We start from the raw sequence: 143,061 nt of genomic DNA on the forward strand, positions 1-143,061 counted from the left end.
GAACCGAAAATAGCGGCGTTTTTCTTTTTTTGAATTGCGGTGATTTTAAACTGCCGCAAAATGACATGCCAGCAGTTCCATAAACATTGCAGTTTAGGGTGCTGCTATTTGATTGTGAACTGGCACAAACACCGCAAAATTAATATATAGCATCGATTGATTTAACGCGGTTTAAAATTGCTGCTATATCATCAATTTTGAATTCCTCGAAATTTATCAACGGTTATGAACTGTCGTTATTTAAGGACTGTTATTTTTTTAAAATTTATTTGGTGGCGGTTAGAATTTTTAAATTTATTTTTTGGCCGTTTTATAACTGTCGCTAATTCTCTGGCTAAACGGCGACAAATATATTGTATTTTGCACTGCAAATTGATGCTGTTATTAATTCGAATGTACTAGGTATTACTAAGAGTTGCATAGTCAACTTAAAAAAGTGTATATTTAAAAAAATATTTAATCTTAAGATCTACTTTCCACTCTATCCTTTCAAGGAATTCATCTATGTAGCGATGTCTTGTGGCAGCTCTCCACCTTGCCTTTGAATTAGACATCTCAGAGCACTCTCCATTGCCTGTATTTATCTTCCCGGCTGCTATTTCATCCTTCACTATCTGCCATTTTATGTTCTTGACTGCTACTTCATCTTCCACTGTCTTTCTTTTTAATTTTTTGGCCGTCAGTTTTACTTGTAGTTCAAGCAGCACTCTTTGGATTTTTTCTTGTTGAGTTCCATTGCTCGATTGATGGGAAGTCATATCGAAGAATTGACTAGAAGTCTGTACAAAATATTGAGGATCAAAATAATATTTTATTTTTTTTTTTAATAATTTTTTTTAAAATGTATTCAAATAAATTTAAAAATTAATAAAATTAATTTTTTATTAAAAACACTTTTTTTATTTAAATTAAATAGATGATAGTGTGTGTGTGTGTTTTGAAGTGAAGTTGAATAAAGAGATGGTAATATATTTATGATGGAAAAAAAGGAAGAATTTTACTACTTCTTACAAAACCATTTGTCAAAAAAAAAAAATAATAAATAATAATAATAACAATAACAATAATAATTGCTTACAATCTTTTCATCACCGGCCAATTGATAATAATGAAGGCAGGAAGAAGAATTTTTAGTGTTGTGAAAGAATTATTCAATACAAGCGTGCTGAACTTAGACATTATAACATGTTACGCTTGATAACAGCTTAGCTATATAAGATTAACTTAGCATTTTCTTAAAGCGAGAGAGAGAGAAACAAATTAATCATTAATATATCCACACACCACTTAATTCAAAAGTTAAATTTATTAGTCAAGTTGTAATAAATGCTAGAATATATATATTCACGTACAGTCAACACTAGAAGTGCTTAAAGAACAGATAAACCTATTAGGGTTTGTCAATATAATTAGTTCGTAATACATCAAGCAAAACAATACATAGTCAAAATGTGATTCCAGATTATAACATCAAAAGCACTACTCAATTAGTAGGGATCTATATATATTCATATTTCTACTAAACTACGGTAATATCGCATTAAATAGTTTCAACTGGATCCAAATAAAAGCAATCACACTCTTCATCTACATAACATAAGTTAGGTAACTATCTAAAATCTTACAAGGTTCCTTTTTATTTATTTGCTCTCAGGCTTAATTTGTTTTTTTCAAGTACTATTCATTCATTGAGATTTATCATTTATAGTATAACATTTTCTTTTAAGAATTGATTTTGCGCGGTTTGCGGTATTTTATTTAGTGGCACTTCACTACTTCCTACAAATAAAATCTTTCGAAAAGTAGCATTTTTTAATAAATTAGTTGATTCTCAACGAAAACACCAATATAATGAGTTATTAAATTAAAAAAAAAACTTTAACATAAGAACTATACAGCATTGTGAAAGAACCCAAGTACACCTTATAAAACTATTTTTTAGATATTAATTTCAGTTAATCAATTTGAGTTGATCGAATAGTCAGCTTACTCGTAGTCTTAAATAAGTGTCGGAAATTTGAATATCGTTTTGTGTATATAACAATTTATTAGTTAGCAATAAATTCTTAAATGACAAATTATTGAAGGACAAAAAAAATAAATAAATTGATTTCAAATTGAAACTGTATTATTTTAAATATTGACCCATAATAAATATTTTTATTTTATGAATGTGGCGGAAAGGTTTTCATGATAAATAAGATTAATAATAAAATATAATATAGATGGATAGGGATGCATGTCAAGAGAATATATATAAGTTGAATTGAGTTGGAAGAGGGAGCAGTAGTTTCACATGCAATAGTTATAATAAGTATTGACTGCTAGCTGAGTTTACATGCACCTCTCACCATCAAACTAATAACCCTTGTGGTCCACCTCAACATGCATCACACAATTTTTATTCTTCCATTTCCATTATTATTATTCAAATAACTAGAAATCTATATGATCTTTCTATTCTTCTCTCTGCCACTCAATTATCCACTATGCCATTGATTACCCCTCAGCAAAATTGGTAAACATCTTCATCATCATCATGACTTACATTATTTCTTCTTGTGTTAACATTATCATCATTACGTTTTTAAAACATCTACAATTATTTATATCTATATATGGAATTTTGTACCATATATATAGATGTATATTGATTCGGAATCATGCAATAAAGGAAAGTAGTATATATTCCATTGGAGTATAGTTTGGACTTATATTATTTCAGTGTATGTGTACATTATTTTGAAGAAGAAAAAAAATGAGTAAACTTATTAGTCAAATTATTTATCACTATGAATTATAAACATATAAGAATTGAATCATAAAAATTGACCAAGTGCATGCATGCGTACAGTGTATGGCACATTTTGTTTTTTGAGTATTTTCTTTCTTATTATAAGAATTTAGGAAATAAGATATAATAATCATATTTGATTAGCTTGTTCTTCCAACTACTATTTTTTTTTTGAATTGATTAGAAATCCTCAATGAACTGATTAATTATTTAATAATCGGATATTAATTATAAAAAAAATGAAGGCTGAGTTGCTAATGACAATGCTTGCATTGTTGATCTCAAAATTTCTTTGTTACAATAATTTCTAGAATATATATTCCTTATTTATTTAATTCATAAACAATTTCTTTATCGTGAATCCTTACTTGTTCTTTGACTTTTGATATAGCTAAAGCAATGTACGTGTATTAGTTTCAGTTTTCTAATAACTCTTGGCCCGTTAACTTTTACTCCTTTAGTTCCTACACTAGTAGCCTTTGACTTTAGGGTATGTCTTATTATTTTCATAATTTAATCAATCATGCATTCTTTTTTTTTTTTTAGTCATAGCGTGAGCAATAATGATCATTTCAAATGGCATCATTCTATATACATAAATACCATAATGTTTGAAATCATATATGGAATAATAAAACGTCCTTTAATTTGCTTGTCCGGATTCATTGAGAATCTTAGTTATTATTATTGCCAGGGTTTGCATTATTCATAATTTTGATTTTTTATTTCCTTCTTGTATGAAAAACTTTGTTACTATCCTTTGACTAATGACTACTCAATTTTGGGTATTGGGAATTTTCTTGCTCAGCCCACACCGACCACCGTACATGGTCGGTTTCTACCACCTCCTAGGACTGTGCTTGAGGATCTTCCTTGTAGGGTAGGCTTCATGCAGGTTTTTACTTTTTAGGTTTAATAATGATCTATAACGGATTCATTAGGCTATTTTATACAAGAGAAAAAACCTTAAACGATGCCTTACAATTATCTCAAAAGACAACAAGATCTTAAAAAAAAAAAACTTTTCTAATTTTTATTTTTATAAGACTGATTAGCTCCTGTACCAATATTGATAGAGGGACTAACCAGTCCTACAAAATTAAATATCAAAGACCAGAAAATATATATATATTTTTAAAAACCTTGTAGTCATTCGAAGAAATTATCAGGGTCGAATTAGATATTCACTCTTTATACAAACTCCTGTAGGAGTAACACTCTTACATAAATATATAAAACTTAGTGTGTTCCATGTGCTTGTGTGAGGAATATTAGATGTCTAATAGTGAACAAAACATTTTTGTATAAATTGTACATTGATACAATATCTTGTTTATTATTAAATTTGGTGTAAAATTTATTTTACATAAGTTATAGTATATTCAATAGTGGAGATTATGTATTGATTCAATGTAGGGGATAAAAATAATAAATACCAATTCTCTGCTCTAAAATGTCTAAGAAAATTTAAAAAGCATTGTAAAGTTTCTTTGCTATTGTTGCTAATGCTCTTAAGTCTTAACTTGTAAGATGTTTAATGTGCTGAATTCTAAATAAATGTGGTGAATTGTTGTCGAGTCTTCCAAGTTCCAATTATGAATACCATGTTCATAGACATTCATATTAACACATTCATTGAAATTTGAATGAACATTTGGTACTAAAATTAAGCATGGAGAATGGTAGGAAAACCCTTTTCTTGCCACTGGATCAGTCTGGTGTTTGTTGGAAAAAACCATATGAAGAAAGCTTATATACAATAAAATAGCCTAATGATAATTAGAGAGGAAAAATAGAAGAGATATTGGTGTTAGAAATGCAGAACCCTAAGAAGTAAGAATATACAACTTAGAACAAAATGAAGACTCATTGGATACACCCCATTCCCCACTACTATCCAACAGAATCTTCTTGAGTGGCTTCATCATCTTCATCCATGGAATCAATATCATCCTGCTTTTGATCCTCCTCCTCATCATGCTCACCCCCGAGTTTCTGCATCAGACATTGATCCATGTTTTGCATCAGCTATGTCATCATCGCCAGTGTCGCTGCAACTCTCAGTTTCCGAGTCAAATAGAGCTATAACATTGTCTCTCCCTTGATTGGCAGAGACTCCAGATTGCCCCCTTGAATCAGTAGCAACAATGCCAATCGTCTTGCTTTGTAGTTTTTGTTCATCATTTCTTCCGGCACCATCAGCATCTGAAGTAGGAGTGATCTGATTCTCGGCCACCATACCATTCGAATCATGCAATGGTCCAGAACTTGCATTGTTGTCTCTGCTTGGAGATTCATTATCTTCATGCACAGATGGAGCTGTGCTGCAAGCCCAACTACCGGCAACTTCGGAAGTTATAAGGTCTGCTGTTTGGATTGTGTCTCTGGCTTGTGTATCCTCGACAGTCTTTTGAGTATCGACATGATTATTTGATTGCGAGTGATGTAAAACTTGCCTAGTAGTTGTTTGAACATGGTCTTCAGTTTCTTGTCCATTAACATCATCATCAAGCTGCATAGTGTCCCCAGCTAAAGCATCATTCCTGTTCAAATCGAAGTTCCGGTCACCACAATTTGCAGGACTCTCAGTCTCAACAACTCGCTCGGTGCATATGGCATCTCCCTCAATCATAGGTGCCGTGCCAACACCATCTATATTCGAACCGAATCCATCTCTAACACCATGGTCATGATCTGCACTGGTGAATTCAGCTTCTTGCGTATTTTGGCATTCTTCACTTCTTAAATCGCAGTCATGCTTCTCGGTGACACTGGCTTCCTCGCTTGATGTTTCAACTTGATCTCTGTTAAGCTTCTGTGCAGAATTAACAGATCCTGCCTTTGCAGCATTTTCTTTTTCTCTGGGTGATGTTCCACCCATGGCTCCATCCATATCAACTGATGTGTTGTCATAATTATCTTCATCTTCTAGAGTTCTCTGCATAGACTTTAGTTGCTCTTGTTGCTTAGCAAAAAGTACTTGTATCTCTGCGGTTGTGGAATAAAACGATCGTAGCTGTGTTTCCCTGCATCACAAATAGTTGTGGTTATTTAGTGATTGAGCTTCAGCCGAAGTGTATCAAATTATCATCACCATGAAGATTGAGGCAGAAGCATACATGTTGCATTAAAAAACAGCTACACCGTCAATCAGCATTTCACACTAAAAAAAAATCTACCATCCAACCCTTAAATACATTATCCTATTGAGACTAGCCATGTCACCCATGATGAATATTAGCAATCATATAAAAACCTTACCGAAGCATAAGCCTTTCTCTGGCACCTTTTAACCTCCGTCTCTCAAAATCAAGATCTCGCATTGCAGCATTTATTTCAAGCTCAAGAACTGAAACTTTAGCCCACGCTTCTTCTCTAGCTACCTGCTAACAACAGCAACAAAGAAAGAAACTTCAGGTGGAAAAGAAATTAATCAGATGGAATGCTGAAGAAACAGATCTGCTATGGGATTCAGTATTCCTTGAACCATAAGCACTGGTCAGCACAACTCATAGAATAACTTTGCATTCACATAGAAATGACATTAGGAAAAATAAGATAAGAACACAGGAATTACTGCAAAGCAGACATTATTTTCATAAATGGTTTTGTACCAAAAGCTATCTGTATTCTATACCATGAACTTCCTTTTCGTCTATACCTTTTCACTTTCAAGCTCTTTCTTTAAACTTCTTGTCTCCAGCTCAAGTTCTTCTACTCTCTGCTCATCAATCAGCAGAGAATTAGTTATTCGCAGCTAAACCAAAATATGGATAAGTAACATGAAACTCCATATAAAGTTATCTTTGTACCTTTTCACCGTTTGCAGAGGCCAGCTGTTCTTCATGTAATTGTGTTTCCAACTGACGAACTTTATTATCGGAGACAACCAACTTTTGCCTAGTATCCTCCTGCATTAGAAAAGGAATAACATTTGTAGTACATAAAATTTGGCACTAAGGCTTGGCTAACAGCATCAGCATCGTAGTCATACCAGCTTGGATCTCAAGGTTTCAACCAGCGAAGAACTCTCCCTCTCTGACTCCTGCAACAGATCACAAGAAACCACCAGTAGGCAACTTAAACTAGACCCAAAAAGTAATTAAGATTTTTTTATTACTTTTTTCAATATTAGTACCAAAACTTTCAAACCTGGAGCTTATTTATTGTTTCTTGTAGTTCTCTTTCTCTTCTTGACGCAGCATCAGAAAGTCGTTTTAATTCTTCCTGAGCCTCAGACTGAGCTCTATGAACTGCAGCCTTTAGATCATCTGCAGCCTTTTCTTGCTCTTCTTTTCGCTTAGTTTTCTCTTCATCTAATTGTTCCTTCAGTTCAGTAATATTTACCTTTTGACTGAGAGAGTTACCATATAGACCAACATAAATATTAGCACTTCAAATACCAGGAAAATAAATTTTAAAAAGAAATAAATATAGAAAACGAGCTCCAAAAGTGATTCAAAATTAGTTTAACAACTTCAACAGAAAAAGACAGGCTGAACCATTTTGATAAGCTCTAATCAGAAGCCACTATAAATATCAATAAACTTGAATCAGGACAACCTGAAATTATTGGGGAAGGGGACGGGGATGGGAGTAGAGGTAGGGTACCCCACGGGGACTCGCAATATCCCCGGGAAGGTGGAATTTACTAAAATGTCATCACTTGTATAAAAAGTTATAAGTTATCATGGTGGATATTTAATATTTGTATTAGATTATGTTAAATTGTGTTTGGAACTTTGGATTGTGTTGATTTATGTTAAACTTTGTTGAATTTTTGAAAGATTGTGTTATGAGTTTTGTGTTAAATTGTTTTAAAAAAACTTTAAAGACAATACCCATGAATACCCGCGGATATCCGCCATCCTCGCGGAGACAATTAATCAGGGACCCGTGATGGGGATGGGGCGGGAATGGGGGCATATTCATAAACGTGGATGGGGAGCATCACGGGTATCCATTGCCAGCCCAAGAAATTACATAATATGAAGTATTCATACCATTCAATATCTACATCAATGATAAATTCTGAATCCAACAACGCATACCTATGTATTATAGCATTTGCTTCAGCACATGACTGCACGTAAACACTAAGATTCTCATTAAGGTCTTCCAATGCATGTTTCTGTTCAGCAGATATTTTGTTAGCTTCTCCCAGCTCCTTGTGTTTGAGATCGACCATTAGCTGTAACTCTTTCAATTGATCAAGGTAACCTTTTGCTACCGACTCTTTGACTGATTTCAGCTCCTAGAGAATGGATCATATATTAGGTAAGATATTGTAGGTTTTAAGCAACATGAATAAATAAGTTTAAATTAAGACAAAGATTTGTTCTGAAATCCATTAGATGCACAAATAGCCATTAAATATCACGCTGGAAAAGTAAGTCATAAAATGAATGAAATTACATACATTTTCATGAAGTTCAACAGCTGCACGATTTTCATTACGCAAGGTATCAATTAAAACAACTTGATTCTCCAATTGCTTTCTCAGTTCCTGACAACAAGAACATTGGATAACTAAAGAGAAAAAAAAAGGTTTGCTTCACTCATTTATACTTCAATCCTTCAAAATTAACACACCGTGTTTGATCTTTGAAGGCTTCTGAAATCATCAAGAGATATAGGACCCTCAGGAGCACCAATGCCTAAACCCTTCAATCTCTTGTTTTCAGAAACGAACTCCTCTACATACAGGGGGGGAAAAGTTAAAGCAAAAAGAAAATCAGTATCAATCTCGATACAATATAACCTATACAATCGAATAAACTTGTCTCAAAGCAACATCCTGCAACAAAGCATAGCAAAATTATGACATTCATCACATATGAAGCTTTAAACTTTGACAAAATAGAGGTCTGAGTTCTGCTTATGAGCATAAACCAGAGTATAATGCAAGAATGACTAAGAATAGTATGTATGTGAGCTGCTAATCATAATGCTACCTGCTTTCCGTTTGGGAACTGCATTATCCGTTGTGGGAGTGGACACATCCACCTCTCGATATACAAAAGCATATGCAAGCTCTGTTAAGATAAGACAAAAGTTTTTCAATAGGGAAAGAGAACAAAAGAAGTTTCCTTTTGGAAAGAGAACAAAGATACATTGCAAATTCTAACAAATATCGATGCAAGTGTGTGTGTGTGTGTGTGTGTGATGAGAGTGAGTTGTACCATGGTGGGATTGGTATAAAAGATAAAATCGTAATAGAATCACTGAATTCCAAAGGAACTCATATTACCATGTTGAGGGGGAGCTGAAAATGATATAATATCTCCATGATGAACTTTAACAGCAGCATTATTCTTTTTCAATTTCTCCCAGTTCAGATAAGTCCCATTTGTGCTAAACAAAAAACAAAATATGAAGCGAGCAAGACAAATTCCAAATTAGACAACTTGCAGCACCTAAATACAAACTGACACATCTTCAACAGATTCAGAAAAAAAATTTAAAATGACTTGGCAATTGATGATACAACAAAAATAATAAATCTATACCACTAGGTGGGACAAGCTACATGTAAATTACACCTCGGTAGAATGCATGTAAAATAAATCCAAAAAAGAAATGGCAACAACCTCGTATCTTTCAAGAATACAGACATAGTGTCCTCCATATTTTCATTGGTAACCCTCATCCTATAAATTTTGCAATGGTTTGCACTAACAGAGTTGGAATCAATCTGGAAACGCACATCCTCCACCAATCGCCCAATGCAGTGCTCATCAGCAGTCAACAGAATATTAATTCCCTGCTTACAGTTCTCCCAGTCAGATGAAATTCAAACAATGCTGCAATTATTTGATGCTTCTATCCAAGAAAAAGCAAAGATTGTTATGTACCAAAAATTAACTAGTTCACCAAACAACCACAAAACTTTTATCTCCACAGCCCATGTGAAGTATGTTATTGGATCAAATGATACCACCTTGTCCAATCATGAACCATGTCGATAGCAAAATCATTGAATAAGTGATATCTATACCCTTTATTTCTTTTTAAAGAGAAAAAAAGCTTTCCCTTATTGCATATAGTCCTACATATGAATCAGCTTCTTTCGTTTTCAAAATCATTTAATAAAAAATTACTTCTTAGACAATTCTAAAAAATTTAAAACAAAAAAATACTTTTTCGCCTATAATGTGAATAAATCCAAGTTCGCCTATAAGTTGAATACAAATAATCTGTAAAACCTACAGGGCTAACTACACATTCAATTTAAAGTTATGCATTTTCCCTTTCCCTATCCCTATTGTCCTACGTAATAGTAACTTACAAAGAAAAGTTAACCTTTTTTTTTTTTCAAATAATTTGAGGAAATCCAAAAGTGCTATTCGAATTAAAGCTCAAGAAAAAGTGAATATAAGTAATGAGAGAATGTTACGAGTTACCTGGGTTCTTTTGCGAGCATTGTTGGAAATGGCGGTGAGAACGCCCCAAACGTGAGGGTCGGGAGTGTTATGAAGTGGCTGGGTAGCGATTTTGGAAGCGACGGAGAGGATGAAGTCTCTAGGGTTCAATGGCGGTTGTTGTTGCTGCTGCTGCTGCTGTTTCTGGATGGGTTCCGAAACGACGTCGTTGGGTGTAGAGGTAGGGAGATGAGAGACGGTGGTGTTTGGGGTGGTTTCTGGTTTGGCGTCATTCTCCTCTGTTGCCATTGAAGAGAGAGAGTGGAGAATTGGCGGGGAATTTGAAACCCTAGTTATGTAGTTACCTGAATTTTGTGGTAAAAGTCAACACTGAGTTGTGGTTGCTGGTTTAGTCAACACAGATGAACTATGAGTGAGACACTAACAAAGACTTGTAACTAATGGGAAATGCATCTTTCATAAATTTTGTTTTTAAAATATGATTTTTTTATTATTTAATATTTTTTTCACATATTTATTTTTTGTCCTATTTAAAAAATATATAATAAGAGATCATATTTTATAAAAAAGAAAATTGACAAATCCATTTATGTAAATAATGTTCTTTCATGTTCGTCGTATTGAAATAGATGGTTAATTTTAAGTTTTCAACAAAATTTCTAAATAAATAAATTTAATCTCTTGTAAACAATGTTAGTCTTAAATACTTTTTATTAAATAAAAATATTATATTTATTATTAATAAAATAAATTTTAACTCTTTATTTTATTATGTTTTATATAAATAGATGAAATTTAATAAAATATCCCGTTAATAAGATAATAACAAATCAATTTTTAAAAAACGTTATGCTCCTTACTCTACGTAAAATAAATTAACATTCGTGTATTAATAAATATCCCTACCATGTGTTATTCAAAGTTATTGAAAACAAGGATTTGATTTCATAGTTTATAAAAAGTTATAAAAACAAAACTAAATAATAAAAATAAAAACCAATTAAAATTGTCTGCTTGATAAATATCTTTAGAATATTTTTAGTTAAACCATAAATTTATCTTTAGTTGGAAAAAATATGGGATAAATTCTTTGTTTTTTTACAAAATTCATCCGTATACATTTTTTTTCCCTTTGAATGAAGAAAATGATTTTTCTTCTAAAAAAATTCTGAATGACAAAGTAATAGGAAATAAATTTTTAGATAAAGATAAATTCATTGCTTTCAAATATTAATAGCCTATTGTATTCCTTATATTATTTTTTTTAGTCCTGAATAAAACTTCCTTTTGTATATATATAGTTTTTCTTTCCTACTAAACCTTTTTAAATTATGCCAACGAGTGATTCAGCTTGGATTCACAAAATTCCAAGCAAATCTATCATTAAGATAACTCTATTCTAATCATGTTTGACATTACATATACAAATCTCTATAGCCTCTTTCATTAATCATTGTACAAGTTTGCTCGGTGATGCAAACAAGATTAGATTGTAACACTTAAAAGCCATGGACATTCCATATAAAAGAAGAAAATAAGAGAAAGACACACAATACAAAAGAATCTTGGTCCTAAACATTACAGAAACATGACCATTTTTACACTAATCCTTGAAAAATGTATCTATCGACATGCCTTTGTTCATATCTCACAAACATGTTAATTAACTCAATGCACAATTTACTTCTGTATTTCTCTTAATCAGAGGTCAAGAAATTGGTTAAAATTGAGTATTTAAGAATTCCCTTTACCCTCCCTATTCTTGTAATGAGAACTGCTGAGACAAGTTTAACCACTTAACCAGCAAGCGGATTAGCATGTATCGTGACTCGATTGAGCCTAATCTCGGCAAGTGGACGGTCCCCTGCTCCTGTTTGAGTCTGCACAACATAAATGTTAAGTATATATTAATAACCGTTTACCATGATTGCTTTTCTGAGTTGAGTTTTCTATCAAGCCAAGATGATATAAGTTGAAGGCTAAGCCTTAGCTTCTACAAGCAAATTTGCAGTGGCATAAGAATCAGGTACCTTCTCCATGAGATCAAGAACTTCAAATCCATGGATTACTCTGCCAAATACTGTATAAAGTCCATTTAAATGTGGCTGCTTTGCATATGTTATGAAGAACTGGCTTCCATTAGTGTTTGGACCACTGTTAGCCATTGACAATATTCCTCTTGCATTGTGCTGGAACATAGAAAAGGGCAATGTGTTGGCCATTGTAATCATGCTTTGAAGAGAAATGTCAATATATTAGCATTCAATATATAAATCACAAATGCCCCACTATGTTTATGTCAACTCCCAAAAAAACATGTCAAAACAGGTACCTATGGGAATTATCCGTGATGAAAATCTAAATGGAGACCCAAAACCCCAACAGGGATGGGAACTCCCCGTGAATAAACGGAGAAGGGGACGGGAACAGGGGCAGAGGTACCAAACCCAATGGATAGTGCTTAAATGGGGACTCACAAAATCCCCACGGGGAAGGGAATCCATCTCCACGGTTATTATTGGGATGGCAACGGATACCCGTGGGGGCAGGTACCCCTCTCATGCTCCCCATCCACGTTTATGAATATGCCCCCATTCCCGCCCCATCCCCATCACGGGTCCCCGATTAATTGTCTTTGCGAGAATGGCGGATACCCACGGGTATTCATGGGTATTGTCTTTAAAGTTTTTTTAAAACAATTTAACACAAAACTCATAAGTCATAACACAATCTTTCAAAAATTCAACAAAGTTTAACATAAAACAACAGAATCCAAAGTTCCAAACACAATTTAACATAATCTAATACAAATATTAAATATCCACCATGATAACCTATAACTTTTTATACAAGTGATGACATTTTAGTAAATTCCACCTTCCCGGGGATATTGCGAGTCCCCGTGGGTACCCTACCTCTACCCCCATCCCCGTCCCATCCCCATTTATTAGCGGGGCGGATTCCCTTCCTCGTGGGGATTTCATGAGTCCCCATTTAACCCCCCTCGCGGGTAATCCCCGTGGGTACCCGCTTCCATGGATATTTTTGTCATCCCTTTATGGGATGGCAACGGTCCCCGCCCCCCGCCTCCATTAAGAGAAATGCACCCCCGTCCCCTCCCCATCCCCATTTATTTGTCTCCGGCGGGAAGATGGATATCGGCAGGTATTCATGGATATTAATTGAAAATTTCGAAAATAATAATCTAAAAAAAAAAAACAACATAACATAATAATTAATAATCATAACATAAACCAATCCAACTTACACAACTATCCATAATACATTCATTATAAAAAAATAATACCATTTAAAAGAAAATAACATAAAGCTCCATCTTGTATTCTAATTTCCAAGAATTCAATTTATATAAATTATGGAGCATTTGGTAATTTCACATCTTGCGGAGATTTCACAAAAGTAACTGTATTTCAATTCTACAATATAACAACTATATTTCATACACCTAAACATTGAAGGTCTTGAAAAGCTAAGGGAAGCCAACTAGGTTATGACTTTTTCAAATATGATAAAAGTTGTAAGAAATAAGCCTTGAACAAGAAGAAATTACTTGAAGTAATGTTAACAAGTCACTTTGCACAAACTTTCTCCTATGGATCCTATTGATAACAGTATATCTCCATTGTAACCTTAATATCATCGAACATAGATGGTATTATCTATGTCCTTTGATAGGAAACACAAAAAATGAAGTACTTAGTAATGTTCGATTCATCATAAGATCACAAAATACGCCATTTCTACAACCGAATTCTATAGGTCCAACATTAGCATTGAGATTTAAACTCAAAACAAGTAAAACAGATTGACAGACATGAAGCAAAAGGAAAGCATAACACCAATGGCATAGCTTCACAGTAATTAGCACAGAGCCTGAATTTACCTTAAGAGATTCCCTAATCTCGTCATTGAATTTCTTTCCCCATATGCTGGTACCTCCTTTCCCGGTACCGGTTGGGTCTCCCCCTTGAATCATGAAACCTTTGATGTTGCGGTGAAATATAGTCCCATCATAATAACCACTCCCACACAATGCTAAAAAGTTCTGAAAAAAAAAAAAAAAACATAAAACCCATAATATTTGAAATTGTTAGGTCACAGCATCCTTCAACAAAAACAACCAATTATCACCTTCACCTCATGCAAGAACAAAATTGGCTATCCTTAAGTCTAAACTGTCATTATTAAACTTCACAAACACAAGTGACACAGAGGTAGTTTCATTCACAATAATCAATTTGTCTACTCTAAAAGCAAGTTAATAATCTTATTCAAATTAAAAGGATAAATTCCACTAACAACCTCTTAAATGATTGCGTGATATTACACACGACACCCATTGATTTGTCATGCCAATACTAACCTCCCCCTTAGGGAAGGTTTGATTCATGGAATATTTCTGCATTCTTGAAAATTTTGCATGGGAGAAAGAGTTTAATTTTGGTACATCGACGACGTAAAACTTTTTAGACACCTAGATAGTTGTCCAATCACATCCTTCTTTTATGGACGACCATTGATGGAGTAAATGTAAAAAGTAGAGACTTTTGCTACCATGAGGTTACATAATTGGATGATGCACGTATAAAACATCTTTACACTACATCAAAATTAAATTCTCGGAAAAAAATTCCGAAATAAGATTTTTAGTAGGTAAAAAGTAAAAAAAACCTCAGTATCGTGCTTAATTTACAAATAAAAGTCTGTATTGTGTAATATCACCTATCCTTATGAGAGAGTTCAGTGCAATCTACCCTTAAATAAATTGGCTACTTACTCTAAATTCTCTATCAGCAACTCGAAACTTGGAACTTGTTTATAGCAAAATAAGTATCAAATAGCATGAACCAGCAAATTGTGATTAATCTTACTAAAACTAAGACAGGAAAGGAACACAAATTGAAGGGGTTGAAAGGGTAGTTACCTCAGAAGTTTTTGGGACCTCATCACAGAAGATTTCGCACTTGATGTCTCCTAGATTTGTGTGCAGAGTCACCGACTGAAATAAACAGTTTCAACAACAACCAAAGTGAGTGAGATTCACATTCACATAATATATATAGCTATGCACGCACGCACGCAAGGTGTTCGACGAAAGTACTCCAAGTTATTACAACTCACCATTTTGTGTAAATTGTTTGAGAAGATGAAAATCACGGCAAAACGAGACCTGGGACTGGGAAGTTTTCAACTTTCAATGCGCTACGAACTATCAAGCGCTGGTGCTACTCCGATAGCCAGTCGCTAGATTCTTCTGGAACTAATATTCGATTTTTTTTTCATTTTTCTTTTTTGGACTTGTTTTTTGGACATATTCTTGTTTTTCTATTTTTGGGGGATGATTTGGGCTTCTCGTTTTCAGACTTCAGGCCCAATGTGACCAAAAAGTGAGTGACTTAAGACCCAAATAGAGGAAGCAAATTCTGTCAAAAACATGGAAACAAACTACCAAAAATTGCAAGTGGCGGTTGATAAAAAAAAAAAAGAATTGCAAATGGTGTTATTTCTTTCAATTTTTCAATTCTGAAAAAATAAAAAATTATCTTTTTTAGATTCTTATTAGTAATCAACAGAAGCAAAAGCAATAAGAAAAAAGTAATGTTATTTTGATAGATATAAAGTTTCATCCAAAAATGAAGGTGGCGGTTAAATAAAATTATGATTTTAATTAACATATTTTTTTTGGTGACTGATTTTAATTAACATATGATCACATTATAAAAGTTTAAAACTACTTTAGACTATCAACTATAGGAAATGATTTAATAATATTTGTCAGAAACTCCCACTTTTTTAATGCTAAAATGTTCACTTGCAATGAACCGAATACAATAAATGAATAATTAAATGTGTCTGAAATAAAAATTAATTAATGGGATCAAAATCTTGATAATGTTTATCTGTTCTGTACACTTCTGTTTTCCACTTTCTCTCTCACTTCACTTTCTATCTACAGTGTCAGTAGTGTACTGAGTAGAGTGAGTGAGTCATCACGGGAAATAAAGAAAGAACAACAAGTGCTTCTGTCACTTCTTTCTTTATGAAAAAACTACTTTTGATTTTAACATTTTCAATTGATACTGAAAAAAGAAAGAAAGATTTTAAAGGGGCACTTTTTTGGTTTCTCCTTTTCCTTATATGAATGTGACAATGGAAGCCAAGTCTCTTGAAGCTGTTCCCTCTTCACACAACACTTCTGGTTTCTTTTCTCTCCCACCCCATGTTGTTTTTTTGTGCTTTTTCTTTTCTTTGCTCACTTTTATGTGTTTTCTTCTGGTGTTTTTGTTGATTATTATATTTTCTAGGTGGACCCCAGAAGAAGATTGACATGGGACAAAAGATGGATGGTGGTAGTGGTGTTGGAGTGATCAAAGAAGAGAAGAAGAACACCACAAGTTTTGAAACACTGAAGAGAGCAGAAGAGGAAGAAGGAGGAACAATAAGAAAACCTGCTATGAACAAAGCATGGCAACAACAAGAAGAAGATAGGTGCTGTTGTTTATTGTTCACAGAAGCTCAAAGGCGTGAACTTCATCATCAAGTTCTTACCTTCAACTACTTTGCTTATAATCTCCCTCTCCCTCTTCCTCTTCCTCTTCCTCTCCCTCACCCTCATCATCACCTTGTGCTACCCTTTGGTTCTGGCTTTGGTGTTTTTCACAAGCAATTTCCAAGCTATATGTCAGGTTTGTAACTTTTTTGGAATATTTCTGATAAGGCCCTTTTCAATATATACATATATCTGTGTAAACCTATATATTATTTTTGGATATTTTTAGATTTAAGTTGGATTTGTTCTCCCAACTAGTGTTCTCTTTAGGAGTAGAATATGGTTGGTCACACTCATAATATGCCTCTATCATGATGTCACACCCTTGTTGGCAAGGTTTTCAAAATCTTGAATCAACTTAGTTTATAAGTTGAGTTTCACTATTCAAGTTTACTTTTCATGAATTTAGGTGAACTCTCGAGTTTGATTAGATTGCTTATAGGTATATGTCTATGTTATTTTGAACTTTTAGTTTCTTTCCCCTTTCCCCTTTTATTTATTCATTACCTTAATTTGGATGGTGGTTTATTAGTGTATCTCATGTTAGATTGTCTTGGAATGAATTCATTGTTTCATTGGGGCTTAATTAATGATAAAGTTTCGTTTTGTGCTTTTTATTTCAAGAATTTAGGAATAGTTTCAGGTTATGTTTGGTTTATAATTCGAAAACTATGGTTTATTCCAACCAAAATCACTACTTTCTATTCTAAGCCAAATCATGTTTTAAGACTAAAAAACATGTTAAAATGTAATATATCAATATGGTTTTGCCAAATTTGTTGCAATGAATTAAAATTCAGTTTGCACCTTCAAGTCACTATTTTAGGTGTGAAGACATTCTAACTTTGCTAATTTTTATGCTAAGAATGTGAGATTTTATGAAGACATTCTAAATTTGCTAATTTTGTTCCTTTCTGTGTTAGGAGAATACAATCACTACCAATGTTTTGACTATGGAAGTATGATGGATCCTGAACCGAATAGGTGTAGAAGAACCGATGGAAAGAAATGGAGGTGCAGCAAGAACACAGTACCTTATCATAAGTATTGTGAACGACACGTGCACAGAGGCCGGAACCGTTCAAGAAAGCCTGTGGAAACATCCAAAGTTGTTAACTCAAATCCGATAACAAAGCCTTGTAGCAAGCTACATACTACCGTAGCCTCAAACACAAAATCTGCTGTTTCAATTCCAACACCTAAGGTAACAAACTTTGGCAACAGGACATCGGTTGCTTCGGATAACAGAAGTAGCCGAGATTTATGCAAGAAAGATAGCCAGATCAAGAACTGTGTCGGCTACAGTATCAATGTTATGAGTAGTGGTAAAGGAAGTGTTACCAATGATGGTAATTGCATCTCTGCCGGCATAGGCTTCTCCCCAAGGAGTGTTCTCCAAGGTACTATTCGTGACTTCGCAACAACTTCTGTGACATATTTTTCAATATATTGTGTTGTTAGCTGCCATTAGACAACAAAGTGCACTTTGCTGGGACTTACCTAATCCAACAGCAGAGTAGTTGCGAACGCCGAGCATATGCACATATTTTTGCATGCCTTTGACATTTTTGCTTTGTTATTTGAGAATATTTGTCTTTATCTTAGTTTAGGATTAATTTCAATAGCACTAATTCTGATTTAGGACATCATCCAAATTATACATGTAAGAAATTAAGAACAAGACTAATCATGAGGTTGAAGTTTGTTCAGTAGAAAAGCTGATTTAACTTTGTTCCTTTTCTTTTACTGTGATTAAAGTTTCTGGTTGCAATAGTTCACACCACAACTACACAAACAGTACAGAGCTTGAACCAGGCAGGTGCCGGAGAACAGACGGCAAGAAGTGGCGGTGCAAGAGCGCTGTTCTCCCTGGTCAGAAGTATTGCACCACTCACGTGCACAGAGGAGCTAAAAGGCGTTGTTCCATAGATCATGTGCCAGTCACTACTACTCCTACTCCTACTCCTCGCTATGCCAATACCAATTCTCGGCCGATTTACTCTGCCGCGAACAGGACAACGATAACCGAAGCTCGGAAAACAGTTTGCACAGTTCCTAACACAAAACTTTCTATGTCAATCCCAGCAAGTGCACCATTGACACACAACAATGGGAAGAGTCCTAATAGGAGCAGTGACACAGACACCACCATCACTGACACCATCAATGAGTGTAGCCATGCTTCTTTCTAAGAAGCAGTGTTTCCAATTTCATGTATCTAAAACCTGTTTATTGCTTTTTGTATGAACAAGTTGGACTACTTATTACTGTTTAGGCATTTGAATCTCAGTTTTGTGTATAGTGTGAACAATGAGATCCTGATGTAGGGGATATCTGATGAATCAAATGTCTCACTTAAGCTTAAGCTTGTTCATTTGAATGATGTGAATTAAACATTTTCACTTAATCATCTTTTCTTGTATGGAATGTTTCTACCTTTGGTAGTATTAAACTATGATAACAATAGAGAAGTCTCACAGCTCACAAATTCAGCCTAATAGAATACACAAATTTAATTATAATTTTAGTCTTTATTATTATTTTATTTTTATCTTATCTTTATTTATCCTTATCTTATCTTGATTTGCTTTTATCTTTCCTAGATCAATGTTCTATATATATGTAGTTTTACTTTTGTAGTTTACAATTTCAATCAATCAACAATGAATAAAATTTTTTCATCTTTTCTTTTCTTTCCTTATTAAGTAGATAAAAGAATAAAGAAAAGAAAACTTTGAAATGAAATTTTGTGATATGAACAATAATTTGTCAACTTTGAACTGCTATAGTTGTAATGCATCTCTTCAACTGTTCAACATGACTGATTTTTCTGAAATCCTTATTCCACTAAAAATCATTCACTTAGCTACCCTCAGTATATCTGTAACAAAATTCTTTCTAATCAAATTAAATAAGATTAATCGACGAATTGGATACAGATAATTAAGGATTACTAGAATTCCTAACTCGCATTTTCTTATTTGATCTTTATCATTGTAAACTTAGAAGTATATATGTGAAGTCATAAATTTGTCTAAGGAGCTTTGAATTATTATTATGACTACAATTCATATCATAAGTAAAAATTTAAATTAGAAGGATTGTTATATATATATATATAAAGTTATATCAATAACATAGCAGTTTGGAATAACTTTCTTTAAAAAATATTTCTTATTTTTTAAAAATATTTTTTATCAAAAAAGTAATTTTGTCTTTAGATAAAAAGTTTAAGAAGTAATTTTAATTTTAATTTTTTTAATACACATTTCATTAAACTATTTTTAAAATTTAGTTTTCTCAGAAAACAACATATTGCTTACTTAAAATAAAAAACATTGCTTTTTTAGTTAGAAATATTTAAAAAAAAATCCTAATAAAACCTATATATTTATATAAAAATAGTTTCTAAATTCTTTCTTTCAAAGAAGTCAATCCAAATGATGATGAGAACAAATACTCTTCTCATTTTAAACTAACTATTTAAAAATAAAAATATATACATATTAAGAAAATAATAAATACGAACGTCTTTAAAACTATATCATTAGAAAAGTTGCTTTTCAATTAGTACCTATTTATAATTTATAATTTATGATTTATAATAAAAATTATTTTGTCATTAAATTTAGGGCATTATTAAAAAACAATTCATGTAAATTTAATTTTTAAAAAGATGCAATTAATTTCTTCGAAAGATAAGATATTATATCACTAGAAGATTATCATAAATAGAATAAAAATCATAAAAAAAAACGGTCAAACTGCAAAATCTTCCATTTTAATTAAGGAACCAAGATTTCTTAATTACCTTGTGTTCCAAGCAACTTCAAGAAACATAAACCTTTCACTTGATAGGGTTTTTCTATTTTCGTCTAATCAACAATTTTCTGTTAGTGTTGCATTCTACTGAGTACGATGTTGTGTGTTCCAAAGTCTTCAACTTTTGTTCCTCCCAAGAAATCTTCAGATGTTGCCAACAAAAGGGTATCCAAGAAAAGAGTTTTTTCCTCTTCAGAATTATCCAGCCATGTTGATGGATTCAACAACAACAACAACAACTGTAACAGAGTTGTTCTTGATTCTCGTGCCAACAAGAGAGCTAAGGTGGAAAAGAGTGAAGAAAATCCTTGGATGAAGAAGGATACTACTACTGATGCAGTAAAGGAACGTGAAGAGAAGAAGAAACAAAGTTCTTCGAGTATGGATGGATTCAAGAATATGCAGTGTTCAGTAATGCTGAAAAGGCTATTGGTTCATCCAGATGGAGTGTATTTCAAGAAAGGAAAGGCTTTGATGGATTTGGAGAGGGTTCAGCGAAAGCTATGGAACAATTTGTACAGAAAAACTGATCAATTTGCTGCTGATATCAGAATGGTGTTTCGCAATGTCATGTCTCAGTACCCCTCGGGGCATGAAGTTCATCTAACCGCAGCGAAGTTAAGCGATCTTTTCGAGACAAAGTGGAAGAATTTGGAGGGAAGATGGCTACCTGAGAAGGAAAAGGAGTTAGGGAAAGAAGAGCCAAAGCCAAATTCAAAGCCTTTGAAATCGAATGCAGGGGAGAAAAGGAAACATCTTTCTGGTTCAGATTTGTCAATTGCTATTGCCAAAGCTAAATTGATATTGGAGAAGAAGAAAACCAATGAAGCTGCACAACAGAACAGAGTTTTCTTGCAAAGGAAGAAACAGAGGGAGATGATGCAGAAGATGGAGAGAACAATTTTCTTTGATGATGCTTTCAAGTCCTTTCAGGATTTGGAAAACTTGTGTGGCCATTCACTGACACATTATTGCACAAAGGAAGATTCATTGTTGAAGAACCTCACAGGTTTGGTTCTTAGGGAAGAAGATTTTGAAGACGACAACTTTCTTAGTGAGGATTTGGAAGAAGGAGAAATTTTCTGATATTGTTCAATTTTAATTTTTGAGTAGTATTTGATTGTACTTAATTTGGAATTGAGTTGAAACAATTGTAAGTATTATTATGTTAGCATCAATGACATTGTTTATATGTTTATATTCATCAACGTTACTCTTATTATAAAGCTATCAATTGGAGGCCATTAAGCACATGCAACTGAGTTGCCTCAAATATTTACACATCTCACGTTATTCCTCCTACATATGGTTTCCACTTTCCAGTGAGTGCTATTCCCCCATCTTCAAATCAGCTACAGCGAGAAAGTGGTGAGCTCTGAAGCATTCATGAATACAGCGAGTGTGTGAAGAGCCTCCCAAAGGAAGGTTGGAGTCTCTCACACTTAGATGTTGGAATGCAAGGGACTTGCCCACCTCACCTCCCTCCAAACTTTAACTATCCTGTTTTATAATAATATATATTTGAATGTATTTAGTAAGAAAATGTGATAAATTTAAACTTATTTGAAGGAGTTTTTGCTAATTGGTATGAGAGATTAAGAAATACCGAGAAATAAAGTCTTATGTAGCATGCATAAGTAGGGCAAATAATGTAGTAGTAAGATTGTTAACATGTATAAGTTGTAAAATTTCAATATTTGTAAATAAAAATGATCATAATTATTATTATTATTATGACACTTTTAATATATATATTTATTGTATTTAATTAGTATTTTAATGTTTTAATTGAATAATAATACATAGGAATTTTTTCTTTTATTTTTTTTTAAATCTTTTACTAAAAGACGATTGGTTGATTTTCAAATTTTGCCAGGTAAGCAAAATTACTGACATGGCATCGTTAGAAAGAAAAATATGTCTTAAACACAATATAGAAAAACTTAGGTATCAAACTTTTATATATAAGAATAGATAGATAGATAGATAGATAGATAGATGCTATATCAAAGTCTGTTTTGTATAATTGTTGCGATGTTTTTGTTGATTCTTGATGTTCAAATAATAAGACTCTAGGCATCTATAAGGAACCAAAACACATGCATCTAGCAAAGATATCAAACTATAAGCTATGCTCTAACTTAAAACATTCTTATCACTGAAGATGATTGTTTTGTGCTGCTTGGAAACTTCTTTGCAGAAAAAATTAGAAGACTAGCAAAAGACACGGATTCATCATTCATACAAATACATGATTAATGAATATTTGAGACACTACACATTTCATTCCAAAGAGCATTTTCAGAAACAAGCATTGCACTCTATGAATATGATTCTATGCACTTGCATATCTCAGAAACATGTTTAGTGATGTGCACTGACTGCACTATCAAAGTGATTCTATGAATCAAAAGTCAAGTACTCATAGTCACTAGTCAGTATGTATAGAATTGCCTGTCTAATCCCTATTTATGTTAAGGTAAAAGGGAAAAATACAAGATTCAATTTCTTTAGAGTGAACTTGATCAGGTTAAATATCAATAGCAAAATACATCACAAATTCCAGTTTATTTTGGAATTTGCTATTCCTGATGCCAGTCTCCTTGCCTTGCTTTGCTCCCTTTCAAAACTTTCATTTGCAATCCAATAAACTCTGCCATGTTACAAATATCCTCAGATTCTGGGTGCGACTTATCCCCGGAAGAGAAACCATGCAAATACAATGAATTAATACCACCAACGTCCACCCAACTAAACCCAACTTCCTTCTTCACTCCCCTCTCTCTCATAAGTTTCCTCACTTCAGCTACTTTTTCCCATTTCCCTTTCTCAGCGTATAAGTTCGCCATTAATACATACGAACCTGAACTCGCAGGATCCATTTCAACCAACCTATCAATAACCCTCTCAGCCATCTCTATATTCCCATGTATTCTACAAGAACCAAGCAAGCTTTGCAACACTGACAATCTAGGTCCTCCTGGAATCTGGTGCATCAACTCTTCTGCCTCATTTAGCAGTCCTGCGCGACCTAACATGTCCACCATGATAGAATAATGTTCTGGAGTTGGTTCAATTGAATGTTCTTTCACCATGGAGTCAAAGACTCTATGGCCTACATCAACCATGCCTTTTCTACAACATGCAGCTAAAACGGAAAGGAAAGTGATGGAGTCAGGAATGGTTCCTTCACTCTCCATCTCCTTAAACAAACTCATCACTGACTCATAGTCCCCATGTCGAGCATAGGCTGATACTATTGCAGTCCAAGCAAACTCACTTTTTCTAGGTGTCTCATCAAATACTCTGTGAGACTCGGCTATGCTCCCACGCTTGCCATACATGTCAAGCAGAGAACCTGAAACAATCGGATCAGTGTCTAACCCACGTTTGATCAATTCCGAATGGCATCGTTGCCCATGTTTCAAAGATATATCCTCAGCAGCAGCAATAGCATTTAAGACACTGCCAAAAGTGTATTGGTTTGGTTTTACCTCATTCACTGCAGCCAAAAATGTAAGGAAAGCATCTTTGAATAAGCTATTCTGAGCATACCCTGAAATTAATGAATTCCATGCTATTATCTCTCTATGGTTAACCTCCTCAAAAATTTTCTTCGATTCTTGAACAGATTCAAACTTGGCATACATGGTAATAAGGCTATTGGAGACATTTGGTTCCGACAAGAAGCTGCTTTTGACGCATAATCCATGAATCATTTCACCTTCCACCACCAGATTATTGAGTGTAATAGAATGCAATAGTCCTATAAATGTAATATCATTTGGATATACACCATCTTTTCTCATCTCATTGAAGAGAGACACTGCATCCTCTTCTTCAATTGAAATCATTGTCGTCCAAGAGACTACATTGCGATTATTCATCAGCTGAAAAACTAGTTTTGCATCTCTGCCGACCTCACACTTCAAATAAGTCGAGATCAACACATTGCAAACCGAAACATGTGTTCCATACCCCACTTTAAGTGTCAAACCATGTATCTGCCTCCCTAGCTCTAAGTTTTTCATATAACCACAAGCTGAAACTGCACCCGTAAACGAGACATGGTCAAGGGACATCCCTTGCCTAACCATGCTAACAAACAGTGAAACTGCTTCCAGCCCATAACATTCCCCCTCTTGAGCATAACCCGAAAGCATTGCACTCCATGAAACCAAATCCTTCCGGGGCATCTCATCAAACACCCTCCTAGCCTCAGCTAAACTCCCTGACCTTGAATACATGGTTATCAGAGCATTCCCTACGAAAACTTCACAATTAAATCCAAATTTTGCAACAAGAGAATGCAATTGGCTCCCAAAACAAAACCCATGATCACCCCAACAAAAGGCAAGAGCAGTGGTGTATGTCACAGGATCAAACACGATCCCATTTGAATGCATAGAACAAGCAAAACTCAAAGCATCTATGTTCTCCTCAAACCCTGAAAGCACAGTGTTCCAAGAAACAATGTCAGGGCAACTCAAATTCTCAAACACACGCAAGGCCTTCCGAAAATTCCCTGACTTGCAGTACATCTTCATCAGCGAATTTGACACGGTGACCAACGAAATGAACCCGCTGGACACTGCAAAACCATGGAGTTGGCACCCAAGTTTCAGCTCTCCTTGACAAGCCTTGAGAGCCAAGGCAACACCGACCTCATCAACACAGTCGAGCGAACACAGCTGGAACTGGGTCTTGAATACAAACAGGGCACGAAAGGGAAGGTTGTTGTGCAAAAGGGTAAGCATGGAACGCTTAACCCATGCAACTTTTGAGTGAGGAATATGATCGAACACCTGGTGTTCATGTTTGAGTGAGTGTAAAAACTTCGACCCATGTTTGAATAATGATTGTAATGGCAACCGTTGCAGGATCTTGAAGGAAACCTGGGAGTGTAACATGAGAGTACTAATTGGTATGCATAAACTAAAACCAAGTTCATTATATGTCTTCCAACCTGAAACTCGAGCCAAAACAACTGACAATCTATAATGACTAAGAACTGAGATTAAAAGTAACAGAGAGTTATTGTGGAAAGAAGAAAATACTAAAACAAAATGGCGTCGCCCGGACTCGAACCGGAGACCTTCAGTGTGTTAGACTGACGTGATAACCAACTACACCACGACACCTTTGCTGTAAATGTCTCTAATTTTTATTAAATTATTAATGTAGGATTGATCAATTGCGATTGACTAGATTTGATTATTTTATTTAGATCGAACTATTTCATTACAACATAAATCTCATATTATATTTTTCAATCATGCTTTATGCAGTGAAAATCAACTACTATATAAAATATATGTTGAAATGCAAAATATACATTAAAATATGCAAAATAATACATGTATATACACATAAATATATGATGATTATTTTTTGTATATATCTTTTTATGATGATCAAATTTTTAGATCTTAATTAAAGAGAAAGCAATTAAAGTATATAAAAAATGAACATTCAGATTGCCATTGAACAATTATATTAAATTTAGGGTAAAGTATATTTTTTGTCTTTGAAATTTGACAAAAGTTCTAAAAATACTCCTAAGTTTTATTTTGTTTCAATTTTGTCCTAAAAGTTTTCAATTTGCATCAAATATACTCCTGACGGCTAATTTTTCAAAAAATTTAAGACCAATTTAACAACAATTTCATAAGAACAACGCTCAACACAAGCAAATCAAGCATAATTTTCATGCATTATTGTTAGATTAGTCTTAATTTTTTTTGAAAATTTAACCGTCGATAGTATATTTGATGCAAATCGAAAACTTTAGGACAAAATTGAAATAAAATAAAACTTAATAATATTTTTAAAATTTTTACCGAACTTTAAGGACAAAAAATATACTTTACCCTTAAATTTATTTACGCAAATTGTAGAGTACACAAGTACTTCTTTTGTGATTTTAATTGGTATTGATCTAAATTGTTTACTATCATGTAGGGATCAACAACTAAAATAATGTCCCACTAAGTCTAACTTCCGATTTCTATTAAGAAAAAGATAATAGTAATAACTCATTATTACTCTAGTCAGAAGCATTTCCAATCCAACATTCATTCATGCTTGATTCGGTGTTTGTGTATGGAAAGAGGCGGATTTTAATTCTGTCGATTCATGGAGAATAACCTGTTTAACTTGTGAGTTCAATGTATGTCTCCGGTTTCCACCTTAGTCTGCTTGCTAATTAATGCTTATGAGAAATCATTTGAAAATACGGTTAAAAAGATGATAATATTCAACATGTTTAATACCAAACAGTCCAAACTTATAAAATACTAATTTTGTATAAGCTGCTTCTCAATTCATAATGAAATAACGAGATTGTATCCATAAAACACTAGAAAACGCTGCATTCACACGTAACATGGAGTTATAAGCATATGTTCCCACATCAAAAAATTCTCATTAGTTATTGTGATTGAAGATGATTGTTTTGTTCTGCTTGGAAATGTTTCTCTAGGAAAACATAGATGACCAACTTAGCCAAAGGTAAAAGATTCATACAAACACATGATCAATGAACATTTGTGACACAGGCCCATTTTGCTCACTCCAAATTGCCTGTGGAGTTATTTTTCCAACAATGACAAAGTGCATAGTTTCATTCCAATGTACATTTTTTTTCGAAAGCTTGCTGCTCTTTGCGACACATGTCAAATTCGTTTGTGCGGTAGTACATGCAGCCAACATAGTCATCCATCTCCTTTGTGCACTTTTGGTGTAGATCCCTGAGACTGCAGAAAATTCATTGAATTAGTGCCACTTAGAAATCATTACAAAAAATATGCATTGCTTGTGAAGAGAGGGATTGCATTATGCAACCGTAATTAGATCATAAAGGTCTCCTCTTTTCACCGAAAGCACTCCTTTCAAAGGCCAAGGAATCATCCAATGAAAACTTCAGTAAGGTATTTACTATTATTTATCACAGTTCACATGTAAAATAAATTCAAAAGAAACAGGAGTATCGTAAGCTGTGACATCTGGAAATAAACAGAGTAATTCCAAGTGCCAGCAGGAGGTAGAGACTCATAATAGGAATAAAACATATGGTACTTCCAAACATGGCTCACAATTTCAATTATAACATGTGACTAAAAGGACTAATTGTGAATAAATTTGCATGAAATACATATTTGGAGGTGAAACAAGGGTAAAAACTAGCAGTAGACAAAGATGATGATGAACCCTCATGACAAATAGTATGAAAACAAGCACCTCAGTTAGAATTGAAATCTATATCTCTGTTGCCAACATATTGAAACTAAGATTTCAAACATCCTACGCTCTGGTCCATATCTAAATTACAATTTTATACTCAAAGCGAATCAATTAAAATTTTTCATATGAACTATTCCAAAAATCCAACAATCTGATAGAATCGGTCAACCGGAAACATGCCAAAATCAGTCTATTTAAGATAAGGTCATAAGCACTCAACAAAAAATGTCGACATTTTGAGAAAGTTCAGCAAGATATGTATCACTTTTTGGATTGAATAAGTTAATATAATCCATCCAACAGTCAACAAGAATGTCAGCATCTTTCTTAGCCAATAAGTTATGAGTGTAGAATTTTCAATAAAGATTGCATTCGATGAATGTCTTACAAGTTACTAGCTAAGGTCCGACACGACAGATTCATTAAGCTAATCGCCCCATCCATGACTTGTAATCAACCCGTAAGAAGCAGTTAAAAAACTATGCCAATACAAATTGGTGTGTAAGAATATTTACTATTATAATTCCATCCTCTCAAACACCAAAAACACATTCTACACAACTAACTGCAGTCTCTTGAGACAAACATAAACAGCACAATAACTACAGTTTCCAACACCAGAAACTCTCTCATTGCTACTCTAGCCACCTAATGTTTCTCTTTTTTTTTTTTTCCAGCTAAATGATACACATTGAATAAATGGTTCCATTTATCATTTCAAAACCATAAGATCATAAACATAAAATCCAACAAAAAGAAAATAGAAAAATGCATAAATTTTTCAGCAAAATATAAAAAAAAAAAGAAGAAAAACTCACAGGCCAAGGACGCAGCGAGTGACGTCACGCCCTTTATCGAGACACTTTTCAGGGTTCTGATCCTTCTTCTTGCATTTGAGAAACTCCACGTTCTCTGCTTGGCATCTTACCCCAATGTGCTTCGATGCCGCCATCAAAACCGATGATGTCGGGATCGGGTTTCCAGCTGCATCTACCGCACTCGCCATATCCGAATTCTGTTTGGTTCCCGAGAAAATGAAAGAAAACCACTGAGAAATGGAAAAATCGGAGGAAAAAATGGAACTTTTAATTGGAAACATGAAATCAAATTGAGATTAGAGGAGCCTCTACCTTGAATTTGAGTAATTTGAAGTCGTATTTGTGAATTGAGGAAGGAGAGAACAGAATGAAGATTAGGGCAGTGCTCTTGTTGTAAGTGGGGAGCGGATCCTCTGCAGTGTAAAAAACTGGATGGTGTTAATGGTTGAATCTTGTCCGTCTAAATTTTTTTTAAAAAATCAACTGTCAAGATTGAAAGAGATTTATTTTTAATTCTCTCTCCTTTAGCTTCATGACTTCTCGTCTGATCTTTTCATAGACTGTCTCCATGAAATCCAATGCTATAAATAATTATTCAGATTATAATGTTTTTTTTAATTTAATTTGTTATCATTAATCTTTGAATAAACTTTATCAGAAACGATTTCATTTGTTTGGAAAAATACTTCACGTAATTTAATTTCAACTTATTTACTCTCTCTCCGTATATTTTTATTACCTAAAATAATATCCTGTAAATTCAATTGTAAAAAAAAAAGATTGTTTCAGAAGATTGATAAAAAATTTGTTTTAGAAACTCAAACTTAAATTTTTTCATGAACATTTCAACAAATATCTATCTCTGATAGAAACTTGTTTTCTTTATTTACAAAAAATTGTTTTTGGTTGAATTATTTTGTAATTAAAAAATAATAACAATTATTTTATTGTTGACAATGAAAAAGAAAAAAAAAAGAAAAAAGTAGAAGAAGAAGTTGGATATAAAAAATAGATTTTTTTGTTGAAAGACATAATTATTAAAAAAATAACGAGTTGCATCAACAAAAAACCAAATCAATATAAGAAATTCAAAGAGAGCCTTAAAATGAAGATGTAAATTTCTCTCCTTTTTCTTTTTTATTTTTAGTAATAGTGTAATTCTCTTTTAATCTTAACAGTTGATTTTTTTAAAAGAATTTGGATAGATAAGATTCAACAATTGAGATAATCCAGTCTTTTCTTTATTGGAGAGGATCCGCTCCCTTGTAAGTGGAGTGGGAGTAGAGTCCCTCTGAATAAGGTAGAAATGCTAAAATGCGTCGTAATTATATAATATTAAATGTTATGAACCAAAAAGTATATTTTACATTATTATGAAGGAAATAAACCATAAAATTCATGAATTCAATTTTGATGCATTATTAGTGTATAATAATTTTACACGTGCATCTAATTACATAACGTTATATAATAAAAAATAATTATTATTTTTATTGACCGCTTGAATAGTAGATTGCACGATTGTCAGTGCATCAAAATTAAATTTAAATTTTATTTCTTATTATTATTAGAGTAAAGTATATTTTTTGCGATTTCTTTCAAAAATACTCCTAACGTTTAGTTGCATCCAATTTTGTTCCTAACGTTTTCGATTTTAATCAAAATTATTCCTAGATGTTAACTCTATGTAAAATGTCAAGGATAAAATTGAAAACTTCTAAGAATAGTTTTGACACATAAAAAAAATTAGGGACAAAATTGAATGAATCTAAAATGTTAGGGACAAAATTGAATAAAACATTAACTCTCATACCACCATCCTCCCTCTTTTCTTTTCTTCCATTCTCCTTCTTCACCCTCTTTCTCACAGCCCTTCTTCTTTCTTCGTGAACCCACCACCGAGCCATTTGTTGGGAATAATACACCATTCTCCCTTGAGAAAACACCTTTGACAGAGAAATAAAATAGACACAATCACAACACAAGAATTTAACGTGGAAACTCCAATTACCAGAGAAAAAACCACGGCCGTTGTCAAATGACAACCAGAGAATATCACTATGTGAAAATTGTTACAACACATAGACTTCTTACTCTCTAACACCGGCACCCCAGTACACCCACACTCTCTCAAAGCAAATATCTAACTACACCTCACAACACTCTCTAATCAAAGAGTACAGAGGAAAAGAAAAATCAGATACAAGCTTAAAGTGTTTCTGACTGGTGCGAAAACAAATGGAGAACTTAGCCTCATATTTATAGCCTAGGCCACCCACTCCATTTGCTATCCTAAGCAATGTGGGACTAATTCAACCAAATCCTAACAATCTCCACCTTGATTGAAATAGTCACACATCTTCAGCTTCCATTGTCAACACCGACAATTCTTTGCTGCCATTGTCTATACCGACAATCATAGTTCAGAGAACTATCATACTCCACCATGAAAGTATACTCACTTGGAATTAGACCACTCCAAGCATTTCGCCTTGGTACAGATCGAAACCTTGCTGAAAATTCATGGTGCAACTTCCAAATTGGCTTTTCCTGGAAGTTCTTCAGCCATCGACCTAACTCCGCCACACACCTTGCATCTCAACGCCAACCAATGCCCGTGTACAATTGTGGACCCGATTGCCACAACTTATCCTTATCCATGGCAGTGCGGTAATACCATGAGGATACTTCTTGTCTTCTAGAGAACATCATCTTCTCTCATAGAGAGAGCAATATTGCAAGTATCAGATTGAGAGTCTTTTTCTGAAACCGCATTACCTGGACAATTTCTCCTTACATGCCCAGGCTTTCCACATTTCCAGCATGTTACACTCCTTCCACGATTTCCTTTTCCATAATTGTCACTTCTAGCTACAAGCGCCAAATCTGATGAAGTGCTACCCTCATTTTTCACTCTTCTTTCTTCAGCAATGAGCTTACTGGCAACTTCTTCAAAATTCAGAGTTTCCTTCCCATACATTAAAATATGTTTAATATACTCATAGGAAGAATGAAGAGACAATATGAGCCTCAGTGCCTTATCTTCATCATCAATTTTCACTCCAATTGCCTCTAATTCAGAGACAATACCATTGATAGCACTAAGATGGTCAGAGATTTTCACATTGTGATCCATGCGTAGATTATGGAATTGCTCCTTCAATAACAACCGATTTGAGATGCCCTTTGCCTGATACAACCCTTTGAGTTTATCCCAAAGTTCCTTGGCTGTTTTCATTCCTTGCACATTTGCAAGAACATTCTTAGCCAAACACAGGCGAATAGCACTTGCAGCTCTCAAATCTAGTTCCTCCCAATCTTCATCCTTCATACCAGAGATCCTCTCCTTCAACGCCTTGTGCAAACCTGATTGTATCAACACATCCTTGACTTGTATTTGCCACAAGCCAAAATTGATTCTTCCATCAAATTTCTCTATTTCAAGCTTCACAGCACTTGAATATCCTGACATTGTTGCAACCGTATACTGGAATAGTATAACTCAACTGTAGACCGTGCACTAGGAAGGGTCCCCAGGAAAGAGAGGTGGGTCACAATGGACACACTTAAATACCAAGTCTTTCCTTAGCCAGAACCTTTCCAAACTGCACTCTCACAGTGTCACACTGCCTTCCAGCAACAACAACAGCAACCAAAGATCAACCTCAAGCCACAGGACAAAATTCTTTTCTGATGTGGAAGGTCAGACTAGGCTGCAACCACAGAGCATACTAAGAATAAATCCCACCGAACCGAAGCTCTGATACCACTTGTTGGGAATAATACACCATTCCCCCTTGAGAAAACACCTTTGACAGAGAAATAAAATAGACACAATCACAACACAAGAATTTAACGTGGAAACTCCAATTACCGGAGAAAAAACCACGGCCGTTGTCAAATGACAACCAGAGAATATCACTATGTGAAAATTGTTACAACACATAGACTTCTTACTCTCTAACACCGGCACCCCAGTACACCCACACTCTCTCAAAGCAAATATCTAACTACACCTCACAACACTCTCTAATCAAAGAGTACAGAGGAAAAGAAAAATCAGATACAAGCTTAAAGTGTTTCTGACTGGTGCGAAAACAAATGGAGAACTTAGCCTCATATTTATAGCCTAGGCCACCCACTCCATTTGCTATCCTAAGCAATGTGGGACTAATTCAACCAAATCCTAACAATCTCCACCTTGATTGAAATAGTCACACATCTTCAGCTTCCATTGTCAACACCGACAATTCTTTGCTGCCATTGTCTATACCGACAATCATAGTTCAGAGAACTATCATACTCCACCATGACTATTCATTGCCTTCTCTAAGTATGTAATCAACATATGTTTCAACTCTTTTTCTTTCTGCTCCTTTATTCAAATGACAGAGAAAACCGCATTGGGTGTTTGAATTTCTTAAACTAATAAAGACATCATATTTGATCTGGGGAGCATGGGATGTAACAAAAGAAACCGAAAGATGAGTGATTTGATGTGAATTGCCTTCATAATGATCAGAACCAACTATTGAACAACTTGGGCTTGTTGTTCGTCATAATCTAGAATATTCACCTGCATAACTAAGTAATATATGTAATTACTGCATAACTCATTTAGATTCCCATGAATTATTTTTATTACCTCTAGAATAGTTGAGTAATACTATATGTAAACTGCATAACTAGTTTAGATTCTCATTCAAAATTCGTTCGAAACCAAGAAAAATTTTTATTTAGAATTTTCTAGGAAATATTACTACACCCAAAGAATAGACCACTTCAACTATAACCCTGATAGCTACATCACTTTCCAATAAAGATACATGATAAATTTCAAGAACTAGAGTCGTGTAGAATCAGGTGCACCAATCTTTGTATGGCTTGGTGTTGAGAATTTCTTAGAACAGGAAATCAATATTGCTGGATTTTTCAAAGATCATGCTCCTCATTTCAATGATCTTCTTCTATATGTTGAGCATAGGTATTATGAAAAATCATTTTCATTTGGATCATATAAAGAAGCTTTGAGAAATGCAAGTACCATGGAGTATTTGAACTCAGCATAGGCATTAGCAGACTATGCTATTGTTCGTCTACACATCAAGAAAACTTTGAATGCTCATAATTCTCCTAAACTTGATTATAGAGGCTCTTATGGTGGGGTGATTGTAGCAAGATTTTGTCGAAAGTATCCTCGTATTGCTCATGGTGCTTTAGCTTCATTAGCTCCAATTCTTTGTTTTGATGGTGTAGTCCCACAACATGGATATTACTATGTTATAACCTGATATTTTAGAGAAATGAGTGAGAGCTATTACCATACTATCCAAAAATATTGGTAAGAGAAAAGAAGAGAAAATTTGATGTTCTAAAGGACTATCAGTGCAACATCATTAGTTGAGAGGATATGTGGTGTCATTGATGCAGTAGCTAATAAAACAGATATTATTGGTCAGATATTTGAAGTTAATGTAGCTTATAGCCACTTTAAAAATTCTTTATGTTATTATATAAATAGATCTGATGATCCAGATGAACAACCTCTATATTACTAGGCATGTGACTAACAAGCATGCAGCGAGATGGTTAATTCAATTGGTGTTGATGAAAATGTATAACTAGTGTAGATTCTCGTGCAATCCTCGTGTCTTGCACAAAAATTTTCTACTTAGTTTATATTGAAGTTCTTGAATTTATATAGTAGTAATTCATTTAATCAGTATATGTTATATTATTCAATTCAATATATATTAAATTTTTATGGTGATAAATCAAAATTGTAGCATGTGAGTATCACAATTTGTCCATATTTTTTCACATGTTCAATTGTCTTAAAGAGCTCATCCAAACATCATTTTGAAGATGTATAATTTTCTGATAATATGAGTAGCGGAATTTGTGATTACTCAATTGCCGCAAAAAATGCTGATAACTATTCATTGCCTTCTCTAAGTTTGTAAATTATAATCAATATATGTTTTAACTCCTTTTCTTTCCAATACTTTATGCAAATGACTAAGAAAACTGCATTGTGTGCTTGAACATCTAAAACGATTAAAGACATCATATTTGATCTAGAGAGCATGGGAGGTATAAAAAGAAATCAAAGGATGAGTGATTTGATATGAATCACCTTGGTAATTATCAGAACTAACTACTGAACAATTTGGGATTGCAATTCGTCATACTCTAGAACATTCACCTGGGTAACTAAGTAATATATGTAATAAGTGTATAACTCGTTTGGATTCCCATGAATTATGTTTAGTATCGCTATATTAGTTGAGTAATATTATATATAAATTGTATAAATAGTTTAGATTCTCATTCAAAATTCGTGTGATACCGCAAGAAAAATTTCTATTTAGAATTTCCTAAGATATATTAATACACCCAAAGATTAGACCACTTCAATTATAACCCTGAAAGACACATCACTTTCCAATAAAGATACGTGACAAATTTCAAGAACTGGAGTCGTGCAGAATCAGTTGCACCAATCTTTGCATGGCTTGGTGCTGAGAATTCCTTAGAATTGGGAATCAATACTGTTGAATTTCTCAAACATAACGCTATATATTAAGAAATGCAAGTACCATGGAGTATTTGAACTCAACACATGCATTAGCAGACTATGCTGTTGTTCGTCTACACATCAAAAAAAAGTTTAAATGCTTATAATTCTCCTAAACTTGATTATGGAGGCTCTTATGATGGGATTCTTGTAGCAAGATTTTGTCAAAAGTATTCTCATATTGCTCATGGTGCTTTGGCTTCATTAGCTCCAATTCTTTATTTTGATGGTGCAGTCCCACAACATGGATATTACTATGTTGTAACCTAAGATTTTAGAGAAACAAGTGAGAGCTGCTACCATACTATATACAAAAATCTTAGTATAAATTTGACGAAATAGCCAAGAAGCCTCACGACCTCTCAATTTTCAGCAAGAGATTTAAGATTTGGGAAAAAAAATGAGAAAGGTTGATGTTCTGAAGGACTATTTGTATCATGTGTATTGCACTATCGCTCAATACAACACCATTAGTTGAGAGGATATGTGGGGTCATTAATAGAGCAGCTAATAAAATAGATATCATTGGTCAGATATTTGAAGTTATTGTAGCTTATAGTCACTTTAAAAATTCTCCATTCTACGATAAAAATAGATTTGATGATCCAAATGATCCGCCTCCAATTGGTGTTGATGAGATTGTATAACTAATTTAGATTCTCGTGTGATGTACATGCAATCCTCGTGTCATGCACATAAATTTTCTATTCAATTTATATTTTTATTTAAAGTTCTTGAATTTATATCGTATTAATTCGTTTAATGAGTTTATTTTATATTATTCAATTCAATATATATTAAATTTTTATGGCGTATATATGATAGATCAAAATTGTAGCATGTGAGTATCACAATTTGTCCATATTTTTTCATGTGTTCAATTATCTTAAAGAGCTCATCTAAACATCATTTTGATGATGTGTAATCTTCTGATAATATGAATAGTGAAATTTGTGATTGTTTAATTGCAGTAAAAAATGCTGATAATTATACATTGCCTTCTCTAAGTTTGTAATCAACATATGTTTTAACTCTTTAAAACTATTAAAGACATCATATTTAATCTAGGGAGCATGGGAGGTATCAAGAGGAATCGAAGGATGAGTGATTTGATATGAGTCGACTTTGTAATTATGAGAACCAACTATTGAACAACTTGGGCTTGCCATTCTGTATAATCTAGAACATTCATTTGGATAACTATATATATATATATATATATATATATATATATATATATATATATATATAGATAGTATGTGTTTAACTCGTTTAGATTTCCATGAATTATTTTTTTAAATTGTATAACTAGTTTAGATTCTCATTCAAAATTCGTGCAATACCAAAAAAAAAAATTATTTAGAATTTTTTTAAGATATATTATTACACCCAAAGATTAGATCACTTTAATTATAACTATGAAAGATATATCACTTTTTAATAAAGATATGTGACAAATTTCAAGAGCTGGAGTTGTGCCAAATCAGTTGCACCATTCTTTGGATGGCTTGGTGCTGAGAATTCCTTAGAACTAGGAATCAATATTGCTAGATAAAGTTGAATGCCTAAAAGCAAAAGATGTCAAAATAGGAAGGAGAAACTAATCCTATCCATGAACATTAAAGACCACAAATGCATTTGCATTATAGAATGATATGAATGAACTTTTATAAATGGAACTAAAGTCTCATGAGCATTCTGTACACACAATTTCGACTTCCAAGCCGAAATCCTAAAACCACTAGAAGTGGATAATGTTGTTCAAGTTGATAGTAAACTTGAACTCCAACAATCTCAGAAATGTGTATACAACTTATCATACTACTTGTTCAATTTTTATCAAATTAATAAATATCAACTTAATTTTATCAATTTTTCATCTTGTACAATTTTATCAAGTTGTATAACAAGTTGATAAATATCAACTTAACTGTATCATCATATGCACCTTATTTTCGATACATGATTAGCTAATGATCGAATTTTTTACTAAGTCAAAAATTTTAACTAAGCTTGTTATTCAATTTTGACCAAATAAAAAATTATAACTTGACTAGTTTAATTATCCAAATTACCATTTTATTAACTTATTTCTTCTAAACTTATCAATTTTCATATTTGGCAATCATGATTATCTAAGTTAAAGCTTCCATATGTCAGCACTTGTTACTGCTTTAGTCACTAGTCACAAATTTTTACTTTAAAATCAAATGAATAATTTTGCTTATTTTCACACACTATTAAAAAAATTAAAAAAATACTTTTAGCAGTCATTCGTTTTACCTTTAACGACAATAAAAATAGTCACTAATATATTTACTAGTAGTTAGACATTAATCGTCTTATACTTTGTTACTAAAAAGTTTTAGCCACAATTATATAATTAACGGTAAAGACATTTTTAATGGTCGCAAAAATTATATAATTATCATTATAACATATAGTAATAAGCAAAAATTATATAATTATCATTATAACATACAGTAATAATGATAAATATATAATTATCGTAAAAATATAAGTTAAATAAGAAATATAATGGCCGTTATGTTATTGCCCTTAAAAATTTATCGCTATATATATATATATATATATATATATATATATATATATATATATATATATATATATATATATATATATATATATATATATATATATATATATATAGTGGCAAAGAGCATGTAAACTTGAGATATGATGTAAATTTTAGGAATTATTTTAGATTTTTACTCCTAAAAATTAGGTAGATATTAGTTACTTAATTGATTGCTGATCAGCTGCATACATCTCCATTGTATTTTACTTGTCATTTTGGTAACCTATTTTTAGTCCTCGAAATATTTTAGCCATATTCTGAAACTGCTATGAACTTGAAAATTGAAATTGGCATTTTTGGAGTGTTGTATGAAGGATCTTTCTTTCGTTTTGTCAAGCTCCCGCATTATTATATTCCAATTTGATTATAATAAAATCACCCTTTAGTTAAACAAGAAACAATTTGACTACTTGTCAATTGCCATCTTCTGTCTTTGTTTCGTTTGATTATTACTGGTATCATAGTATAGATTGAAGGGGACAAAAAAGAAAGATAAACAAGGCTAAGGAGTCAATATGGTTAGTTAGGCGAATTTTAATTAATAATGATTGTAATGTTACTATAATTGTTTCATAAGGTAATGAAAAGTTAAAAAAAAAGCTATACTAATTCTTAAGGCAACACAAATGCATGGAGAATTTGAGATTTTTTTTTCTGATATGATAATTATGACGTGTAATACAGGTAAATGATGATTTCGGTGTGTAATTTATAAACAGAAATATTTGGTAATAAAAAATAGTTAGAACTTGTCTTCATTAACCAAAAATAGTAGTTAGAACTCCAACGATCTAAGAAATGTGCATACATACTAGTATACTACAACTAGCAAGAAAACAGAACTCAGCAATTAAACAACAAAAAACAAAAACAAACAAAAACAGAGAGGTGAGCATGGGAAATGTTTCTTGTGTGTGCGTGCATGCATCAATGACGCTTTCTCGTATTCCCTACACTCCTAGCATCTCTCATTGATCTCTTCTCTTCATTGCCTCCTTGGGAAAACACAAAGTGTTCCAATTTATGAGATGTGCCTTTCTCCTATTTTGATTGTCGCTCTAGATAAAGCGTCGCTGCTCTTTCTCCACCTGATTGCAGATAGGCTTTTGGGTCTTGCTATGTTGCATAAAAAAAAAAAGGCTATAGGTGTGATGGTTGATTGAGCTAGAACAACTCTCGTCGCCATCGATAAGCTATCTCGTTTCTATCCCTGCAAACGACCCTTCACCTTATCAATAATATGATTGTAGCTTCGTTTAGTGTCTCTTCCTTCTAAGATGTAGGCCCCCAAGTATCTATCAACTTCCCTCGTCTCCTTGAAACCTGCAAGATCAACAATCTCCTATCTCTTAACCGGGTTAACCTTTTTGGAGAATAAAACTTGTATTTTTTGGCCATTCACTATCTGTCCCGATATTTCACAAAAATGAACCAAACAGGATTTAATAACCTCCATTTGGTTACAAGAAGCTTCCCCGAAGAGCATCAAGTCATCTGCAAACATCAAATGCGAGATGGCCATACCATGATTACCAATTTTGAAAGGCTTCCATTCACCCTCGACAACCTTATCTTCAATCAAATTTGATCACCTGTCCATGCAAATAACAAAAATATAGGGAGACAAAGGATCCCCTTGTCTAATACTACAAGACGGTGTAAACTTTTCCGAAGGCTTCCCATTCCATAAAACCTAAAAGCTTGTTGTCCGAATGTATTGCATAATAATGTGAATTATTTCTGGAGCAGGCTGAATTCCATAAGACATTTTTCAACAAAATTCCAATTAAGATGGTTATAAGCCTTCTTCAGGTCTATCTTTATAGTCATGGACCCTTTTCTCGCATTGGATCTTCTCATACTATGAATAATCTTTTGAACAATTACTATATTATCTTGTATTCTTCTACCTGGAATAAAGCTCGATTGAGCAGGAGAAATTATTTTATCTAGGACAGACTTAAGCCTATTGCCAATTACCTTTGTAATCATTTTGTAAGAAACGTTATATAAGGAAATAGGCCTGAACTGAGTAAGAATTCTGGTTGATCAATCTTGGGGGATCAAAGTAAGGAAAGTGACATTAACCTCCTTAATATTTCTAGGGTTGGACCAGAAGTTCATGACAAAACTCTTCAAACTGCTACCTACTAGTTCCCAATTATCTTTATAAAAACTTGCTGGAAACTCATTGTGCTGCATCCACATGTATTCAAACCGAAATAGCTAGTTTTTAAGAACATGACTGGTACCTAACACTTAATCAGAATGGGATGGTGATCGGATTTTATTCACAACAGAGTCTCTACAAACGCCTCATGAAAACAAATCTCTCTCTCTCTCTCTCTCTCTCTCTCTCTCTCTCTCTCTCTAGCATGTACGTTGAAAACCTAAATCCATGAACCCGCAAGAGTCCATCCAATCCCTAAAATGCCTTATTTGAGCTAAGTTAGGAGGTGCTCCTCCTTTCTTTTCGCTTATGTCATTGATATCATTGAAGTCCCCACAGAGCATCCAAGGACAGTTCATTTATCGTAGGGACTAGATTAGCAATATACATTCTCAACTCCCTTTTCCTTTCTTCCTTTGGATTAGCATAGACAATAGTAAGGAACCATTCCCTCAGATTGTCTGAAATCAAGATGTGCAAAGGTTGTTCATTTCTACTTGTCTCTTGAATTGAAAGATTGGGATTATTTCACATGAGCCATATTCCTCCTGAGAACTCCTGAGCATCAATCACCAAACTAAAGTTAAAACCTGTTTTTTTAATGGCCAATTTTATGGAGCCTTTTGTTTGGTGTCTAACTTTTGTCTAAATTATCTTTTATAATAATTTTAAAATATTAAAAAAATTTAAATTTTGCACTTTTAAATTTTTAATTAATTATTTAATCTATTTTAACAATTAGACAATATCTTTCTTTTTTTTTGGTTTACAAGGGGGCTTAGAGCCCAAGAAAACAAAAAACTAAAATTTCAAACTAGAGACCATACGGGGTAATAAAACCCCTCTGCTATCATCATCAATAATATGCCTTAACTCAGGTGGGGGAAGGTCAATGAAGTGAAATCTCGAAAATGCTTCTAGACTGTTCTTAGCAAGCCAATTTGCACTTCTATTGGCTTCTCTATAGACATGTTTTATATTCAACTGCCAATCTCTCTTCACAATCTGACTGATGCTTCTGATCAGAGCCTCCGGATGATTCTGGGTTTCCTCCGTCTTCTGCAGAGTTTGCAGCACTGCTTTAGAATCTGTCTCCAGAATAGCTTTTTTAAATCCTAGGTCCCACGCCATTTTAAGTCCCTGGAGCACGCCCCAAAGTTCTGGTTTAAATGTTGAACATGTTCCAATGTTCATCATGTATCCTGCTAGCCATCTTCCTTGATGATTTCGAATAATCCCTCCACAGCCGGGCCTTCTAGTGGTTACGCAGGCAGCGCCATCCACATTAATCTTTATCTAGGGTTCAGAGGGAGGAGACCAGCCTATTAGAATCTCCCTTTTTTTTACGTTTTGGATGAGATTTTCTTTTTTGAATGCTTTATCCAACCTTTGGATGTAATCCATGATGATGCATTCTGCTTTGGGTGGCCTTTTAAAAGGGGGGGGGGGCAAAGATTTCTTTATTTCTCCAGAACCATAGCCACCAGCAAGTAACCATAAAGATGGTTTTCCATTGGGTTTTGGAATTTAAACCTGCTTCCACAGTTAGATTCCAGCGGATCCAGGTCTCGAAGGGAGCTCTGAAGAACTCTAGTATGTGCACCGGATTTATGAGTTGTGACCATATCCTGGATGCAGCTGGACAATCCCTGAGGGTATGAAGAATAGTTTCGATGGTTTGAGTGCACATATGACAGTTTGGGTTGGCTCCAAACATTCGATTTCTTCGATCTGATGTCATGAGTCTTTTGTGAACAACTAACCACATGAAGATCTTAATCTTTTGTGTTCCTTTCCATTTCCAAATGATTTTCCAGGTTTGATCGCTAATCTGGTCTGGATTTGCCAACAGCTTGTATGCACTGGAAATGGAGAAATTACCATCATGCGTCAGTCCCCAAAGGAGACGATCTTCATCAAGCTCCTCATTAGGGGGGTGAATGGCTGTTATCTTCCTGATTTTGTCTTCTTCCAAGTAGTTTTGGAGCATGTTCAGGTTCCAGCTCCCTTCCCCAAGAGTGAGGTCAGCAACTTTCCACTCTAAAATGCCTGGGTTCATGTTCTGCGTCACAGTAGTAAAAAGAGGGGGTTATCTTTTAGACATCATAGCAAATATTTTTTTTAATAGCATTGTGTGTAACTGTACCACTGCACCTCGTCTCCTGTATTACAATTAAGTCCGGTTTGTACATTTTTTTTTGTTTACCCAAACGGTATCCTCCAACCCGACAGGTTAAGGACTAATTCGTCGCGGATCTGAGCTTCATTTAAGGGTCTGCCGCTGGCTAATGGGTTGCTGCATGCACAAGGTGGGGTTCGAACTCCCGACACTTGCTTAAGCGGACGAGTGAGCTGACCATTCGACCAACCCAAGTTGGTTTTCAGATACATAATCCTTCAAAACTAGTAAAATTTGGGCTGGCAGCCCCTCTAGAATTGCACAAGAAAATAATAATCACTATAAAAAGAAAAGAAGGAAGCTTAAGGCTTCAGTGTTCAAAGATGTACTATGAGAACCATATGGGCCCATTTAGGCCCAGTTCATATCTTCCCCTACGAGAGCATCTCTGTTACCCTATTCCAGTACAACCAAAGTGCTTTCTACCATAAATTCATCTAAGTCTGATCTAGAGAAGCATGGAACATTTGGGTCCAAAGGTTTTGGGTAAAGGTTTGGGTCCATAGGGGTCTCCTCTATCACTGTTTCATTTGAAAGAGTGGGTTGGGTTTGAAAAGGATTGGGTATGTTTGAGGAAGGTATGGGGGAAAAGTGGGCCAATATTTCTTTTGGTTGATTGGCCTGAGAGACTGAAACAGGCTCAGAGTTGCTACCCTCATGATGGTTACTCATTTTTCTCTTTGGTGTCAGGGTTAGATTACCTTGGCCCAAAGGGATTGGCTCCACAACTGTGCCCGCCGTGGACGCTTTAGTTTTCCTCATTTGACTCCCATTAAGAAACTCTTTTGGTGTGCCGTTTTGGATCACGTTGCATGGGGGCACTTACTGATAAGGGCCATTCTCATTGTCGTCTCTGGCATGCTCATAATTCTTACCTTGTGCCAGAACCTTGTATATCATCGTATTCGCCACTATCTCCACTCTCCTTGACAGTATATTTTCTTGTCTTCTTTTGCTTTTGTACTATTATCCGTGCACCAAAATTAAGGTTCTCGTTAATGACATTTTTGCCCTTATCAACATCCTTCCTCCCTGATTCCTCCTGTCTCGCCTGAGCACCTGCCTGCGCATTCTCCTTCTCTGTTTGGGCTGATGTCGTTGGTTCCGTGCTTGCATACAGCCTTCATTAACATGTCCAAATTTACCGCACTTGAAGCAAACCATATGTAAACACTGATATTCAATGAAATAGTTTTGGCCACCAAATACTTGGCATCTAAAGGCTTGTTCAGATCAATCTCCACACATAGTCTTCCGAATTTTCCTCTTGACTGATTGGTAGTGTTCATATCAACCTTGAGGGTTTTGTTTATTGAAAAGGAAAAATAGAAACTATAATAATTTATTGAAGTTTGTCCACTTACTTACAAGTCCCAAACATAAAAAATATCTTTTGAGCAACGTAATTACAAGTTTACACTGCATTAAACTCATGCAAATTATTGCACTCCACACCAGTCTAATCGACGTCAAAACCGAAATGGTGTAAAATTATTGTGTCATTGGGTCATTGGTTCAATTTCAATCAGTGAGTCACTGGTAGAACCGATTAACCCAATATAATTAAATAATTATATAAAATTTAATTATTTTTTATTATAAATACTTTTATTTTGTTGTTATAAAAATAATTATCATTTTTAAATTTTAATATTTTATTAATTAGTTTATATTTTTAGATGAGTGCTAGGAGGCCAACAGAATTTGTGATGTTTAGTAATTAATTAGCCATCATTAATATTTTCAATGGTGTGAGATGACATCTAATGGTGTAAGATTAATTTTTTTTTTATGGTTAAATGTTGGTCAAATTTCAACAAAAGCGCTGGTCCCCTAGATTTTCTCTTTATTGTATTATTATATTATTATAGGTGAAAACTCACATGCAGTTGTTTTCATGTAAAGTTGATATTTAAGAACCATTAGATTATTTGACAAGTTTGAATAAATATCATCTAAAATTTTTCAACTATTAACTTCATATGAAGATAACTGCATATGAGTCTTTACCTATTATTATATACTACAAGTATTTATTGAAAAAATAATATTAATAGATATTATATAATCATAAAAAAAATAAATTGTGATTAATAAAATTTTTTTGTTTATCTTTTTAATTTGTATATATTTAATAAAATTTATAATTAAATAAAATATAATTAATTTTAAAATGAGTGACTTTAAAATTAAAATAAATTGAATATAAATAAAATAAAAGATTGTTGTATATATTATAATTTGTTTGTATAATAGTAAGAAGCATCCTAGTATAGTGGTATGGTCATCTTTCTTATATCACAATGACAGCGCTGGAGCATACGAAGTACGGTAGATTTACAGAGAGTTGAAACGTCGTAAATTTGTCTTCAATCGAAACGGTTCGATCTGGTCCAATTCTCACCAAGTTGACCGAAACACTAAATTACTAACCATCCGTCAAAGCAGAACCCATTGTATCACCACCTATCCTCTTTTTATAAATTAGTCAACTCTTAATCACTCTTAGCCACCATAGAACTTTCCTTTTATTAATCGACGCAGCGAAGGGATTAAAGTCTGGCGTCCATCGGCGGATAGTAAGGTAATGATCGAAAAGCATCCATGGTCCTCCTTCTAGAACATACCAGTAGGCAGTAGTCATATTCATTGAATAGCCTGACCGCAAAGAAGTTATTCCCTAGATCAATCAAGTCTAGTCCTCCAGATTTCGCCCACATTGTGTCGAGCATTCTCTTAAGTACCCCGTAAGAAACACTACTCCTTCCCAACAGCTTGATAATCAAGGTATTTTTCCACGACCTTTCTAGTCTTCTCTTCTTAGCTTTATTTACTTGGATGTTGAAAATGCCATTCTGTAAACGGTTCACAGTGATGGAAGGAATTACTCTCTCCTCCTTTCGTACCCTCCTGTAAGCTTCCCTTTATGCTTGGCTCCAGTCCAACATTTCTTTCATCAACTCCGATTCCTCTTCATCGTAAGACTCCCCTTCGTTGGTCATTTCCTCATCCGAGTCTTCAGAGTCCTCATTGTTCTCTGTGCTACCATGAATTACTAGGTCAGCATATGTTCCTTCTTCCTTTGGCTCCCACAAAAGTGGTATTCTCGTACATCCAATCCTCCTCTCTGGGGATCCTGGAAGTCTCTCCATATAAATGCCCCCATCATTTCAAAGCTTTTTCTTGCTCCTCTGCAGCTGGTCAACCTCCTCCACGGTCGTATCTCCTCCAATAAAATCATCCTTTAGTTAAACAAGATACAATTTGACTACTTGTCAATTACCATCTTCTCTCTTAGTTTCTTTTGATTATTATTGGTATCATAGTATAGATTGAAGGGGAAAAAAAAAAGATAAATAAAGCTAATGAGTCAATATGGTTAGTTCGGCGAATCTATTCTTAATATATAAAAGTAGGTACATAGGTTTACCCACATTGCTTCTAAATTATTTCTCTTCTTCTACGAATGCCATGTCAGCAACATTGCTTACTTGGCAAAATGTTAGAATCAACTCATCAAATCTTGCCAAATCAACTTTTATTTTCAAAAAAAAAAAAATACAAAACAAAACTAAAAAACATAATAAAAACCAATAACTTAACTTTTTCTAAATCAATCCTTATTTCTAAAACAACAAAAACACAAATTAACATTTATTCAAAAAAAACCCCTTACCTTTCTCATACTTCTAGAAACCCTCTTCCTCTTCGCACCTCTCCATACCATCCCATGAGCCATTGTTTTTTCTTACCTACATCATCTTCCGGTCCTATGAGCCATTGTTTTTCCTTCGAAACAAATTGTCCATCGTGATATCCATCTTCGATGGAGCCGCATTGCATAAATTGCAGAAACCAGGCCAAACTCCATTCCTCATGTTGCGGTTTCCCTACCGGAACTCGATTCTGGATCTCAGGCCAACGTCACCATTCTTTCCAGGTATTTTCCTAAGGATTTTCAAATTTGTCGTTTACTCTTCTCATTTTATTGTTATAAATAATATTTTAATTGTGAAATCATTGCAAGTAGCACAGGTTTATGTATTCCTCTTTTTTTAACGGGTTCTGTCCAACCGTCACAACCAAAATTAATGTATATTTAAAATTATTCCACAATTTACATTTATGTATTCCTCTTTTTCAAATTGTTATTCTACATGTGCAATATTGCTTCTACAATTTACTTGGAATGGATTATCATTCTTTGACCATGTCTTATTCTCTTTATTGTAGAAGAATTTGCAGTGGTAATGACAGACTGGAAGAGTTAATACCCAAAATTGCTAGATTAAAGAGGCGGAGAACAATCCTTTCAAAAAAAAAGAAGACAAGAAGATATGTGCCTCCAACATATGATTCTGCAGCTTGGTTTGTTTAACATAATTTTTATTGCACCTTCCTTATTTTATTGTAAATTGATTCATAAGGTGATTTTGATGCCTACTTTAAAAATATAGAAATACAATTATTTGAAACACTTAGATCTATCCAATTTAGACAAGCAAGAATGAGGAGAAAGCAATATCTCCGGTCGAAGAGGAGTGCCAATTTAGCTTCCAGTTCAGATTAGTATAAAAGAGTCTTATAATATATTCTGATATGTTTTTTGTATTAATTTTTGGTACGAATAGAAAAAAATTCTTTTGTAATTGTTTACGAATCATTACGTAGGATTTAAATAAAATATTTTGTATTATATTTAAAATCATAAAAATCGGTGAAAAAATGATAATTTTTGGGTCAAAAAATCACATGAATAGTAATTTTGAAATCCGTAAAAAAATATGGATATCTTTCCAATTTTATTGTGTAATAAGATTGTCCAATCCATTAGTTAAATCAAATTGTTGAGAAAGAAATTGAGAAGCCTATTTGTATCTTTAATACTTCATGGGATAATTTTTTTAAAAAAAAAATTACTTCAATAATAATTTTACAACCCGAGTACAAATTATTTTATAACATGTTTTATTCTAATTATTCCTACTCATAGCTAATTAATAGGAAAAAATCCTTATAATTTGTTGTAATTGTTTGCTATGTAGGAAGAAAATGAAATCTTTTGCATCTATCTATCTATCTATTTATCTATTTAAAAGTTGATACCAACTCTCTCCACAATGAGTTTAAGCCATCTTTTCTTTGCTAATGATGCCATATGATTCTAATGACTTTGGCAAAAGATGAAAATCAACCGATCACTATTTAGTAAAATATTTTAAAAAAATTAAAACAAAAAACTCTTATCTATTATTATTCAATTGGCATCAAGTACTAATTAAATACAATAAACATACATTAAAAGTGTCATAATAATAATAGTTATAAAAAATTTCAGTTACAAACATTCAAAATCTATAACTTATACATATTAAGACTCTTACTATTCTTCATTTTTTAATCTCTCATACTAATTGTCAAAAATTCCTTAAATTTAATATAATATCCACAATGAGTTTAAGCCGTCTTTTCTTTGCTAATGATGCAACATTAGCAATTCTAATGACTTGGCAAAAGATGAAAATCAACCAATCACTATTTAGTAAAATATTTTTAAAAAATTTAAACAAAAAACTCTTATCTATTATTATTTAATTGAAACATCAAGTATTAATTAAATGCAATAAACATGCATACATTAAAAGTGTCATAATAATAATTATAAAAAATTTCAGTTACAAATATTCAAATTTTACAACTTATATATATTAACACTCTTACTACTCTTCATTTCTTAATCTCTCATACTAATTGTCAAAAATTTCTTAAATTTAATATGACGTTTTTATATGTTTTTCATTCTCATTCATTTATTTTTTTAATTATTTACAAACAAAAAAACTACAAAATAAAGACAAAGTGTAGCCATTAATATAAATTGAAAAGTGAAAAAAAATGAAAATGCAGTTTTGTATAACTCTAATATAAATAACCTATGTCTTTTTTAAAAATAAATAAATTCAAAATCTATTTATAATATGTTCTTTAAAATATTTTTAATATAACATTTATTAAAATATACTATATAGCATAAATAATCTACCTCTCCACGCATTGCGCGGGTCTCACTCTAGTTTTAATTAATAATGATTGTAATGTTACTATAATTGTTTCATAAGGTAATGAAAAGTTAAAAAAAAAAAGCTATACTAATTCTTAAGGTAACACAAATGCATGGAGAACTTGAGATTTTTTTTTTCTGATATGATAACTATGTACCTGTAATACAGGTAAATGATGATTTCGGTGTGTAATTTACTATCAGAAATATTTGATAGCAAAAAATAGTCAGAGCTTGTCTTCATTAACCAAAAATCGTAGTCAGAACTCCAACAATCTCAGAAATGTGCATACATACTACAACTAGCAAGAAAATAGAACTCAGCAATTAAATAACAAAAAACAAAAACAGAGAGGTGAGCATGGGAAATGTTTCTTGTGTGTGCGTGCATGCATCAATGACGCTTTCTCTTACTCCCTACACTCCTAGCATCTCTCATTGATCTCTTCTCTTCATTGCAGCACTTGACATATTCACGAATAGCCTCAATTGAATCTTTCTTTAAATTTGGGCAATTCCTGAATGAAAAAACCGTGCCTCCAATATAATACTCCTTTTCGTAGGATGCAAGGTGTTGTTGGAGTAGTTCAGGTGTTGGAGTGAACACTCTCTCCAACGATTTGCAGTTATTGGCTGTTAAACAATGGAGGGATGGTGGAATTCGAGGCATTGACCGGAGCACCATGCAACTGGTTAAGTAGAGATTTCTGAGGCGTGGAAGGTGTCTGATAGTTTCTGGAATGCTCTTCACATTAGTTTCCCTGAGTGATAACGACTCTAACAATGATAAGTTGCTGATGTTATCTGGGATTTCATACAACTTATCACACCCATCCAAGTCTAGCTGTGTTATAGAACATAAGGCATCAAATAAGATGTATAGATTTGATGTGTCTAACTTTATGCACCCTCCAAGATAAAGCACTTTAAGAGTGGTGAGATTAGAAAAGCTGTCTGGCAGATGCATCAGATTCACACATCCATCCAAGTTTAAGTACTGAAGCTTGGAGCGGGAAGTATGTGATGATCCTGAGCACGATGATGTTGATGACGCTGATGCTTCACTCAATACTTCCTTTTTCACTTCACACCACCCTAAACCATGTAAACGTAAGAAAGAAAAAAAATCAATGAGCTTATAATGTATTTATTAAAAAGAATTTAGATGTTTCCAATATTAATATATTTAACAAGATAACAAATGACAATTATTAGTAAAATCTTAAGGGAATATATTTAAAGCATTGATGTCACATAAATTACTTATATCTCTAGCATACTTTCTCTCACAGAAAACTTTCTCTGAAATTATGTGAATTTTGAAATTTGTTATTGAAACTCTAATACTATGTTACAAAATTACTTGTTCCGAAAAATTGAGCTGATAGGAGAAGTTATACTAATAGCTATATCTTTAACAATACTATAATCAATATAAAAAATGAAAATAAAAAAAATGGAAAAAAAAACACACAAGAATGAAAAAAATGTTAAAAAGAAAACGCAACAATTATAAGGATGAGGAGGAGAAAGAGGAAAAAATTAGTGCAACATATGAGAAGAAGGGGAAAAAAGCTGAAAAAGGAAACTTGATTGGGAGATATTAAAAAGGGATTTGTTCATTTAACACTAATAATGTTACTTTTATATTAAGGCATCTCACCTGGAAGTTTCTCAAGCCTTCGGCAATTCCATAGGGTCACCGTAACAAGTTTTGGGAGAGAAAAAATTGATGGGTGAACCGAAAGCAAATTTATGCATCCCATGAGTTCTAATTCTTGAAGACTCAAGGCTTTAGATAAATCTGGAATCTCCATCAATTGTTTGGATCCATTAAGAACAATCCTTTTCATATTTGGTATATCCTAAAATGAATAAAAATATATAAAATTAGATGCTTCATGCTAGTAATTGATTCAGAAAATAAATAACTAGATTAAACTCTACAAAATTAAGGATTAGCTAGCAAGAGGATAATAGATTGACTTTCATTCATTTAACTTTCTTCTATAATTTTGCATCGAATATCTTGTATACATCCTAGTCGTCCATCTAATTAATCATTTGCATTATAAATGCATCATCATGCATGTGCAATGGTGGAGTCATCGGATATTCAGATATGCAAATGGAACCTGTTGAAAAAGTGTAGTTGATTTTGGAAAATCATTGGGAGAAATGACATCACTATGTTTATATGTGTGGTTTACTTCAATTATAAATGCAATAATTATTTATTTCGTGTAATATAATTTTTCACTTACCTGTACACCATCCCAGAGCTTTTCAACGCGACTTTCTTTCATACGAAGTTCAACAAGACACTCTGCATTGAATGTTGTTGGCAAGGCTTTCGCAGGGTAATTGTCCCAATGAAAGAGTCGTAGTTTCTGTGGCAGTATTTCAAGACCTTCTGGAAGATGCACTTGGCACGTGTTATTATCCGAACAATAATAATAATAATAGTAATAATCACTGCTATTATTATTATTATTATTGTAATAAAACCTCAGAAGTTTTAGATTTTCCATTCTAGCAAACAAATGAGGACTTAGGCTTATGTCAGCACTAACAGTTGACATGTTCCAGGTTAAGCTTTCAATATAGTCCGTGCCCTGTCCAAAACAACTAAATCTACTTAATTATATGTTTCATGGAATGATAACCATAGAATATTCTTCAATTATTTTATCTACTTTAAATGGAAAAATGTCACAATAAAAGTTTTCATACCTCTCTATGTTTCAATACACGATGAATGTCATGAGGATCCCATAAATGACGTTGTTCTCCAGGCTTATTGATGCTTTGTTGACGCACAATCCATCGGCCCATTTCTCGAATCAAGTCATGCATGGATACACAATGCTCAATACTAATAAGAGCTCTATCTTGCAGAGTTTTTAATGCAATAGATGTTGAGTAACCACAGGCATCTAATAAATTCTCTACAGTATCCTTTCCTTCATCCCCTTTGAAGAAACAAGCAACATATAAAAATATGCTCTTCTCTTGGTGATCCAATCCTTCATAACTTAATCTCAACACATTATGAATCTCTTGAAGGGGCATTTTCTGAAGCTTCCGTAATTGACATCCCCAATCTTCAAAACATTTTCCATAAAGAAAAGAACCCAAAACTTTCAATCCTAATGGGATGCCTTTAGCATATTCAACCATTTTCGACACAAGATTATGCCAGCGCAATTCAAGGCAATGTCCATCAGTTCCATCAAAGGCATGCAAATTTAGAAGCTGTTGGGCATCACTAGATTCCAATGCCTTTACTTTGTATATGTCATCCGCTTCTTTACAAATTGCATGTTTATCCCTAGTTGTAACAATGATTCTACTACCAGGACCCAACCAATTATGTCCTCCAACTAAGTTTATGATTTGATCAGAAGTACTAACATCGTCAAGAACAACAAGAATCTTTCTGCGACGAAGTTTTCTCAAAACATGATTCGGTACTCCGTTGGGAACACCAATGTTTAAATCTTTTTCGTCTGTGAATACAGAAAGAATTTTGTCTCTTAACTGAATTAGTCCCCACTTTTCTGACTCCTTTCTGACATTTGCTAGAAAATGATGACTTTCATATTGAGAACACAATTTTTTAAATAATACATTGGCAATAGTAGTCTTACCAATGCCACCCATGCCCCAAATTCCTATAACACGAATATCTTTTGAGCCATTGGCAAAAACTATTGACTCAAGTTCGTTGACTGGTTTATTAATTCCAACAAGGCCTTGAAAGTCATGAGCTGGGTGCATATCATCTAAAGTTTTCAAAATGTGTTTGACAACTTCTTCAATGAGCCCAGCCTCACTTCTGCCGACAAAGAAAAGAGCATCATTATTATTAATGGAAATTGAAAAATTCCCTTAACTTATAGAAAGACTAATTATCGTTTCACCTATGATTGGACGTTTGTTGTTTAATTTCTATTCAGAGATCCCCGGGAAACAAAAAATAGCTCGTGTATACAAAAGTTTAGAACAAAAATGTCATATATTTAAGAAAAGAAACACTAACCTAAAATTTTTGGAATGGAATCCTGATAAATCTGAGACTCCCTTCAGTGCAGCTCTCCATTTACTGACTTTGTCCTTGAAATCATTTTCATGTTTAACAAATGCTTCTGCATAGGACCTCTTCTGATGTCGCACTTCTGAAGGCTCTACATTGTAGAAAATAGGTATGATGATTTGTCCCTTCTCCTTTTGACATTCAGTTATTTTGACAAGTTCTTCTAAGCACCATTTCGAAGAGGCATAATCTTCCGAGAAAATAATTAGTGCAATTTGTGATTGTTCAATTGCTGCAAAAAGTGCTGGCAATATTTCATTTCCTTCTTTAAGGTTATAATCTACATATACATGAATCTTTTTCTGACGTAATGCTGTAAGCAAATGGCTGAAAAAGCCACAGCGAGTGTCTGAACCTCTAAAACTTATGAAGACCTCATATTTGAATTGAGGAGCAGCGTACAAAGAAAAAGGAGGAGACTGAGAAGTCATCTTATAGAAATGAATATGTCAATGTAGTCAGCAGGAGTCTTCTTTATGATCTACAACAGAGAAGATTTTGACTTAGAGAAAATAATAAGCATTGAAAAAAATATAGAGCAGATAATGATGTGAAGAATCTCATTGATGACTGTTTGAATCTACATCTATATATACAAGTTAATCTTGGTCCTTGTGGTAAATTACAACATATATATACATATATAATTTTTATTGGATCCAAAACTCTTATAAGGTGGAAACTCAGGTAATTTGATAGTTGAGAGTCGTTAAATAATTTGACTGATTTGACTAAATTTTCATCTAATGGCTCTCAGCAATCAACTTCAGGTGAAGTCCACTGCACTGAGTTTTTCACCAAATTATAATAATATTAGTTGTAACATTTATGTCTTTCTTTCTTTCTTTTTTTTTTAATACATTACTCATAAGATAGTCACCTCGTTTGGCAATTGGTTCCTACTCCCTAGAAACTGTGAAAGGATCAGAAACCAATTTATGTTTCAAAGACAAGAGGTCAGTTTTATGATTGTTTACCTTTAGTAAATCCAAAGGCAAGTGTGCAGAAATTGACGCTATTCTCCAAGAGAAGGGAATATACTGGCTCATCAATTGGCAGATTTGGCAATTACCATTGAGAGGCCAGGCTTCAGAGAATTCGCCACATCAAGAGCACAGAGTAGAGCCAATCCGGGGGAGTTGAACCAAGGAAGTACATGGCAGCACTGAATCGAAGGAGAAGGGATGTACTCCAACAAGGGAAAGAAATAGAAATGAAGCGCTGAACATGAGCAGCGTTCATCGAGTCATTAGTAGTGGAGCGGAGAAAGCAAGCGGTCGCTGCTATGAAGAGGGAACAGATTGATGACGTGTCAAACAGCGGATCTCGTCGGTGGAGAGTTCTTTCAGAATCAGCCTCGTCGCCGCCATCCAGAGAAGGGGAGAGAGGGACCGATTCGATGCCAGGAGGGGCTGGGCTCGCCGGAGTGAGCGACGGCACATCACTGTCCGAAGTAGTGTCAAGTGCGTGCGCTGCCCGAGTGCCGATCTTTTCGCGGAGATAGCAGCGGCCGTCCATGACAGGGCTTGTGCCAGAACGAGTCCAGATTGCAGGAGCGAGCAGGCAGCGGGATCGGGTATTGATGGCGGCGACCTGGGCAGAGTGTGAAGCATCAGGTGGCAAATTGGCAATGGATACCTGATTCGTTGGAAGGAGATAATAGGAATCTAGTTGTCTAGCTGCATGATTGCCATGATACGATAGTTGGGTGGGCGGGTTCTGGGTCGGATACAAGCAAACCCCATTACCAAAAAAGAAAGAGATATTATCTAGGTGGTGGAAATTTGTGCAGTCAACTTTACTTGAGTTTTTACCTTTTTAGGTTAATAGTTAAATTCATTTTTAAAGTCGAAAGATTACTCATTTTTTAAATTAGTCGTCAAATAATAAAACATAAATCAAATTGGTCATTTAGTCCGTTAGATGATAACATGGAAGATTAATGGCACATGTCACAAGATGATTGGATGACGTGTCTCCCCACATGTCATTTGACATGTAAAAAAATTATTTATAATCAAAATATTTTTTATCCTTAAAATTTTAAAAATTAATCAAATTAGTTCTTATATAATTTTTTTATTTTTTTTATAATATGAAATTTAAAATATTTTTTGATACTACTAATTTTAATATTATTTTTTAAATTTTAATAAATAAAATTATCTTTATATAAAATAATTAAATTTTTATAAAGTTATTTTGTCATTTGTATTTTAAAATTTTACATTTTTAAATTGTCATTTTTTATAGTAAATTTTTTTATTTAAATAAGTTTATCAAATTATTGTTGATTATATATTTAAAAATTTAATATTTTAAATTTCACTAAATAATAAGGGTGTGCATGGCCCGACCCGACTCGAAGATCCGGCTCGATCCCGAACACTTTAGAGGCTAATTTGGTGTGGTTTCAGCGGGTCTAGGGCTGGATAAAGGTCTCAAAAATAGATCCGGTTACTATTTCGGGTCGGGTCGGGTCCATAGCTCGGGTCGCCCAAACTCGGTCCGGTGGCCCGTCATCATACACAATTAATATTTTGTGTTATTAGTGATGAATGATGGATATTCTTATGTGAAATTTAAGTATTGTAAATCTTAATATTTTGTGTTATTAGTTATTATAAGACTATAAGTTAATGTTTTATGTTTAAAATGCATAAGACTTACACTAATACATAATACTGTGTCATTTGTATTGATTTAAATATTTGGTGATTTGGGTGTTATTAGACAATATTAGTACTGATTATAGTTATGCTTTAATTTAGAGAAGAGTTGGTTTTTGTTATATTTTTCCAAGTGAATTTTTAACATGTCAAATAATAGTTGGAGTTTTGAAAATTTGGATATTTTCACATGCTAACTTATAAGAAGATATTAAGGTGATGTAATGTTAACGGCTCGGTTTTCACCCGTTTTTATCCGATATAATCATGGCCGAAAGTGTATAGGTTTTATCGGTTTAGGGCCGGGTTTGGGTCTGACAAATAGATCCGGTATATATTTTAGACCGAATCTGGATCACATTAAACCTGGTTTTACCGATCTATGTACACCCCTACTAAATAATATATTAATTATTTTAAAATTTATTTTTTTTATTTTTTAAAATTATAATTTTTATTATTGTTTAATTTATATGATAAAACTCAATAATTGAAAAATTGATTTTTGGGATTACTTTTATTAACTATATAAATTTTTAATATTATCAAAATATCATAATCACCGTACTCTGTCTTTCAATAATCATAGTAGTTCATAGAATTCTACAATTAATTAAACTTAATAAGTAGATAAACTAGACATGAAAAACTCACAAAGATGAGATCATGGTTGGCATTTGATGGAAGTACTCAAACCTGTCCCAACGCTTTAACATCTGCAATTAAAACAAAATAAAATCAATAAAACAGAACAAAAACATGAGCCAAGCTTAAAATAATTAACCAAGTTCTTAGATCTTAAGACAAAGATCATATTCTTGATACAAATGACTATGCTTTCATGCATATGAAAAGTTAGAAGAAGAGCATAGATTCAATATCAAATAAAAAGAAAGTTAAGTAGCACAAACTGTATTTGTTGATCTTTCTTCAACAATGGTTCGCATCATCCCTTCCACGACGCATGATTTGAAGAACTCCTCGAAGGCTTAAAGTCAAATACTAGAAGCCAAGTATAAATATAGAGTGTGAAAAAATCTCAAATAGAACATGTTAGTACAAAATTGAGTAAGACTACATGGGAATCCACTGTGATAGTGTGATGTGATGTAAGGGAAAGTGTATTTGAAGGTATATGTATGAAGTGTTGAAAAATGGAATAAATGGAATTGCAGCAAAACTGAAGGTCTAGTGACAAAAACAGGCTATCTTGATCCACCTCAAGTCATAGCTGCAAATGACCAGAGAATGGAATCAAGAACCAGAAGGGGAAATGGAGGAGAATTCCTCAGTCTCTTTTCTGATTTCTGATTACTGAGTTTCCATTCTCTTTTATACCACTTCTTCATGTGACAAGTGTAACGTTGGGCCAGCATTGGTAGCAGTGCTAGTTCAGTAATTTGCAGGAGACCGTTTTCAACTGGGACCCACTCTGTATGAGGGACAAAATAACACATAACGGTTAACTAACACATGCAGACACACTCACGATAGAGCCCAAAATATGCGGACTTAAGAGGCAAACACGTAATCACTAGTCTCAAACCTCAATCACCTTTTTGTGTTGTTTTCATACCCGAGTATGATTATGTAGGAGGGCTCTTGTGAGGGTTATATATATTATATATATAAATTTCGTTTTTTTTTTTTTTGGGTTAAACTGGCCTAATGGTCAAATAAAGAAAAATTACACAATAAGATACAAAAAAGTTACCCCTATAATCATGTAAAAATAAGATAGTCAAAGTTTAAAAGATGTTTAATTAAAGTTCATTGCTTCTGACTCCTTGCAGATTGTTAGTTGTAAGTTGTTTGCATGTTCGTTATATAGCTTAATTTGCAGAGCACCAAGCCTTTTGTTGTTTTTTTATGATCAGGGCTTTGCCTGTGAATATGTCATAATCAATTACTTAGTCCTCTTGAGGCATTTAGGTGGTAGTTATGAACATTCTGTTATATAATCATGGCATTGGGATGATCGTTATTTGCAGAGAGAGTCACATTTTAGATTCAACTCTACAAACGAAAAGTTCTCAAGAAATGGGAAGCTCAAAAATGCTAGAGGACCAATTGCCAAACTAAAGCTGATTTGAGCTCCAAGATGGAAGCCATTTGTACAACTTCGTATTTGTGTTGTGCATTGGGGAGAGAAGTGCAAACAAAAGGACCCTGTTAACATTTTTAACATACTATTATGGAGTGCATCCAGGTTGTAAAGTTGAATGCCTGGAACCAAAATTAAAACAAAAAGAAGGAAAAATCTATATTATGCATGATTAATGATACATGAATGAACTCCTATAGATGGAACTCAGTCTCATGTACATTCTGTACACACAATTTCAACTACCTAGCTGAAATCCTAAAACCACTGGAAGTGATTAATGTTGTTCAAGTTGGTAGTATAGTTTGAACTCCAACAATATCATAAATTTTCATACATACTACTACAGTACTTGATGTACAATACAGCCTTTATCCTCAAGGACACAGCTAAACTTCAACGTGAATGGCTAAAATTGACGCTAGGTGCAGCTACCCATGGGATTTGCATTCTTGATTATCCATGGATGCTCCATTATTTTCTGAAGCGAGAGCCTTCTTGAGGAGTCTTTCACCAAGAGCTACATCAATTTACATATTGTAGTAAGAACAACAAATTATGTTGATAGAAGGTGTATGATTACGCCTGAATATGGATATGTAAATGTGAACATACCCGACTAATCAGATTTTTTGCTTCTAAAGAAACAATTGGCGTAGCAGGGAAGGATAGGTCAACCTTCATGATCCTATACAAAAATTAAATACATTAAATAACATAACAAAAGTGGCATTATTTGACTACAGACTAGTCTCATCGTGTACTTCCATATATACCTTTTGAAGGTATCAGCTTGACTCTCGGCCTCAAATGGAGGAACGCCATAGAGGAACTCATAACAAAGGATACCCAGAGTCCAGTTATCGACTGCATAATCATGAGCTTTGTTTTCTACCATTTCGGGAGCTAAGTAGTCTAATGTTCCGCACATAGTGTGTCTCTTGCCCCTAGATTGTACAGACCAACCAAAATCTGCAATTTTAAGACGACCCTGCAATGAAGCCATTATCATATTGGTTACTCAAGTTCATGTAAATTTCCAAATCTAATTAGTTGATTCAACTTTACTAAATGTTATCATCATACACAGTATGGTAAATTTTCAGTAAGATTTTTTTTTTCTTTCCACTCCCTAAGTGAGCAAAAAAAGCTAAATGTTTTGGACAAAAATGTGAAAACTTCGGAGGGAATCTTATAATTTGCAAAACACAAAATAATCATTAAGAGGCCAAAAGAAGAGTTGCAGAAAAAGGAGAATAATGAACTACAAAATGTCGTGTTGCCAATAACTCGATAGATAACTTAGTATCCACATAGTTTGCATAAGAAGTTAAAGACCAAGGAGGTGCAAAGGGAGAAGAATACCTCATGGTCAAGCAACAAATTTTCTGGCTTGATATCCCTATGAATAACATGCTTCTCATGACAATATGCCAATGCCTCTGTGAGACTCAAAATATACTAAAATTTTCAGAAAAACAGAAGTTAGAGTCAACATAAATGAGAGATTTACTTCAAAGAGGAGAGAATGAAGTTCAGCATAGAGCATAACAATTTCAGCTAAGATTGATTTCCAAATAGTTTCTAGCCCAGCTTCACTTGATTTCTCTTAGTTTTGCTATTTACACACCATTTTTATACCAGTGAAACAGGTGATACACATTGCTCACCACAGACGTATGTATATTAGATAATCACACAATAGTATAGCTCACAGATCACCATATAATGGAATCAGTTAGTTACTCTCTAGGAACACCACATATTGCACCAAGACACAGATTAATTGCAGGCTAATTGCTACCATGAACATGGTGCACAATTATCTTTTTCCTCTCTGTGTAGTTCCATATTTCACAGCATGTAAATGCAATTACTTTACTTGCAGTCATTAATCTCATACACAAACACACATTCTCCCACAGTAAGGAAGAATTACCGTGGCTGCTTGCATCTCAGTGAGGTGGCCTCTTTTTCTAAGCTCCTTGTAGAGCTCACCATTATGAGCATATTCAAGAATCAAGAAAACACGCTCTGGATCATGAAACCAGCCGTATAGTCGTAGGATGTTCGGGTGGTGAAGGTTGGATTGTATTTCCATCTCCCTCCCTAGCTGATGGTGAAGTCTGTACTTCTCAATTTGTTCCTTGAATATAATCTTCAATGCAACTACATATTTGCTCTAAAAAATAAATAAATAAATCGGATCAACCCAATTGAATATTTAGAAATTAATCGCTCTAAGTGTTTAGTTTTCACAACATTAATGTCTAAGTATTTAACTCTTACACAGACTAGTTCAAAATGTATACACACCATGTTATATCTTATATGATTGAACTAACACTCTCCAAACATCATATCAATTTAATTAGTCTCTCTTTTCCTTTACAATTAAAACTTTGAGCATCCACATACACATTCCACTCATAATTTTTTTTTTCAGAATAAATTCGATATCAAATTACATCATCCATATTAAATTTCAAGAACTCGAAGACCAGTTTATGCTAAAAAGTTCATCTCAAAATACAAATAATAATATATTTCCCAAGTACTAAAATCGCAAGACCAACCTAAGACGTTGAATTATCTCACAAATCAAACACTCAAACCAAAGTGTGTTAAAAACCCAGCTCCCAAAGACTTAGCAAATGAGCACGATGCTGAATTGAAAACTAAGCAATAAACAGCTCAATCTTACATTTACAGAATTGAACAATGAGAGAATCAAGTTCATACACATGTTTATTTTCTCAGGAACTTTCTGAACAACCAAACAGAAAAATTAAGAAAAATAATAATAAAATAATAGACAGGAAGAGAGAGAGAGAGAGAGAGAGAGAGAGAGACCTTGACTTCTCTCGCAACGTAGACTCTGCCAAATTTTCCTCTGCCAAGAGGTTTTCCGATCTCGAAGTCTTTGAGGGACCATTGCCGCTGCAAGTTATCTTCTTCCATTTTTTTTTTTAACTGCTCCTACTGTAAAATAAGGGATATAATATAAATTTCTGTGCTTAAAGGAATGAAACAGATTCATCTAATTCAAACAAGGAAGAGGAATCAAAGCAAAGGCAGGAAAGGAAGAAATAGCAACCTAAACAAAAAAGGAAGGACCGACCTCAAGATGAAGGCTGTATAATTCAATATCACACCCTTCACAAACCAATCAAATTCTCAAGGATTTGCTGCCTAGGGCAGAGAGAAAAATAGTAATGCTGAGTATATTTCACAACTTCAAAGATCAATAGGATGAGAAAAATGGAGAACAGAAGAGTTAGCTGCTTTAATTTGACATGTTGCAGATCCAATCAACACACACACGGAGTATATATATATATACAACTTGATAATGAAAAGCTTGACAAGGATTGTATAATAAACAGTTGCGCCGTGAACTAGCAACCAATAATATTGATCAATTTTGAAAATCTGAAAGAACAGAATAAGAAAGAAAGGGTGGTTGCCAGAATTCTAAGTGGAATGCAAAGGCCAAAGAACAAGAGAAAGAGAAAAATGGAGAACAGAATTAGTCAAAAAAAGAATAATACAAATACAATAGATAAAGTGATTAACAGCTTCCCTTACTAGGAACGGTTTAATACTTTTTATTCATCAAGGCAGGATAACTATGATTCTAAATAGTTATTAATATTTATAACTGTGTATTTAGTTGCAACTAATGACAATGGAAGTTAGTTTTGGTCTCACCAACATCTGATGCATTAACTACATAGATATTATGTAGATTGGCATAGAAGTTGCAGAAATTGGATATAGTTCTTGTCTTGCCACTCCAAAAACAAAAGCTTAAATAAGATGAAGATAATAATATCATATGAAAATTGAAAAACGTTAGAAGAATGATACCACCAAAAATTGAAGCTAGAAAAAGTCAAGATACAAGTATATGCAACACCTTTAATTTCCCTCAGTCCTCTTCTCTAAGGATCTTCCTAATTAGTAGTAACATATAGTGAAAAAACAAGGAAGAGAAGAATGAAGGGAGGTACCTGAGAATAGATTTGATCAGAATCAGCAGGCTGGATTTCCTTCACAGAAAGCTTGCCATCTCTGTCTCATAAAAGTAAAGATAAAGTGTAATAAAACCCTAAATTGTTTGAGAACAGAACAGATTCAATTGCAAGAGAATCAATGTAATCGGAACAGAATTACAATGGAAGGGCTAGGGCTAGGGACAGGGAAGGGACGACGGAGCCTACCTGAACCGACGTCGACGAGAAGAAGAGGTAGAAGCCGCAACGCGCTGACGAGCTAAAACGAGCAGCGACCGAAAACGAGAGGGATGGAGGGAGTGCGAGTGACAGAGCGTGGTGGTGGAAAAGTTTCTTGTGGTGCTCTTCGACGGTGGAGAAATGAACGACGACAACGACGGCAGCAGAACGAATTAAGATGGCGGAGGAGGAAGGCGCGATTCGAAACGGCTATTATATTCGAAATTTTGAATTGGCTGAAGTCGGGAAACCAAAAACGACGTCGTTTATCTATCGAATCTTAAAATCTTTGGCCTTTATTAATTTTGGACAATTTATCTTACTTTCTTGGAGAGAATAAAATTGAGCCCTTAATCCTTATGCATCTTGTTTAACTTCCAACATGCTGTCTATGTTTTGGTGATTAATGATTATAGATACTAAATAAACGGGTTAAAATGGAGGTAGAAATTCTCAATTTCACATGAAGTTAATAGTCGAGAGTCGTTAGATAAAAATTTAGTCAAACAGTCAAATTATCTAACGATTCTCAATTATCAACTTCACGTGAAGTCGACTGCACCTGAGTTTTCACCTAAAATAAATGAAAATGTTAACTTATTAGAATTTTTAAGTTTAAGTAGAGACTTAATTTTTTTTTCAATTCATATCAGGTAACATTTTAAAATTATTTTTTAAAATAAAAATTAAAAAATTTTATAATAAAAATTAGTTAATATTAACTAATTAAGAGTTAATTTTCTATACTTATATATTATTTTACTTTAATTGTGCTATCTATATATTCTTTATAAAATTACTTTTTCCACCACATCAGTATCTGCACCCATTTGTTTAATTACAAAGAAAGTCCAAACATACCAATAAGAAATAGAGAAAGTTTTATGTCACTGTTAAGGTGACTAATAATTTCTGTTAAAACATTTCTTTTGTACATAAAAACAAATCACTTGACTATATATAATATAGAATTTTAAAATGTTTGATTGTTAAGCAACAATATATAATTAAAGTAAAAGAGTTTTGAATTGCCATTAATTAGATAATCTGTATGTGTAGGGCTTTGAAATTAACGGCTAACGAGTGATGGAATAAAATATGTTATCCGATGTAACAATATATAAATTAAATCCTTACTACTAAAAAAGAAAAGTATTACTTTGAAGCAATTTGTCTTATTGGCTAAGCTGTTTTCATAATTTAATTTTCAACAAATAAATAGAACTCAAATCCCTTCACCTACAAAAATATACAAAACCATTTCACCTTTGATCACACACATACAACAATGGAAGTTTTATCCACCATGTTGACTTTCATACCCTTTTCTTTTCTATGTATCTTCTTAGGTTTATGTTTCATGATATTAAAGGGAAAATCCATAGGTAACTCAAACTATGCACCATGCAAAGGCACAGTGTTTAACCAACTCCTCCACTTCAAGAACCTCCATGACTACCATACAGAACTGGCCAAGACGAATCCGACTTTCCGGCTACTCACGCCGGATCAGAGCGAATTGTACACGGTGGACACGAGAAACGTGGAGCACATATTGAAAACAAAGTTTGATAAGTACTCAAAAGGGAAGTACAATCAAGATGTTCTGAGTGATCTTTTTGGTGAAGGGATTTTTGCTGTTGATGGTGAGAAGTGGAGGCAACAAAGGAAGCTTGCTAGCTATGAATTTTCCACAAGAGTTCTTAGGGACTTTAGTTGCTCTGTTTTTAGAAGGAATGCTTCTAAGTTGGTTAGAGTTTTATCTGAATTTTCTCATCTAGGTGTGGCTTTTGATTTGCAAGTAAGTGGTTTTCCTTTTTACTATAAAGTTGTGTTATCATTCTAGTAGCTTAATTTGTTATCAATGTTTTGTATTAAATCCGTCTAAGTTATTCATGGAAATAATTCCAAATTTATATATAAAAAAAGAGTTGTCACTTTTTGTAATAGCTAAAATAAAAATTGTGGAATTTTTTTTACATCAAACTATGAAGCAAGTATTAAAATCTTTGAAGAAAAAAAAGAGAGAAAACAAGAACTTGAGCCTTCTCCAAGTCCTTTTAGAAATGATTTTGGTTGTATGCAGCATATAAATTTATGTATTACTTATTTTGATTTTTTGTTTATATATAGTGATGATATTTTCGAGTGAATTTATAATCCCAAGGTTGCACTATTGTTTTGTTATTATATTCTATTATTATATCAAAGTTGCCAATAAAATAAAATCCATATATTAAACATTTAAACCCCATAGACAAAAGTTTTAAAATTGGATAATTAATTAGTAATAGGATTTACTATATTAAGTTCCTTTTTCAAATGCTAAAATTTCATTATCGGTAATGTTAGAAAAAAAACAGTCAAAATTTATTTTAAAATAAATAAAATAAGTTATGATTATTTTTGGTTAATTTATTTTAGTTAGCAAATATTTTTATTTCACTGTATGAACTTATGATCACATCAACATGTTTTTTTTCTTTGTAGGATTTATTAATGAGATCCGCTTTGGACTCAATTTGTGAAGTTGGGTTTGGAACAGAATTAAATTGCTTAGAAGAATCAAGCAAAGAAGGAGTTGAGTTCATGAAGGCCTTTGATGAATCAAATGCATTGATTTATTGGCGCTATGTTGATCCATTTTGGAAGATCAAAAGGTTCCTTAACATTGGTAGTGAAGCTACCCTTAAGAAAAAGATTAAATTAATGGATGATTTTGTCCATGGAGTAATTAAGGCCAGAAAAGCACAATTGGCAGTTCAACAAGAAGAGTCTTCTTCTGTGAGTTGACTAATTTCTTATCTCTTTCTAAATCTAATGATGACTATTATTTTCTTGTTCACGTGAGTAAGTTATTATCCACTCTAATTTTAAGGGCACAAAAATATAGTCAAGAAGATTTATGTTATACTATCAAATAGTATAAAAAAATATATATATATTTTTAGTGACAATTTATTTTATCTTTAATGGTAAGAGTTTAATTTGTTGGATTAACAATGCTATACTAATTCAAAATCTAATGTAGTATTACTACACCGTTTGAATTTCAGAATGTTAAAGAGGATATACTGTCAAGGTTTTTGATGGAGAGCAAGAAGGATCCAAAAACTATGACAGATAAGTATTTGAGGGATATAATTATGAACTTTATGTTAGCTGGAAAAGACTCAAGTGCAAACACTCTCACATGGTTCTTCTACATGCTTTGCAAGAACCCTCTTCTTCAGGAAAAGATTGCACAAGAAGTGAGAGATAATGTCACTTGTTATAGTAGCCATGAAGGAGAAGAAAACATTGATGAGTTTGTGTCCAATTTAACAGATGATACCATTGATAAAATGCATTATCTTCATGCTGCATTGACAGAGACATTGAGACTCCACCCTGCTGTCCCTCTGGTATAATATATAAGTATCGACTATATTACGTGTACACCAAATTCAGCTACCAAAGTTAGTCACCTGTATAAAATATATGTTGAAATATAAATACACATTAAAAATAAATTAAATCACATATATATTTATAGACAATTATATTAGTGACTAATTTTAGTAGCTGATTTTAGTATACGAATGTCATTTTTATATAAATATATACTAACTTTTATGATTTTGATCAAAACTATCTTCAATCATCTCTTCTTTATTCACACTTGTTACTCATCCACTTTAATCTCTACTCATTTTAAAAAAATAAAACTATTTAATTTTTTTTAGATAGACATTCTTTTCTCTTTTTATTTGTCTTATAATTTTTTTAATCTTTTAAAATTTTTTATCAACAATCATAATCTAAATTTTTGGATATAGAACTCTAATACTATATCATGATGTCATTTTTTTCAAAAACTTAAACTAATTAAAAAAGATGCCATAAATGATTATATCTCTAAGATTCAATGATTTTTCAAAAATATAGGATGGAAGAACAGCAAATGAAGCAGACACTCTGCCAGATGGATACAAAGTGAAGAAGGGAGATGGAGTGTACTACTTAACATATTCTATGGGAAGAATGTCTTCCATTTGGGGTGAAGATGCTGAAGAATTTCTTCCTCAAAGATGGCTCCAACATGGAGTTTTTCAACCTCAATCTCCATTCAAATTCGTAGCTTTCCATGTTCGTACCATCTTTTCCTTTCATTTAACTAATATAACAATATATATAAAACTAAATACAGACACGTACTAGCTTTTACATATATATAATATAAATAAGAATATTCAAAATAAAAAAATTTGGCTAGGCCCTACTAATTTAATTTGTTCAAGAGATATACAATTAGATCAGTATGGTTACGTTACGTTGTTCATCTTTTGAGTATTATGATTTTCTAGCTCAAAAATATTTTATATAATTAACAAAAAAGGTTAAAAATTGATTATTTTCTTCCAAAATTACTATTTTTTATTTTGAAAAATAAAAAAATTATTGAAATGTTATTGTTTTCACAAATAATCCAAATATGTGAAAACTGATAACATTTTTAGTAAAAAAAAAAAAGTTAATTTTAAAATAAAAATAAGTTGACACAAACACATATCCTTAGTCTAAAATCTCATTATTATTTTACTGAGAAATTATTATGCGTTTTAAGAACAAATCAAGTCATTTATTTGTTTTATATTATTCCCAATTTTTAAGTTAAATTTTAAAATTTGTTACAAAAAATTACTTATGATATAAAAATTTAATTAAAAAAAAACAAAAAATTTACATTGATGTCAACTAATAATTTACATATATATAATAATTAATGACTTAATTTTGCTCTTTGAACAGTTAAGCATTTCTATATAAGCTAAGGTTTAATATATATAGAGAAATTTTTAGGATTAGCAACTTCTAGTATCTTTTGTCATTATTTGGTCATCACAAACATTAAATTGTCTTTAATAAATAAATTTTACTAATTTAGGTATATAAATTTTAAAAAATATAAGTACAAACTATATTAATTTATGTACAAAACTTTAATAAATATATATACAAATTATATGTTTATTGTGTGCAAAATATTTATAAATATAAATACAAATTATTGCTGATTAAATATTAATAAAAAATAATATTTATTAGGCATGTAACATTGCTTATATATATGATTGTAATTGCAGGGTGGACCACGTATATGCTTAGGAAAGGAGTTTTCTTACAGACAGATGAAAATAGTGGCAATGGCTCTTCTACGCTTCTTCAGGTTTAAACTAGCAAATGAAACACAGAGTGTGACTTATAAGGTCATGTTTACTCTTCAAATGGACAAGGGTCTCCCTCTCTATGCACTTCCAAGGTCATTAAAGTAATTATGCAATGTAAAGTAGTTGGAATGGAAATGCTCATCTTTTGTTTACTGATGATAATATATGATGATTTGTCTTTTCTGGTTTATTTATTTGTTCATGATTTGTCATTTGTGCAATGATTTGAAGCAGTAGTGAATCTATGAATCCTCAACAATATATAATATGATATAGGAAAAATTTCAAGTATACTAGGAACACCGGTGTTACAGTTGTTTTAACCGTTGATTTCAATTAATATATATTATATATATTTTTTATAATTCAAATCAACAGTAAAACAATTGGAACACCGGTATTTCCAGTACACTTGAAACTCTTCCTATGATATATCATAAAATATTAATGTTATCTACAGGCATCCTACAAAAACAAAAACAAAACAAATGGGGACAAAAGACAATAACAACAGGCCTTATCCTGCTCGGTTAGGATTCACTGCCAAGTGCCAACATAACGAGCAAGTTCTATTTTTAATAATTTATCCTAATTTCTTGTCCTGAAAATTTCTGGCACTGATAATAACATCCTCTTGCTTGAAAAATTCTGTCACTCCTATATCATTCAGGGGATTCACAAATACATAGCAAAGCATCATGACTAGTTTCAATCCTTACTACTATCCAATTCCCAAACTCCAAAAATCAATCAATTTATAAAATAAATCTTGCAAATTGCAATACAGACACATGATTGGTACATAGATTAAAGAATTGACTAGATTTATATTTAGAAAATATTGTTACCTATCCTTCATGCGAATCAGAATCTTTCCTGACTCTTTTTGCTTTATTTTCCACTATTTGTTTTGCATAGTCCCTTAAGCTTTGTTGCATTCTTTCAACTGTTTCTTCATCCAATTCAAAACCAGAAATACAAGCTGAAAGTTCTGATACGGCAGCTTCAGTCTCACGTTTAAGAAGCTTCCTTATTGAAACCCAAGTGTCTTTTCCACCTGCTTCAAATAGTGACTCCACTGGTTCAATCAGGGCCTTGGCCAATTGTTTCTGCCCAAAAAAAAAAGTCTCCCTTTCAGTGTTTGACAGAGAGATATGAAACATCATCAAATGACTAATCTCTTATGAAGTGATGATACCATTACCTCAAATTTAGTTGTTAGTGGTGTCATGCACAGATGAAGCATGTGACTCAATATCGCGCTGCAGTTTGTCTCCGACTCAATACCTGTCGTCATGTCTGCAAAGAGAATATATTATTAACACTAATCAGCATATATACAACACAAATCCTTCAATATTTATATTATTCAAAAAAAATTTTGACATACCCTCTCCTAAAATTGGACATATATCCACTTTTATGGTTCCCACAATTCCAACCAACCTCAATTTATACCATCAGTCAAAACTCAATTGAATTCACAACATTTCCAGTAGAATATATTAACTTGCTTATACATTGAAAAGGCAACATTTTTGTTTGAGTTATGCTCAGAAATTTCAGCAAATAATTGTTATACATGTTCATCCAATCATCATCAGGTTTATTTTGCAACAATGATTTCATAATATATTACTTCATATTTATTTATAATAGTTTCATAATTCCTATGCATTCATATATAGATCAACTAACCTGAACTAATTTTAATTATAATATGGATCTACTACTACTAGAGCATGAAGTCCTGAAATCAGCAACTAAACCTGAACTAACCTTAACAACCAATAATGTTCGATTTTCTATTTTGATCAATTTGAAGACCAACTCATCTTTAGTTAGCAAACGGGTCAATTATATAGACCAAACAATGTAGTTACTTTCTATTATATACAAGTCATATTTACAAACAATTAAATCTTAAGTCCTTTCTTAGGTTTATGTCCACAGGTCTTATTCCTGCTGAAATACCAGTTAACTTCACCAAATTATGGGAAATAAGTACATCTTGTTCTACTTCAATCTTGAAGAGAATATCACCTTAACCCTTTCGGCTCTCAGCAGAAACAGCAGACATGGCTTCTCACAAAGAAAAAGGTCCTACCACTATGTACTTTAGAAGACCTGTAAACACAACAGCGGAAATGGAGTAAGTTTTCAACAAATTGGATATGTTTTAAAACTTTATCTGCCACAAACTTGACTTGATTACAACAATTAACATGAGCAGGTTAATCAAGAAAAAGAAATAGAACAATGCGTAAAGTATAATGTTACTTGCCATTACAATTGATCTATTGGACACTGGGCTTATTTGCTTCTGCGCAAAAGCTTCTCCGGTCTACATTCACTTAGAAACTACCATCCACAAATAACTGTCCCTAGCACCTTATCTGTCAAATGTTTTAGATCAATTTTGTTTGTGTCAAACAAAAATATTCTAAAGATGAAACAGAGATAACTATGCAGCATCAGAAGCTTATTATGCTATCAATATATGATCAAAATGGAACAGATGAGAACAGAAGACTGAAAAAGAAGTGAATTTAACTCACTTTAGGTCGACTCTTGACATTCTCTTCGATATAAATGCAGCTTCCTTTAATCTCCCTCCTGCCTCTAGAGCTACTATCAGATCATTCAGGCATGTCAGTTCCTGATGTAAACCTTTCTCTGCTAATTCATAGCATAAATTAAATGCTTCTGAAACCTTGTTAATTTTACAAAGGCCCGTAATAACTGAATTACACAAGTCAATATCAATATTTCTATGATGTTCCATACTAAACAACAACAGCTTGCAAGCTTCTGGTAGCTTTCCTCTTTGGCAAAGGAATTGAACCACTTCTTCTATTTTAACACGGTATCCATTCTTATAGTGCAACTCAATAATCTGAAATGCTTTATCTCGCAGTCCAGAGCCAAAAAGGAGCAGTAAATTCTCAGTTGACAGGTTTATATTTTGTCTAATATTTCTCTCCAGCATCATGACAATAAGGGAGGTAGACTCATGAACACAACCTTTTTCCAAAAGTCTTGCCAATATAGAATGCAAGGTAGATGTTTTAGGTTTATAGGAGCTCTTTAGCATTTTCTCTAGAGTCTCCTTTGCAAGAAGAGGCTTATCCTTCAGAAGAAAACCATCAATCAAACAATCATATATCTCAAAATCAGGAACAAAATCTCTTCTTAGCATCCATATCAAAATCCCATAACCATTTTCATATGCACCTTCTTTACAGTGCCCCATAATCACGGTTTTATATGATAGGTGATCTTGTGTTCCCCTTTTCATTAGCTGTCTAAGTACCTTCTCAGCCTTCTTAGTTTTCCCATGTTCACACAAATATTGAAAAATAGGACTATATGAGGCAGCAATCGGCTTGGAACCATAATTACTTAACAAAGTTTCATTCTCATATAATTCATCAAACAGCTTCTCCGCTGCATCATAGTCACCTCTCTGACACAAACTCCGAATCAGAACACTGTACGAGGCTGAATCCACTGGGACTTGAAGGTTTTTCATGTTTTCAAACACCTTAAATGCTTCATCCAGGTTTCCTGCAGAACAATGTGCATGAATTAATATATTGAAGGTATATGTATCTGGTATGAAAGTCCCATCTCCCATAACTTGGCCCAAAATATCCTTTACCTTGTCCAACTTTTGTGCCTCACATAATCCTTTTATCAGAGTATTGTACGTAATTACATTTGGCTTTAGCCCCCTACTAGTCATCTCTTCAAGAAGAAACAATGCTTTATCTACTTGTTGTTTCATACAATACCCTCTAATCAAAGTTGTGTAAGTCACAATATCAGAATTCAAATCTTTGCATTTCTTGTTCATACCATTCACTAAGTTATGCGCTATACTAACCTTCCCTGCTTTACACAGGCCATCAACGAGTGTATTATATGTAACAACATCCGGATCGCAATCAAAGCTCATCATCTCTTTAAAGAACCAAAACCCTTCTTCAATGTAGGAATTCTTGCAAAACCCTCTGATCAAAATATTGTATGTGTACACATCTGGAGTGACACCGTATGTCCCAAGCATTTCGTCGTACACAGCTCTTGCCATATTGGTCCGGCCCCGCCTTAGCAATATAGACAAAACACTGTTGAATGTGACCACAGATGGTGATACACCAGTTGACTTCATAGTCTCAAAAAGCTTAATGGATTCTTTGAAGAGGCCGGCTTCACCATAACTTCTAATTAAGCTATTGAAGAACCTATCCTCAAGCTTGACTTCCCCATTGGACTTTTTCTCAATGGAAAACAGAAAATTCCTAGCAACATTGAGATTCCTCTGACGACCAAGGATTTCCAACATCATGAAGTAGGATTGAGCATTGTGCGGGAAACCCATTTCATGTGCCCACTTGAAGAACCGAAAGGCCTTGGAAGGTTCCTTGATATGGCGTAAAGTCTGAAGCACATTGGTTTTGGAAAGAAGGGTAGCGAATGAAGACAGCAGCTGATTTGACCAAGGTTTGTAATTGATGAGATTAGCCATGTCTTTCGCTCTTTTACACGAATTCCTTGATCTGGGTTTCTCATTTTGGTGGAGCTCTTGAACCCTTGTATGATTATCTGTCTTCTCAGACCATAACTTCCTGAATTAAATAGATTATGAGAATATGAACATAAACAGGGACACACAAAAGTAGTTAAAAAAAATTTGTTTTGGGAACAGCACCTGAGAACAGCACAGGGGTTAGAGCTGAAGTTGGAGATTGGAATGAAACGCTCCTTGGTAAACACTTGTGATGAGAGACTCTGAGGGCCACTGTTTAAGGCCATGAATGAAGGTTGATTTTTATGGCAGTGAATTGACCTTATTCCCTACACTGAATTGCTTTTGTGCACAAGACTCTCTTTACACACTCACTGAACAAGTGCACTAACAATATAAAAGATTATATATTTTAATTAATTACCAACTAATTATGTATATTTTCACTATAAAAATCCTAGAGGAGGAGCAGAGGCAGAAAGCCAACCCGAGCAAGGCGAAGCAGAGGGCAGCAACGACGAACCAGAATATGAAGAGGCAGACGGTAACCCAGAGGCAAGAAGCACGAGCAAAAGCAGACGGAAAGAAGACAAATCGGATGCTGACACCTGCGACGACGACGGCGACGACAAATGGAATAAGGAAGCATGAGAAGAGGAAGAAGAAGAAACAGAGATAAAGCCTTGAGTGTGGACGGCTGCAAGGAGGAGGGAAGGGAGAGTCAGTCTCAGATTGAGAGATTGGGTAAGGGCGTGAATAACGAGATCTGACAAAAATTGCAGCAATGTATCAATTCAATCTGAAAAGCGAATTACAGCAACCAAAAGATAAATAAATAAAACAGAAAGAAAACACCAAATTGAAGGTCCTAAAATCATAGTTATAAGAACCGAACCGGTCGAAATACTGGATTACTGAATTACAAGTTCAATCGGTGGATCACGGGCTGAACTTGTTGACCTGGTCTCGCTTAAATAATCAATTATCCAGAGATTAATCAAGAAAAAGAAAACACCCGTTTATGTGCCACAATATATCTTCTACATTCACTCTTTTTTTGCACTTTTTAGCATCTTTGTTCTAAACAAGCAAAGAAAAACAAAAAGGCCAAAGAACATAACGTAGAAGAACCTTCGTTAATGAAAAACAAGACAAATATCACTAAAAAACTATAACTCAAATGAAAATTTCATGTTGAAACTTAAGACTGCTAGAACCTTTCCATTCTCTCTCTTTTTAAAACAAACTCTTATTTATTATCACTGACCTCCAAATCAAACTATTGCAAAGTGATTAATCTACTGAGAAAATTAAAGAGTGCTACACAACACCAGAAGAAAGATCCTTTTATTGAATCTTCATCATTTGATTATCAAGCTAGTAGACAAATTTTATAGTGTTAATGAAAATGTCTTGTTCTATTATCTTTCTCAGCTTCTCCAACTTTAGTATACAAGCTTCGAAAAAGGAACAAGAACAAAGAAAACAACAAATTAAATCAACTAGTTTTAAATACAATTTATTTATACCTATTAAAAATTAAATCAATCAATTTTACGTATAAATACAATTAGCATCAATACATTTTTTGATAGATCCAGCATTGGAAGTGAGGAACAGCATCAATACAAAAACAAGAACATTCGAAAAACCAGAACAAGCCAAACTAAAAACATCATAAAAGAACCACAAGACAACCAACCAAACACCACTGCTGCCTGAGAGTTAGTAAACAAGACGCAACAAAACAACGAAAACAAGAAGACACAAAAAGAACAGAAAAAGCAACGATTGAAGGAACGATCAATAAGAGCAACCTCCATGGTCCTTCAAGCTACATTAAAACAACAAAAATCCAGTATAAAAAATTAATAATAATAACTAAGAACAAAAAAACTCACCAACACTACACTGCAGAAGCAAAAAGTCGAAAACAGAGAGAGGAACGGTTTTCCAACTTGGGGTCGTTGCAAAAGCAGAGCTTCGAAAAGGAGCAGAGCAAAGCCTGCAGAGGAGCCAACACGATGACGACAGAGGAAGCAGAGGCAGACGAGGTACGATGCGGAGGCAGAGACATGCGAGGCACGAGGCGGAGGCAAGGCGGCCGGGACGACACGGACAGAGAAGGCAGAGGCGAGCAGACACTGGCGGCGCGGGGAAGAGGCAGAGGAGCCGGCGAGGGGATCGACGAGTGACTTCCTCCGTCGTTGGCTGCAGTTGAGTTTTCACTTTTCAGCATTTCAGCTTAATTATTATGTAATTGCTGTGTTATACTTGTTGATGATATAATTTGGTCAAATTTTTCATTGTCTCATCCATTTTATTTTCATGGATAGATAAGTTTATTTAGCCCATTTATAATCTTACTTAGTTATTATTAAGAAAATCAAAGACCTGAAAAAAAATCATTATAAAAAAAATAAAAATTAATTATGAACAATGCTACAAAATAAGTATAATTTATGATTTTTGGCTCACATTTAATCAATAATATTTAAAAATATTGATTAAAAGAGTGATGTTGAATTATTAAACTAAAAATATTGGATTTGTGATTAAAAATATTATTTAATATAAATTAAAATTATTAATCTTTAAATTTTTTTCATAAATTATAAAAACTACTCAATTGTATTTCATTTAATTATTGTATTTCAATTTTCAACTTATATAAATAGCGCTGATAATGGGTTAGGTAGAGTATAATTGGGTAGAGTAGGATTTTGACTCAATCTTAACTTTATTCGTGGGTTGAAAATTTTTTAAAAATTCTACCCTCCTCTATCTATAGATTGAAAATCTCTCAACCCTAATCCTATTCGTATCCTAAAGTTCTAAACCCTACCCTACTGGACCCTATCCACAGAAAAATAAAAAATTCAACTATTCCAAATTTTATACATATTAATAAAATAGAAAATAAAAAACTAAGTTTTAATTAAAATTAAAAACAATAAAATCTTAAAAAAAATTCAACATAAAATTATAAATAATATGATCATCAACTAGTTCAGTAGTTATTTCAAATTTTTATAAGAATAAAATTGTGAGTTCAACGCTCACTCTCTTCACTACATACATAACTTTTACTATATATTATATAATATATTAGGGGTGCGGGTAGGGTAAGGTAAGGTATACTCTGAACCCGTACCCTATCTTACCCGTAAGCAAATTCGCACCCTACCCTACTCTACCCACAGCAGGTCGGGTAGACAATCCTACCGGAACGGGTTGCTCTAGGTTAGGTACCCAAACGGGGTTGGTCCAGGTTAGGCAACCGCGAGTAGGGTATATATTATCAGTCTTACTTATAAATAGGGCAGAGTACTAAATTGGTTTGTTACGTTTGGGCGTAATCATGTTTTGGTCTTTAAGGTTTAAAGTATTTTATTTGAATCCAAAAATGTTTCATTTAGTTTCAATGTAGTTCTACCATGAGATCAAAGTTAAATAATTAACGAAATATCTTATATGATAGCAATACAAGAATAAGGTCGATAATTTGGAGAATAAATACACGTTCCACAAGTACAAAATTAACTGTGCATACATTAATACATCTATTTATCATTTTTCTTACAATTTAAATAAAATATTTTCTACAGAACTAAAAAGAATGATAAATAAATGTATAATGCATCACAATTAATTTTGTCTTTGAAATTTATACTTGTTATCGATCTTGTTTTTGGACGACTGTCATATAGAACATTCGTTAATTATTTAATTTTAATCTCACTGTAAAATTACATTAAAATTAATAAAAAAATTTTAAATTCAAATAAAATATGTTAAATCTTAAACATTAAAAAAACAATTACACCTAAATACAAGACACTAATTTAGTATTTTACCTCTTATAAATAATTTGTTCGTCGGATGGATAGCTAACGTATGAAAGAAACTAAAATCTAAGTAAGAAAGAAAGAATGAATGAATTGTTGAAACAGCTCATCTAATTGAAGTCTAGGTTTATATACAAGGTAACTTTGCTGTAAAAAAAAGCCATAAACGATAAGGTATTTATGGTACGGTTTAGATCGATTTTGAGTAAAAAGTTCATTCGATTTGATATTAATTTTATTTATGGTGAGATTGGATGATCTTTTTAAAAAATTTGATTCAATCTGATCCAATTTCAAGTAGTTTGTATTTGATTGGATTCGTAATTTTATAAATTAAAAAAATTAAATACATATAATAATTAACAAGTCTCAACATTAAATTTTAAATAATTAATAATAATATAACAAATCTCAACAATATCTTAAAATGCTAACGATAATATAACAATAGAAATAAAATTATAAGTTAGTTAAAATAAATAAATAAATCATATTTTAATAATAATAATACATGAATAATATAAAAATATATAACAAATTAAGCATGTTATAAGTATAATTTTAAATATAATAATAAAATAATAATATTATAGTACATTATGCGATTTTGATTGGATTGGATCGATTATGAAAAATAAATTTAAAATTCGATCTGATTAAGCGGTTTACAAAAAATAAAATTCAATCAAATTCGAATTTATATGGTTTTAATTGGTTTTTAATTTAGATTAGATTAAATGTGCAGTTTAATTTGAATCAATTTAAATTTAAATACTCATAATAAATGATATGTATTTATGATTTAGAGTTTAAAATTTTTATATTGGATTAGATAACTTTTTTGAGAAAGGATCAGAATAGCATTATTTTTGGTAGAATCTTAAGAAATGGATTCAATAAAAGGGACATATATGATATATACAAACACGATCATTATCCAAGATGAGCTGTATGTAAGGTTAAGTGGGGAATCCCCATTGTTAAAATATCTACACACTTTATTGCTACCTGATTTAGGGTAATGTTTGGGAGATAAAAAAAACAGTTAGAATTTGTTTTATTTAGTATTTATTAATTATTGTAATAATTAATAAATATTAAATAAAGTAAATTATGGTTATTTTTGACTGTTTTTTTTAGTTACTAAATATTTTTGTCTGATTTATTATAAAAAAATATTATTTAAATATTAAAATTAATCATTAAAATTAATTATTAATAATATATTTATATATAAATATATATAATTAAATTTAAATTATTTTTAATATATATTTTATATAAGTGACGTATAATATAACTGTTTATTATACTGTTCTTCAAATACTGCATAACGTATAGATTCATTAGAATGGAGAACATCTAGAACGTTAACATTATCCGAAGAAACTCTTAATGAAAAGTAGTGCTTAGGTTGGGGCTAATAATTCGGTTTATAAATTTTTTGATGTCTATGGATCAACGCCTTTTAATTATTAAGCAAAGAAAAAAATTATTATTCTTATCAAATTTAATAAGAAAATATAAAAAAAAGGTTTAGCGTTATAATGTACTTGTTATCTATATTATTATTATTATTATTATTATTATTATTATTATTACGTAAAAAGCAATCTATATGCAAAAAAATAACACTAATAAACCACTGTATAAGGATATATTTTTTGCTAATAAAAAATTTCATTATATTGTTAAAAAGTTTGATTATTTTATGATGACACTATTAATTATTTTAGTAACCGATTCTTTTTATTGAAAAAATAAATTAAACAATATATAACTATATAATAATTAATTTTAATATTTATAGAATATTTTTAAAATAAAATATATTAGTAAATACGTTAGTAGTTAGTACCTATTAATATATTAAAAATAATTTGTAAACATATCTTATAAAAAAAAATACATAAAAATTATAATTTTTAAATTCACAATTTAAATAACACTAATAAACCGCTGTATTGGGATATATATTATGTTTGATAAAAGATTTAGGTAAATTTAGTTATGTTATTAAAAATTTTGAATAGTTTACTATGACATTATTAATTATTTTGATAGCTGATATTTTTTATTAAAAAAATAAGTCAAACACTATATAAATATAAACAAATATATAATAATTACTTTAGTAATTAATTTTGGTATTCATAGAATATAATATTTTTAAAAACAAAATATATTAATAATACATTAATGTCTATTAATACACTAATAAATTTAATTTTATACACATCTTGTAAAAGTTTTACATGGAAATTAAAATTTTAATTAATTTTAAAATTCACAATTTAAATAATTTCATCTATAATAATGTAAATTTTTTTATATTATTAATATATTAAAATTAAAATCTAAAAACATAACTAAATAAGTGTCGGAATTTATCTAATTAATAAGGACTACAACAATGTTATTTATTTTCAGTAAAAAAAAAACACTTTTTTATTTTTGATATTGGGTTAGTGGTGGTGTATAACCGCACTATGGGAGTGCAGGGTGTTTGACGGGAGTGTGGCACCCAGAAATCGCTGGGTCCGATTTCATGGCTCCCAAAAATTTTTTTCATCTTGCCAAGAAATCGCTGAGTCCGATTTCCTTGTGCAAAAGAAAAATCTGAAGTTAAGCATGAAATCGGTGGGTCCGATTTCCATGCATTGTCTTTCATGAACCACAAATCGGACGGTCCGATTTGTGTCCCTTTTCAGCTGCAATAAATCGGACCGTCCGATTACTTCTCTTCACCTGAACGCCGTCACACCGATATAAAACTTCCCATAGTTCCATAACCCAGCATTACACCACAGTTGGTGTCATATAAAAAAAAATTAGCCAAAAAATAACAATCTTATTTATTTAATAAGAAGTGTTTCAAGAAAGAGTTTTAATATTTCATTTTAATGATTAGAAAAATAATTGAAATTCCTAGGCTAATAACCTATTAATGGTCAGAAAAAGACAGAATACCTTGCAAAATGTCGTACACAACTACAAGTCTACAACTACTGAAAGTTACCAAGGTCCAAGGGCACCATCAATTGATTCCTTGGATCCTATAAATGAAGTTGCATCTTGCAACCTTTGCAACTGAACTATACTAAACTATAAACTCTGTTGACTTTAACACATCATCATAAATGGATTTTCTTCATAATCCTTATGTCTTTGCATCTCTTTCTGCAGGTTTAGTTCTTCTGTTGGCACAATTTCTGTTCAGAAGAAGGGATAGAAAGAAAAAGAAGTACCATCCAATTGGTGGCACAGTGTTCAACCAAATGATGAACTTCAATAGGCTGCATCATTACATGACTGATCTTGCAGGAAAGTATAAGACTTACAGATTGCTGAGTCCATTCAGGAATGAGATTTACACTTCTGATCCTATCAATGTTGAGTATATCCTCAAAACCCATTTTGAAAATTATGGAAAGGTACAAACTTTTTGCAGATGCTAGAATAATATTCATTGATTTTCAGTTTTTTGGGACATATTAAAATTGGGTTGGTTAAATAGGTTAAATAAACGATTTATGGTTGTGGTTCTTATAAAACTTTTGTTGTGATCTTAGCCCAAATCTTTTTAGAAGTAAATGAAATTCTTTGCGAATATTATTTCACATTACATATCAATTTGGACCCATTTTTTAAGCCTTTAAGATATTAGTAACTATGTAGATGGATATTAGCTCAGCTGCGTTCAGGATAAAAAATAAATAAATAATAAAAAACCTCATCACTTTTATTCCTGGTGAGGCAACAGTCATATTTATTTTCTTGCTGATTTTAATTATAAGATTGAATCAGTTAGGAGGTTCTGAGTTTCCTGTTATCATCTTCATGTGTGATCAAAGCAATGATGTCTATTTATATTTCTCCTTCAAAATCTGGACATGGTGTGATGGGGTTGTTATGGTTGTCAATTTTAGGAACATTTTTCATATATTGTCCTTTGGAGAATACTGATGAAACTTGTACATAGATCTTGGAAACTGTGAATTCTGATTAATAAAAAGCAGGTTAATAAGAGCATTAATAGTAATAGGTACATATAGAAGATGTTATGTGATGTAATTATTGAGTCAGTTCAATTATCAAAAAGATGAAACTAAGTTAGCCATATTGTCTTCATTTTTATTCTCAAAATATTGGTGCAGGGAATGTACAACTACCAAAATTTAAGGGATTTCCTGGGTGATGGAATCTTCACTGTTGATGGCGAGAAATGGCGCGAACAGAGGAAAATATCAAGTCATGAATTCTCCACCAAGATGTTAAGAGATTTCAGCATTCTTGTATTCAGAAAGAATGCAGCAAAAGTTGCAAATGTGGTGTCTGAAGCTGCAACTTCAAACAAGACATTGGAAATCCAAGTAGGTTTATATATTCTCGGTTTAATTACTCTAAGATTCCTATAGTTTTACTCTATTTTCAGTTAGGTCATTATAATTTAAAAGTTTGTAATAAAGTTCTCATATTGTACAAAAATTTTCAATCATCTCCTATATCGGAACCTAATTGAAAATTTAACCTATATGCTGTAAAACATATTATATGATTTCCTTTTCTTGTCTCATTGGTGTTAACTTGATCCAAAATCTTATGTAGGACCTTTTCATGAAATCAACTTTGGATTCAATATTCCAAGTTGCATTTGGAACTGAACTTGACAGCATGTGTGGATCAAGCGAAGAAGGGAAGAACTTCGCCGACGCTTTTGAAACTTCAAGTATGCTTACTCTTTTCCGGTATGTCGATGTCTTCTGGAAGATAAAGAAATTTCTGAATGTTGGATCAGAGGCTGTCTTAAGAAAGAATACCAAAATCTTAAACGACTTTGTCTTTAAGCTAATTAACATAAGAATGCAGCAATTGCAGACTTCAAAGGATGATTCTGCTGTAAGTTTACTAGTTAAAAGTTGTGTCTCTAATTGAAAAGAAAATATATTAGCTTAAATAAGTTTTCAATCTATGTAAAGTTTGTGACATTTTGTTTTCCCCCCTTCAAATAATTTAGTTTTGAACCCTATGAAATTTAAATATTTGTTTTGGTCCTTGCTGTTAGTAAATGTTAACGTGACAGATTAAATGCTATGCCACAAGATGAGACAAGAGATACTCAGGGTGTGTTTGGTTTGCATTTTCATTTTCAGTATTTTTTGTTTTTAGAATTTTGTGAAGAAAAAAGAAAATAGGTAGTGAAAACAGAAAACAAGATTTTATTGTTTTTACTATTTTCACTTTTTCCTTCAAAAATCTTGAAAACAGTAACACTGAAAATGAAAACATCAACCAAATACAACCTTAGTTTTAACTGTCATGTCAATATTTGCTGCAGATAAACTAATTGTAGGTACCAAAACCAAACATTAAACCAAGTCACAAATTTTACAAGGACTAAAAACTTATATAACCCAAATAGGCTTATATGTATTATGCATTTTCTCACTTTGGATGGAATATGCAGAACAAACATGGTGACATACTCTCAAGGTTTCTGCAACAGGAGAAATATGATTCGACATACTTAAGAGACATAATTCTAAACTTCGTTATAGCTGGAAAAGACACAACAGCTGCAACACTTGCATGGTTTATTTACATGCTATGTAAGTATCCTGAAGTGCAAGAAAGAGCTGCAGAAGAAGTGAAAGAAGTAACAAACACAAAAACTAAAACATTTAGCAGTGGTGCTGAGTTTGTGTCTTTTGTAACTGATGAAGCTCTTGAAAAGATGAATTATCTCCATGCGGCAATTACTGAAACTCTCAGACTTTATCCTGCAGTTCCAGTGGTAAGGATATTCTTCAAGTTTATCTATTGCTTCTAAATCCCAAGGTTGTTATCATCATAGATTTGCAGTGCTTAAGATTGTAGGGTAAATCTCAAATCTTTTCTCTGAAGAATTCGTCCATCGTCATTTGAAAAAACGTGACATATTAGTCATTCCTTATAAAACTCATACATGCATGGAAGGACTAATATGTCTACTTTTTCTGAATGACGAGGTGCGAGCTTGTTCAGTAAGAATAATAAGAGATAAGTTTGTCATTTTCATCAAATTTTTGTCGGGGACGAAATCAGGAGTTAACTCAAAATTGTAAGACTTACAGGATGCAAAGATTTGCTTTGCTGATGATATATTGCCAGATGGATACAATGTAAATAAAGGAGATATGGTATCTTATCAACCTTATGCAATGGGGAGGATGAAATTCATTTGGGGTGATGATGCAGAAGAATTTAGACCAGAAAGATGGCTTGATCATAATGGCATTTTTCAGCCAGATAGTCCTTTCAGATTTACAGCTTTCCAGGTATTTTGGTTTAATTACTCTGAAGGACCTATAATTTTCTTAAACTTTTAATTGGATCCTTATAGTTTAAATGTTTGTAACCGATTTAGTTCTTATACTGTACAACCATTTCTAATCAAATCATTATGGTATAAACATTTCTAATTGAGGTTTTATATTGTACAAACATTTTTAACTTGATCTCTAGTTTACAATTTTGTGATCAAACGTTTATCATCCAATATAAGACTTGATCATAAAATTTTTAAACTAGAGGGACCAAAATGAAAATTATTTATGAAGTATAAGTACCTGATCATAAATGTTAAAACTATAAGGACTTGACTTGCATTGGTTACAAACTCTTAAAACAATAAATTTTTAACTGAGAATTGAGTGAAATTATAAGCATCTCCGAAGAAAATTATCTTGCATGCAAGCTTGTATTAAGGCCTCAGGCTAATTCAGTAAACTCGAAATGAATTTTCTTTTATTTGCAGGCAGGTCCTCGGATTTGTCTAGGAAAGGAGTTTGCATACAGGCAGATGAAGATATTCTCAGCAGTTTTGTTAGGTTGTTTCCGCTTTGAATTGAGTGATGAAACCAAAGTTGTTAGTTACAAGACAATGATAAATCTTCATATTGATGGTGGTCTTGAAGTCAAAGCCTTCCATAGGCAGTGGGACTAATTAGCATATCGTTTTTAGAACAATCCAAGCTTTATAGAGAAGCTTAATGTAATTAGAAATAGATAACAAGAATGTAAATAGTAAATACACCTATCTTTCTTGAAGTTAATATTATACATGTTATGTTTATATGAGAAGTTAGTATGTATCTCATGAATTAAAAAAATAATTGGAATATGTTGAAGCTGCAAAATTTAAGAATTACTATACAAAATTATCCTTTGAGAGTTTAGACAAGTACATTAATCATCCTCTTTTTAATTACTTTATCTATTTATACTTTCTCATCATTTGATCCAATATTGATTAGGGTATTGTTAATTAATAAGGGATATGACTAGACAAATATTAATGTTAGATTAATTTGCTAAATCAGTACTTATTTGTGAAATAAAATGTTAAAAAGTAAATGTTTATTTGAGAAGAAAGGAGTACAAAACTACTAAATGTCATGCAATTAAAATATTAGAGAAGATAACCAATTTGAGTCAGTCGAGTGATCAACTCATTCATTCGTTTAAACAAGTGTCAGGGTTCGAATCTTAAATGGAGTTCGGATCTGCAACGGATTAATCCTTGACTTGTCGGGTTGGGGAATATTGTGGGAAAAAAAAATATCAGAGAAGATTATTCGAAAACTCACCCTTAGTAACTAGATGTGAAGGTTTATGTTATGAATGACCCTACAACAACATAAAATAGATTTAAAAATTTGTTGAGTTCTTGGATCAATACATCTCAGTTCAATTATATTCAAATATTTAAATTTTAAAATATATTAAGAAATTTTCAAAGCGAAATTTATTATGAACCAAGAGTTTGTTTCTTACATCCATTAATTACCGATGTCACATATGCTACAATTACTTGTTCCCCAAGTAATCAACTAATTGTACATTGTGATGCTTCTTCTTCATGAAAGTGTTGATACTGACAGTTCCCATAACAAGGCCAGCTCCCACCATAACTATCATATATTGGTCTTCCATAAAAGCCCGGGAGCCCACCTGGGCCACCCTCATAGAAAAGCCCGGCTGGCGAAGAACTCACTGATGATGGGTATGCAAGAACAGAGACAGCAGGTACCGGTTCAAAGAGTTTTACTGGCTGAGTGGGGGCTGCAACATCCTGTCGTGGAGGTGATTTAGGCTTCTCCGGCTCGGCACGGGGAACAGGATGTGGCTTGGGCTTCTCGGGCGGGGGAGGTTTGGGTTTGGCTTCCACAATTTCAATGCTTTTGATGGCACCACCACCTCGGCAACAAATTTTGTCCACTAGCCTTTCTGGGCTGCAACATAGCACTTCGATGATCACTATGTCGTTCTCCGCGTCATACTTTTGCTTTAGAATTTCTATCATTTTAAAAAAGGAATTGTTAGTATGTAATTATTTATTTACATTCTCTTATCAATTTAAACTTTTTGGGACAAGTATCATGGCAATAACAAAGTGTAGAGGTATTTGAAGAGTAGAATGTGCATCAACCACCAACCAGGACCAAGGTTACAAAAAACTAACTATTAAAGTTGTAGACTCTGTCATTGCTTTCATCTTTAATTTCTAGCACATTCATTTCATCAAACTTTATTGTCTAAAATTAGTGTTTGGTCAGGTTACCAAAATCAGCTGAACTCATATATATGCATGTCAATCATTAGTGAGTTAGAAATTATTTGTCATCTACTCTTAATATATAAAAGTATATACATAAGTTTACCCACATTGCTTTTAAACTATTTCTCTTCTTCTACTATCAGCATCATCATTTACTTGGCAAAATTTTAGAATCAACCACTCAATTTTTGCCAAATCATCTATTATTTCCAAATCAGCAAAAAATAAAATATACAAAAAACAATACAGTAATTACCAACGACAATAATTAAAAATTAATAGTGTCTAACCAAATTTGTAACTTACAAAGACATTAAATTCATATTCATATATTTATTATATCTTATCGTTGTAAACAATAGAACAAATTTATAACTCCAATAATTAATTTATTAATTTCTATAAATAACACATTCAATGTAATAAACATTCATATTATAAATGTCATAATAATATTATTAATTATAATAAATTTTACGTTACAAATATTCAAATTTCATACTATTTGAACTACTTATATAAGTCTCTTATCACTATTCCTTCAAATTACATCAAATTTAGTATAAAAAATTTATTTCCGAACTACACATCTGAAACTTACTCAATGGAGATAACTATGTTGAATGTGAAAAGTGTACGAAAAAAGCATATGAAAAATGAGATAACTACATTTGTGACACAAGTAATCAAACACCACGATATCCAACAATAAAGTAACTCTATATACTTTTCATAATCCCATCTATCAAATTATTAGTTACTAACTTAATACTTATTTTAAGTTTAAAATTCAATTAAAAGTTTCAAATCAAAGTGGTACAACAACTTTTGTACTATTTGATGGCGAAGCAAAAAAATTGTTGAGTACAACTGCTTCAAATCTAATGGCACTCTAAAAAAGTAATGATATTGAAGCACCACCCCAATTGAAAAATTTGTGTAACCTCACTTATATTTGAGGTCAATGTAAATTATTTTAATCTTAAAAAAAGTTCTCAACAATACACTGTTACCAAGACATTTGTTCCAACCAAAAACACTAAATTTCAACACCCATTTGTTACCAAGACATTTGTTCCAACCAAAAATACTAAATTTCAACACCCATTACAACAAATAAAACAGGTAATACTAAAAAAAATCACTTATTTTAGTTATTTTAGACATCATTTTTATTTCTAATTTAAATTATTCATTGATTATAGGAACCAACTTCGCCAACACTAATATCATCAAACGAAGATCACATACCCATCAAGAGATTAAGGAAAAAGAAAACTATACAAATTCAAGACACATCTTCGGAAGAAGAACATACTTGTAAAAATGGAACAAACAACACAATAGAAAGTGCATATAACTCAATAATTCATAAAGAACATGCCTTCACAAGAACTTACACACAAAAAGAAGAAAGTAACAACTCTAACAACAACCAATAAAAAAAAGGAAGACGAGGGCCACATAAAAAGACTAAGTTCATCAACTAAAACAAATACAAAAATTAAACCACCAAATAAAAATGTCATTTTCTACATATAAATCTAATATCCAAATCTTTTATACTACAAATTATTTTAAATAAAATACCTTTTAAATTTAACTTTAGTTTACACATTTAATTTAATTCTACAAAATATAACAATTTTTAATATTTATTATATACTATCATTAATTTATCGCTCCGCGCATCGCGCGGGTCTCATTCTAGTTCTCTGTAAACTTTGTTAAAAAAATTATTTAACATAAGGTAGTGTTGGTTATAACCAAAGTTTACTCCATCAAAGTTTACTCCATAAGAATGCATGGTATGTAAACTCAAAACTAAATATGAGAGAAAATTAAACCAATGTATAGTGAAAACTCACGAGGAAATTTGCTGAGGACCCTCTTTACTTTCATGTGGCATTTATAACATTGAAGGTCCACCTTCAGCTTCATTTTCGCCTTTCGCTTTTCTTCCATGGCTGTAGAACAGAACTACTACACAAGATGCAGGTTCAATAATGAGAATGATAGACACATTATACGGTCTTCACAAATGGAAAAAAATAAAAATAAAAATAAAAAAATAAAAAAATAAAATAAAAAAGAAAGGAAATGAAAAGAAAGAAACAAATATAATATGGACAAGGTAGTTGTGTGTAATGACAAATGAGATAGATATAATGGTTGGAGTTGTATGAAGTATTGGGTTGGCTACTAACTATACCCTATCATCAACGAATATGCAATCGTGTAATGTGAGGACGTTAATTTTCATAACTAAAGCATTATCATATCATATCATATCATGTCATATTTAGGAAAACGCACGTGCTGGCTTCTGGCCACGGGTTGGGTAAGATTAATTTGTGTAGTCTTGCTGAAAGTGAAAAATTCCATTCATTTAGATATTGAGAATGGGCATCAGAGTAATTTCATTTAGATAGTGTTTGTTTCTCTCTAACATTCACCACTTTCAGTGACAGGTCTTTTATATTTATTATCAGATTTTCATCTTATAAATTACGTACATAAAACTTATTCATGAGAGACGAATACTTAATATAATATAAAATAATTAAAACAAAGATATGCGGCAACATTGATATATTTGAATCTTTCCCTACTTAATACTAACAAGGTTTAGAAAATAAAAGATGGAAAGATTTATATTAATGTGTCACTTGAAGACTCATGCCTTTAGCCGAAATATACTCGTAAATATTCTTTCACTACAAGAAAGAATAGCTAATATATAAAATTTTCTTTCACTACAATTCTGAAAGAGAAAATAATGGAAAAAATTGAAGAGAAAAAATTTAATGGCTCAAGCCTCAGCGAGAAGTCTGTCAAATACAAGCACTTCAGTAAAGCTGGGAGAGCGAAGAGGACCCCTGAGCTAAATCTAAAAGCCTAATACTGTGGTGGTGGTTAAAAAAAAGAAAAGAAGTGTCACATATGTTACAAGACATCTCTGAAACCAAAGGGATGAAACGAAAATGCTTATAAACAAGAGTGGTATAAACCCCAATCCTAATTTTCCTAATTGTTAATTATTATGTATAGGAGATCTATAATCGACTTCTCTATATCCTAAAAGCTATGACTTTATGAGGTTCTTAAGCCCATCACCTTCCCAACCAAGCTTGAGCATTTGATCAACCACCTTCAAGCTTAACTGCAAGCAAATAGTAAGAGAGTTATCGGCTATTGTATTATATGTAGGATAGACATCAACATATATTGTGGCTATAAAATTTTTTTATAAACATTTTTCTGGTTAGTTGGAGGAATAATATTTTTTTAAATTTCTGACCCGATGGTCAGGCTTAAAATGTAATGAGATTTTCATGACAAACAAATATATAATAATCTAGTTTTAAGAATAATGAAAGTCACAGGTTTTAGTGCACCACACTCACTGGTCCAGTGTAACCAATTTGATTTTCATGGAGGTGATCCCACAGGAACACAGAAATATAAAAACCTACCACACTACAGAGGTGTAAATTGTGGTGGAGAAATTCTTGTATGCTCCAAGAACATTTAAGAACTTCTTGTAAATTGTGGAAATCGAGATAAAGTGCAATGCTAGATATATAACTATCATGTGCCTATACCTAATAGCTTAAATTTTTGGAGTAAATGGTTTCACAACAACAACGGCAGCAGCAGCAACAACAACAATAATAATAACAAAGCCTTATCCTACTAGATGAAGTCAACCACATGAATCAAATGATGCTATTACACCTTATCATGTATCATGTATCATGTCTGCAATAAGTCCATTTATGCTTAGATCTCTCTTCTGAGTCTTCTTAGGTCTTTCTTTGCCCCTAAACAGTAAACACTGGTCTATCTTCCATATGATGTACCCTTCTAATCGAATGCTCTGCTGGTCTTCTTTCCACATGTTCAATAGTATTGAAGAAACTAGATTGCAAGTGAGATATAGGAAGTTCATCCGTTTGGAAAATTTACAAGGATTAGGAAAATGATTCCTTCCTCCAAGAGAACACAAACGGATAATTAAGCACGCTAATTCACTCATAAGCAATGACTGATCTATGGCAGGATTGTTATCAAGAATGATTTAACTTACAGCTGGATCAGTGAAGATAATCAAATTTTTATCCAAAGTTGAAACCAAAAGATTCGTGTTATCCTTGTTTAGTGCAAGAGCTGTGATTTCCTGTCCTTCTGCTAGCTTCATTACATGAATTACCTACAGAAAAATAGTATAGTAGAACTGTTAAATGAAGAACCGGGTGCTGAAGAAGGAGATCATGCATCACACAGTAAAAATGCTGGACCAAGATGAACATTTATGATGTTTTGTTAGACTCACATAAAGTGTTAATTTGTTTAAAAATTAAAAAATGTTGATGTCTTCTATATAATAATTCAACAAGAAACAGCAGATAAAGTGGTAAAATAAATAAGATGTTACAATTGCAAGGAGAGATTGCAAACCAATTGTTGGTTGTTTATAAAAGAATTTTTTTTCATTTTTTTTAAAATAATGTTGGGTGAAATATACAAAATTTCTGGAGTTAGCTTTTAGGAAAAGCACAAGTTTTCAGTGAGAGCACATACAAAACAACAAAACCTTATCTCATACAGCCAGAGAACATAGTGACAGTTTAATGAGAGATAACATCTGTAATTTATTTTCTGCATCACATTTGAGCATCATGGATATTCTACCTCCAGAGTGTGCAAATCCAAGAAGCAAATTGATGGTGATGGGACATCGATTCTGTCGGCTTCATGAGTTTCTTTTGGTGGTGAATCAGGATCAGTTATACCTGTCTTGTTCCACCAACTGTTATCCTGGGGTTTACTATTTTCTGCAGAACTGATTCCTAGCAAAGCATTCCTCCCATCAACAGAGATTTCCATGCAAGTGACGCCTTTATAGAAAGATAATTCAGTTTTGGCTATCATAACACCATTAATAGTAAAGGTACAGAGAGTATGCTGTGATTCATTCCAGGTCATGACAACCCCTTCAGAGGAAAGGCAAACAGAATGTGCCTCAACACCATCCAGCCTTTTGATTAAACGTCCCCTCCTTATTGAATGCAAGAGAACATCTGATGATTCGGAGCATGAAACAACTACTCCAACATCTGAGTTGACACAACAACTAAGTATTTCACCGTGGTGCCCCCGAAGTACCTGTAGAGGACCCTGAATGCGGCGTCTCTGATTCTTTTCGAAGAACAAATGTGATGAAGAAGTACCGCTGGTTGAAGGAAGTGAGCTAATGGAAGAGTCTGATACACGAGATGTATGTGACCTATGTATTCTCCAGATTATTACTGTTGTATCTTCAGATCCTGTCACCAGATAGTTACTATCCGGTGAAAGACCAACGCAAGTTACAGGAGCACAGTGCGCATAAGCTGTCTCCAAGGTTTTAGCTCCATCTGAAGATACTACCCTAATACTATTATCAGCATGCCCACCTAACCAGAAGCCAAATTTTCAAATTAGATGTTAAATAGCACCATACATAAGCAACAACTACAAGTGTTTTGCAAGTTGAGCTGACACAGTGAATAAATTTTGATCCAACATAGAAGACAGAGACAAAAAACTGTATCCAAGAAAGAGAATTTCTGATGTCCAACTGTCATGCTTTATGGTTATATATTTATTGGTTTCATCTTACCTAGAGGCTATATGGATTTGAATCTACAACCATTAATTCTTGATTATATAGTTTAAGGCAAATAAATGATCAGTAGGACTTCTATCCATATCTTCTTTAACATGTTCCTCTTCTATAAATCCTGTGTGAGTAAACATTGTAAACATCCAAAATAGCTCCCATTGTTAACTTATCTAGATTTACCAGTAATGATTTCTTTGTCACATGTTACAGCAACAATAGCTTGGCTCCTAATTCCAGAAGCAGCAAAAGCTAATGCCTTGGGAAATAGCCACTCTTCATCACTTGCCCCTTTGAACATGCGCATAAGTCCACCAGCAGACCCTGATGCAGCTTTCCCATGATGAAAAAGGAATGGAGTACCCTGGCCATCAGGCGTATTGGGCTGCCACTTGTGTTGTGCAATATGAGCTGCTGGTGCATTCATATCAACAACCACAACCATGTCTGAAGATGCGTGAATGGCAGCTGCAGGTAGATTGCAGTGCTGTGGGGATGGAACAACATATGGCTTGACTTCTTTGGGGTTTCGAAATATTGTCTGATATACAAAGCAATATATGTATTAATGGATTATCATTATAATCACATTCACTTGTCATCAACACATGAAAGACACTTATCATAATATTCTGGCACAAATCTTAAGAAGTACAGAGACAGCATTCTGTATTTATGTACAATGAAGATGTCAAACCAATGGAATCAATAGTTACCTGCAAATGCAGAACCTCGGCTAATGGCTTCTTCTTTAAGTGAGGAACAGTCAGAAGTTGGGATGGTGTCTGTCCAAAATAAGCAATCTGATCTTGTGTCGCACGCTGTTGTACCTTTACTTGTTATGCACAGAAGGGAGTCGTAAGTTGCAGAAACATAATTTGCAAAAATACAGATAAGATTGCCAATATGCAACAACTGTATTGCTAATTGTGGATGGTTTGCTTGTAAATGACAAAATAAATTCATATTGCAAAATAGTATAATTAACATGTCATACATCCTTGAGGCAAAGAAGTTAATTCTCATGGTAAAGAATATAAATAAATAAAATAACTGGGGTTGCATTTTATTCAAACATCCAAAAGAATTTGAAATATGGAGAAGCAAAGGAAACATACTGGGTCAGATATTTTATCAATATCCACTGTTCCTTCATAGGTAACATAAAAGAAAACATTATTCGCTGCTATAGCTTCTTTGCCTCTTTGCTTATACCTGCATGGTCGAACTCACTAATGTCACCAGATGTAAATGGTCTAGAAGCTACAAAAATAATGAAAATTTGGAAAGCATTGTTATAGATACTATAACTCCGCCTATGTTACATAGCCGGTCCCAAGTCCAGATAGAAGAGGAGGGTTGTGTTAGGATAGGGATGAAGGAAAAGGAGTTGGATACCTTCGGGTTTAAGCTTTGTATATAAGAAAGGTGAAGAATAGAAATGGGATAGGAATTATCATGGGGGTCTTTATGTCACAATGACGAAAATTGGGAAAAATACAAGGTTAAGAAGGAAACAAAGGTGGTATTAAGTAAAGTGAGAACAAGAGCATATGAAGGTCTTTATCAATCTTTGGGGAAAGAGGTATATACAAGATAGCAAAGACTTGAGAAAGAAGGACGGGAGATTTGGATCAACTAAGTGCATTAAGGACAAGAATGAGGAGTTTTGGCCACATATAGAGCATTAAAGGTGTATGGTTTGCGCATAAGCCATAGTAAGTCGGAATATATGGAATGCAAGTTCGGGACAAAGATTGGAAACACTAACACATAAGTGAAAATTGGAGAAAGCACCCTCCTACAAGTAAAGAGATTTAAGTATCTTGTGTATTATATAGGATAATGGAGAAACCAAAGAGGATGTAGAAGATAAGATTCAAGCAGGCTGGTTAAAGTAGCAGAGTATGTTTGGTTTTATATGTGAAGGAAAAGAGAAGAGTATTGTTAAAGGACAAGCAAAAAATTTGAAGCAGGTGCATACCCAAATATGAGGTCAATCCACTCATGTAAATGAGCAGATGCATACTCACTCTCCAGAGCCATCCTATGCTTATGCACAAAATCAACTGGATTCTCAGCCCAAGGAGGAAGTCTTACAGTATCTGATATGGCAGAAGAATCACAGGGATAATAACTAAAATATGCACTTGACTATACCACAAATTCTTCTAAAGAAACAAATGCAGAAAATATAGAGTATACCAAGCTTTTCTCCCAATTGTGTTGTGCCAAAATCAATTGAATTTTCGTTTGTGAGGACCTCAGGGAGGTAAAATAGCTCGGGAACCTAATAGGTTGACATAAATAGGCCAAAAAAAAAAAAAACATACACAAGATGAGAGAAGAGTGCATAATGTACAAATCAATCAGTTTGTCATAAAAGTTGATAGACTTACCAATTCCTTCACATCACTCATGTCCTCAAGGACTCCATTCCAAGTAGTAGAAACATCTGAGAACATCCGATCCGCATGATCAAATTTTCCACCTTGAAGTTTGATTGCAAGGGTAGTGAATGGTTCAACCCTAACAAGATAATGCAGAACCTGAAAAGAAGATAATAACCATTAACTCTGCAAAACAAGCAACTAAGAATCAACCATACTAGAGAACATTGTGTACAGAATAAGAAATTGCTTCTATTGCTATTGTAGTTTGAAAAATGAAACATGTCAACATTATCATAGTGGTTTATGCCGTGCTATGAATATAAACTAATTTTAAAATTTATCACAGCAGTAAAATAGACACACCAATTCTACAGCAAGATATCAACAAAGCATGACCTTATACATCAGAATTTTTGAATTTTTGGTCGGCTTCCCTATTACGACTTGTATGACTTCTTGGCCATAAGTTGCTATATCTATGAGTTAAATTTGTTATTAGCATTCTGAAACAGCCTGGCTATCAGTTAATATAGTCCCTTTAAAAATCAACTTCCCCAAAGCTACCAAACAACTCTGGCAAAACATAGACAAATAAATTATTTTTTAATTTTCTATTGGAAAAGGAAACGGAAAATAGAGGGGAACCCACTGTTCCTGCACTGGAGTAGTGTGATCCGTAATGGAATTTGGGGATGACTGGGTCGTTAAAGCTAGCATATCTCTCTTGAAATTTTGTCAGACGGTCTGGGTTCAGTGCACCAATAGGCTGCATCAAGTCATAAGCATTAATTATCAGAGAAAAGATAAAAGCATTCTCTTAGAACTGATTAAATCATGATTCATTATACAATACCTTTGAAAGATCTCGGTAAGAAGAAGGGTTAGAAAGATCCAAGCTCTCAGAACTGTAATCAGAAAGAATCCAGGGGAAAACTGGGTACTGCCAGAAATTTTGTTTTTTGTTTTTTTCACAAAAAGGTGATATATAAATAACAATTTCATATAAGATAAAAATTAATAAATTAAGAAACAAGGGAAAAAGATCACCTGTGTTATATCATTATAACTACGCCCAGCCAGTGTATTGAGTTGCATTAGGTAGTCAAAATTACTGATCTGCACAAGGGATTATAAAATTAATGAATATAAGTGATTCATATGCATATTATATTAGAATCAAAATCCTTTGATCAGTTAAGGCTCAATTCATACCTCCCACCTAGCCCAGCGCTCCATAAGTTGTATTCTTTTCAAAAGTTGTTCTGGCCTCTGCAAAAAGTGGTATATTCTTAGGTTCTTTGCTTACATCCTTTATTGTTATCCTAAGCCTACATGGAGAATGATTTGCAAAAGAGAACAGTAAAAGAAAAGACATTACTTGAGTGGCCAAATATATATTGTTTAAATGAGGAGGCCGTGATTGAACAATTGCTCGATATGCATTCCTTCGCCCCTCACTACTCTGAAGAGAAAATTCATTGGTAATAAGTATTAGGAATACGAGTGTTAAACATTGGAGATATTACAAATCCAAGATTATCTTATGGAAAAATAGAGAATAAAGTAGCACAAATAAAGAGAAATACCCCAAAGTCAAAGAAAAAATTTGAACGGTCCACCATAAATAGCTCCAGCGCACTTCTTCTAAGGAGATATCTGTAAAAGGAACAAATACTGATAAAATGACAGTTTTTTTTTTTCCATTATTAATATGGACATAAAAGTAATATGTTATCAACTATCGACCAGCAAACATCATGTAACTAAGCTATCAACTCATTGGCTAATATTGTAAGTTCCTACTTTATTAAGATGCTTGTTACTCTTGAACCATAATGTAATTTCCTTTCCTCAAAAAGGATCATTTTAGGATTATCAATCTGCAAATTCAGAAGGTTAACAGTATGTTTGGTTTATTTATCTCATATTTTAAAATTCAAAAGCTTAGGTTTTCATCAATAATAAGAAGTATGTTCCACTGTTTTCATCTCGTTCATATTTTCAAACTTATTGGAACTTTTAGTTTCATGTTGACCATTTTCCTCATAAAAGTTTTTAAGGAAGAAGCAGGGGAAGCAAGGTGGCACTAGTGTAATTATCACTGAAAACATATAATTAGAAAATGAAAACACAAGAAAGACCAAATAAAACCTAAGATTTTAATAACTGTGTGCAGTTTTGTTCTTTTATGAGAGTGGACAAAGGGTAATTTTAGGTTAATTTGGTTTGTTAATACCGTCACACTTTTAGCTTAAAGCCATCCTGCAAATTCATATAGTATGCCACATAATAAATCAACATATAGATGGTTCAAAGATTATTCTTGGTATCAAGATAATAAAAAGTTAATAGATAAGATCCATAAATAGTTTTAATATAATGTCGACATATGCATCATGATTAGAAATGAAAACACATATATAGAATAGACTGACAGGATTATGAATGTTCATTGAAATGAATTCATTCACCTCCGGCTAAAAATTTGATGAAGGGATGACGTTAACCAGCTACGATCCTTTTCTTGGTCCCATGCCTCAGAATTGATATCCAAACCATCCACGGGGGTGCTGCATGCACTGTTATCTACTATAAAATTTATCCTCCTACTGGTTACCTGCAATCAGGCAATGCTAATTTACAATTGTACAATTACAACAGCTACCCAGAAAAAACATTTTCAACATGCACCTTTGCCACACTAAAATTATGAGTGCAAATAGTAAGCAATATCAGATTTTATCCAACAAAAAGTTTCCAGGCATTTTGATCAAAGAAAGCAAAAGCTACAAAAATCAAGAAGAGAAGATAAATAGATGAAAAAATCTCTCAAATTAACGCATCCTTCTTTGATTGACCAAATTGATATGCCATAAATCTTCAAGAACCAATATAGAGATTTCTTCTCACTTTTATGTTTTGAAATTTCTTCTTCTCTTTTCCTCCACCAGCAGCTTTCTAAAATTCCACTAACCTAATCAACCTCAAATGGGCTTACAAAATCAATAGAAGCATACAAAGGCAATTCTCAGAAAAGGAAAATATCTTTATTTACATATATGCAATATCATCAGCATAGCTTAGCTACCTGCAGAGGAATTCAAATGCATAAAATAAAATAAATAAATAATTAAGAAGAATTAAAAGAACTTTAAACTGGACAAATAAACTTACTTGGAAGGTTCCTTGTAATACCCTAAGTGGCTGGACCATTGATGAGGGTAGCTCAAGAACAATTCTTTCATCAAGTTCACTTGGAACATAGCCAGGTGCAATCCCCGAAGAACTTCGAACAATACCTTCAACACTCGAAAGTTTGGTTGCACTGGTTTCTAAAGATTGCTCTACAGTTTGCTCTACTGGTTCAGAAAGTTTAGGAGGCTGATTCATTACTTTGTCTTCAATATCATTAACCTTAGCGTCCAGATTATCAATTTCAGCCTGTTCTTCATCTTCATTTATACCGTCTATTGAGATTGCTTCTGCTGATAAAATTGGTGTTTTCTGATCTTTATTCTTCTCTGAATTATCATCATCATAATTGGCTGCAGCACCTAAATGATCATATCCTCGGTAATTCCTCTTCAAACATCTTCTCATCCGGCAAGAACTTTCCATAAAATCTAGCTTCCAAAAAACCTAGATATTATAGAAGTTATCATCATGGTGAAACATCACATCCTTATTTTTAATCTAAGATTTTAATAGAAGATGGTATGAATTATTCAAATATGAAATTCACCAAGAACATCGGAAACAGCAAAATCAGAGCATTATGTCAAATACATCATTTCACTTTTTTGCAAAACACCAAAATCCCACCACATAAATTCTGGAAACACAGGTATGAGAAGGTATTTTTTTTTTTAAAAAATTGAATTGAATTGTTCTGATCAAGGCATTTAAATTATATATCAAGAAATATCATTAACTAACAGAATAAGTTGATGAGTGTAGGTTAAGCCTGACTCCCAGGAGAGCCGGCATAACTAACAGCCAACTGTCAAAACTAGTGCACCTGATTGCCCCTGCTATTACAGCAGTATATGATCCCCAATATAAGTCTAATTACAGTGAAGTGAGTTAATCATAATATTTTTTTTTTTTGAGTTAAACATAATATCATTCTCAAAATTTCAGAGTTTCTCTCTCTCCTCTCTTACTCTCTCTCTCTCTCTCTCTCTCTCTCTCTCTCTCTATATATATATATATATATATATATATATATATTACACTAAAAGGAATTTAAGGCGAAAAAGAGATGAAAAGCAACAAAGAATGCAAGTTTTATGAAAAGCAACAAAGAATGCAAGTTTAGTGATGACAATGTAGACGGTTATATTATTACAACATACAAGAGGTGGGCTGTATAAATGATCCGCAAAAGGCCCAAAAAGAGTTCTCATCTCAATTAACTGCCGAATAAGTTTGCGCCACCCACGGATTCCTGTATTGATTCGATGCCTAGCTATTATATCAACATTACCACGCCTGTCAATCTGGCAAACAAGAAATATAAAAATATAACATACATACAATATCTCAATATATAATATGAAAACCATGTAACATAAATTGTTTAGGAACAAACCTCAGACCGTTGCATGTTCCTTGCTAGGGCAAAACTGGCAACTAGAACTGCAATGAATTTATATGATAAAGCATTAAAATCTTTCTCATACACTGACTTTGTATCAACTGGCTGCAAACATTCCATCCAGGCAACTCCCATTGCTTCAGTTATAGTCCACCTCTTAACACGCTCCATATCACTAGCATTCCTTCGCTGAGCAGATGTAGCCATTGCAACAGCACTAAGACCTCTTCCAGCACCAATCTTTGAAAATCGTTGAAGATCACGAGCTGCTGCCAAAGCAGCAGCTTTTGCTGCAGCTTTGTCCTTGGGTAATGGAGGAGTTTTAGTAGGTGCTTCTAAAGGTTTTTGAAAGCTTGAAAATGTAGTAAGCTTAGCCTGTTGTTTCCGTTCCATCAATGAGGTGTCACGCCTAAGTTGGGTATTTCTTACAGGGGCACGACTTTCACCACCTGAAGTACCAGCTGCTGCCATAGCCAATGCCATTGCTGCAGGTGGAGATGCAAAAGCAGCAGCCCAGGCTGGAGACATCATTGCCAGAGCAGCCTGAAAGAAATGTTAGATGCATTGCAGTAAAATCATACAAATGAATTGAAGATCAACACCATATAGAATCTCATTGTAGCAGATAACTTGGACTATTTTTAAATTTGATCATTTCAATCTTTTAATTCATATTGGTTGAACACTTTTCTCCTCTAATTTATTTTCAATGAGTGCATGTGCTGGCACAATACACATTAAAGTACCTCGACTGGAAGGGCATCAGCAGCTAGTGCAGGATCATCTACGGTAAGAGGATTCAGACCATCAGTAGTTGCGAGTTCATGGGTTCCAGCCAAGATGGGGCGCCACCTCCTCAAGACCGCAACAAATGGAGGTAAAATAGCCTCAAGGTACTGTTTACGGAGAGGCTTTTGGTCTATGCTAACAGCATGGTACACCTGACCAGATGTTGTACTATGGTAACTACATGGTTGTGCACAAAATACAAAAAACGACACATACTTTGATAACAGCCTAACATATTAAGCAAGAATAAAAATGTTAAAGGCTGAAAAATACTAACCTCAGAATAAAGTAAACAGCATGCTACCAACACTCTTTGTCTTTTAAACTCAGAAATTGGCATGTTCAGAACTGGAGAGAGGACACTGTTCAAATTACAAGACAAATAAATAAGACAAGATCATGGTCCATTCCATTTTGCTTTAGTTTACTGTGTGTTGCATGCACATGCATAGTGTGTGTTAGTAATAAATAAGACAAGATTAGGGATAAATAAGACAAGATCATGGTCCATTCCATTTTGCTTTAGTTTACTGTGTGTTGCATGCACACGCATAGTATGTGTTTGTGTGTGTGTGTGTGTGTGTGTGTGTGTGTGTAGCTACAGAGAGGAAGGAAAAATGAGCAAATGTCAATATTATGGTGCTGTATAGAATTATACCAATTGATAGCCAAATTTAATCCAGATCAATAAACCATTCATGATTAAAACATGTACTGGAAATGGTATTAGATAGCAATGATAGCATTACCTCCACAAAAGTGTCGAGTTTTGTTTCCTTCCTTCAGAGATTGCATCCTCAATTGTTGAAGTCTTCATCAGCATATGTTCTCCCCCATCATCTTCTTCCCTCATTGATAGAAGAACCATCCGGAGCATGCAAAAGAATGGTTGGTCACTGTCTAATAGCTGGTACAATGCAGCCATTGCTCCCATCCCAGTGCCTGACCCTCCGCCAATTCCAAGACCGCCACCAAGGCCGGACTCATCTAGCAACAATGCTTGGAGCATTGCCATAGACTTCTTCACCAGAGGAAGCTCAACCCAGTTGCCATTGCCATCTTTCTCCAAAGCTGACTTCCAAATTTCCCATCCTCCTGCACCACCACCAAGTGGAGTTCCCTTCGAAGGAAGGCCGACGCCATACCACAAACGGCTCCGAAATTTCCAGCCATTAGCTAAATCCTTAGCGCAGGACCCATAGGATACAAAAGCACAAGAAACAGATTCATAAGGCTCAGCAGCAGCAGCAGCAGCAAGCCTTTCCATCACGGAAGTGGATATTTGACCATTTGCATCAGCCATCGAAGCAAGGACCTAGAATAGTGGACAACATGAATGCTTGAACAATATTGAGATAAACATGCAAAACAAAGGGAAAAGAGAAAGAAAAATGGACTATTCAAAGGAAAGCATTATGCAAAAACAAATCTAAGTTACTACCTCAACCAAAAATTTCCTATCCTGTATAGAAGGATTTTTTTTTCCTTCCACAAATTACTGTCCTGTTGATGTACTTTAGAGAGATTTTTTTTTTCATCCTGTCTTTACTAAATGAGATTAGCAAAGGAGAGAAACACAGAGAGAGAGGAGAGTAATAATATTAAGTTTCAATAAGGGTTTTGCTAAAATGTGCCCTAAAGGCATAGGTTAAAAACACTATAAAAGGAAATTTTTTATAAAAGTTGTTGAAAAAATAAACGTTTTTATATTTCCAATGCATTGAATACATCAAAAACATTAAAAAGATTCTATTATTATATTTTTAAAATGTGCCCTCAGGGCACAAGTTAGCTAAATCCTTTCAATAAAACTAGTGTTTTTCCGATCATTTCATTAATTAGTGAGAGCATTTATAACTGGACAGTTAATTTTGGATAGAGGTAGTGTATAGGATGCTTGCTTAATAAATATTTTCCAGAAAAGAAAAACAAAAGGTGTGCAAAGTAAAAAATGGCATGCTACCATTGCATGAATTCATGAATGGAAGGCAAAACTATAAGCAGTATAGAACCCTATCAATTTATGACTTCTACCATGAATGCCTAAGTTTAAATTTTAGCAGACATACATCTAGAGAGACTGCCCCAGAATTACTAGAGGACGATGTGCGATCACCCATAACTTCTGTTGATTCTCCAGTTACTGACAATGACGGTGAGTTATCCTGGGCTGGAAAAAAAAGAGAAAGGGGAGATGGAGAGACATCTGTGGCGCGTAAAGTAAACTGTTTGCTCTGTAACCTTAAATGATCCTCAACAAGCATAAGTATCACAATAGCATTCTCTACTAATGCCACTGACAGGTAAGCTGCATTCTCAGCCTCCACCTTAGCGAGATCTGGAGACAAACCCTCAGCTGCAACGCCAGCAGCAGCTGCAGCAATAGTGTGAGTCTGCATTCAGGAAAATATGAATGCAAAAACTTTAATTGTTGTTTCCTTCCACTCTTTTCATAAAAAAAAAAAGTGGGTAAGTATGTGTATCTGCAATTATTCTTGTATGTACAGATTTTATTTCTAAGGTAGTGTTTGGAATCTGTCTCTGGGACACAAATTTAAAGACAATAAAATCTTGCCATTCTCCCAACAAGTGGAGATAGTGGAGACAGGACACTGAAATGGAAATTTTTTTACATTTTGTTTTTCTGTTTTATCCCCGAATGTTAAAATTATTAACAAATACATTTGTCTTTGTATCCATCACTAGTGTCTCATTATCTCTATATTTGTATCCCAGAAACCATTTTCAAACACTAACTAGGTGTGCTTAACTATGAGTGAAGCTATTTATTTTTAGATAAGCATGGACATTCGGAACCAAAATGATTGATGAGGAAAATAGAATCAGAAGACAAAAGGATACAATTGTGCCTACATGCCATAAATAAAATGTTTGAAAAGAAGATCATTGACAAAAACCAATGTACCTGAACCTGCAATTCTTGAGCAGAAAACTCCAACAAGGCACCTAAAAGTCTCCTCTTGAATATAGGCAATGCTTCCTCACGCCTTCAAGACATTCAAGAATAGTGATAATATACATTAGGACCTTTTTTTTCTATTCGAAAAAGTGTAGTCATTGGAAACTTTTTGGTAGAAAAAAAAAAGTTCACAAAAGTCTTCTATGTAAAGCTAACCAGTATCATAAATGTGTATTCCAAGAGAAAAATAGTTAAATGAAGCACATAAAGCACAGAAGCACATTTCAGCTAAACTTCAGATAATGGCATATCATCATTTAAAACCATTCATGAATTTTCTCTTCTACAACTTTAAGGACAACTGGTGGTTGACATGGCTTCAGAGCTTCTTAGACTAGTGTTAGTATTCAATCCTTGCTGCATTTGTTCATGCCTCAAGCTCAAAAGGCTCTAGGATGAGAGAATGTCTGAAATGTTTAACTATTCATAAGCTTCACCTTACAATTTAAGCTTTTAGCAGATTTTGTCCTTAACAATGATCCCAATTTTATAAATACTACTTATGACAATTGTTCAAGCCTACCTTAAACATACCAGCCTGTCTCAACATACCATGTTGAACTTAAGAATAGCAACCTTTTTCACATCTACTCATAACCAGGCCATGATACCCTCAAATCATTATCAAACACCACACAACCATGGTCTTACTCTTGCGAAACATGTAATTTTGGGTAAGATCAAATTTGCTCACCCTGAATCCCAACATGAATTTGGGATTAGAAACTATAATCCGAAAGATGCCAAGAAGTATTCTTTAGGTATTTTGTAAATAACTGTGGAATACGTATTCCTACTGCTTTTCACATTTCCTCATCTAGTTTTTGTAACTTCTATTTAGTTTTAGACCCTACCCAATCATTGGTTTAACTTGAATCAAACCAAATTTTCTTCAGATCAGCATTCCTTCTTTGTTTGATCTTAATGGAACCACTTGCATCTGAGTCTTATTACCAAAAATCTGATTAACCTGGCCCACTCCAAGCTAGGTCTGAGGAGGAAGGGGGTAGAGGTTTACCGATGAGGATTTTTCCATTCCTAGGGCTAGAATGTGGGACATCTAGTTATGGGACTAAAGCACCTACCACCTTGACCAATTCATGTTAGTAGATTAGCATATCTTTTGTTCAAGTGATCTTGAGACTACCCTCACAATTCCACAACATACATAGCTATTCTTGCATTTGTAGAAAATAAAAGAGGAGAGTAACAACAATGTAAGGAAGAACTTAAATTCTTAGGTTCAACACTTGAGTGATATTACATGCACCACAGGAGACAATGTTCATATGCCTTAATTTTGACATCTATGACAATTTTCATATAAGTTTCACTTACAAACAACATCAATGAAGTGGGGTAACATTATCATTCAAAATTAATTCTACACAACTAAGGTTTTCAAAATATAGTATGATGTTTCAGGAAAATCATGATGCATTCTTATTTTATGAAACTCATAGTGGGTGCCTTACCTCATCCTATGTTCTCCTGTGCTAGATCCACCCACAATACAAAGCCATTCAGCACAATGAATTGTTGCTTCAATATCCTATACAAAATTTTAGCAGCACTAAACAGTATTAATGAAGTAGATAATACAAGCAATCATACAAGTTTAAAAAACATCTATCTAATAGTAAGTTAAAATGATCAAATTAGGGAGTTAATAACATTGGAGAACTCCAACAGACATATATTGCTAAGAGGTGAATAAGATATTCCACAGCATTTTAGCATTCCAACAACCAAACCTTATATCACAAGGTGATATGAACCTGTAATTCTCTACCAAATGACCAATGAAACTACACTGAACCAGAAAGTTATTTTTGAAATCCATTTCACATTCAAGTATTATATCATCTAATATTTTGACGTTCAACTGTTACAGCTCCAGCCAAAGAACCAAGAACTAATACATTAAAGGCACGAAAAAAAGCCAACCAAGAGATCTAAAAAGTGGATCATGGGTATCAGCAATGACAAGCAGTATATTTAAAAGGAAGTAATGATCTAAACAAAATCAACCTTCCATCCATCTTTTTGGCGCATCGAATGTTCTAGTAAGGTCATAAGGAAGTTATGTATAAGGTCCTCTATGTCTCTTGGGCTTGTATGATCAGATGATTTGCTTGAACCCACCTGTCAAACCAAACTATGTAAGTACATAAATAACATCACATATGAATTACAGCATAAATCAATACATAGATTCACAATTATTTCTAACTATTCGAACCCAGTGCTTTTTCCTTTTTTTCCAATCCTGTTGTTGTGGAACACTGACAATCATTAAACTTCTCATTCACATGGAACTTTTAGCATTGTCAAAGTTTGAGAGTGTGAAAAATGTGTGCACGCGCAAATGTTTCCTTTTTTGCTACCATGTTGTAGTGGGATAGTAACAGTCAATAAACTTCTCATTCACTGGCAATTCTTAGAGTTGTGAAAAATGTGTATGTGTGTATGTGTGTTATTACCTCATGGTTTGATATTAGGACCTCTAAAATCCATTCTGGCCATTCCTCCATATTTGTCAGATTGGTTCTGTTTTCTGGATGACTGCAAGCCAAAAATAGAACATCCTGAAATCATACACAAACAAGCAGCTCAAAAAAACTGGATGGTATAAAACAAGTTTTCCAGAATTGGAATCCTTAATTCTAGTACAATGTAATGGAGAGATAGAATGACGAAAAGCATAATATACAAAAATATACCACAAGAAGTGACTAGAAGTAACAAGGAAAACATGATATTCTCCTTTCACAAAGCCACACAGAAAAGTATAAGGCATAAAAAAAAAAGTTTCTTGGATATTCTCCTTTCACAAGTACTCTAGCATGTTTGCTGTTGTCCCATGTACCGCACACCATGAAGAAGCTATGAAACCATTTTTCGTTTCAGTGAAATACATCTTGATATAATTACTGTTCCAAGTACCTTAAAGTAATGTAAATTGCTTAACTTTGGTTTTAAGCATTTTACCAGGCTCAGGCTGCCTATGAAGGAACTTTGGTAGGCATATAGAATGAATTGCATGTTTAATCTCTGAGATTAGGAAATGGAAAACTTAAAGGAAAGAATAATAATCAATGAAAAAGAAAATATGTAGCATAAGATTCTAATGCATCAAATAACAAAACAATAAAATAAGCAAGTCTATCCATCAAAATCAAATGGATCAAAGAAGCAAGTGCAAAAATATGATACTAAAAGGACCTCACAAAACAATAGAATAAGATACAATGTACAAATACTAGACATATAATGATGTAAGAAAAAAATGGTAAGCCAATACCTGAAGTACTCTTCTCTGCAGAGGCCTTGGCGCAAATGGAAGGGAATGCAAAAGCACCAATAGAAGTTGTGAATGCTTGAAGCGGTGACCAGAATCAGAGAAATTCAGTCCATCCTCAGTTGAAGAAGCATTTAACTGAAATGGAAAGAAGGATGACCAAAAGAAACATGGAATAAGAAAGATCAGCTAGTGAGAAGGAACACCATGGCTAACTAATGACATTTATCAAAGGGTTTTTGCCCAATAGAGATTATGGGACTTGAAGGCTTAGTTTTATGATTCGAATATAGTGATAGGGAAATTGTCTGATTGGCAAGAGTGTTTTCGTCACTCTATAAGTTAACAAGTTTCACTTTTACCGAGAGAAAAAGAAACATTAGACATAGAAAAATGGTCATGAAAATTGCATGACAACTAACAGAAAAGTGGTAGATGAAATGGGAAAGATCAAGATGATATAATTTGAATAGAGAATGTGTCACCGAAAGTGTCATCCTGACAAATATTCAAACAAATAGTAAATGAGCTGTATGGATTGTCAAAAATTAAGCAAATGTTGAGAAATGGGGAATCCAAAATATCTTCACTGGTACTATTGTTTTATCACATTAGGTTGGCATACAATAATCATGGGAATCTTCAACACCAAGATGCATCCAGTGATGCATCAAGTAGCACTTTCAAATAATAATAAAACAATAAACATAAATGAAAAGTTCATCGCCATTTTTGCAACTTTAAAGAACTAATTCTCATATTGATCTGTGCATTTCTAAAGATAAGGATTACAGACAAGATGGAGAGAGAGTTTGTCATACCGAGGCAGCCAATAAGGCTGTGTAAACATTGTTAGTCATTAGCCTGTTGGGTGCAGCTTGAAAAGCCTTCTGTAAGGCATAAAGAAGAAGAGAAACTTTATCATCAAACATAGTACAACCTCCTTCATCTAGTCCAACACCCAAAAGGTTGCTTGATGTATCTGGACCAGCAGGGCAATCAAACTTCAAATGCCCAGAAGCTACTAAAGCACCCAAGAGACCTATTATTCGAACAACAATGCCATCACTTTTATCAACATTGTAAACATTTTTTCTAGCACTGTCGGCACTAATAGATAGACTTATGCCTCCCAAGTTCTTGTCAGACGAAAGTTCAGAGGTTAATGCCATCCTTTCACTATTCGCATCAGGAGAACCAGGATCATCAAGATAACTGCCACTATCAACAAATTGAGAACCTTGGTCATTGTCTTGTAAAACGTATTCACTTTTCTCCTCAAATGCTTCATCATACTGACATCTTTCTCTGGTCTCAATTCTACTGTTAGTCTCAGGTTTTGAAAGATCAGAATGCTTTGACATTGATTCCAAGACATCATTGTCTCCAGCTTTAGCTTCCCTTTGGAGAAGGACAAGTAGCGTTTCAATACCACCAGACGCTAGGAATGCCTCTGCAAATGTTTGAGCTCTAGATTTATTTGGTTGCACAACTAACCTGTAGAAGAGATGCAACATTCTAGCAATCTGAAAAAAAAAGAAACCAATAAGTGTGTGTCTGTGTGTGTATCTCTCTCTCTCTCTCTCTCTCTCTCTCTCTCTCTCTCTCTCTCTCTCTCTCTCTCTCTCTCTCTATATATATATATATATATATATATATATATATATAATTTTTAGAACTGATAGATATATTATTAAAAACAAAACTAGCATTTGTAAGTTCATCTTAGATATCTCAATTTCAAAATAAGCTGTTTTAGATGAGATAACCAATAAGCAAATGATGCATATTACTAGTACTCAATTACTCAATCTAATACAATGCACAGAAGATTATAGATTATCACTTAAGCCAGAAAGGTGGGTATTTTCCTATTTCAATGGTCATGAAACTAAGACATGAGGTGCTATGTGGATTACAGAGAGGTTTTGCGGATAGTACAATACATCTGCTGGGGTTTACCATCCCCTATGAAACAAAAAGCCTTGTGCAAGATAGAAGCTATAGCTAAAAGGAGCCAGTTATAAATTTGTGAAACAACAACTGGCTCCATTTACCTCTATCAACAGATAAAATTTATATCAACTTTTAAGGCTTTCTCATAAAGTTTCTATCAACTTTCTCTATCCCTTTTGCTCGTAAAATTGATCCATCTTTTCATGCCAAAGCATCTATTGGTTTTTCCTCACATGACTAAACCTCCTTCAAGAAGGTTACATAATTTCTGCCTCTGTACCTCAACTTTCCCCCAAATATGATTGTTCATAATCATATTTGTTCTTACTGTGTTCAATCAACATTCACCACAAAGTTTGTTCAAGACTGCCCAAGAAGAAACATGACATATAGTCATATAGATATTCTATTAGAAGAAGATATGCAGTTTATAATGTTATTGTTTATTGTGCTTCATGTCAGCATCTTGCCAAACAATTCTTTCGATCAACCCTCAAAAAGGAAGAGATAAAACGCATTTCATGGACCACTTACCTGACTGGGTTGTGGACTGTCAACCAAGAATCCAAGTAAACATCGGACATCATCTGATGCAAAAGAAGGAGATGCTGCTACTATTAGAAGTTCAATTACCACTAAGAGCTCATCGACCAAAGCATTGATTTCACCAACTGGTCTTGTTCCAGTTAGGGAAAAGGTATTTACTGAATCCTTTTCAGGAATAATCCAATAGCATTTTCTGCACCCATCAAGAAGCATCTGAATGGCATTGGCATCTCGCATCACTGTTGACTCAGTGAAAACCATGTCAGCAAGTGATGATAGAAGCTTCTTTTGTATTCCATAACTACACAAGCTCCAAATTTTTAAGTCTAATAGCAGCGTAGTGAAGAGCTGCACTTTAAGTGGATGGTTAATGTTCTGAGATTGACAAAGTGAGACAACAGCTGCAACAAGTTCCTCATCTCTTACACCATCACTCTTCTCAACATCAAAGGAAGATATTGTTTGGAGAAGATAGTTCAAAATTTTTGAAAGAACCTCAGGCCCTCTACCACGAGATAACTCCTCATTATTCTTTGGATATTTAATAGCTGTGGATATAATTCTAAATATAGGACCAGCAAGAGACGTGGTGGCTATAGATACAGAAAAATTCCCTTGCTTTGGTTCTAGAGTATCCTCACGTAAATTGCTTATAGCCAAGGGAAGCAAAGACAGTGGACCACCATAAGCCAATGCCCACAAAGCATCAACAGGCCTCATCCGTGTAGCAACATGGACTTGCCCAAGAACCTCAGCTGGACGTCGGAGCAATCCTGAATCATGACAAAAGAGCCATAACAAGATAATTCAACATATTTTTAAAACCTTGCTGAATAAAATAAATTTTATCGTGTTAAAAGACCGGGTGGCTTTGTGTATGTGCTCCTAGCTGGTGGAGTTTGGGGAGGCTAGACATATGCTGCCTTCCACCCACAATCCCCAACATACACACACACATACACACAAAAAAAATAAAAATAAAAAAACCAGAAAGCAGAGAAGCCATTTTTAGGCAATGATCTGGTCAGCTTTAAGTCACAAGGCAGAACCTCACCATTGTGTCATGACTCAACTCTCAAAATTAATTTTGTCATGTTGTAATAGTAAATATAATCATGTCAAAACTAGGAACATATGAAGAGAACCAGCTTTTAGCAAAAGGGAATAGGTTTTAAGAACTATGACTATAAACTAACAGGAAAGATACCAAAAAGGAATGATGCATAAAATATACCAGCTTAAGCTTAATTTATAGTTTGCATCATAAAACACCTCTCCTAAAAAAGCCTAAGTAGAGGAATATAAAAGGTTTTATATCTATACACCAGCTGAGGCTGGAGCCCATAAGACTTGAATCAAGGACACTTACTAGCCACCTTTATTTTATGTTGAAATTTAACATTAGTTAGCAGAAAAAGGACCAGAATGAACTCTAGGAAAATAAATGGTTATATATTCAACAGTTTATCAATAAGCTAAAAGACAAGAGAGGATTAAAGAAACCGATTACTATCAAAATGAACCTCTCTCTCTCTCTCACACACAAAATAAGAAAAAAGAAACTCACAAGGGAGATGCATCAGCTCCAATTTTGTTTCTTGAAAGAAAATGTAACCTAATTTTGTTTCAATGGATAGATTACTGAATGCAAGTTCCTTTTTCAAAATACAAGTAGCTGTTGATTAATATTTATCAAGAATAATGGGGGAAATACCCTGGACGTTAGAAAAATAAATTAACAATGAAGAAGAATTACACTAGAAAGGAGCCAGTTAAAATAGCAAAATAAATGGTTTTCACTCAGATAAAAAACCTAGATACGTTTAGAATGTTGCAATCCAAAAAGTTATTAAAAATAAGGGGAGAATCCATCTTATAAGTCTAGAAAACAACATTTCAAAGGATTATTTATTTATTAGGATCCGGGGCCATTTTGCATGAAAAACTGACACGATACTTATGCAGTAGCATAACAATTTACATGTTATCATAAGATCAAGACAGAAATGACCTAACCTGCAGCACCTGGAGGTGAAGCATCTGGACAGAAACGCCCACTAAGCAAACTAGGATGGTAGAGCAGGTGAATGAAACCTCCGACTTCTGCATCCAATAGAACACTTTCTTCTGCCTTGCTTTGCACATGGGCATTTGTTGCAAGCCATGGAATCCCTGCTGCATTACCAAACGAAGGCACTATATCACCTCCTCTAGAAGCCAAACGTGCCATTTTTTCTTGGCCAATTGGATCTTTAAAGATGTAAACCGGGCCCATCTCCGCAAACAAAGGACACTGACGACGACGGCGTTGCAAACCAGCCATAGTAGGAGGAGGGTTAGTTCCTATGCAGCAAAATGCAAGGGGCTTGGAAATCTTAGGGAACTCAAATGGACGACTTTCATATAAAGACCCATCTACGTATAACCTCACTTCGCTTTCTGCATTCCCAATGATTCCATGCTTGCCTATATGTTCAACACCAATGAAGTACCAGCACTGTGGTTTGAATGCATATGTAAAATGCAAAGCAGATCTCTTTCCCTTTCCGATACCAGTTTCAACAACCAAAAATTGTGCATGAAAATAAGCCTCTATCCCCTGATTATCAGAAGATAAAAAACTAAATAAGCGAGGCATGTGTGCTGTACCTTCACCAGCAAGTGCACTAGCTGCAGCTGCAGCTGACATAGCTGATGATCTACCAGACTTAGCTGCTGCAGCAGCAGCGATTGCAGCCGCAACTGTGGCAGTATTTAATGCGTCGGCAAATGATTCAATGTAGATCCATGTTGCAAATGCATACCCATTGATAAATGGCCAGCTTTTCTCACCTGGACCAAGCAAACCAGAACTTTCACCATCGAACTCAAACGTGCAAGCTGGTCCACTTGACTCCTTTTCATTCATTGCTTTCTCCATTGCAATCATTAAGCGTGGAGCCCATATCGTGGTAAGGGTTCTTGTGATGATTTGGAACCATCTATGAAGATCACGAACACTAAGAGAATGCCCAGCCAAGTACTGTATGCAGTGGCACAAGGGAGTTCCGTCCCACCTTATTTGCCCATTTAAGCCAACATCCACAGTAAAAATCTTTTCTGCTGTTCTCAACAGTACTGCTAATAGACCAGCCATTGAGCACATTGCTCTATTTCTAGTGCAAGCACGTAATATGGCAAGTAGTCCCCTCACCATACGTGTCCTAGGTGACATGACAGCGTCAGAATCACCTACATAAGGAAGCCAGGGAATAAGTTCGCCCGACACGATGGCAGCCCGAGAGTTCAGCATTACACTAGGAGGATTGTTAGCACCATCCTCATCAAAACTTTCAACTCCACCCATTGTTGCAAGAAGTGAATCTACTATTAAGAAAGCAACGTTCTCCATCTCCTCGCCATTCCCTAAAATTTCTACACCGCTTGCAATGTTCTTTAGCTTTTCCATACTTTCTGGTTTCCCCATGATAGCTGAATCAACTAAATGCAATAACTCTGCGGACACATTTGGCACGGCATTTTTTTGTCTTGGCTTTGATGGAGAACGAACAGGAGAAAATCCAGGTGTATTTAAACCAGTTGATGAGGCAGACTGACCAAAATGTTCCTCTGCCTCTGGACTAAATGGATAATGTTGCATGTCAGCAACTGGAGAAGAATACCCTGTCGAATACGTCCCAGACGGATATTGAAAATCCTCTGCATTTCCATCAACTGGTTGCTGTACATCATCTAGACCTGACGGTTGTTTTGAATATGCATACTCATTATTCTTCTCTTGATCTTTCAAATACACTTGCTCAAACTGACTCTCATCCACAAGTGATGTTGCAAAATCAACTCCACGTCCTTGTTTTTCAACTTCATGTTCATCCTCAACGCCACTGCCAACACTTAGATTTTCTTTCTGATTACTCTTACCAGATTGCATCACACTACCATCTACTACCCCACCACTATCTAATTCAATACCGGATGTTTTTATCTCTTTCGATTCATCCTCTTCTTCCATCATACTATTTTTGAAGAAGCCAATAAATATTCATTCAAGTGAAAGAAAGCCCAATCCACCTGCAATCAACAGAACAAATAAATAGATTCGCTTAATAATAAAATTAAAAACCGATATCAAAGGACCATAATATAAATGTTTTGACTAAGCAGAGCGTACATGCACTTTGCTCAGTAATTAACTACCTTTACCGTTTAAAAATCCATTCGCAAATAGTAAACCAGTTAAGACTACCAAGTAATAAGAAGAAGAACACCGACTAAATTAACCATTAACACATCAACACGTTACTTATAATTAACCACTTTTACTATAAATTTAGCTAAAAATCTCAAATAAAACACCACTTCGATTGAACACCAACTACCTTAGCCATTAAAATTCTAAACAAAGCGCACGTGCGCGCACACACAAGACCACTTCCATCGAACATCGAAATCCATGGAATGCTGTAGTTTCACTAAACTCTTGAAAACATTCTTCAATCCTCATAGTGATTAAGCACGCGAAATTCTAAATTAAACAACAACAACAGCAACAATAACAATAATAAGTTACCAGCCGACGAAATCCAGAAAATGAAATCGGCTTCAATCATCGCATTTCACATTGCGAGAAAACAGATCAAAGAAACGGATTTCACACATTTCACGCATTCTCATTGTAACTCTTATATTCGAAATCAGCATTGATTCGAGCACGTGAAAAATTAAAATAACATAAATAATAAAAACAGAGGAAAGAGGAAGAGAAAAAAAAAGGAGTGATCGGAATGTGCGTTACCTTGGAGAAGAATCCAGCGAACGCGATCGTGAGAGAGAGAGAGAGGATTCGATCGGAACGAGAATGGAAATGGCGGAGAGAGAGAAGAGAGAGAGAGAAGGCGCGAATATGGCGCGAGAGTAATGAAGCTTATTGGCAAAGGCTGTGTGGTTTGCTCAGTCAAATATGAAAACATATCACTTTCAGAAACGGAATATAACGGATGCTGGTTCGGTTCGTTTGGTGCGTCAACTGCATTGTGCTCTTTACTCTTTTGCCACCAAATTTCCTCAGCTTCTTACTCAATTTTATACTATTTTCATTTTCTTTCACAATTTTATTGCTTGATTTTCACTACAGTACATAAATATTTACATGTTAACATATACTTTTGTTTACAATTTATGAATTTAACATATTTTGAATGTAAAATTTAAAATAAGCATTTTCGGCTTTATCCTAATATAATAAATAAATAATAATTAATAACTGAATAATTCTTTTGTAATTTGTCAATATAAGACCTGATAATTTGATAAGCTATATAAATATACATTGCTTATATTTTTACTTGTTAGGTAGTTTTTAATAAAATATGATATTGTTGGTTTTAAATTTTTTAATTATAAATTTAATTTTGATATTGTAAACGAATTTTATATGTAAATAATAAATTCAGTTATATATTATCATGTTAGTTAAAACAAGCCTTTTTTTTAACTATGTAAATGATTATTTAAAAAATAAAAATTAAATTCATTAGATAATTGTGCAAAAAAATTAAATACCACAAATTAGTGAAAATCCCAAAATACCCCCTTATTAACCTGCTGCTTAGTTATCAACCCCAATTCGAAAGAGAGGCAAGGGTTAAGGTTTTCCACCCACACTCTGCCATTGTAGCCGCCACTCCTCCACTCTCCGGCCACCAGAAAAATAGGGGCGTTGCCTCTCGCCATCTCAGTCCTCTTCGCATCTTCGCGATCGCCTGAGAAGGTAGCACCTTTGCTATTTTTTACTTTTTTCTGATTTGGTTCGTGAATTTGTTCCTTCACTATTTCACTCCTTGGGTTTGTCTCATGCAGCCTGAAACACCAAGCTTCATATAATTGTTTTTTGGTTAATAAATTGATTTACTAATGCATTTGTTAATAATTCGAACTTCTATTCAAATTTGACTTGCTACAAGCTCATCAATTTCAACCTAGTAACTTTGTTGATTTAGTGTTGTGAATTGAGATAGTACTTTGTTGATGTATTGGAATGTTGCTGTTCGCTCTCTCAATCTATGAACTTACAAACTCTAGGTTTTTTAAATGCTAGAAACTTTGTTAATTCCGTACTGACTTTTGGATTTTAATTTCATCTCCTGGTGAAAACATGTTCTTGACAACCTTGCTTTCTTCTTTTTCAGTCCTGTTTATTCTCACAACTCACACGGGTAGCAGAAGCTATAGCCTTCGAACCCCACTACCGGTTCTCTATCATCTCTTGTGAATTCAAAATCCATTGTAATGAAGAAACACGGCAAAAGTAGAGTGCCACAGCCTCTTGCCGAGACTGAATCTGAGGAGAGTGAGAGGGATGAATCTTCATATTCTTCTTCTGGTTCCTCAGAAGATGTGGGTAACTTCTAAATCTATACATTTGTTCTTTTGTAATGTTTTGGGGAAGATTTGATTATAAAGGTGATAGTAAGTGTCATTGATTTTGATTATTATAGGAAGAAGAGGAGGAGATAAAGAAGGAGCTGGCTGATGTAACGTTCGAGGAGTTGCAGAGAGCACGCTCAAATGGGACACTTTCATTTTTCCAGAAACACAAAGAAGAGAAAAAGCAAAAAAGGGCTAACAAGAATAGGTACTATAATATTATTTGCAATTGTCGGTGTACTTGTTGGAGCTTCGGGGAAAACAGTGACTTAATAATGTAGCTTTAGCTTCATTATTCCCCCAAGATGCTTGGGTCCCCCCCCCCCCCCCCCTCTTTTCTTTCAAAAATGTTGAATTATATCAATCAACTAGCACCCTTACCCGCACACGTTATTGAACTGGGTTATTTTTCTCATCTTCCATATTGCTGTAAGATGAAAAACTTAACAATTTTGTTTCTGAGCATAGCTGACAAAGTGTTGGCTGTACTGATTCTTTTCAAGGCAAAGCAGTTTCAAAGATGCTTTTAACATATTATTAACTGAAGGGGGTAATTTGACTAATATTATTATTTCAAGGACTTTATTTTCATTTATCTTGATAAATTTGCCCGTTCTGCTTCTTCTAAAACACACAAGCCTTGATGTAGCAATCTGGTTAAACATAAGAATGACTGACTCTGTGCTTGTCTAGGCCAATGGAAGCTAGTAGCAAGAAGCCGGTTTCTGTTTTTAGAGAGGTCATCCAAGCTCCTAAGAAGGTGTGAGTTTACTTATTTATTAAGTTTTCAGATTTACTTATAATTTGCTGTTGGTAAGCTACAATGAATTTAAAGATCTTTCAGAATCTGGATATTTTTTGCCGAATTACCTATAATGTCAATGTTGTTCAGGTTGTACGTGATCCACGATTTGAATCTCTCTGTGGAAAGCTTGATTCTGAGGGGTATGTTCATTTCTAGACATGATGACATGCATGCTCTTTCTCTACGGCTTTATATGTGTCCAGTAAAATTGTATTAACATATTACATACGCAATCTTTTTAGCAATCACCATTTTGGCGTTTAGCATTCAAGAACTTGAAGTGCAGTTCCTTGTGTTTGAACTGCAATATTGTGATCACTCATATGATGGAGTCACAATAAGAACTGAGAATAGTTAAAGCAGTGGATATAATAATGCAATTTTCACATTGAAGTCTTGCTTTACGCTTTACATGAGAAAATTTTGTTCCTCCCACTCAAGTTTTATAATGTTTTCGTTTCTTTACTAAATGTGCAAAGTTCTGGTTTACTTCAACGGGAGCATTGTGGCACTAGTAATATATATGTACTTCTACTTGCAGGTTTAGGAAGAGATATAATTTTTTATACGAGAATGATCTTCCTTCTGAAAGACAGGTAGTCTTCCTGATTCTGGTTGTATTGTCTTTTGACTTATTCTATGACTTTCCTCTTATGACATTACCTGGGCATGACAGGCTTTAAAGAAGGAATTGAAAAAATGCAAAAATCCTGAGAAAATCCATGAAATAGAAGAACGTATGTCCTGGATTGTAAGTACTCATTCTAGGAGTTTGTCTTTTGCCTTTTGAAGCATGACATGTAGATTTACTTGATCTCTCATGTACGTTTGTTTTCAGGATAAACAGTTGAGGTCTGGCAATTCAGCCAAGCGTATTGATGCAGAGATTTTGGCTAAACACAAGAAAAAGGAGCGAGAAGCAGCAAAGCAGGGAAAACGTCCATTTTATCTCAAGAAATGTAATGCTTCTCCTTCTTCCTTTCCCTTCTCTCTTTCTCTCCATATGTTGGAAATGAAATTTCTGTTTATGTTGATTTTTTCTGGTTTTCGGAGGTAAGTTAAGGTCCATGCTAATCCCATAATACAGAGTATTTATCTGGAACAGAGAAGTAATTCTGATTCAGTGGATAGACTCTTAAAGTAACCTGAATTCCCTTTCCAGTAGTGCATTAGTGGTGTTAGTGGTAATATTCTTGATAGTGATGATGCTTGCAATTTGTATTAGTTGTGTAACACTGTATCATTTTGTACCATATCTATGTAGTGTGATTTCAAAGCAATCTAATTTATTGTGGCCACCAAATTCAGTTTAATAGCCTTCCTATAAATCCAACTGGGTGTTCAATATTGGCAATAAACTCAAGAATTTTATCAAATAAACAGATAAGATAACTGATATCAAGTTGATGTTCCCCTTTCCTCTTGTATATTGCAGCTGAAATCCGAAAGCAAAGACTTGTTGAGAAGTACGAGGATCTCAAGGTATGTGTAAATGTGTTTCAAAATGTCTCTGTTCTCATTTCTATTATGTCATTATATGATTTTTATTTTTCTCCTAACTAATTACACACTATTTTCAGTCATCTGGTAAACTTGAAGCATTTGTTGAGAAAAGGAGGAGAAGGAATGCTGCAAAGGATCAGAGATACATGCCATATCGTAGATCCGGTGACAATGCAGAATAAGGTTGTTTGCTGTGCTGCAAGATTTACTAACAACTTTCTTTTTTCCCTTTGGGATAAAGTAGGAGCTTTGAATCTTGGTGGAGTAGTGGAGAATTTCGGACTTCAGCCCTTACAAGACCTTGAACATCACAGTCCCATGAAGACTATGGCCTGTGGGAAAAGGTGTTGTCATACTCCATTAGGTCCCTTGTCTTTGTGAATGGTGATTCTCTGATTGCATAGGTTGCTGAGATTCATAGGCTTCAACCAATGAATATGGATGTTAGAGTATGTAACATTTCTTTTCAAAAAACTTAAGAGGTGGGGAGTTTCAGTTTAATTCAAAGATACCCTTTTGACTTTTTGTGCTAATTTTTGTTTTCAATACAAAAGAAGGGTTAGTAGATGAAAGTCTCATTAATTATATTTATGTTTTATGGAACATAAATTTAGTTAATATTAATCGCGTCATAGTTTATGGAGCTTAATAAAGATTACATTCATCTAACAAGGCTTATTGAGGGATCTACCCCAGAAAACTATGATATAAGGGAGGATTTGAACTTGTGATAATTGTCTAAGTGGATTGGTGAGTTAAACACCAGGGACGGACATAAGAATATAGGAGGGCGGGTAGTGGGCTTGCCCCCCTGTCCCCCACCCCCAAAAATTTTAAATATTTTATTATGAGAATTGAGAAGCATCATATTAAAATTATAACATCTTAGATAAATTTATTTAAATAACATATTTTATTTATGAATATATTTTAAATGCATATAACAAAATTATTAGAATAATTTATTTATATTATTTTATATCATATTTTTTATTATACAAAGCATAAAAATATAATTTACTATCACATTAATACTTCACAGTAAATTAATTAAACAATCAAAAATAGATAATTTTTATATTTTATTAAATTTAAAACCAGAAAAAATTTTAAGACTAAGATCATTTTTTTATTTGGCAAACTTTTATTAACATTTTTCTTATTTAGAAGAAAATTAATTAACATTTATTATTATTATTATATACAAAATTTTAATTTTTTACTTTTTTTTTTAGTCAAAATTTTAGATTGGTCCTTGCTAACTCCTAAACTGACCTAAATTGGTACTGGGTGTGTCCGTTGATATAGGTTATAAGGCTATAGGCCTTTAAATTTTGAATTAATGGCAAATGCATGTGTAGCCGAGTTTTTCTAGAGCTATCGGTCCACGGGCTAGGAGCTCCAAATTATATATTATTATTCGTCTTATAGAATTAATGTATACAATCATCTTAGATTAGTGAAGTCTTTAACTTATTCGTCTGCCTAAATAAATGTGATCTACGATGAATTAATCCTTGATCTGTCAAATCAAAAAATATAAAAAAAAAAAAGAAGAAAAGAGATGTTAACATTCATTTGTCGAGTTTCTCAAAAAATAATATTTCTTTGCAATGATCTCAACTTTTTAGGATGAATTTAGTAAGGATTAAATAGATCTCAAAAAATTTATTTCGTTCTCGACTTTTTTTTGCCTACAAATGAATAAAGAATAATAAAAAAAACAATAAATAGATAAATAATGAAACTAAATAAAGGTTCAATGTGTGAAGTGGACAACGCGAGCTTCTTCTTCGGAAGCTCAACGGAGAGCAGCAGCGTTAGGGTTCAACAAATAGCGTCCATGGCTTCCCAAAGTTCAAGAGCTGCCCGATTTTGCTTACCTGCAAAGGAGTTGCTATGCGGACATGGCGAGAGGTCAATTATGCGAACTTCATCTACGAAAGATAACCCACACCGAAGATTTTGAGGTTGCGTATACTATGAGGTATGCTGTTGTTCCTCGTTTGCGATTCTGAGTCTGGAAATTTGGAGTTTTTCATCTATCTTTGTGGCTTCTATCAGGTTCAGGATGGCTGTGATTTTTTCCGTTGGGAATATCCAAAACCTGGAGGAGCTTAGCAGGAGATTGAAATTGGAAGAACCAGGAGAAAGATTACAAACTTAAAATCAAGATTGAAGGATGTTGAATGGAAGCTTAGGATTGTTGCTGCTTTAGGGATTGTTGGCTGGATTGGATTTTTGTTTTTGTTGCTGCAGAATTCATATAAGTTAAAGCAACCATATGGAATGCACCTAAATTATAAATGATTAGCTAGGAAATTTTAGGAGATTTGTTGTGTTGTAGGGTTAAAATTTGAGGATAATTTGTGATGTTACAATGGTTTAATGATGTATCATGTGTGAACTTGTTTGAATTAATGAATGAAAGTGATGTTTAATGGAGTATATGATATGAACCTGGTAAATGGTGTATCAGGTGTGATGTTTTAATTTGCAATCTTAATAAAGGTCAGTAAAGCACAATATGCATGAATGAGATTTATGAATCCAGTAATGACCTAATGGCTTGTTTCAATTGAAGAGAAGTTAAAACAAACACAAATCAACCATTAATTTCTATAAGTCTAAGATGATAACATAGATTATAGTGGGTGTCATGCCACTTAAACAAAAAAAAACAAGACTCAACAAAGTGTGCCGAAACACCTAATACCAAAATACAAACTTTAAACTAGTGTTTATAAAGCATTGTTCTGAAACTAAACATTGTTTTCATATTAATAAGACATTGATAACAAAAGAGCATAGCAAGCAATATCTAAAGATTTTCCCATTCACTTGGAGGTAATTTGGCCATTAGCTTCAATTTCTGCAGAAGAACATATCGTGCACCACTTTAGATGACAGCAAAATGCATCTTCCTCTTAGATGGCTGACTCAGTGACTGTTTCTTGTTGGAGGAGGTTGCTGCTGCTGCACCCTTGTTCTTGGCCAATGATTAGGTTGAAGGTGCTTTCGGAATGGGTTGGGTTGGGTGTTGGACTGAGTGGATACATTCTTGGGCTGACATGCTGGTTTCTTGGGCTGAGCTGGTGGTTTCTTGGGCTTTGAAGATGGTTTCTTAAGCTGAATTGCTGGAAGGTTGGGTAGTGATGTTGAAGTCTTTGTCTTCCTCCCTATCCGATTTTTTGACCGGGGGACAGTTTGGTGTATCATTCTTCCCTCTTTTTGGAGCTCCCCCTGCTTGTTGTATTGAGGTTTGGGCCTATCAAGAAAATGGCAACTATGCAGAAAGAAAGAAGAGATAGATACATAACCAAGTAGTGAAATAAATAGAAAGCATAATATGAAGTAAAGAACATAATGTTACATACCCTCTTTTTTGGCTTTGTGCATCCCCTCTTCTTATGTTCCACTACACTACAGTTGGATCATCTTTGAATTTGACCCCTCCGTGATGGGTGATTCTGGCTTTTGTTTTCCTCATCTGCAGGCCCTCACTTCTTCTTCTTTATAGGTCTGTGACTTGGCCTTCTATAGGGAGGTGGCATGACATCATCATACTGAGTTCTCTCCCGTAAATTCGGTCTATTAACAAGGTGTATCACCTCCTGGTAGCACTTCAGGTAAGCATCCTTCTTGTAGGAATCATCCACATAGGATTCCAAATCAAGTCCTTTAAAGCTGATGGCATGAGGACATGGAATGCCACTCATCTGCTATTTCCTGCAAGAACGCTCAGTAGCATCCAGATCCACAACAAATTTATCTAATCTACACATAACCTCATATTTACTAGCAAATGACCAGTATGGCCTCCAGTCCCTAGCTAAGCTTTCCTGTTTCTCCAATGTTTTCCTAATAATTCTAAATTCTATCTCTATTGGCAGCCATCTAGTCATCAGATACACCCTAATATCCTCTAACATGGTAACAATAGGTTTTTCTCTTACCTCTACTATGACAGCATTGAAACTTTCTCTCATATTATTAACAAGGGTGTCACATTTTGAATGAAAAGTAAACTTGGAAAGGACCAAAACCTGGATGGAATGTTGTTCATTGACAGCTCGCATACATTTCATTTCCTTCTCCCAATCCTTTCAATGACTTGTCTTAGCACACCTCCACATTCTGTTCTTCAGCTCCAAACCCGAAAATTTCTTCCTGAAATTGTTATAGAGATGCCTGACGCAGAATCTATTGTCCACCCCTGGAATGACCTCTTCAAAAGCCGACAATAAACCCTATGACATAAAGGTGAGCATGCATTTGATTAGTACATAAATCATTGTTTCATTAAGCACAATTTGTTTAAGCACAAGCTTAGTGTAAAATGTAACATTACCTTCTGCTGATCAAACATAAATGTCCATTTTTCAATTTTCTCTGGACCCAAATCTTCGGCAAGATGACGCAGAAACTAGACCCAGGAGTTCTTTGTCTCGGCTTCCACAACTACATAAGAAATTGGAAGAATATGGTCACTTGGGTCTCTTCCAATTGCAGTCAACAATTGTCCTCCTTGAGGAGTTTTTAAGAAGCATCTGTCCAAGCCAATAAGCAGTTTGCAGTACTGAAAACTTTTCTTGCATGCATCAAAGCAGACATACAATCTTTGAAAGACACATTAATTCATCAAACTTGGATTCTATCTCTCCTGAGCAAAATCCGGGGATCGAATCACTTTCAGGTACACTGATGATCTTGGATTGGTTCTTAGTAGCTCACCACAGTAATCATTAATCCTCTTATACTACTCCTTAAATGCACCCTGGATTTGGCTCAATGCCTCTTGCTTGGTTTTTGCTGCCATTGCCTTAGTCACTATCAGATTCCACTTTTTGTAAACCTTTACCACTAGATCCTTTATCTTGATTCTTGGATTGGATTCCACTTTCTTTTTAATCTAGTTGCCTAGCCATTGAGAGTGCATTATTCTAACCTTGTGTGTATGCATGCAGGTATGCTGCAAATTCATGCTTCTTAGCTGCCATGTTGATTCCTCTCCAACCTTGTGTGCATATAGCCAAAAGGGGCAATCTTTTTGACAAACAGCCTGTACCCTTACCAAGTCACACTTCTTAAACTTAATATTACTAGCTGTCTGAACTGCATAGGCTGCCATCATGTCCTTAAATTCTTGCCTAGATTCATAAAGTGTTCCCACCTTCCCTTTGTAGTTTCTCATATCTTTTTCAGGTTTATGGACTAGAAACCTCAACCCCTCATAATCAGCATCCTCCTCTGCATCATCAGCCCCCAAGTCTTATCCTCCAATCATATAATCATTCTTTAAGTCATCACTGTCTGTTGCTTTCTCATCCTCCAAGTCACTTGTCACAACCCTCTTACCCTTGTCCGCAGTAGAGTCCTTTGGCACGAATTTTTCTTCATCAAATCCACTATCATAGTCATACTCCTCCTCAGTGTCAGTGAAGTGGATGTCTTTGGCATTATCTCCCTCGTCATTAGATGGCAAGTATGTTGGGTCATCACTGTCTTCACCATTACTTTCATGATCACCTCCTCCAATCTGTCCTTCCTAGCCTTGCTCTACTCCAACACCCTTATTTTGACATTCGGTTTCAATCGCATCGCCAATAGCATCAGTCTTCTCCTGATCTCCTCCAAAAACCACTATCCCAAGACCACCACCATTATATTCTTCACTTTCGATGCCTCCAGCATCTCCCTCCACGTCAATATAACTAACTTCCAGAAACCCATCGGCATCCCCAACTTCATGCACCACAAACAAATCAACAAAACCCCTAGACTCGACTATGTTGCACATCTCAATTGCATCTGAGTCACCTTTCAACAACTTCAAGTTACTCTCAAAATCATCCGCGTTTGGATCTTTATACCATAATGCTGTGATGGTGGACTTCAAGTATTCAAACTGTCTCAACTCTTCGTATGCCTCAAACACAGACCACCGATCGCTGTCAATATCTTCGATGACTGTAGCTTGACCCTTCAAATACTTGAAGACACCATTTTCATATCCGAATGTACCCCCATGATGCACCCTCATGTTAAAGAGTATCATCTTCTACTCAAACAATCCTATTAGTCAACACATTACGTTACTAAACCAAATAACAAGAAAAACAAAAACAATAAGCACAAACCCTAGCATTATACAAAGGTTTGCAGCCTAGATTAAACCCTACACCAGTTAGATGCATCAACGAAGGCAACATTGCATAGATAGCAAGCTTACCTCAAAAAGGGTTATCTGCAGCAACGAAGGCAATTGACCAATGCAGCAACACAACCTCGCTCGAACTACCAATAACGGAAGGTCTTCAACCACTAGCCTAGACCGTTCTCGCAGGAACGCTTTAGTAGGGTTTGACATAAACGTTTCAGAGACCAATTGTTTTCTCAAAGACTGACTTACTTGAGGAAGTTGAAATGATTTGGCAAGGATGGCATGAAGGGAAAGAAACCATTAAAGACAAAATTGTCTTTAAATTTTATTTTTTGGTGCAAAGGACGATTTTAAAACAAACTGGAACTTTCGAAACTATTTTGTAGGCAAAAAAAAGGTCGGAGACAAAATAAATTTTTAACCTCTACGTTATGGACCAAGATCGTACTTAACCCATTTAGTAAACAGTAATATTCTTCATATTTTATTCTTCCATGGTATTTGACCATCAAATTTTCAATATTTATTTAAACAGATGAGTAAGCAAACCATTCGACATAAATATTACTTCATACTTAAACTTAAAATTAAATAAACAAATTGTAACGTCCCAAACTTTTTCTAAAATATTTTATATTTGATTTCTTTTATTGTTACCCTATCCTCTAATTTTATCAAAATTCCTATACTACCCTTATTCTTTTTACCAAAACTTAACCCTAATTCCTAAATTAAACCCACACACTCTTACTCTCACATAAGCATACACTCTGAAGTTTGAACAAAAGAAATAGAGAAAAGGGGGTGAGAAAGTCACCGAGGGAAGGAGAGAAGAAGATGACGGCATTGGCAAAGCAAAGAGAAGCCGTCGCTGCTGTCGAGTTATAGAGACAGAGAGAGAGAGACGAATAAGGAGAGAGATGGATAAAGAGAAGGCAGCACCACTATCGTCGCCACTGGGACTCATCGCTGGAGTTACAGTCGTCGCCGTCGAAGGGGCTGCGTTGGACGGAGACATTGCCGTCACTGAAACTCACCGCTGGTGCAACCTGAAGCTACCTCCGCCTTTACTCTGCTCCACTGCGCCTGACCCCTACCTCTCCCCTGTTCGTCAGAGCTTGTAGTTTTGCTACGAGAGTCACTTCCAGAGAAGAGGAACCACCGTCACCGTTATTCTGCTGTGTCCTTCACCGTCGATGTTGGAGAGGGTCACCGGAGCTGCTGATGCTCCATCCCCTTGTTTTCTTTAGTAAGACTCATCTCGTTCTACCTTGTCTTGCCATAAAGCCTTATTATTGACTTTGCCCTACCTTGCTTAATACCCCCTTTCTGCCTTTGCTCAATTTTAAACTGTCGTAGGCTGTTGGATTTGCTGCCATTGTTACCGTGGTTGTCCCATGTTGTTGCTACTAGGGCTGTTGGCATTACTGCAGTGAGAATTGAAATTGTTGCTACTACCCAGTCCAAATTCTGCACTCTTTCGTACCCTTTAATTCGGCACTCCGGGTCTGGTCTATTCGGTCCCTAGGTGAGTAGGCTTTACATTTATAATGGTTTAGTTTTACGTCTATAATTATTTTGATATACGGAACTTTGAACTTAGTTATACTCACAAAAATTATTATCAAATGATTTTTAAATTAATTTTACTAATTGATTTATTAGAACTAAATAATTATCCTTGTGAAGCTCATTTTAATATGCACATGAGACTTATATATTTTTATTTTTATGAGACTATATGTATGTTTGAAAATAAAAGTTTATATTATCTTAAAGCATTTGGTTTTATTTAATATGTATTTTTGAAGTATTGAAATTTGGTTGGTATTCACTTATTTTGGAATTGTGAAACATGTTTGAAATGCCTTAAGATTGAGAAAATATGATTGAATATGATTCGGATGAGAAGGTATTATCTGATTTGATTTGATTCGATACCTTATATATTTAAAAGATCAAAGATTTGTTGTATTTGAAATTATATGTTTTGAATTGGTTTGGGAGGCTCGTATTAGAAAACCGTAGTTAACGGCGGTTATGACGTTAACCTAGATGCATCTGGCTCAGACCTCAGCTAGCAGGGGCGTTGCTAGCCTAACGTGTAGGCCACACGTTGGATCTGTTATTCCGTACGGACACACTAGAGGAAAGGGCTACCCATAGAGATGGAGCTGCCCAAGTGTGGACTTTTGATTTGATTTCTGTATGAGATCTCCCTTATTGATTCGCTTATTATGATCAATTACTATTTTCTAATTAAGAAATTACTTTAATAATAATGTTATATGGTCTCATGTGGATTATAAATGTATTGTCTAGTCACTGAGTTGCAAAACTCATTCCGTTTTTCTAAAAATATTTTTCAGGAATAAATACTTGAACATGTGAGCTCTCCATCCAAGAATTATGATCTACAATGGGTATCTGTTCCTTGTTGAGTTCCTAGACGTTGTATGCTCCATATGTCACAGGCAGGATCCAACTATTCTTAATTATTTTAACTTTTGTTGAAAATGAATAGCTACTTATTTTAGAACTTGTAACATTCAAAATCTTTGTAACTTTCTTATTTAATTTATATTTGAGTCTGATAGGTCCCTGAGTGCCGGTCATGGCTCATTTTGGGCTGTGACACAAATATTTTAGACATTTATTTGTATCTTGGAACCTATAATGTTAGGGGGGATTACCACAGTTCCCTATATAATTTCAAGATATTATTCTTATGGTGTATGTAGGTTAGAAATTGTATCATGACTTGTTAATTAAAAATAGGTTTAATTATTTTGTCGGTCCTTATAGTTTATTGAATTTTAAACTAAATTTTCATGCTTTTTTTTAATTGAGTCCCTATATCGTATCAAATTTTATAATTAAATTCCTACTGTGACATAAACGTTAGAATTAACAGAATATTTTGTTAAACAAAACGAATATGCCTAACACTAGACAGAATATTTTCTATAGTTTAACAGAATATTTTGTTAATTCTAACGTGTTTATTATGGTAGGGACTTAGTTACAAAATCTGATATAGTATATATATATATAAGGACTTAATTGAAAATTCGATTTTTCTTCTGCATTCACACTAATCTGCCTACTCAACTTCTTATATTAAAAGTTATTGGTGTATTTGTTTCAATAATACTGTTGTCCCTTACTATTATGAAAAAAAGTTCGGATAAAAGATGCACTTCTTTAGGAATGAAAAAAAATTGATCTACTTTGATTTGGTATTTTGGTTTACATTTTTTGATTCCTTCCCTCTTGACAAAGAAAAGGTTGATCCATCATTTTTTTATACATCCTATTTTTTCTTTTTCTTTTTTTTTAAATGACCGACTGAATAACTAAACCTTAAAAATAAGTTGAAAGTGAATCTTAACCTATTGATTAGATCAAATTAAGGTATCAGTATCTTTATATAAAAATGGTTACCTTAACAAATCCCATATGTTAATATGTATATACAAGATGAATATTAATGGGTGAATTCTACCTAATTTTTCCTAAAATAATATGTAATTAATTCTTTATAATGTGTTAATTTTTAATTAAATGTTATTTTAATCGGATAACTAACTATACTTATAATTTGAATTATTTTAATTTAATTAGAGTTAATATCTTAACAATAATAGAACCATTTTATAATAAAGTTACTATTTAAAATAGATAATTATATAATTTCTTAAATATTAATAACTAGAGCCTATTTTTTTTCAAATCATTCTTTCCCAAATAAAGAAGGAAAAATTGAAAAGTTTCATTCTCCAAATCAAATACTCTAAATCTCTCTATAATGGCTTTCACTCCTTTCATGGCATCTTCCGAGCATCACCGCTTTATCGAATGTCCCATTCTCTCTGACATTGTGTTGTTACCATTCTCCAAAGCATCATTGTTGCCGTCGACACAAGTAGCGCTATTGTCCTGACGATCTCCTTCCCTCTCGCTATGTTTCTGTCTTTTCTCAGCCCTTAACAAAAATTTTATTTCATGGCCATCTTTCTGATGACTATGATCGATGCTACAATTTAATTAACGACTCGTGAATATCTATCATTCAACTATTATAGAGCATTATTATAAAATATTAGAGCACAACAATTTTTAGGGACTACATGTTTAGAATATTGAATCACCCAACTAACAAATTATATTCGTGATAAAATTTTTTGTATTATATGCAAAAATTGATATATTATGAATAAAAATATTTGTATTATGTATAAAAATTTATATGCTATATCAATAAAATTTTTATTCACATAAATTTTTTATATATAATACAAAAAATTTTTGCTATGTGCAAAAATACGTAAAAAAAAAAAACAATAACATATATGCGTATATATATATTTTTTAAAATTTGTGTTAACTTAATTATACTTTATTACAAAAATATTTGTATGTCATCACTACTTATTTTATACCTAAATCAACAAATCACATCTCAAAGTCCATTTCATTACATGTAGTTTGTCATTTATTACTTCACAAGCTTTAATGTTGTATTAGAGATCTGGCGAGTTCACATGTTTTTAGATATGACAGATAAAGCTTCATTAATATTGCGGTATTTTCACTATTGCTATATTATTTGGATTATAGAAACTGCTGTTGGTTATTAAATATAGTTCTGAAAATTGAATTAGACAGATCGAATAAATCGGTCTAATTAAAAATCCACGATAAAATAGTTTAATTTGATGTCTAAAATTGTAAATTTAAAAATCGTCTAAAAATTGTTGAATCAATCGGTTTCAAAAATTGACCAATTAGACTAGATCAAAAACTGGCCTATCTTTTAAAAATGATACTATTTTGCTTAATTAAAAAAAAAAAAAACCATCCCACCCGAGTCACGCCTCCCTCCCTCCAAACCCACCCCCTCCTTAGTGAGTGTCACTCAACACAGCAAAGAAAGGGAAAGCAAAGCCATTCTCTTCAAAGTTCAAAAATCAAAACCCAGACTTTGTTCTAACTCGACACATCATCCATCCATTCATGACTTCTGTATTCGAGGCTTCAAGTTGCTCGCTGTCGTTTCACCGTCGTCTCGCTGTTCGCCGTCATCTCTTTGTCGTATTGTTCTCCGTCGAAAGTTAGTAACACTGCTTACAGTATTTTTCACTTTTTTCTTTTATGCTCTGTTAATCTATTCTAAACATCTGATTAGTTATTTCTAAATGTGAAATCATTGATTTTGTAGTATTGTTGAAATTATTGCTAAAAATTGATTTGTTATTTTGCTGCTAATTTTTAATTTTTGAGTCTGCTGTTTTTGAATTTTTGTTGATAGATTTATTGGTTTTAGGATTTAGGGTGATTATTTATTGCTATTTTTTAATTTTGTTGCTAATTGTTCTTGATTTTTGACTCTGTTTAGTTTGTTGTGTTATTGATAATGGTGTTTTTGATTGAGTTTATGAGAGCTGCTATTTTTCACTTTAGTGCTGCCTTATTGATTTCAGTTATGGTCTTATGGATGATTATTTGATCTACTGTTTTTAACTTTGTGAATAATTTATTGATTTCAATTATGGATGATAATATTAATCAAGAAGCAATTGTTCTATGAATAATAATTTACTTGTCAATTCTTCTATTTCAAATGATACTACTAATCCTAATCCTCCTAGTTCTAACGATAGTCATAAGGTTCTTTTAATTTACGGAAAAAAAATAATTTAATTTAAAAATATGTTACTCTACAAGTAGTGAATAGAAAATTATAGTATCAATGTTTATTTTGCCTCAAGTTTTTAATAGAGGCAGAATTCATAGAATGAAAAAACAAATTTTTATATTGACATTTAATATGTAGATATTTTTTTATTATTTAATTTTTGAATTTATATTTTGATAAAATTATATAATTTTAGTTGATAATATTTTATGTAGTGTTTTAAATTTAAAATATATTTTAAAATTTATATTAAATTATAATTATATTTTAGAATAATTATTTATAATTTATTTATTTTTTATTTTAAAATAATTTTTTCAATTGAACTACTATTAAACCGAGTAGTCCAATAAATCACTAACTAAAACATTTCTCAAAACCTTGTTATTAAAATCTTTCTTTTAAGGATATGCCATTCATTTAAAAAAAAAAGGAATAAAATAAAATATTTGTTTGTATGCTAGCTAGGGTCGTTACATCACTTACATGTCTATCGAAACAGTTCTCGGTTGGGCACACATGGTTCGGTTTTTTGTCCAAACCAAAAGCAAAAACAAATTGATATAATAGACACCTAATTAGAGGTTTAGACCTTAGTTTTGGTTTTTGGATCTAAATGGTTATATATATAGAAATTTATATATTTTTACTTAACCGTTTAAATATTTCGAATAAGTGATTTTGTAATATAGTGATTGAATTTCTATGATTAAAAAAACTGAAAATTTGATCCTTATCATTCAAGAAAATAATTTAGTATAAAATAAAATAAATTTATATAAAATTCACATTAAAAAAGAGAAAAATCTCAAATAATAGGGAACTTTACCGATTAGGTTAACATTATTTTCATAATTTTTGGAACCACATAACATATATATTTTTTATTGAATAAATTTCTACATCTAAATAAAATACTTAATCAAGTCTAATTAAGTTGTTATAATCATTTTTTAAATTATTACATTTTTTTTCGTTCTTCTTTTCCTTCTTCTCTTTCGTTATCGTCATTACCTACAACACTATATTTTACTAATAGTTTTATTGGTTCTGATTTTTTTGGTACCATCATTTGTGTGTTAACTGAAATCTATTTGACGCTGCTGATAAGTATTGACCAAATTTTTTAACAAAGAATAATGAAATTATTAATTATCACTTTATTCAATTGCATTAGATTTCACTACTCCATTCTATTCAATTACTTCAATTTTGAACAAGCGGTCAAAAAGACTCCATCATCAATAAAAATACATTGAATTCTTTGGATACAAATGAACATCAAATAAACTAAAAAATAAACTTGGTCAATACTTAATAGCAGCACCAAGTGAACCTCAATTAACACACAAATGAATCGAAATTAGTTCAGTTTTGAATAAGTAGTAAAAAATACTCAATCATCAACAAAAACACATCCAATTCACTTCTGAATCCAAATGAACATCAATTAAACTAAAAAATGAACTAAAATTACTTGAGAAATAAAAAATTTGGTCAATACTTACCAGCAGTATCAAGTAAACCTCAATTAACACACAAATGATCCGTAATTAGTTCAATTTTAAACAAACAATCAAAAAGACTCAATCATCAACAAAAATATATCGAATTAATTTCTAAATTTATATGAATCTCGATTAAATTAAAGAGGAAAAGAAAAAATGCAACAACATACAACAGCAATAAAAGAACAACGATTAAGAACAAATACGCAAAGAAGAAGAAGAAGAAGAAGGAACGTGACAAAGAAAAAGAAAAAACACAAAGAAGAAGGAGGAATACGAAGAAGAAGGAATGCAAAGAGAAAGAAGGAATAATACAAAGAAAAAGAAGGAATGCGAAAACGAAAAATAATATATTTGTGATAATGAAATGCGTGTATATACGCTAAACGCTGGTGTAATGAAAATTATTTTTATTGAATTTGAATCAACTTAATTAAATTTGATTGCCAAAAGAATTTAAATGAATAACTAGATTATTTTTTATTTTTCGTAATGTTCTCTTAACATCTTTTTAAAACACACAAAATCTAGAATCCATATTATGTCACGTGATGAAATGTTGCTTTCAACATTCAAAAAGATTGACCAAATTATTGAATATATAGTATAATAAGTATAAATTAATTAATAAATTATTTAAATTTAAAAATATTATTTATTATAAAATTAAATAAATAATTTTTAAATATAATTTTTAAATATATAAATAATAAATATTAAAATATGATTAATATATTAATAATAATAATTCTATGATATACTATTAATATTATTATGATCTAAATAAAAATTTTTATAATAAAACAAAAACTAATAAATACATTAATATATAGTAAATTTTTTTGAGTAATAACTAATTTAATTTTTTTATTTTTAAATTAAATTAATAATTCTATTTAATATTTTTGCACTAAAATATATTATGAGTTGACTATTAATACTAAATAAAATTAAACATAATAAATAATATTATTAATCTATTAATAATATATATTCTCATAAAGTATAGATCAATGAAAAAGATTTATCAATGTAAAAATAATATAGATTAACTAAAATTTTAAATTTACTATAATTTAATTAAATTTACATATATTTTAATTACTCAAAATATTATTAATAGATTAATAATATTATTGATGCTTTGAGTTTATTGAATTTATAAATAGTTTCATATATATATATATATATATATATATATATATATATATATATATATATATATATATATGATTCTTTATTTTATTTATTATTAATAGTCTATTCATAGTGTATTTTAGTGCAAAGATATCAAATAGAATTATTAATTTAGTATAAAAAAATAAAAAAATTTAAATTTGTTATTACTCAAAAAATTTTTACTATATATCAAATAATGTGTTTATTAGTTTTTATTTTATTGTAAAAATTATCTAAATTATAATACTAATAGTATATCATAGGACTACTATTATTAATATATTAACCAAATTTTAATATTTATTATTTATATATTTAAAAATTATATTTGAGAATTATTTATTTAGTTTCATAATAAATGATATTTTTAAATTTGAATCATTTATTAATTAGTTTATACTTATCATACCATATATTCAATAATTTATTAAAAAAGAATATTAATATAATAAAAAAATTAAAAAGACATTATTTAAAGAATAAAGACAAATAAATCTCTAACCAATTTAAATTTAGAGACAATTAGGCCGAATTTATTTGATTAGGGATTTAGTTATACTTATTATACTATATATTTTATATTTTTTTTAAGTAACAATATAATTTTAGAGGAGTCAAATCTCAAATAAATAATAAAATTTCAATATTAATAATAATGGTGCTAGTAACTTTGTTTTAAACACTGCCATTTTAATAAGTCAAACATAATCTTAAAAGAATCTATCTATTATGTATTTTGAGACCATATATGATAAAATTATTATTAGTAGAATATTTTAAATATTTTTAATAAATATATTCAAAATTTAAATTTTTTATATTGTTAATAATTTTTTAATTTATAATTTTAATATATATTCTAAAAACACAAAATCGCTAAATCCACTTAAAATAGCATCAGTAATTAAGAAAAGACCTATACCACCCACTAAAATAGACGTGACGGTACAAATGTATTTTGTTAGAGATATTTAGCAACACCATAATTTATTTGAATGTAAAATTTTGTTCAATTTATTCATTGTTAGTTTTTCTAGAGTCTTTAAACGAGTAGAATATAGCAATTACAAATTTTTGTTAAAAAAATGAAAATTTTAAATTTTTAATCTATTTATTGTGTCATCTAACACTTTTTTTTTATTAAGTATTAACGAATAATAGGGTTTCAATATTAATAATAAGAGTTTAGTTATTATGCGTTTTAAAAATATATGTTAATATTTTAAATTAAAATATTTATTAAAAATATAAAAAAATAACTTTTTAATATATTTATTTTATATTTATTTAAAAAATTTAAAAATTTTTTTATTAATAATAATTTTATCATGTATTTTAAATGTTAGCTCAATCTACCATCTCATAAGTCAAATATAATCATAAAAAATTCAAAATTTAGAAGATTTAAATTTTTTTTTTTGTTTTTCACGGTATTTAACAGGTCAAAGACTAATTTATCACAGATCCGAATTTTATTTAAAGATTTATCACTAGTTAATGGATTGTTCCACCATATATTTCGGGTGCATAGTAATAATAACAACAATGATAAGAATAATTATTATTTTGGAAATGTAGGGAGAAAAAAAATTAAATAATTAAAATTTATTTTATTTAATATTTATTAACTTTTATAAAAAAATTAAGATACATTTTGATTATTTTTGGTTAATTTTTTATTATAAAATATTTTTGTTATTATTTTTATTATAAGTTAAATAATAAAAGTCAATGATAAAACAATTTTCATTTCTATTAATGTCAAAAAAACAAAAAAAATAGTTAAAATTTATCTTATCTAATATTTATTAATTATTATGTAATATTTAATAAATGCTAAATAAGATAAATTTTGCTAAATTTTTTTTGTTACTAAATATTTCTATTTCATTTTCGTATAAACAGTGAATGGCCAAACATACATAATTCTATATTTGATGGGAAAAAAAAGTAACTACATAAAATTTATAATTTATAGTCATAAAATTATTAGTATCTAAATATATATTTTGTTGGGTATAAATAACAATCCAAAGACCACTAATCAATATGCAATGTGTGTAATTCCTCTAATTAATGACAATAAAAATACTTTAATATTAAAGTTAATGTAATTAAACATTCTATGATGTGGATAAATTATTAAATTCTAAAAATTGAAAATAGAAAAATTAGTAAAGACATATCGATGAAATCATAAAACTCCTAAATCGATAGGTGAAAAGATTGGTACCTAAATATCAAAGGGTGGAGAAGTAAGTTTCGACGACAGTTTAATTATTCTGTTAATGTTTATAGTTTTGCAAAATTTTTAATTAAATTTTTATATATATTTTTTATTGAGTCTTGGTATTAAAATTATTTTTTAATTAGATTCCTCCTAATAGTAATTTACTTAATTATATAGAGACTCAATTAAAAAAAAATAATGTAAGAATTCAAATTAAAAAAATGTAAAAATTTAATTAAAAATATATTTAATACAAAGACTCAATTAAAAAATATATATATAAAAAAATTAATTAAAAATTTTGTGAAATTATAAAAATTAATAAAATAATTAAACTTTTGAACGCGCAGTTCTTCATTGGACTTACTTGAAGAGAGGAATATGGACAGTAATCATCATTATACGTGGAAATTGGGGGTTACAGAAAGGAGTAGTGAGGTCCTTATCCTCGTTGGAGGTCTGCAATTGTGAGAGGTGTGGCGGCGGTGGTTGTCAGCCTGAAGGGTGTGTGTCATCAGGGATAAAAACAGAGCCTCTCATATAATTAGTGACGGTGATTGTGATAGTGCTTTGAGTGTATTAATTAATTGTCTATGAGACTTTTGGTTTTATAAGTGTGAAAAGCAGGACCACTCAAAATTAGCAAAAGATTGTAATCTGTTCTTTCACATCAGGGTTGTGGGGATGATTGTGCAAGAATAATTTTATTTAGTTTTAAAAAGATGATTTGTCATTTTAATATGAAAAAAAAATTGTAAATTATATTAGTGAATGTTTTAATATATGATAACACTGAAATATGAAAAAATTGTGTAAATTATATTATTAGTGAATGGCATAATGTACGGTAACACCGAAAAAATCATCTTACCTTAATCGCCATCCATTTTTAATTACACCCCTGTATTTATAGTTTTCTTTAACAAGTGTCATTTATCTATTTGTTAGTCAACTCCTTAATTAGACTTTAATCATTATTGTTGACCACCTCTCTTCTAATCACCACAATTGTTCCTACCCTGGCCCAATAATAAAGGCCCAGGTCCAAATAAGAGGCCTAGTCCAGAGGATTGAGCCTTATTAAACACCAACCTTCACACTTAGAAGTCGGTGTCAAACCCGACTTACTCCCAAGAAGTCGGGACGGAGAATAGTTGGCAGATAAGCACTCATTCCAATGAGTAACTGCCCCTAAAATCTCTCTAACTACTTTAATCAAGCCATATCTTAACTTCCCTAAGATAATGGGACGGTTAACACCCTAAAAATATGGCACTACTCCAACGGTGGTTATTGGCTCACCACTACAAATACACTGACACCCCTCAGGTATCTCTAAGCCCAATACTCTCTAGACCTGCTCACACCCTTGCTAACTTAGGCATCGGAGTGTCTTTGCAGGTACCACCCCCCATTCACTCACGAGCACAAGTCGGAAGGAGGCTCCAACGCGCAAACCAGCTCGGAAGCCACCATTCGCGGACGATTGGGCCAACCAAAGCCATCCATCTTATTAATCTCCGGTTACCCATCGTAACATTGGCGCCGTTGCCGGGGACCTGAGAGATCATCCAACGATGGCAGATAGATCCCACGAAGAAGGCCATGTGGAGACAGACTCTGAACAAGAGAATCTGGACACAGGCAACAACGATGTGGACCTCACCCTCCACCAAGAAATCGATAATCAACACAGGGAAGGCACTTCCGGAATAAAGAATCCGAAGGTGAACTCCTCAGAAGGGCGCGAATCAGAAAAAGAAGGACCACCCCATGTAACTGAACTCATGGGATTAGTCCACAGCCGCCTGGAACAATTAGAGCAGGAGCGAGAACGACAAAAGAAAACTGAAAAGAGCCTAAAAGAGGAGATGGAACGACGAAAAGAGTTAGAAAGAAAGCTCTTACAGTTGGAATCCTCCCTCAAAAGTCGCAACTCCCGCGATGAACAAGAAGAACCACCCTTAGGTGGGGAGGATCCCTTCAGCGAGGACATCATGAGGGCTAAAGTTCCGAGAAACTTCAAAAGTCCTTACATGGACCTCTATGACGGGACCACGGATCCGAAGCATCACCTGAGCAACTTCAAAAGTCGGATGTACCTAGCTGACGCTTCCGACGCCACACGATGCAAGGCCTTCCCGACCACTCTATCGAAAGCAGCGATGAAGTGGTTCGACAGCCTCCCCCCGAGGTCGGTTACTAGTTTTGAAGACCTCTCGAGAAAGTTTTTGATGAGGTTCTCAATCCAGAAAGACAAAGTGAAACATGCACCGAGCCTCCTGGAATAAAACAGGAGGTCGGAGAATCTTTACGAACCTATATGGAAAGGTTCAACAAAGCATGTTTGGAGATCCAAGACCTACCCACCGAAGCAGTAATAATGGGGTTAGTCAATGGACTTAGGGAAGGCCCTTTCTCGCAGTCCATATCCAAAAGACACCCCACCTTTTTGAGTGATGTACAGGAAAGAGCTGAAAAGTACATCAACATGGAGGAAAACGCCAAATTAAGAGACCTGAGTTGGCGACCCGGACCCCCTCCCTCAACAAAAGAGAGGGAAAGGGAAACCAAGAAAAAGGAAGAACTCGGTCTCGAAAGGCCAAGAAAATATCACTCTTATACTCCTCTGAAAGTCTCTATAGTGGACGTATACAGAGAGATTTATAACACTGAGAGATTGCCACCCCCTAGACCCATTAAAAATAAAAAAGGGGGAAGCCGCAACGATTACTGCGAGTACCATAAGATATATGGTCACTCCACAAACGACTGTTACGACCTTAAAAATGTGATAGAAAAGCTGGCTAGAGAAGGTCGGCTTGATAGATATCTCATAGAAAGGTCGGACGGTCACGGAAAGAGAAAGCGAGACGACATGGATAGAAGAGACCCACCACCGCAGACACCAGAGAGACATATCCACATGATCTCAGGAGGGTTCGCGGGAGGAGGACTCACCAAATCCTCTCGCAAAAGACATCTCAAAAGAGTCTATCAGGTCGGGGAAGAGCCATCCGACCTCCCTACCATTTCATTCACAAAAGAAGATGGGCGAGGAATAATCCCTGGACATGATGATCCAGTGGTGATAACCATGATCCTAGCAAATGCCCATCTCCACAGAACCCTGGTGGACCAAGGAAGCTCGGCGGACATCCTTTTTAAGCCCGCCTTCGACAAGCTAGGGTTAGATGAGAAAGAATTAAGAGCTTACCCCGACACCCTATACGGATTAGGGGACACGCCAATAAAACCACTAGGATTTTTACCCCTTCACACTACTTTTGGAAAAGGGGAAAAATCAAAGACTCTGAGTATAGACTTCATACTCATCGATGTGGGGTCAGCATATAATGCTCTAATCGGCAGAGCTACCCTCAATCGACTCGGAGCAGTGGTATCTACTCCTCACCTCTACATGAAATTCCCGACCTCAGCGGGAATAGCAACGGTAAGGGGAGATCAAAAGTTGGCAAGGAAGTGCTACAATGAAAGCCTAAACCTAAGGGGAAAGGGCAGAGAAGTTAATACAATAGAGCTCGGTGGCGCAAGGGTTAGAGAAGAGCTGCGACCACAACCGGGAGGAAAAACCGAGGAGATACAGGTTGGTAAAGAGGAAGGGAAGAACACTCATATAGGAGCCAACCTAGAGGAAACTCTAAAACAAGGGTTGACTAGGCTCCTAAGAGATAATTTCGACCTCTTCGCCTGGAAGGCCTCTGACATGCCTGGGATTGACCCCGAGCTCATGTCCCACAAGCTCTCGGTTTATCCAGGATCCCGACCTGTACAACAAAGAAGACGCAAGCTCGGCCCAGAACGAGCCCTAATAGTGGAAGAACAAGTACAGGCGCTCCTGGAAGCTGGCTTAATCAGAGAAGTCAAGTACCCAACATGGCTAGCCAACGTAGTGCTAGTCAAAAAACAGAATGACAAATGGAGAATGTGCGTCGACTACACCGACTTAAATAAGGCATGTCCTAAGGACCCTTACCCCTTGCCAAGTATTGATACCCTAGTAGACTCTAGCTCGGGGTACCAATACTTATCATTTATGGACGCCTACTCGGGATATAATCAGATCCCAATGTATGAGCCAGACCAAGAGAAAACATCATTCATCACACCCAGAGCTAATTTCTGCTACGTGGTCATGCCATTCGGATTAAAGAATGCGGGGGCCACATATCAAAGGTTGATGAATAAAGTGTTTTCCCCTCACCTGGAGAGTCTAATGGAAGTATACGTCGACGACATGCTGGTAAAAACAAAGAAAGAAGACGACCTCTTGACAGACCTCTCGCAAGTCTTCGACACTATAAGGCTGCACGGGATGAGACTAAATCCCGCAAAGTGCGCCTTCGCAGTGGAAGCAGGGAAATTTCTAGGATTTATGCTAACACAAAGAGGGATCGAAGCCAATCCCGACAAGTGTAGAGCCATTCTAGAAATGAAAAGTCCGACTTGTTTGAGAGAAGTCCAGCAGCTAAATGGCCGACTCGCAGCCCTCTCCAGATTTCTGTCAGGATCGGCACTGAAATCCCTTCCACTATTTTCCTTATTAAGGAAGGGATGCCAGTTCGAATGGACTCCTGAATGCGAGGAGGCATTCCAGGAGTTCAAAAAGTTTTTAAGCCAACCTCCTATTCTAACCCGACCAGTACCTGGGAAAGACCTCGTCCTGTACTTATCCATAGCAAACAAGGCTGTCTCATCAGCCCTGATAAAAGAAGACGAGGTCAGACAACATCCAGTCTATTTCAGCAGTAAAGTTCTACAAGGCCCTGAACTAAGGTACCACAAACTAGAAAAGTTTGCCTACTCCTTAGTAATAGCCTCACGAAGGCTACGACCCTACTTTCAGGCCCATACAATAAGAGTCCGAACGAACCAACCCATGAAGCAAATCCTCCAAAAGACGGATATTGCAGGTAGAATGGTCCAATGGGCAATAGAGCTTTCCGAGTTCGACTTAAGATATGAAACTCGGACAGCAATCAAAGCTCAATGCCTCGCCGACTTCGTTGCAGAATACGCAGGTGATCAAGAGGAAAAACCAACTACATGGGAACTCTATGTAGATGGATCCTCCAACAAAACGGGAAGCGGCGCAGGCATAATATTGGTAGATGAAAGAGGAACCCAGATAGAGGTTTCTCTAAAATTTGAATTTCCAGCCTCAAATAATCAGGCAGAATATGAAGCCTTGATTGCTGGGCTAAAACTAGCAGAAGAAGTCGGTGCAACAAAGGTGATGATATATAGTGACTCGCAGGTGGTGACCTCCCAAATAAGTGGAGAGTATCAGGCAAAGGACCCAAATATGAGGAGGTACTTGGAAAAAACTTTGGAATACCTTGGGCGCTTTGCAGAAACCGAGGTCAAACACATAACTCGGGATCTAAACAGCAGAGCAGACGCCCTATCCAAGTTAGCAAGTACCAAACCAGGAGGGAACAATAGAAGCCTGATCCAAGAAACCCTCCAAGAACCCTCAGTAATAAAAGACAAACAAGAAGTACTTGAGGTAGTCGGTTTAAACCTCGGATGGATGAACCCCTTAGTTGAATATATGAAATTCGACATCCTCCCTAATGAGGAGAAAGAAGCTAAAAAGATCCGAAGGGAAGCACAACACTACACCTTGGTGAGAAATATCCTCTACAGAAGGGGGATATCAACACCATTGTTAAAGTGTGTACCGACCTCAAGAACCACCGAGGTATTGGAGGAAGTACATAGTGGAATCTGCGGAAACCATCTCGGAGCAAGGTCACTAGCCAGGAAAGTAATCCGAGCTGGATTCTACTGGCCGACCTTGCAGAAAGATGCCACAGAATTTGTGAAAAAATGTCAACCATGTCAAATGCATGCAAATTTCCACGTGGCTCCACCAGAAGAGCTTATCAGTATCACTTCTCCATGGCCTTTTGCAAAATGGGGAATGGATTTGTTAGGTCCTTTTCCCCAAGCGCCTGGACAAGTCAAATACCTGATCGTGGGAATAGATTATTTCACAAAGTGGATAGAAGCAGAAACATTGGCCACCATCACCGCTCAAAGAAGTCGGAGGTTCCTCTACAAAAATATCATCACAAGATATGGGATACCTTATTCCATCACTACGGATAATGGAACCCAATTCATCGATGCTACCTTCAGAAGCTTAGTAGCCAGTATGAAAATCAAACATCAGTTCACCTCGGTGGAGCACCCACAAGCCAATGGGCAAGCCGAGGCAGCCAACAAAATCATACTGGCAGGACTAAAGAAGAGACTGCAAGAAGCAAAAGGGGCTTGGGCTGAAGAGCTCCCTCAAGTGCTATGGGCTTACAGGACAACACCCCAATCCGCCACTGGAGAAACACCCTTCCGATTAGTCTATGGTGTGGAGGCAATGATACCAATAGAAATCAATGAGCAAAGCCCAAGGGTAATTCTCCACGACGAGATCGGAAACATACAGGGGCACAAAGAGGAGCTCGACCTGCTCCCCGAAGTCCGAGAAGATGCCCAGATAAGAGAAGCAGCGTTGAAGCAAAGGATGACTACAAGGTACAACAAAAAAGTCATTCGAAGAACATTTGCTCCAAATGATTTGGTCTTAATCAGAAACGACATTGGAGTCAACAAATCAGGAGAAGGAAAGCTCGCCGCAAATTGGAAGGGACCATACAAAGTCAATGAAGTTTTAGGAAAAGGTTATTACAAAATAATCGACCTGAACGGCACTGAGCTCCCGAGGTCGTGGCATGCTTGTAACATAAAAAGGTACTATAGTTAAAAGCAAACTCTACTCCCTGATGTACTCTTTTCCCAACTTCATGATTTTTTCCCAAAAGGGTTTTTTCTGGAGAAGGGTTTTTAACGAGGCATCATAGTAGAGGCTAAGGGAAATAGATTATCAAAACCCTTAGTAGCAAAAAAGGTACCTCCCCGATTAATAAAGATCTTTTTCATCTACGATATCTCTTATAAAATCCTTTTCATTTTTTATTTTTTAAGTCTTTCTACGAAATGCGCCGACTTAAGCTCGACAAAACGTGAAAATCCCATGAACCGACCTAAAAGGTCGTCAGGATAAAACGACGAGGTACAAGTCGGTGTAAAGAGGTTATAAGAAGTCGATCGTAAAAACTCGGGAACAAATCCGACTCATAAGTCGAAACGAGATCCCGGGTAGAAAAGCTCGGAAATACTTCGATCCATAAATCGGAGTGAAGGACCGAGTAGAAGAAAAACGCATCGCAAAAATAACCTAAGTCATAAGAACTCACTAAAACTAAGTTGAGTATGAGGGATAACGAAAAGAGATAGGAAAACCTAGGAAGAAGTTTAAAGGCTGTCCCAAAAGCCCTTAAACAAAAAAGCTCAGAAAAACAAACAAGCAAAAAGAAAGGTTTTCAAGAAAAGGTCAAGGGGAATTCAGAAAATCATACACGCATAAGGTAACTTAAACCCTTATCCAAAAAAGGGTATTTATTTTGTTAAGTTAAAACCCTTATTAAAAAGGGCATGCGTAAAATATTTTGTTTACGGCCTCAAAGAGCCAAAGAAAATTGTTCAAACTAGAAATAAATAAAGAGTTTAAAAAATGGGGGCCCACAGGCCGGACCTCAAATAGCCACAAGTCATTTTTTAGAAAGATCACCACCACCGGAATCAGGAGGAGCGCCACCAGAGGTATCCATGGGAGATGAAGAGATAGGAGGAACTGCTGAAGAACACGGAGCGTCTTTGGAATGAGGAGGGGACTCAATAATCCTCTGCCCCCGAGTCTTCAATTCTGACTCGGAAACAATTACGGGGGCAGGAGGATCCACGATGGCACCATCAATAACAACTTTGTCAGGATGTAAAGGAGAAAGATCCAAGTCGGGAGCAATCACCCTGACTTGCTCCAAGAAAAATCCTCCAAGACTCCTCGGCGCCATCAGCAATTGAGTCCTCCAACTCATCATATGCCTTCCGAGAATTCAGCAGATCATTCTTCACAGACACAAGATCCTTGAATAAGCTTTGATAGCTGGCCTGCGCCGTTTTCCTCAACTCCATCTCCATGTTGTACTGGGCCTGCAAAGCCTTCCCCTTCTCCTGGAAGGTATCTCTCTCCTCCCTCAGCTTGGCAATCTCCTTCTTCAACTCTCCCTCATGCTCCTGATATGAGCGAAGCCTTCCCTCTAGGTCCTCGACCTTCGAGGTCGTCCCTAAAGAGCTGAGGAGAGCCTTCTCAAAGATATCCAAGAGCTTACCACAAACCCCCGCCGCCTTGAGACTCTCCTCGACCATAGTGGTAAGGTGGCCCCGAACAGACATATCATCCATGCCTATACGAACATGGGGATAGATATTCTTTCGGACAAACTCAATAGCATCCGCCTTAACCTCACCAGAAGCACCAGACTCTAAAGTCTTGCGCTTCTTTGGATCAGGGGAAGGTCGGACAACGGGGAGCGACTGAGGGGGAGCTGAAGAAGAAATTACGATAGGCTTGGAAAGAGTCCCAACGTTCCGAGGAGGAGGAGGAGGAGAGATAACCCTGGCACCACCGGCCCGAGCGCGAGACTTGGCCTTGGCCTCCTGGACTCTTTGGAAAGATTCTTGAGCATTTGTCTTAGCCATTTCTGAAAGAGAAAAACAATAGCTAAAGAATCAAACAAGTCGGAATGATCAGTTGATAAGTCGGAAATTCAAAAACAAGAAAAAGCTACCTAGCTGCGCCTGGACAAAGGTCGGAGACCCTTGGAGAAACTTCTTAGTATCCAAATATGGGGCCCTCCCCCACACTTCTCGGAGGAACCCCACAATGGCAGCCTCTACTTCATCCAGGTCGTCCAGACCATATTTCTCACAAGGGGAGGCCTCCAGCCAATATAAGGGAAAGCGAGGGGAAGAGTTATCATCCAGAAAAAAGGGGTGGTGACCCTCTACAGCTTGCACTTTGAAAAAATAATATTTGAAGTCATGGAAGGATTCGTCAAAAAGGGTGAAAATCCTCCGACCTTGTATAGCTCGGAAGGACACCCATTGCTGTTTGTTGTTTAGCCCACTAAAGGGCTTAGTCATGTGGAAAATAAAAAAGAAAATCCTCAAAGAAGTCGGGAAGTCCAAAGCTTGACTAATAAATTGATAAATTTTCAGAAAACCCCAAGAGTTGGGGTGAAGTTGGGTAGGGGCAACTCGACAGTGGTGCAAAACAGACATTTCAAAATCCGAAAAAGGAAGGAAGACACCCAGACGGGTGATCATACATTCATACATAAAGAAGAAATGAGAAGACGCCTCATTGGCCCTCCCAAAGCAAACCCGGTCTTCTGGACCCGGGACTACCAACTCATACTTCGGCTCGTCATCCTCAGAAACACAAATCCTGTGGTGAGTACGAAGATGAGTAATAAACTCCGCATCAACCAAAGGTTCCTCTCCTAGGACTGTGACATCAACCCATTGAGAAAGAGCCTCTACAGAAGACATTTTCTAAAAACACGATGAAAACCTACAAAGGAAAAAGGAAAAAGAATCAAAAACGAGAGTCCCTAAGGGGATACGAAAGTCTACAACGTCACTTCTCCCTCTCCAAAGAAAATAAAAGCATGCAATCACAAAGCATGTCATAAAAGTAAAACGCTAACCTTTATCCGAAGGTTGAAAGAAGCAGAGGTCTCCGAATGCAAGAATGAAGCACGAACAAAGCAAGAAGAAATTCGAAAAATTGCATAAATGAAAAAATGAAAGAGAGGGAAAGTATTTATAAACATACTAAGGGGCATAATGGTAAAAGCGGGGCAGTCATTAATGAGAATGCCCCGTTACCAAAGTCTATGCACATCCCTAACGGACACGACGCTTGATTAGACGTAACCGTCAGAACCGAAGAGACACGGAAAGTCACGTCGGTTTCAGAAAATCACGTCGGTCCTCCAACAAGTCGACTACGATCCCGAGTAAAATACTTGAACCCAAGTCCTATAAAGATCTTGGGCTCAAGTAGGGGCACTGTTCCTACCTTGGCCCAATAATAAAGGCCCAGGTCCAAATAAGAGGCCTAGTCCAGAGGATTGAGCCTTACTAAACACCAACCTTCACACTTAGAAGTCGGTGTCAAACCCGACTTACTCCCAAGAAGTCGGGACGGAGAATAGTTGGCAGATAAGCACTCATTCCAATGAGTAACTGCCCCTAAAATCTCTCTAACTACTTTAATCAAGCCATATCTTAACCTCCCTAAGATAATGGGACGGTTAACACCCTAAAAATATGGCACTACTCCAACGGTGGTTATTGGCTCACCACTACAAATACACTGACACCCCTCAGGTATCTCTAAGCCCAATACTCTCTAGACCTGCTCACACCCTTGCTAACTTAGGCATCGGAGTGTCTTTGCAGGTACCACCCCCCATTCACTCACGAGCACAAGTCGGAAGGAGGCTCCAACGCGCAAACCAGCTCGGAAGCCACCATCCGCGGACGATTGGGCCAACCAAAGCCATCCATCTTATTAATCTCCGGTTACCCATCGTAACAAGAATATATATGTTATTATCTACCGATTTTATGTGGGGAGTAGAAGAAATTAAAAAGTTTTTAAAAAATATTTATAATTATTATTGTTTATTTTTATATAAAATATTATTAAAAAAATTAATTTTAGTAGTTATTTATTTTGTTTTTAGTTGTAATAAAAATAATCACTAATATATTTATTTGTAATTAGATATAAGGGTGTTATATATATTCTTTATCGTTAAAAGATTTTAGCAGTAATTATATATATAATTAATGATAAATATTTTTTTAGTGACTAGATGGGGAAGTAAAATTAAGCCTTGCTCATACATGGGCTTCTCGGGTACGAAATGAGCCACTTCAAATAGGTTCATTGTTCCGGCCCAGAATATTATTAATCCGGCATGGACTACATGAGCTCCCAATAGTTTACTGGATAAATTGATAAGTCGGGCATTTTCGGCCCACCAAGCGAAATCGGTAGTTTCTTGGTCACGACCTGTTAAAGCTAAAGTTCTATTAAAGAGCGTTTCTACTGGTAGAACCTCCTCACGGAATATAAAATTTTCATGAGACTGATCTTGAGCCGCCATCCACGCTTACAAATAATATATAATTATCATTATCACATATATAATAATAACGATAAATATATACTTATTATAATAAAAAATATAAGTTAAATAACATATATAGTGATTATATTATTATTATTATTATTATTATTATTATTATTATTAAAAAATTGTTACTAAATCTAATTTTTGTTGTAAACTAAACGTTAAATGATATTAAAATAGGCTCTATAAAATTTTCACCCTGGATGTTGATAATCAATTTATAAAGATCATATATAGCTTTAATTAATTTGTTTGCTATTTATGAAAGTAGAGTAGTAGTTGGCTCAATAAGTTAACTAGATAACAATTCAATGAATTTTAATTGTACCAAAAATATCTCTGTGAATAGTGAATGAAGTGACAAAAATTAAAAATATATTTCCCTATATATACTTATGCAAATTAAAGGACTATGGGGGAAGTAGAAGCCACCATTGGAAATCATCACAAACATGGATTACCTTACACTACAACTACTCATATCCTTTATAGTCTCAACCCTTTTCTTCTCCTTCATCCAAACCTCTAAACATTCAAAGCTTCCACCAGGTCCTAAACCATATCCCATCATTGGAAACATCTTAGATCTTCTTAATAGCTCTAATTCTCTTCAATCATTCATCAACCTCTCTAAAACTTATGGACCTATAATTACCCTAAAATTAGGCACCCTTACCTCCATA

At 33.8% G+C, this 143,061-nt stretch overlaps 15 protein-coding genes and 1 non-coding gene across 23 annotated transcripts in view; 6 read left to right on the forward strand and 10 right to left on the reverse strand.

Annotated features, from left to right (window-relative positions):
• Positions 1-4,460: 4,460 nt before the first annotated feature.
• Positions 4,461-10,562, reverse strand: LOC130960269 (uncharacterized). The gene is made up of 13 exons (XM_057885638.1): positions 10,198-10,562; positions 9,385-9,557; positions 9,045-9,148; positions 8,749-8,829; positions 8,387-8,490; positions 8,214-8,300; positions 7,846-8,048; positions 6,947-7,148; positions 6,789-6,839; positions 6,607-6,705; positions 6,456-6,515; positions 6,056-6,177; positions 4,461-5,820 (listed from the first exon to the last, which is right to left on the reverse strand). Exons 1-13 carry the CDS (start codon positions 10,462-10,464, stop codon positions 4,776-4,778), a joined length of 2,598 nt encoding a protein of 865 aa, XP_057741621.1. The 5' UTR covers positions 10,465-10,562; the 3' UTR covers positions 4,461-4,775.
• A 1,036-nt stretch (positions 10,563-11,598) lies between these two features.
• On the reverse strand, positions 11,599-15,481 carry LOC130961533 (peptidyl-prolyl cis-trans isomerase CYP18-1). Its single transcript, XM_057887467.1, has 5 exons — positions 15,319-15,481; positions 15,122-15,196; positions 14,081-14,242; positions 12,207-12,365; positions 11,599-12,056 (listed from the first exon to the last, which is right to left on the reverse strand). The coding sequence occupies exons 1-5, from the start codon at positions 15,319-15,321 to the stop codon at positions 11,973-11,975; spliced, it is 483 nt and encodes a 160-aa protein (XP_057743450.1). The 5' UTR covers positions 15,322-15,481; the 3' UTR covers positions 11,599-11,972.
• A 772-nt stretch (positions 15,482-16,253) lies between these two features.
• On the forward strand, positions 16,254-19,235 carry LOC130960729 (growth-regulating factor 9-like). Its single transcript, XM_057886184.1, has 4 exons — positions 16,254-16,396; positions 16,503-16,883; positions 17,671-18,147; positions 18,506-19,235. Exons 1-4 carry the CDS (start codon positions 16,336-16,338, stop codon positions 18,937-18,939), a joined length of 1,353 nt encoding a protein of 450 aa, XP_057742167.1. The 5' UTR covers positions 16,254-16,335; the 3' UTR covers positions 18,940-19,235.
• A 1,430-nt stretch (positions 19,236-20,665) lies between these two features.
• Positions 20,666-21,655, forward strand: LOC130963480 (transcription factor GTE12-like). Its single transcript, XM_057889592.1, has one exon. The coding sequence runs from the start codon at positions 20,666-20,668 to the stop codon at positions 21,653-21,655; it is 990 nt and encodes a 329-aa protein (XP_057745575.1).
• Positions 21,656-22,890: 1,235 nt separating this feature from the next.
• LOC130962164 (pentatricopeptide repeat-containing protein At4g32430, mitochondrial) lies at positions 22,891-25,560 on the reverse strand. The gene has a single exon (XM_057888282.1). The coding sequence runs from the start codon at positions 25,477-25,479 to the stop codon at positions 23,152-23,154; it is 2,328 nt and encodes a 775-aa protein (XP_057744265.1). The 5' UTR covers positions 25,480-25,560; the 3' UTR covers positions 22,891-23,151.
• A 76-nt stretch (positions 25,561-25,636) lies between these two features.
• On the reverse strand, positions 25,637-25,710 carry TRNAV-AAC (transfer RNA valine (anticodon AAC)). Its single transcript has one exon. It is a non-coding gene; the product is annotated as a tRNA-Val (tRNA).
• A 1,261-nt stretch (positions 25,711-26,971) lies between these two features.
• On the reverse strand, positions 26,972-29,036 carry LOC130960318 (NADH dehydrogenase [ubiquinone] 1 alpha subcomplex subunit 8-B). The gene is made up of 3 exons (XM_057885694.1): positions 28,942-29,036; positions 28,630-28,826; positions 26,972-27,324 (listed from the first exon to the last, which is right to left on the reverse strand). Exons 2-3 carry the CDS (start codon positions 28,815-28,817, stop codon positions 27,192-27,194), a joined length of 321 nt encoding a protein of 106 aa, XP_057741677.1. The 5' UTR covers positions 28,818-28,826; positions 28,942-29,036; the 3' UTR covers positions 26,972-27,191.
• Positions 29,037-48,405: 19,369 nt separating this feature from the next.
• Positions 48,406-56,260, reverse strand: LOC130961646 (disease resistance protein RPV1-like). Of its 3 annotated transcripts, none has more exons than XM_057887624.1 (7): positions 55,892-56,260; positions 55,635-55,696; positions 52,258-52,792; positions 50,949-52,053; positions 50,480-50,830; positions 49,879-50,080; positions 48,406-49,310 (listed from the first exon to the last, which is right to left on the reverse strand). In XM_057887624.1, the coding sequence occupies exons 3-7, from the start codon at positions 52,740-52,742 to the stop codon at positions 48,610-48,612; spliced, it is 2,844 nt and encodes a 947-aa protein (XP_057743607.1). In that variant the 5' UTR covers positions 52,743-52,792; positions 55,635-55,696; positions 55,892-56,260; the 3' UTR covers positions 48,406-48,609. The 3 variants fall into 3 exon arrangements, with proteins under 3 accessions (XP_057743607.1, XP_057743608.1, XP_057743606.1); XM_057887625.1 differs by lacking the exons at positions 55,635-55,696; positions 55,892-56,260 and adding an exon at positions 53,289-53,919 and having other exon boundaries at positions 52,258-52,543; positions 52,667-52,792; XM_057887623.1 differs by lacking the exons at positions 55,635-55,696; positions 55,892-56,260 and adding an exon at positions 53,289-53,920.
• A 1,011-nt stretch (positions 56,261-57,271) lies between these two features.
• On the reverse strand, positions 57,272-61,469 carry LOC130962186 (serine/threonine-protein kinase Aurora-3). 2 transcript variants are annotated; one of them, XM_057888315.1, is made up of 9 exons: positions 61,308-61,460; positions 61,098-61,158; positions 60,206-60,276; positions 59,938-60,066; positions 59,024-59,266; positions 58,450-58,545; positions 57,861-58,075; positions 57,700-57,772; positions 57,272-57,604 (listed from the first exon to the last, which is right to left on the reverse strand). In XM_057888315.1, exons 4-9 carry the CDS (start codon positions 60,043-60,045, stop codon positions 57,506-57,508), a joined length of 834 nt encoding a protein of 277 aa, XP_057744298.1. In that variant the 5' UTR covers positions 60,046-60,066; positions 60,206-60,276; positions 61,098-61,158; positions 61,308-61,460; the 3' UTR covers positions 57,272-57,505. The 2 variants fall into 2 exon arrangements, with proteins under 2 accessions (XP_057744298.1, XP_057744299.1); XM_057888316.1 differs by lacking the exon at positions 60,206-60,276 and having other exon boundaries at positions 61,308-61,469.
• Positions 61,470-62,547: 1,078 nt separating this feature from the next.
• LOC130961075 (cytochrome P450 704C1) lies at positions 62,548-66,719 on the forward strand. Its single transcript, XM_057886739.1, has 5 exons — positions 62,548-63,120; positions 63,810-64,103; positions 64,376-64,723; positions 65,247-65,447; positions 66,446-66,719. The coding sequence occupies exons 1-5, from the start codon at positions 62,608-62,610 to the stop codon at positions 66,632-66,634; spliced, it is 1,545 nt and encodes a 514-aa protein (XP_057742722.1). The 5' UTR covers positions 62,548-62,607; the 3' UTR covers positions 66,635-66,719.
• On the reverse strand, positions 64,550-73,283 carry LOC130961074 (pentatricopeptide repeat-containing protein At1g02060, chloroplastic-like). Of its 5 annotated transcripts, none has more exons than XM_057886734.1 (8): positions 72,962-73,283; positions 71,244-71,757; positions 69,088-71,160; positions 68,814-68,925; positions 68,573-68,656; positions 67,734-67,828; positions 67,378-67,638; positions 64,550-64,786 (listed from the first exon to the last, which is right to left on the reverse strand). In XM_057886734.1, exons 2-4 carry the CDS (start codon positions 71,345-71,347, stop codon positions 68,922-68,924), a joined length of 2,181 nt encoding a protein of 726 aa, XP_057742717.1. In that variant the 5' UTR covers positions 71,348-71,757; positions 72,962-73,283; the 3' UTR covers positions 64,550-64,786; positions 67,378-67,638; positions 67,734-67,828; positions 68,573-68,656; positions 68,814-68,921. The 5 variants fall into 5 exon arrangements, with proteins under 5 accessions (XP_057742717.1, XP_057742718.1, XP_057742719.1 ...); XM_057886735.1 differs by lacking the exon at positions 64,550-64,786 and having other exon boundaries at positions 66,908-67,638; positions 71,244-71,447; positions 71,548-71,826; XM_057886736.1 differs by lacking the exon at positions 64,550-64,786 and having other exon boundaries at positions 66,908-67,638; positions 68,820-68,925.
• Positions 73,284-77,907: 4,624 nt separating this feature from the next.
• Positions 77,908-82,095, forward strand: LOC130957819 (cytochrome P450 704C1-like). Its single transcript, XM_057884668.1, has 6 exons — positions 77,908-78,342; positions 79,066-79,281; positions 79,517-79,807; positions 80,376-80,702; positions 81,022-81,225; positions 81,705-82,095. The coding sequence occupies exons 1-6, from the start codon at positions 78,049-78,051 to the stop codon at positions 81,891-81,893; spliced, it is 1,521 nt and encodes a 506-aa protein (XP_057740651.1). The 5' UTR covers positions 77,908-78,048; the 3' UTR covers positions 81,894-82,095.
• Positions 82,096-82,676: 581 nt separating this feature from the next.
• On the reverse strand, positions 82,677-85,666 carry LOC130961631 (protein PYRICULARIA ORYZAE RESISTANCE 21-like). The gene is made up of 2 exons (XM_057887602.1): positions 85,376-85,666; positions 82,677-83,245 (listed from the first exon to the last, which is right to left on the reverse strand). Exons 1-2 carry the CDS (start codon positions 85,470-85,472, stop codon positions 82,776-82,778), a joined length of 567 nt encoding a protein of 188 aa, XP_057743585.1. The 5' UTR covers positions 85,473-85,666; the 3' UTR covers positions 82,677-82,775.
• A 210-nt stretch (positions 85,667-85,876) lies between these two features.
• LOC130961632 (BEACH domain-containing protein C2-like) lies at positions 85,877-110,582 on the reverse strand. Its single transcript, XM_057887603.1, has 32 exons — positions 110,530-110,582; positions 107,751-109,805; positions 105,723-106,507; positions 104,054-104,758; positions 103,236-103,370; positions 102,415-102,519; positions 101,963-102,076; positions 101,407-101,483; positions 99,878-99,959; positions 99,021-99,344; positions 97,701-98,266; positions 97,229-97,313; positions 96,909-97,103; positions 96,157-96,705; positions 95,921-96,064; positions 94,740-95,204; positions 94,037-94,182; positions 93,152-93,221; positions 92,944-93,027; positions 92,778-92,834; positions 92,613-92,681; positions 92,419-92,505; positions 92,215-92,331; positions 91,572-91,721; positions 91,378-91,462; positions 91,157-91,277; positions 90,291-90,387; positions 89,889-90,002; positions 89,356-89,713; positions 88,203-88,966; positions 87,598-87,720; positions 85,877-86,670 (listed from the first exon to the last, which is right to left on the reverse strand). Exons 2-32 carry the CDS (start codon positions 109,747-109,749, stop codon positions 86,593-86,595), a joined length of 8,850 nt encoding a protein of 2,949 aa, XP_057743586.1. The 5' UTR covers positions 109,750-109,805; positions 110,530-110,582; the 3' UTR covers positions 85,877-86,592.
• A 752-nt stretch (positions 110,583-111,334) lies between these two features.
• Positions 111,335-115,079, forward strand: LOC130960371 (uncharacterized). The gene is made up of 10 exons (XM_057885750.1): positions 111,335-111,504; positions 111,923-112,130; positions 112,232-112,368; positions 112,854-112,920; positions 113,053-113,105; positions 113,507-113,561; positions 113,642-113,716; positions 113,804-113,924; positions 114,401-114,447; positions 114,546-115,079. Exons 2-10 carry the CDS (start codon positions 112,023-112,025, stop codon positions 114,648-114,650), a joined length of 768 nt encoding a protein of 255 aa, XP_057741733.1. The 5' UTR covers positions 111,335-111,504; positions 111,923-112,022; the 3' UTR covers positions 114,651-115,079.
• Positions 115,080-142,805: 27,726 nt separating this feature from the next.
• Positions 142,806-143,061, forward strand: part of LOC130961858 (cytochrome P450 76T24-like) — a 2,983-nt gene continuing 2,727 nt past the window's right edge. The window contains exon 1 of the mRNA XM_057887893.1: positions 142,806-143,061. This exon is cut by the window's right edge and continues 675 nt beyond it. Within this exon, the coding sequence (XP_057743876.1) occupies positions 142,831-143,061 (231 nt within the window). The 5' untranslated portion in view covers positions 142,806-142,830.

This window comes from Arachis stenosperma, chromosome 2 (genome assembly GCF_014773155.1).
Source record: "Arachis stenosperma cultivar V10309 chromosome 2, arast.V10309.gnm1.PFL2, whole genome shotgun sequence".
NCBI classification, from domain to species: Eukaryota; Viridiplantae; Streptophyta; class Magnoliopsida; order Fabales; family Fabaceae; genus Arachis; species Arachis stenosperma.

Coding starts and splice junctions, on each gene's coding strand:
- LOC130960269 (XM_057885638.1), bottom strand. CDS start 10,464: ATGGCAACAGAGGAGAATGACGCCAAACCAGAAACCACCCCAAACACC. Junction 8,830..9,044: donor TTCAGCTCCCCCTCAACATG/GTAATATGAGTT, acceptor TTATCTTAACAG/AGCTTGCATATGCTTTTGTA. Junction 8,491..8,748: donor AGTTCCCAAACGGAAAGCAG/GTAGCATTATGA, acceptor CCCTGTATGTAG/AGGAGTTCGTTTCTGAAAAC.
- LOC130961533 (XM_057887467.1), bottom strand. Junction 12,366..14,080: donor AGATTAGGGAATCTCTTAAG/GTAAATTCAGGC, acceptor TCTATGTTCCAG/CACAATGCAAGAGGAATATT. Junction 12,057..12,206: donor TTCTTGATCTCATGGAGAAG/GTACCTGATTCT, acceptor TATGTTGTGCAG/ACTCAAACAGGAGCAGGGGA.
- LOC130960729 (XM_057886184.1), top strand. CDS start 16,336: ATGAATGTGACAATGGAAGCCAAGTCTCTTGAAGCTGTTCCCTCTTCA. Junction 16,397..16,502: donor CTCTTCACACAACACTTCTG/GTTTCTTTTCTC, acceptor TATATTTTCTAG/GTGGACCCCAGAAGAAGATT. Junction 16,884..17,670: donor ATTTCCAAGCTATATGTCAG/GTTTGTAACTTT, acceptor TTTCTGTGTTAG/GAGAATACAATCACTACCAA.
- LOC130963480 (XM_057889592.1), top strand. CDS start 20,666: ATGTTGTGTGTTCCAAAGTCTTCAACTTTTGTTCCTCCCAAGAAATCT.
- LOC130962164 (XM_057888282.1), bottom strand. CDS start 25,479: ATGTTACACTCCCAGGTTTCCTTCAAGATCCTGCAACGGTTGCCATTA.
- LOC130960318 (XM_057885694.1), bottom strand. CDS start 28,817: ATGGCGAGTGCGGTAGATGCAGCTGGAAACCCGATCCCGACATCATCG. Junction 27,325..28,629: donor ACTCGCTGCGTCCTTGGCCT/GTGAGTTTTTCT, acceptor AATTTTCTGCAG/TCTCAGGGATCTACACCAAA.
- LOC130961646 (XM_057887624.1), bottom strand. CDS start 52,742: ATGACTTCTCAGTCTCCTCCTTTTTCTTTGTACGCTGCTCCTCAATTC. Junction 52,054..52,257: donor TTCCATTCCAAAAATTTTAG/GTTAGTGTTTCT, acceptor CTTTGTCGGCAG/AAGTGAGGCTGGGCTCATTG. Junction 49,311..49,878: donor AAGGCTTGAGAAACTTCCAG/GTGAGATGCCTT, acceptor TACATGGTTTAG/GGTGGTGTGAAGTGAAAAAG.
- LOC130962186 (XM_057888316.1), bottom strand. CDS start 60,045: ATGGAAGAAGATAACTTGCAGCGGCAATGGTCCCTCAAAGACTTCGAG. Junction 58,546..59,023: donor CTGAGATGCAAGCAGCCACG/GTAATTCTTCCT, acceptor TGAAAATTTTAG/TATATTTTGAGTCTCACAGA. Junction 57,773..57,860: donor CAAGCTGATACCTTCAAAAG/GTATATATGGAA, acceptor ATTTTTGTATAG/GATCATGAAGGTTGACCTAT.
- LOC130961075 (XM_057886739.1), top strand. CDS start 62,608: ATGGAAGTTTTATCCACCATGTTGACTTTCATACCCTTTTCTTTTCTA. Junction 63,121..63,809: donor GTGTGGCTTTTGATTTGCAA/GTAAGTGGTTTT, acceptor TTTTCTTTGTAG/GATTTATTAATGAGATCCGC. Junction 64,104..64,375: donor AACAAGAAGAGTCTTCTTCT/GTGAGTTGACTA, acceptor TTTGAATTTCAG/AATGTTAAAGAGGATATACT.
- LOC130961074 (XM_057886734.1), bottom strand. CDS start 71,347: ATGGCCTTAAACAGTGGCCCTCAGAGTCTCTCATCACAAGTGTTTACC. Junction 71,161..71,243: donor AACCCCTGTGCTGTTCTCAG/GTGCTGTTCCCA, acceptor TATTTAATTCAG/GAAGTTATGGTCTGAGAAGA.
- LOC130957819 (XM_057884668.1), top strand. CDS start 78,049: ATGGATTTTCTTCATAATCCTTATGTCTTTGCATCTCTTTCTGCAGGT. Junction 80,703..81,021: donor TTTATCCTGCAGTTCCAGTG/GTAAGGATATTC, acceptor TAAGACTTACAG/GATGCAAAGATTTGCTTTGC. Junction 81,226..81,704: donor TCAGATTTACAGCTTTCCAG/GTATTTTGGTTT, acceptor TTTTATTTGCAG/GCAGGTCCTCGGATTTGTCT.
- LOC130961631 (XM_057887602.1), bottom strand. CDS start 85,472: ATGGAAGAAAAGCGAAAGGCGAAAATGAAGCTGAAGGTGGACCTTCAA. Junction 83,246..85,375: donor GGTCCTCAGCAAATTTCCTC/GTGAGTTTTCAC, acceptor TTAAAATGATAG/AAATTCTAAAGCAAAAGTAT.
- LOC130961632 (XM_057887603.1), bottom strand. CDS start 109,749: ATGATGGAAGAAGAGGATGAATCGAAAGAGATAAAAACATCCGGTATT. Junction 97,104..97,228: donor GCTGTTTACTTTATTCTGAG/GTTAGTATTTTT, acceptor ACATCTGGTCAG/GTGTACCATGCTGTTAGCAT. Junction 91,722..92,214: donor ACTACTCCAGTGCAGGAACA/GTGGGTTCCCCT, acceptor TCTTCTTTTCAG/GTTCTGCATTATCTTGTTAG.
- LOC130960371 (XM_057885750.1), top strand. CDS start 112,023: ATGAAGAAACACGGCAAAAGTAGAGTGCCACAGCCTCTTGCCGAGACT. Junction 112,921..113,052: donor TCATCCAAGCTCCTAAGAAG/GTGTGAGTTTAC, acceptor AATGTTGTTCAG/GTTGTACGTGATCCACGATT. Junction 113,925..114,400: donor TCCATTTTATCTCAAGAAAT/GTAATGCTTCTC, acceptor TGTATATTGCAG/CTGAAATCCGAAAGCAAAGA.